This window comes from Ornithorhynchus anatinus, chromosome 5, assembly GCF_004115215.2.
Source record: "Ornithorhynchus anatinus isolate Pmale09 chromosome 5, mOrnAna1.pri.v4, whole genome shotgun sequence".
In the NCBI taxonomy this organism is placed as follows: Eukaryota; Metazoa; Chordata; class Mammalia; order Monotremata; family Ornithorhynchidae; genus Ornithorhynchus; species Ornithorhynchus anatinus.
Genome location: NC_041732.1, coordinates 26,931,832 through 27,076,010, shown reverse-complemented (window position 1 = coordinate 27,076,010; position 144,179 = coordinate 26,931,832). Strand labels below are relative to the sequence as shown.

At 42.5% G+C, this 144,179-nt stretch overlaps 1 protein-coding gene and 1 long non-coding RNA gene across 7 annotated transcripts; one reads left to right on the top strand and one right to left on the bottom strand.

Moving 5' to 3' along the window:
• Positions 1-59,622: 59,622 nt before the first annotated feature.
• Positions 59,623-74,425, bottom strand: NR2F2 (nuclear receptor subfamily 2 group F member 2). Of its 5 annotated transcripts, XM_029064683.2 has the most exons (4): positions 74,307-74,425; positions 72,528-72,635; positions 63,957-64,484; positions 59,623-61,058 (listed from the first exon to the last, which is right to left on the bottom strand). In XM_029064683.2, the coding sequence occupies exons 2-4, from the start codon at positions 72,568-72,570 to the stop codon at positions 60,784-60,786; spliced, it is 846 nt and encodes a 281-aa protein (XP_028920516.1). In that variant the 5' UTR covers positions 72,571-72,635; positions 74,307-74,425; the 3' UTR covers positions 59,623-60,783. The 5 variants fall into 5 exon arrangements, with proteins under 5 accessions (XP_028920516.1, XP_028920515.1, XP_007663264.1 ...); XM_029064682.2 differs by lacking the exon at positions 74,307-74,425 and having other exon boundaries at positions 72,528-72,866; XM_007665074.3 differs by lacking the exons at positions 72,528-72,635; positions 74,307-74,425 and adding an exon at positions 66,181-67,573 and having other exon boundaries at positions 63,957-64,505.
• On the top strand, positions 69,288-97,225 carry LOC103169551. Of its 2 annotated transcripts, XR_003759710.1 has the most exons (6): positions 69,288-71,912; positions 86,598-86,726; positions 92,347-92,412; positions 93,843-93,906; positions 96,064-96,111; positions 96,940-97,225. It is a non-coding gene; the product is annotated as an uncharacterized LOC103169551 (long non-coding RNA). The 2 variants fall into 2 exon arrangements; XR_485759.2 differs by lacking the exon at positions 96,064-96,111.
• Positions 97,226-144,179: the final 46,954 nt, after the last annotated feature.

Here is a 144,179-nt window from a genome sequence, read left to right as displayed (position 1 = left end):
AAGCCTTGTCATTTTTACAACTAATAAAATATTCGATATGCAGGCAGCCATGTCAACACCCTTAATGCAATTGTATCGAGGGACACATGCTGATATATGCAGATGTTATGGCATTATAGAGAGCAATAATGCATCTCCATTTGGATTTCTTTCTCCACTTTTTGTTTTCTCTTCATAAGAAATATACATCTAGGATGGCAAAGGTCTGAAAGGATGTAGAGATGCAAGAGTAAGAGATGCCATGTCAGAGATAGAAAATAGAGAAGATCTAGGTAAGCATTAATTATAATGAAGTGTGCTGTAAAACTGATAGATTCCCTTTACAAGTTCTCTGAGAGAAAGAGCACTCAATGAATCTAACACTTTGAAAATATAAAGCAAGTTATGGAAACATTTCTTCACCCAGAAGTACATTGCAAAGGAACTCTTTGCCACAAGCAGTTATAAAATCAATCCAAGTTGGATCTTTGAAAGGATGGCAAAATTAATGACTAGTTTTGTCCTTTTTAGTTTTATGGGTCCTGATTTTCAGCTGATTACAAAGAAGTGACATTTTCCTTCTGGATTGGGACTTTTATAATAAGGGCTGTCTATTGGGGGAAACTGGACCTAGAAATTTTAAGTGGCATAATATATCAAGGCAAACAGTTTTTTAACTCATTTTAAGAAACTTAATAGTAACAAAGAAATAATGAAAAAGCAATTCCAAAATCTACAGTATTTAGCTCATGAATGATTTTCAGGGTAAATCATTCCTTGAAATAAAAACATGGCTTTTCTATTAACATGTGGGATATCTTTGTTCTCTACATCTGCTAACTTTAAAACAGTTAAAATCAACATTTCTTCTAATGGCAGAACAATCTATTGTATTTACTGAGCGTTTACTGTGTGTAGAGCACTGTATTGAAAGTGCTTGGCTGAGTAGGGTACAACAGAGTTGGTAGGCACATTCCATACCCACGAGATGCTTAGAGTCTAGAGGGAGCCTATGGTCTAGAACACAGGGTGACTGGGGAGGTGTTTGAAGGCAATTCAAAACAAAATGTTTCAAGTAAAGGGGCTGGGATCTAGATCCAGCCTTACAATAGAGGCATAAAATGTTCAACTCAAAAAGTTTGTGGGCTTTTTTTTTTGTATCTCCCTTTTCTTCTTGAATAATGGATTCAGTCACTGGGTCTTCTCTGCAGGCCCCTATGGCAGGCTCATTTGCTGCCACCAATGTGGGCACTTCTGAAAGAAAAGCAAAAAAAGGCACATGGCAGATAAGATATTTTGGATTTCTCAATCAAAGAATTCCCCAGTCAGGAGATGAAACTAATCCAATAGAGTTTTTAAAAAATAATCTTTTGAATATAACTATAATGTAGCAGTGCTGAAGAGACTAATGAAATAATGGTGAGTGGGTCTGAGAACCAGGGAGTGAAACAGTCTACAAAACAAAATTTGTCTGCCTAGTTTCATGACCTAGACTAAGGGGAAAAGACTATCCAGGCTGCTAAGGTGACACTGTGTGTGTGTGTGTGTGTATTCAGTTTTATGATGTCTCAGTATTTTGTTTAATTTTTGTTTAATTTCTCCTTATGTGTCCATAACCAGTCCTCTCTTCCTGCTTGTAGTTTTAGAGAATGAGCCCCCTGAGAGCAGGGACCCAGTATCAAATTTCTACCTGTGTGACCTGTGTGTTCTTTCCTAGAGGTTACTACAGTGCTCTTCACACAGTAAGTATTTAATAAATATTACTAGTTTTACTACTATTAAGGCATAGATTTTTCTTCTTCTGCCTCTATAACAGTTTGAAGCTAAGATACTGCTTTAAAGGGAGAGGATATTCCACAGATTCTATGAATTATCTGGACTCCAAATTCTTCAAAATGTTTTCAGTTTTGTTAATCCAAAGAAATCCATGGTATTTAGCATAGTGACCTAGCTACATATGCAGGAAAATTTTTAACTATGATTTTGGTTTAAGAATGTCTTATGAATTTAAATACACATTTAAATGCAATTTTATAAGAGCAAGAAAAGATGGCAGAAGATAGCCACATCATTGAAGTGGGAAAGGTAAACCAATTAGTGTGGCATTGCCTTTTAAAGGATTTGTCATGCAATCCAGCTGTAGCTAAAATCAATCTGCAGAATGACTGATGGTTGTACAAATTACAAATAATTGCAACTTATCTAGGACTCTGCTCAGGATCTCATCTCTTTAATTCTATGTTCAGTGAAACCCACCCACTCATGAGGATACCCACAGATGAAACTAATATTTTGTCTCTATAGTATACTATTTCAAAGACTGTCAAAACTAATGATGCTTATAAGCATTTTCTAGGGTAGTGACCAAGTATTCAGAATCTACAAAATCATTTCTGGTCTTTCTAGGAAGTTTTCAGTGGTACTAATGTCGCCGCCGCTCCTCCACAGTTGTTGGCATTCTAGGTATATAGATGATATGGACACATATCTAATGGAAAAGTAACTCTGAGCCATTTCTGCTACAATTCCGCCCAGCACCAGGCACTGAGCCCAAGGACAAGGGAAGAGAGGGACCCCTTGAGCAGCTCAGCACCCCCAACAGACACAGCAAACTGTAAGCTGGATTCCGGGAACCTCCGTGTTGCCACTGTCATCACTGAGTCACAGATCCCAGTAAAAAATAAACAACCAGTAACATAGGCAGGTTAGATCGTGTAGAACATAAATTCCAATCTAATTTTTTTTAAAGTACATTTGCATATTCAGTGTTCTCAGGAGGATGGGACTTGACTAGGAGTTGGAAGACCTGGAACTAGTATTGTATTTATTTTATTCCCTGTCCAATTTAAATAATTTCTCCTCTAAACCATAAGCTTCTTATGTGTCTACAAACCCTCTTGTATACTTGCAAGAACTTAATACTGTCCTCTGCTCACAGTAAGTGCTTAATCACTACCATTGATTGATTAACTTGTAATGGTTGGCACCTAGAAAACACAACAAGTTTATTATTACTATTACTATTATTTCCTCTTAGTGAGCCCTAAAAATTGGGTCTGATCTGATTGTCTTGTGCCTCTGGGCTTGGCACAATGTTTGACACTTGATAAACACCAGAATTATTAACATTCACTTGCTTAATATTGATTGGTGATTGGAAAACCCTGGGTTAATAATAATAATGTTGGTATTTGTTAAGCACTTACTATGTGCAGAGCACTGTTCTAAGCGCTGGGGTAGATACAGGGTAATCAGGTTGTCCCACGTGGGGCTCACAGTCTTAATCCCCATTTTACAGATGAGGTAACTGAGGCACAGAGAAGTGAAGTGACTTGCCCACAGTCACACAGCAGACAGGTGGCAGAGCCGGGATTCGGAGCCAAGACCTCTGGCTCCCAAGCCAGTGCTCTTTCCACTGAGCCACGCTGGGTTGACAACAGGACCCCCAGACAGGAATTGTGTCTTCGATAAAATCTCTTCTGGGTGAATAAGCCATAGTGGAGATTACTGAAAAGTAACTGTAGTTAAAGTAATTGCATCTAGCTTTACCGATGCCTCAGTTTCCTTACAGGAAGTAAATAACGTGCTTTGGGAGAAGCACTAACTCTTTGAGACGCTTAAGGGATAATTGTGAGCGCTGTAAAAATACATGCACAACGAAGGCAGTGATGTGTCCCCTCGTGGTCTAAAGGAATTACTGCTCCTCTCATAGAGGCTGACAGTTTCAGGAAGGAAACTTGAACATCGGGCTGTTATCTCTATTTTTACTGAGTTATCAGTCAATAAAATTAAGCTCAGCATAATAAATGACTTTAGCCTTTTCCACATATCTCCACCGAATAGATTATTAATCAACTGCCAGATTATTCAGTCAACAATACCAAATGCCTTTGATATTGGAAGGTGAGTGGGTGGTTCCAGTAAAGCCGAGTAACACATGAAGGTGTGAATCTATAAGTGCATTCAATCCATCTGCAAACTGATCACTAATGAGAAGAAAAATGAATGCTCAAAATGAGGAAACTGTGGGCAGGCAACGTGTCTACCAACTCTGCTACATTTACTCTCCTAAGTGCTTAGTACAGTAATCCAAGGCACCTGCAAAATATATGTCATTCCATTTAGTCCACCACCCTTGGCTGTGAAGGCAGCATGAAGACTATACTGTGCTTTTATTGCAGAGGCACATCCCACTCTAAGGGATGGGTAATATTGTACTCTCCCAAACTCTTAGTATAGTGCTCTGCATTCATTCATTCAGTCAGTCGTATTTATGGAGTGCTTACTATGTGCAGAGCACTGTACTAAGTGCTTGGAAAGTAAAATTCAGCCACAAATTGAGACAATCCCTGCCTAACAACAGGCTCACAGTCTAGGAGGGGGGAGGCAGATATCAAAACAAGTAAACAGGCATCAGGGGCATCAATATAAATAAATAGAATTATAGATATATACACATCATCAATAAAATGAATAGAATAACAAATATGTACATATATATACAAGTGCTATGGGGTGGGGAGGTGGATAGAGCAGAAGGAGCAAGTCGGGGTGATGGAGAAGGGAGGCAGAGCAGAGGAAAAGGGGGATTAGCCTGGGAAGGCTTCCTGGAGGAGATGAGCTTTCGGTAGGTAAACTCTCAAAAAATACCTTGATCGATTGATAAAAACAAAACAAAATTATGTGTTTTTTTAAAACTCTTGAGGCTAAATAAGATAAAGTCTCAATTTTTGTTGGAACAATGTCATCTGGGGAAAAACCACTGGTTCTATAATCGCTCTCTATTTTTCCATTTTCATTTCCCTCCTGTAGCCAGCAGACAATTATTCCACACTGGTCCTTGAAGTAAAAAAGATGAATAAATAAATGTGTGCACTTTGAAATGTACTTCACCCCTGCTCATTGCACTCTGTGCCCCAGTAGGGACACAAGAGGCAGGGACAAAAGAGCAGAAGTGGCACTGAACAAATTACTATCACTCACAGTGATTCTTTCACACGGGCTCTGGGCTCTGAAGTTTTTGTGAGAGAGTTTAGGTACATCCTTTTTAGATAGACATTATCTTATCAATCATATTTTTGAGCACTTACTGAACTGAAGGCTTAGAAGGGTACAATAGAGTAAGTAATAATAATAATAATGTTGGTATTTGTTAAGCGCTTACTATGTGCCAAGCACTGTTCTAAGCGCTGGGGTAGATACAGGGTAATCAGGTTGTCTCATGTAGGGCTCACAGTCTTCATCCCCATTTCACAGATTAAGTAACTGAGGCACAGAGAAGTCAAGTGACTTGCCCAGGGTCACACAGCTGACAAGCAGTGGAGCCGGGATTAGAACCCATGACCTCTGACTCCCAAACCCATGCTCTTTCCACTAAGCCACGCTGCTTCAAATATACATATCCCTGCCCTGAAGGACCTTACAGTCTAAAGTGGGAGACAGACATTATGCCAGAAGTAGCATGGTGTAGTGGATACAGCACCGACCTAGGAATCAGAAGGTCATAGGTTCTAATCCCAGCTCTACCACTTGTCTGTTGTGTGGCTGTGGGCAAGTCACTTAGCTTCTTTGTGCCTCGGTTACCTAATCTGTGAAATGGGGATGAAGACTGTGAGCCCCATGCAGGACAGAGACTGTGTCCAATTTGATTTGTTTGTATCCACTCCAGCGCTTAGTACAGTGTGCGACACATAGTAAGTGCTTAACAAATACCACAATTATCATTATTATTATCATTATTAAATTACTGGTAAGGAAGTAACTGAGTGTAAGGATATATATATGCTTTGGGTGAGGATGGGGTGAACACCCAAGTGTGTAGAGGGTAGGACTAAATGCATAGGTGACACTCTAGAGAAGGAAAATAGGATGGGAAGATGAGGTCATAGGAATGTCTTCTTGGAGGAAATGAGATTTTCGTGGAGCTGTTGGATATGAAGCAGGAGGGAGTCCCAGAGAGAAGAGGGGGTGTGAGCAAGGAATCCATGGCAAGAGAGATAAGAGCAAGGCACAATGAATGGGCCTGAGAGGAACGAAGTGTATGGGCTGGGTGGTAGTAGGAGAGGAGCAAAGATAGGTACATCATCACTGATTAAATTAGACTGTAAATCAGGTTTGACAAATGGTTACTTAGTTACCAGACAAGTGCTACTCTATCTGTTCAATAATGATGGAATTTCCAAAATAAATGGTTAATGACCCATTAAAGCTATGAGATCAAGGAACTGATTATAGTGTTAGTTGTTTGCACAGTGCCACTCACAGTCTCATGTCTGTTGGATGTGTTCCCTATGGCACAATGGGTGCACTACTGTGCTGCTGCCCTCCTGCCCATCTAATTTCTTGGCAAAGTCTCAATAAGGTGTATAATAATAATTGTAGTATTTGTTAAGTGCTTACTATGTGCTAGGCTCTGAACTAAGTGCTAGGGTAGATATGAGATCATTAGATTCCACATGGGGCTCGCAGGCCTAAGTAGGAGGGAGATCAGATAATAATAATAATAATAATAATGTTGGTATTTGTTAAGCTCTTACTATGTGCCAAGCACTGTTCTAAGCATTGGGGTAGATCCAGGGTCATCAGGTTGTCCCACGTGAGGCTCACAGTCTTAATCCCCATTTGACAGATGAGGAAACTGAGGCACTGAGAAGTTAAGTGACTTGCCCACAGTCACACAGCTGACAAGTGGCAGAGGCGGGATATGAACCCATGACCTCTGACTCCCAAGCCTGGGCTCTTTCAACTGAGCCATGCTGCTTCTCAAATAAATGGTGGTATTTGTTAAGCACTTACCATGTGCGAAGCACGGTTCTAAGCTCTGGGGAATACAAGGTGATCAGGTTTTCCCACGTGGGGCTCACAGTTTTAATCCCCATTTTACAGATGAGGTAGCAGGCACAGAGAAGTGAAGTGACTTACCCAAAGTAAGCTGGCAAAGCTGGCAAAGCTGGCAAGCGCCAGAGCCAGGATTAGAACCCACAACCTCTGACTCTCAAGCCCAGGCTCTTTCCATTGAGCCACGCTGCTTCAGGAACTGAGGCACAGAGAAGCTAAGTGCCTTTCCCAAGGTCACACAGCAGGCAAGTGGCAGATCTAGGATTAGAATCCATGTTCTCTGACTATCAGGCCTTTGCTTTTTCCACTAGGCCATGCTGCTTCAGTGAGCATTTGTTTTTTCTTATTTCAGTGTATTTACTCTGACTCTGTGCCTCAGACCTGTAAAAGAGGCAATTCTGAGGTAAAGTTTCAGGGCAGTTATTAATAATCTATTTCCACTGTCCTCTATCTCTAAACCTCTATCCCGAGCATTAGACTCCATTTTCCATATTCTATTCATTTCCACTGGATGCTGAACTTTGTTGACCACATGATCTTGGAGTCAGGAGACAGGGGTTCTGGTCCTAGCTTTGTCATTAACTACAACTGCAGTAGTCGCCTTTCTGGGCCTTATTTTTTTTTTTAATCCACAAAATGAGAGTGGACTATTTCCATAGATCTGGCTGGGAAAAAGTTCCCATCCAGTCCAGGGAGTGGTGTTTCCAGGACACTGGGACAACTATACAAATGGTTTCAGGAGGACTGAGAAGGGAAATGAAGAAAAAGGAAATATCCCTAAAATAGGAATTGAAAGAGACCAACAAAAATGTGATTAGAGAAAGATGAGAGAAGCATACCAAAGAAGGTAAGCAAGACACAAGATGATATCAGCATGGTGTAAAGAAGCAGCATGATTAGTGGAGAGCGCACAGGCCTGGGAGTCAGAAGGTCATGTTCTAATCCCAGCTCTGCCACTTGTCTGCTGTATGAGCTTGGGCAAGTTACTTCACTTCTCTGGGCCTCAGTTACCTCATCTGTAAAATGGGGATTAAGACAATGAACCCCACTTGGGACAGGGATTATGCTCAACTCTATTTGCTTATATCCACCCCAGCACTTAGTTCAGTGCTTGGCACAAAGTAAGTGCTTAACAAATACCATTATTATTAATAATAATAATGTTAATTATTATCAAGAAGTTGATAAAAGACATTTGAGACACATGACATAGATACAAGAGCCAGGACACAGAGAGAGACAAGGCAGCACTATAAAAACCATCTGACCAAAGACCCTTGATCTCATCCCCATTTTGCTCACCTGCCCTTTCTTTTCCTCTTCCTCCTACTTTGACTTGGGTTCTTGCCTTGTTTTTGTTAATTTTCAAAAACTCCCTTGTGTTCTCTTGGCCGACAGACCTATGGGGCCCCTGTTGGAGACTGGGCTTGGATTTCTATGCCTCACTCTGATTCCACTGCTTGGAGAAGAGAACATCTGGTCTGAGCTCTGAGCCCACTATTGCAGGGTACCCTAAGGCCCTCATATCAACCACCATGCTGGCAGGCTTTGACTCCCAGTGTGGCCTAGTGCATAGAGTATGGCCCTGGAAGTCAGAAGGACCTGGGTTCTGATTCCTCCTCCCCCATGTCTGTTCTGTGACCTTGGCCTTGTTACTTCTCTGTGCTTCAGTTACCTCATCTGTAAAATGGGAATTATAACTATCAGCCTCATTTAGGGCGGGGACTGTAATTTACCCAATTTGCTTGTATCCACTCCAGTGCTTAGTACATTGCCTGGCAAATGCTAAGTGCTTAACATATTCCATAATTATAATTATCATTTTGGATTTGGAAGACATCCAAGTATTTCAACTTGACACTGGAAGAACACCAGCAGCAAGGGCCACTTCAACTTCTAAGCAGAGGTCCCCATATCAGCCAGCAAGTTCAGCAGACAGACAGCTGTCAATATACCAAAATAGACCAGAGCTGTCCTAACTCTTAGGCCCAGGATAGTGCAAATTGGGAATGGATAGACTGGTGCATGCTTGGTGTGATCCTAAAATTCCAATCTGCCAGAGCCGTGTGACTTGGACAAAAGTAGTATACTTTAGCTCCCCTCCCAGTAGCTTCATGGGAGGTGTTTGATTAGGACCTGAGGGAACAACAAGATGCATCCTCCAGGCCTCACAGGGGAGAATAAAGTTCAACAGCAGAGCTAAAGTGTGTTTCTTTTGACACTTTGATTTTGATGGTCAGTAAAGATATTCCCCCCACCACCTCAGTGCAATTGACTCTTAAATTCACCTCTCAGTGCTGGACCACTCTTATGCTATTCAATCGCACATTTCCTCCTGTCTCCAAGATATATCCGCTTGGATGTCTCTATGGCATCTCAAACACAACATCCCACCCAAACTCTGTCCTCCCCCTGACTTTCCCATCACTGTAGACAACACCGCCATCCTTCCAGTCTCACAAGCCCATAAACTTGGCGCTATCCTTGATTCATCTCTCTCATTCAACCCACATATTCAATCTGTCACTAAATCCTGTTGGTTCAACCTTCACGTCATTGCTAAAGTTCACGCTTTCCTCCCCACCAAAACTGCTACCACGGTAATCCAAACATATATCTTTTCCTGCGTTGATTACTGTAAACACCTCCTTGCTGACCTCCCTGTCTCCGGTCTCTTCCCACTCCAGTCCATACTTCACCTAGCCGCCCAGGTCATTTTTCTATAAATAGTTCAGTCCATGTTCCCCACTCCTTGAGAACCTCCAGTGGTTGCCCATCCACCTCCGCATCAAACAGAAGCTCCTTACCATCGACATTAAAGCACTCAATCACCTTGCCCACTCCTACCTTACCTCACTGCTTTCCTACTACAGGCCAGTCTGCACACTCCACTCCTTTAGTGCCAGCCTGCTTGGTGTGTTTCGATCTCATCTGTCTCACTGCTGACCTCTCACCCATGTCCTGTCTCTGTCCTGGAATGCCCTCCTTCTCCATATCCTACAGACAATGACCTTCCGCACCTTCAAAGCCTTCCTGAAAGCACAATTCCTCCAAGAGGCCTTTCCTGACTAAGCCCTCGTTTCCTTTTCTCCCTCTCCCTTCTGCATTACCCTTGAGCTTGGATTTTCACCTCTCCCTCTGTGCCAAGGCATGTCATGCAAATCTGTAATTTATTTATTCATATTAATGTCTGTCTCCACCCTCTAGACCTCTCTCACCTTCTAAGCTCACCTGAGAACTCACCTCCTCCAGGAGGCCTTCCCAGACTGAGCCCTCCCTTTCTCTCTGCTCCTCCTCTCCTCCCCATTCTCCCTTCTCCCGCCCTCTGCTCTTCCCCCTTCCCCTCCCCACAGCACTGTGCATATTTGTATATATTTATCACTCTATTTTGTTAATGATGTGTATATATTTATGATTCTATTTGTCTTGATGCTATTATGCCAGACTACTCGTTTTGTTCTGTTTTGTTTTGTTGTCTGTCTCCCCAATTTAGACTGTGAGCCCGTCACTGGGCAGGGATTGTCTCTATCTATTGCCGAATTGCAGATTCCAAGCGCTTAGTACAGTGCTCTACACATAGTAATCGCTCAATAAATATGATTGAATGAATGAATAAACTCACTGTGGGCAGGGAACATGTCTACCAACTCTAACATATTGTACTTTCCCAGCGTAGTGCTTAGTACAGTGCTAAATCTTGGCAATTCTTCCTCAGAAACATTTTCCCAGATTGTTCATTCATTCATTCAATAGTATTTATTGAGCGCTTACTATGTGCAGAGCACTGTACTAAGCAGTTGGAATGTTCAAATCGGCAACAGATAGAGACAGTCCCTGCCCTTTGACGGGCTTACAGTCTAATCAGGGGAGACAGGCAGACAAGAAATAGAGTCAAGGGGAAGAACATCTCATAAAAACAATGGCAAAATAGAATCAGGGTAATGTACATCTCATTAAACAAAATAAACAAAATAAATAGGGTGATGAAGATATATACAGTTGAGCGTACGAGTACAGTGCTGAGGGGGTGGGACGGGAGAGGGGGAGGAGGAGAGGGAAAGGGAGGAGAAGAGGGTTTATCTGCGGGGGGGGGGGGGTTGAGGCAGCAGAGGGAAAAGGGGGGAGCTCAGTCTGGGAAGGCCTCTTGGAGAAGGTGAGCTTTAAGTAGGGATTTGAAGAGGGGAAGAGAATCAGTTTGGCGGAGATGAGGAGGGAGGGCATTCCAGGACCGTGGGAGGACGTGGCCCAGGGGTCGATGGCGGGATAGGCGAGACCGAGGGACGGTGAGGAGGTGGGCGGCAGAGGAGCGGAGCGTGCGGGGTGGGCAGTGGAAAGAGAAGGGAGGAGAGGTAGGAAGGGGCAAGGTGATGGAGAGCCTTGAAGCCTAGAGTGAGGAGTTTTTGTTTGGAGCGGAGGTTGATAGGCAACCACTGGAGGTGTTTAAGAAGGGGAGTGACATGCCCAGATCGTTTCTGCAGGAAGATGAGCCGGGCATCGGAGTGAAGAATAGACTGGAGCGGGGCGAGAGAGGAGGAAGGGAGATCAGAGAGAAGGCTGACACAGTAGTCTAGCCGGGATATAACGAGAGCCCGTAGCAGTAAGGTAGCCGTTTGGGTGGAGAGGAAAGGGCGGATCTTGGCGATATTGTAAAGGTGAGACCGGCAGGTCTTGGTAACGGATCGGATGTGTGGGTGAACGAGAGAGATGAGTCAAAGATGACACCGAGGTTTCGGGCCTGAGAGACGGGAAGGATGGTCGTACCATCCACGGTGTTCCTTCCTTTCCACCCAGATAGTCAAATCCACGGTGTTCTTTCCTTTCCACCCAGATAGTCAACACCCTTGCCCTAACTGTTGGTCTACTGTCATCCTCCACTTCTTTTTTTATAGTATTTGTTAAGCACTTGCTGTGTTCTAGGCATTGTTCTAAGCACTAGGGTAGATAGAAGGTAATCAAGTTGGGCACAGTTTCTGTCCCATATGAGGCTCACGGTCTTAATCTCCATTTTACAGATGAGGTAACTGAGAATTAGAGAAGTGAAGTGACTTGCCAAAGTCACACAGCAGACAAGTGGTGGAATGGGGATTAGAACCCAGGTCACCTGACTCCCAGGCCTGTCCTGTATACATGCTGCTTCAGACCATACGCTACACTGTTGCCTGGATCACCTTGCTGAATTGTCTTTCAGCACTCATTTTTTTCATCACAGAAACCTCCAAAAACTGCTCATGCTCCTTCACTTCACACAAAAAACTCACCATTGGTTTCAAGGACCTCCATCAGCTTTTTTCAATTTATACACTAACTCTTTTTCAGCTATTCTCTAGTTCACACTTTTCACTCATCTCGCTGGACTCAGTCTCTAAATCTCCCACCTCTAACCACTTGTTCTTGCTCTTCTCTCAGTTTAGAATTCCCTCCCCTCCCAACACATCCACCAGGTCTCAGCCGCCCCCATTTTTAAAGCTCTCTTCAAATCCCATTACCTCAAAAATCTATTCCCAATTAATTTCTGACAATCTAAGATAAATTAACCAACAGCACTTTATATTTATGCCCACTGTCAGGACTTATGTTTGTCCAAGTGTACATTCAATTATCATTCTGATATATTCTGATATTTCATCCTGGTATATTTGTTCTATTATCTATTTGATCTATGTTTTTCCTCTTGTTCCCACTATTTGTAAACATTTTTGGGATCTGTCTTTTCCACTTGACTGTAATGACCTTATAGTCAGAGAATGTGTGTTTTGCTTTGCTGTGCTTTGCCAAGGGCATTCAGTAGGTACTTAATACAGCAGGGCAGCATGATCTAGTGGAAAAATCATAGGACTGGGTGTCTAGACCCAGGTTCTTACCCCAGCTCTGCCACCAACCTGCTGTGGGACTTTGGGAAAGTCACTTAAATTCTCTAGACTTCTGTTTCCTTATTTGTAAAATGAGGGTTAGAAACCTGCTATTCCCACTTCTTAGATTGCAAGCCCACAGTTGAAAAGGTCTGTTTTTGACCTATCTGAATCTGTTCCAGTGCTTGGCACCTTACTTTGGAACTTAGGATACAATGAATACCATAATTTTATCATTTATTAAATAATGAGTCAAATTGACCCTCTTTTGAAGGTTGGGTGGGATTGTATGGAGCTAAGTGTTTGAAACCATTTGCAAACCACCATGAAGCAGGTGCATCCACTCAAAGAGACAGTATCATTTTCACTCTCTCAAGGAATCTGATCTATTCTCCCTCCCTGGTCCTGTATACACTCACCTCTTCCCAAGGCTTACATTAGAATGCCAATGACAGCACTGTTCACCCAGCAGGACTGGTAATGGTATTTATTAATTGCCTTCAGTGTAAATTGCCTTCAGTACTCTGCTAAGCACTGAGTAAAAACATTAAACTCTTAGTACAATACTTTGCACACTATAGGCAAAGGGTAGGCACACTGGCCCTCCAGAGACTTTCAATCTGAGAATTAGTGCAGGGGAGGGCACTGGTGATGGATGCAAAGGAAGAGAAAATACAAAAATAACATAAAAGGCAAGGGCAATAATAGATACAAGAGCAAATGCAAAAAGCATGGAGTACTGTAGTTAGAGGAACAGAGCTAGAGGCTCCACAGAACTCAGAATCCAAAGAGTCCCAACCAAAACCTTCCCAACATTATAAAACTTGAGGAGGCCTTACACTGCTGGGGTCTTTTCACACTACCATGGGGGAACAAAGCAGGGGCTAATGGAGAAGCCTGGGGGTGTTAGAGTAGGGTAGCTTTTCTCCAAGGCAGCAGAGCTCCATTTTGGAGGAGATGGTGTATCACATATCCCATTCGTAATGAATGCTCTAATTAATTTGATTAAGGGACCATGTCTAATTCCCACCTGCATATTCTTTCCCAGGGTTTAGGACTGTTCTCTGCTCATGGTAAGTGCATAATCAATACTCTTACTTGTATTAAGGCAGAGGTACCCCACTGTTCAACACTACAGGTAGCTGACAGACCATGGCGGGCATTAAGGACAAATGGAGCTCAGAGAGGGAGAAGGGAGAGGCCCTTTATCAATCCACTGACCTTTCTATATTTGCTGTAAGCCCAGCACTCAGTCCCATGATCAAAATGAAAAGCTGGTGCCTGTGATACTTCATTCTAGTTAACAGCCTCTTTGTCCCACCGAATGCCCAGTTCCTGGCCCTACCTAGCCTTTAAAATATGGGAGATTCAAGCTTTATTGCAGTTTAGTTAGTAGCAAAAGTTCCACAAACCCAGGAGGAGTCTGGCTGTAGGTATTTCTAAATAATCTCTGCAGGCTTTTGAAGAATGTCCTGGAAGTGGAAGGGCTCATTTGAGATCACCCTCCTTCTTCCCTCTTATTTATTTAATGTCTGTCTCCAGCTCTAAACTCTAAGCTCATTGTGGGCAGGGAATATGTCTGTTTATATTGTTGTATTGTACTCTCACAAGAGCTTAGTACAGTGCTCCACACACAGTAAGTGCTCAATATATACTCTTGAATGAATGAATGACATGACACTATGAAAAAGAAACACTTGGGGAGTGCTCAGGATCATAGGCGTGTAGTTCTAAACACACAGGTGTAAACCCATGCATAGACCCACCTATGAATATGAACAGCATGAATTTCAATGGGATGGCTACTGGATTTATTTACAAAGTTTAATTCTCTATGTAGGTCAATAATATTCTTTGGATGAGTCCATTTTAACAAATAATTTCATACTCCCAACTATGATGATAATATGTCATCAAATAATATTCTAAAACTAACCATTATGCCATTCTGAGGACTCTAGTGAGTTTCTGTTTCATGTTGGATCTCTATTACATTCTAATAAAGACAAAAGGGACACTGATTTTATTTTACTCAGCCTCACAATGGAGAGATAATAAGATAAGCAGCCCTTTCAGGATATCTGGCAAAATGTAATGGAATAAGCACTGTGCAAGTGGGCCTAGCTGAGATGCACAGTTAAGTTACTGTTACTTCATCATAAGGGCTTTACTTTTCCACATGCTGCACTGTAATCTCCTTCCCAATCCATGGAGAGAGATAATGGAAACCATGAATCCAAGTATCCATGAGATGCTGTGTACTAAGTTGCTCTCAGCATGGTGTGACCACTAGCACAAGAACGGTGTTTGATAAATATTAAACAAAAATGAAAATGACATTGTACTCTAATGTCTACTTATTGAAAAGTATGACACATTTCCAAAGACTTAAGCCCCTTATTCAGGAATACCCAGGATTACCTGTGATAATGAAAGCAGAACACATCTAAGTATGTATTGATGTAGTCATCAATGACAATAGAGTGAAAGAATGATGAGACCCAAACAAGCTCCGTGGAAGGAAATATAGCCTTGCCTCATTCCTGGAGATTCTTATAAGTGGCAGTATTATTTTGGGTGCCTGTTCAACACACTTTCCTATAGCTGAGTTTCAGTGACTCGACTCTTCCCACCTTAATGAGGCACTGAGGAAGGAAGGAATTCCTCAGGCTACCTCCTAAATTCTCCCCCTTCTTGTCTCCTAACCCCTGGCTGGAGAGAATGAGTGTCCAGCTCCTCATAGCTTTCCGAGGAGCTCCTAAACTCTCTTCATCATCAAATATCAACCATCAGCATTTCTCAACCTGGAAACCAGCCAGTGGAACACCTCAGTCATGAAAAAAAAAGAAAACCCTCATTAAGGCTAGAGAGTGAAAACCAGGGTTAGGGTTAGAATTTGGATTAGTGATACAGTTGGGGCTAGGATTTGAGTTAAATAAGAGTTTGGATTAGGAATAAATGTCCATGATTGGTATTTTACATGATTTGGCTACCCATGGCTGATTCTTAACCTAGACTCAGTATGGCCTAGTGCAAAGAGCACAGGCTTTGGAGTCAGAGGACCTAGTTTCTATGCCCAGCTCCACCAATTGCCTGTTGCATAACCTTGGGCAAGTCATCTAACTTCTCTGTACCTCAGTTTCCTCATCTGTAAAATAGGGATTCAATACCTGTTCTCCCTCCCTTGACTTGTAGGATTAAGGAATACTAGTAGAAAAGAGAGTCCATCAGAAAATTTATTATTCAATCATACAGCAGGACCAAGTTTTCAGTTCCAAGGCCACAAATTTTAGTTTCTCTTTAGGTAATGCAACTAACTTCGTCTGGCAATTTTCAGGAGAAGACAAAAAAACAAAGAATCTAAACTACTGCTTTATGGAGGCGTGTCATTGAACACAAAGAAGGCAGAGAAACCCCATCTAAGTATACAACGGGACTTAATTTGAAGCAACATGGTCATCACCTGGGAAGAAGCAGCTGCCAGCAGGAACCGACATTGGTGTATGTACATCAGTCAAGGAAAGGATGGCTTCCTCTGTGCAAAATCAACATATTGCACATGAGCACAATAACCAGTGACTTGCCCTACAGGCAGAGGCAAATAATATTGATGAGTGGATAATCTTTCCAGGGTGTCAATATGGGACAGATTATAGTAACAGATTGATTTGCTTAGCCACATCAGTCCTTAAAGAGAGAAGCATCAAATTTACAAAGGAAAATCATTTATGTATCAATAAACAAACACATTCCTATATAAATATGAATTTGGGTCATGAGTCTTTGTGTGAAACAGAACCCATGTACTGTTGCCTCTGGATAGAAGGGAGTGTTTCCTGTTGAACTCTTCTTTTTAGTGGCGTGGGGGTGTGGGGAAGGAGTTGGGTCTCTCCCGCTCTTTCATGTAATTGCAGGCAAAAGGAAGGAAACTGAAGATGAAAGAGAGAGAACGAAGTCAAATAAAAAATATGAGCCGCTGAAAATCACCACACAAATGTATTTTTAAGTGAGGTATAGTTTCCTAACTGTTCTTTCTTTCTTTGAAAAGGCACTGCTGACTTTTGAATTGACCAACAGTTGAATTATTCAAATCTGCACCACAGACTCACATCCTATAATTGATGGAGAAGGAGGATTTTCCTTGATCAACACTGAAAATCCATAATCCAACTCCACATCATTGAAAACAAGTTACATTCACCTTTCTAATCCCACCTCCACCACTTGTCTTCTATGTGATCCTGGGCAAGTCACTTAACTTCTCTGTGCCTCAGTTACCTCATCTGTAAAATGGAGATTCAGACTGTGAGTCCCACGTGGGACAACCTGATCACCTTGTATCTACCCCAGCGCTCAGAACAGTGCTTGGCATAGTAAGCACTTAAATACCATAATTATTATTTTTATTATTTCAGCAGCTGAATGACTATTTTGCCTTTTGCAGGACACCACAAATTCAATTTTCAAGGCACTATAGATGCACCTAAATTGCATTTACAATCTTTTTGCATAAAACGTTGACAAGTACAGTTTTTAAAAAAATCATTGTGATGTGTGGATTCAAAGTCTGTCATTAGTCTGGAGAATCTTGATCCTCCCAATGTTCCTGCCATAATGATTTCAAGAGCTTTGTTTGTAACATCACACCCTTCACTGCTCTTCCTCTAGACCATAAGCTACTTGTGGGCAGGGAACAGATCTACCACCTGAGTTGAATTATACTCTCCCAAGTCCTTAATACAGTGATCTCCACACAATAAGCATTTAATAAATACCATTGATTGATGGAGTCACTGGAGAGAAGACTGGCTCCTCAACCAACTGGATGCCAAATAGCCTGTGGTGAACTTAATTGGAGGAAACAGAAAGCAAAGGCAAGAGAAGAAAAATTTAAAATACCTAGGACCAAAACCGTAGAATGTGGACAGCTGGGTGACACCAGCAGAAGACAGACCAACCAGCATACAGCAATTATAAATGAGAATAATGGGACCCCAAGTGGGAGTTGCAAGTGCCAGATGAGACAGTCTTTAAATTCACACCATGTGGAAAGAATTGTCAGTCTTAACAGCCACAAAAAATCATCACCAAGAGTATCTACAAATCCAAAGGAATGCTATATACTCTTTTTTAGATAAACTTGCCATTTTTCCAACCCCACTGCATCATCCTCAGAAAGTTACACGATGCTTTATTCAGATCTAAGAAGCCACCTGCAGGGTTCTGAAGAGCCATATGCAACTTGAAAGCCCAGGGTTGAGTGTAGCTTCTGTAATCCATTCATCTCTATATGGAAACTATATTCTCCAGGGATAGTTCCAAATCCACACTAATGTCCTGGAGAGTTACATTTTGCATTGGGATTTCTGCATTAAAATCCCTATTGGCTGCACATCTGAGGAGGCTTAAGAGCATAATTTATACCATATAAAGTCTACAGTAATGTATGCTTACTAAATTGGCAATGTAGGAGGAATTTATGCATTAGCTATCATTGGGGTCTCTTTTAAAGGTCATCTAAAACAAATAAAGACAAGATCTAAATAGCCTTACTTTTTTTAGAGGAGGATAAGATTTCTTGCACATCAATACTTTCAAAAACTGCTCTCATCTTCTATTGCATAAATTACTCCCAATTTTGGTCATCCTCTGAAATAAACTGAAAAAAAAAACCCCTCCCAGCTGTATGATGCTAAATCGTCTATTACTAACTCTCCCAGATACCTAGGGAAGTTCAAACTAGTCTCAGAACCTAATTAACTTGTATCTACCTCAGTGCTTAGAATAGTGTTTGGCACATAGTAAGTGCTTAACAAATACTATTAAAAAAAGGGGGGGCCCAATCAAATGATGAAGTGATGGAAAAGAAATACAGAACTGTGAGGGGAGTATCAAGAAAGCAACTCAATAGAGCTTGGAAAGGTCAAGTCTCTCACTACCCCCACTTTTTTTTCAGTTTTCTAGTTTCAGTTTTCCCCCAGGTCACTCACAATACACCTCCTTCTAATTCTTTCATATCTTATCTTTTTCAATCCCCATCCATTGCTCTTTAGGGAAGCAGAAGAACAGAACTAATTGGTCAAAACTCCTGGCAACATATGCAGGAGTTTCTAATAATCAACCAGCTTTTTTGCTGAGTTAATAAAGTGGATTTTTCCTAACTCATTCTATTTCGGGGGGGGGTGTTATTTTGAAATTTTGGAAGAATTTTGCAAGACTAATATGCATCACCTAAAATGGCTGAGATCTTAAATGGTTTGGATGAAGTATCTACCTAGTTCCTCTTTTGCTCTCCTTGAAACTAGCTTGAAACAAATAAAGGTCAGAGTGGCCAATCCAGGGAATTCAAGGAAAACCTTGTTTTAAGACCCTGCTAAAGAGTGGAAGAAAGCATGTTTTTTATTAGTAATAGTAATAAGCAGAAGAAGAAGAGAAAGAAGGAGAGGGAGATGGAGGAGAAGGAGAAAGAGAAGAGGAAGAAGGAGGAGAAGGAGAAAGAGGAGATGGAGGTGGAGATATGGAGAGGGATAGGGAGAGGGAGAAGAAGGTGATGATGATGGTGATGATTTGGTAAGTGCTTACTTTTCGTCAGTAACTCTAAGTGCTGGGGTTGAATTTAATTATGTGGGACACAGTTCCTATCCCACATGGGGCTCATAGTCCAAGTAGAAGGGAAAATAGGTATTTAATAGTGACCAGTTTTCAGATGAGAAAACTGAGGCACAGAGAATGTGACTTGCCTAATATCAAACAGCAAGTAAATGGCAGAGCTGGGATTAGAACCCAGGTCCTCTGACTCCCAGCCTCATGCTCTTTCCACTAGGCAATGCTGTTTCTTGTTTTTATTCCCAGATTCTCCATATAAGAAGTTTACGCAGATCCAATTCACCAGAAAATTACTCGAATTTGCACTGTCCTGCCTCTAGACCCTGGGTTAGAAAGATTGGTTTGAGTTTTCCCAGATTCCTATACCAGAGAAACTTATGATTACCAGTTTGTTCCTAAAAAAAATTTGGTCTAAGGAAATTAATCTTTGAAATGTATGTTCAGATCATTGGTGATGGGCAGTTTTGCTTAAAAATATTTGTCTCTAATAAACCTATGAAGATCACTAAATTTGACTCATTTGCTCCCAATTAGTCCATTTCCTATCACAAGAAACCTAAGAAAGGTAACCTATGGAGACTATGCTAGCCATTTTTTTTGTATTCAGGTCCACCCATGATCATCATAACCACAAGCCATGGAATATCTTGAACTACACCTGAAATGACTAACAGAGCAATCTCCTCCTGTACTTGTCACTTTTACTTGTAGGTGCATAACACCGGATGATCATCAGTTTAGCTTGCCTTGCTGCAAAGCTTCCTTTAAGTAGTGTCTTGTTGATTGGATTACATTTGAACAGCACTTCAGCTGTCTTGATATCAAGAAGCTGTCCAGCGTTCCCCATGATTGTTATCACGAGTCGCACTGCCTCTCTTACTCAAAGAACGCCAAGACTGAATTTCTTTATGGCTGTATGATACTACTTACCTAAGCTTTGAACTTGAGCTTTGAACAAGACTTTCTAAGATTTAGGCTACTGGAATGGAAAGCTTCTTTACAAGTTAAGCTAAAAGAAAACACACACACACACACACACACACACTCCTAAATGCCTTGCCACCAAGCCAGTGGGAATTTGAAACTTCTCCAAGCAAAGGAGCCAATAGAACTGCTAAAACATAAGGTAGTGTTCAGAAGGAAAGGATCATGTTTTGATCTCATTTTTGGATTTTTTTTTTTTCAAGAACGATTCCAAGGTTTGACTGATAACCAAGTTGGAGCATGCTTCTGCAGAGATGCATTGAAAAGAAAGGAAGAAAAAGGAAAGGAGGGGTTATTAAACCCCACAGCATGACTTTTCAGCTTATCCTGAATCCTTACCACGTTGATAAGATAACCTCAAGAACCCAATTTCCAAATATTTCAATGGATTTCACTTTGCCTACCTCCCCAGAAAAGTCTGTTATACCTCTAATATGAAGGAAAAAGAGAAAAGGGAGGACAAATGTTTTTATTCTACCTGCACTTCCAATCTATTGCCCAATAATTTTTACAGTTCAAGCAAAGAAAGCCACATAACATAGCATAATATAATAACATAAATCATAAACCACTAAAATCCACCCTTTCCTCTCTAGTCAAACTGCTATCTGATCAAAGCATATATCATTTCTCACCTTGACTACTGCATCAGCCTCTTCACCGACCTCCCTGCCTCCATCTATCCTGACTCCAGTCCACACTTCACTCTGCTACCCAGATCATTTTTCTAAAATATAAACAGTTAGTCCATGTCTCTCTGGTCCTCAAGAATCTCGAGTGGTTGCCCATCCACCTCTGCATGATTTGAATGTAGAAATATGAAGCCTGAACAACATGTTTACAAGTTAAAAATCAAACACCGAACTAAGGTCGATCTTAAAATACCAAAGCTGTTTATGCACAAAATATCACCTTCAGAATGTTCTCTGTGTTTATAAATAGCCAAAAATCAAGTAAGTAATTACAACTTACCCTTTTATTGCTACAGTCCCTGAGAAACGCAAAGCACTATACCGACACTGTCAAATGTCCATAGCAACCCTGTGATGTAGATGGGGGTGTTGAGGAAACTAGTGTTATTTCTCCTATTTTATAGCTGGGGAACATTGAGACATAGGATGCATAAATGACTTTCCATAGGTGCCTATTCATTATCTCATAAATTATTAAAGATCTCTGAATGCACAGTACCAAGTGCTTAAAAAAAGGTAAATTGGACATTGCCTATGTCCTCTAAATGTCACATTCATAAATTGTAACAGACAAAATGAATATGAATGAATAATAGGAAATGAATTTTAATTTATTTAATCTCTGTCTCCCCCATAGACTGCAAACTCCTTGTGGGCAGGGATCATGTCTACCAACTTTATTATGTTGTCTATTCCCAAGTGCTTAATTCAAATACATACACACAGTAAACACAGAATAAATATGATTGACTGATTGATTAATTGATTGATTGGCATCCTTATGGTAAGGACCAGTCACTGAAATTGTCCAAGACCCCCTGCCCTGGGTGGTCCCTCACTTGCTTCAGAGCAGGATTTTGGAGAGCTGCATCAGCCCTAGCAGGAGAAGTCACATGTCCAAACCTATGGAGGAATCACTGGTACCCATTGTTCCCTCCTCCCCTTGCCACCAAATGTATCAGCAGATGTCCATAGTCCCAATTAATCAGTCCATCAATTAATAGCATTTATTGAGTGCTTACTGTGTGCTGAGCACTGTACTAAGTTCAGTAGAGTTGGTAGACATGATCACCAGTCCCACTAACCAGGAAGTGAGAGGACCTCTTAGGATACCGGTCTCAGAGTTGTCCTCTGTACCACTGGGAAGGGAGAGAGGTGACAGCAGAGGCAGTGGTGATGGCTTGTGCATCGTGAATTCCACCTACCACTTCGTGACATCGATTGGTGGGGAGTGCAGATGAATAATGAAAGGGTGATAGGGGAACTTCTACTCTTAAGTCTTCACAACCCAAGACAAGACCCATTCCCTTCTAGGGTCACCTCCATTCATAAAGAGAGTGAGACATTTTATAGGTTGAAAGTTTGAAAAAAAATTGTAAATAGAATTGAGGGAGGTCTTTCTATGTACTTAAGGAGTATATGCCAAAGTGTGTAGGGGACACAGAGGGAAGGACAACTAGGATAGGGAGATGAGGGATTAATGGGGAATGAAAAGGAAGACATCAGAAGTGGCAGTGGGGATTTACTGGAATGTCAGAAAGTGGAGCTGGAGGCAGGGAAATTAGGGAGGAACAGGATACCATAGTCAAGTGATCAGGATCGGAGAAGCAGCGTGGCTCAGTGGAAAGAGCCTGGGCTTCGGAGTCAGAGGTCATGAGTTTGACACCCGGATCTGCCACTTGTCAGCTGTGTGACTGTGGGCAAGTCACTTAACTTCTCTGTGCCTCAGTTCCCTCATCTGTAAAATAGGGATTAAAAGTGTGTGAGCCCCACGTGGGACAACCTGATTACCCTGTATCTCCCCCAGCGCTTAGAACAGTGCTCGGCACCTAGTAAGCGCTTAACAAATACCAACATTATTATTATTACCAATCAGGAGAGTGAGGAAAGATCAGTCCCATGCTCCAATTCCTAAAACACTGATCCAGAAAGCATCAACCAGTGGAATTTACTGAGCACTTGCTGTATGGAGAGTCCTAGGCACTTGAGAAAGTACAGTATATTAGAGTTGGTGGATACGATCCCTGCCCACAGAGCCTCTTGTCTCTGCCACCCATGGAACCAAGTGGGAACAGAATCTTTTAAAAGGTATCTGCCACCCCTACGTGGAATGATTTGAATGAACATTCCTGAGGTGAAAAAAATTCAAGACGCCACAACACCCTAAGAACACCATATGAAATCATCAGTTTGAGGCAAGTAAAGGGAAGCTCATTGTGGGCAGGGAACGTATTCATTCATTCAATAGTATTTATTGAGCGCTTACTATGTGCAGAGCACTGTATTAAGCGCTTGGAATGTATAATTCGGCAACGGAAGGAGACAATACCTGCCCAATGACAGGCTCACAGTCTAATTGGGGGAGACAGATGGACAAAAACAAGACAACATAATCACAGTATCTACCAACACTGTTGGATTGCTCTCTCCCAAACATCTAGTGCAGTGCACTGCACACTGTAAGGGCTCAATACATATCATTGATAATAATAATACTGGTCGTTGTTAAGCACTTACTACGTGCCAAGCACTGTTCTAAGCGCTGGACGAAGGGGAAGATGATTATACCTAAGACCCCCAAAAGGTTATATGGAAAAAAGAGATCTTTCTCTTTAAATTGATTGGGAATGTTGACCAAAATTACCTGATAGATCCTCAGTCATCCAGACATTTCCCCGTGCTTCCACAGACCCAGTTTATGGATAGGCAACTAATTGTTTCCAAAGCAGGGGCTCAGCAGATGGGTGTTCTCCAGGTTCACCAGACCTGATTTCTTCATCTGCCTGATTAGCTAAGAAAACTGCCCTCATGTGAAAGTTGCAAAAAGAAGGTTAAATGTAACAACTCCCACGCCAATTTGTAATGGGAATTAAAGGTTCTTTGTCTGATTTTTTTATGTGAGCCATTGAGATCCCTCTCAAAGTGATATCATCTTTGCTTAGCTGGAAAAAAATGCCATCTTAAAAGGGATGTGCCTCGTTAAAAAGGCAATATTAAAATGTTAAAGCACTAAATATCTCGAGGGGAGGAAAAATATCGAAAAACTTAAGTGGGGAACGATTAGCTTATTTTCCTTCTCCTTTCTTTTATGTCCCTTCTCCTATCTTTTGCCTTACGTAAAATCCTTAGGGTTCTTCTATTTCAGAATTGTGCACTTTCTTTAATATGGACAGAAAAATTTGTCTAACTGGGTTTATTCACCTCTGGATTAGCCCAGCATAAAGCATTGCTTTGAGCCTATGTGTACTGAATGCCCTTTTTGGATCGTTACAAGTTGCTTAATTAAAGCACAGTCCATCTTGAATTCATCTTCCAAGATAAATATGTTATGCATTTCACCCAGTCCGTATTTTTTTCTTCACATACGTCATTTTTGAAATGGGCTCAGGGCACTAATTATCATACACTTCTTCTGTTGGGACATAGCTCACAGGAAGCACCTTCTGGTTTGGCTCAGAAATGTAGGGACATGGTTATAATAATATCGAAGCATTGGAAACAAGGGAACCAATTCAACCAAAATGATTGTCTACCTACCTATAATAATAATGATAATATTAACGGTATTTGGTAACTGCTTACTGTGTGCCAAGCACTGTTCTAAACACTGGGGGGGGGGGAATACGAGGTAATCAGGTTGTCCCATGTGCGGCTCACCATCTTAATCACCTTTTTACAGATGAGATAACTGAGGCACAGAGAAGTTAAGTGGCTTTCCACCAAGGGTGGTAAAGCCACTTATCAGTTGTTACAAAACACCTGCCTGGCTCTCTTCACAGAACACGGATAGGAAATAATAAATTTCACTATTTTGCCCAAAAAAAAACGAAGCCTGCTCAGAAAGATGCAAAAATAGAAAAAAGAAACTTTTCCAACTTTGCTTAAGATTTCAGAGTTGTTGTGTTTACCTTTTAGGATTATAAATATACATGTAAATGCATCTTCTAAGCAGTCAGTATCTTTACAAACTGGTCCAAGAGACTAGAGGGGATATATCACTGCTGAGAAAAGAGTGGAAATCGAAATTTCAGAAAGACATGTTTGAGTGGTTGGAGGTGGGGAAAGTGGGGTCGGTATTATTGTTTATATGCTCTGCACAGAGTAAGCGCTCAATAAATATGATTGAAAATATAATAAACTTCTCTTGGGTTCCAACTATTCTACCTGGGTCCCGAGAATCAAGTTTGCCATTAGAAGAAACCCTCAGGGGCACCCTCGCCCTCTGATAAAAGTTTCCTAGAAACTTCCTTTCTGGTTCTGATTCAGGACCCACCTCGCCAAAAAGGCTGGACTCCTCCTGCTGCTGGAAAGTTAGCTCTGCGGACCAGCGAGCAGAGGAGTTAGTTGCCTTCAAACTCCCTGGGGTGCCAGAGGTGAGCCGAGCGTGGGCATATCAATAAACAGGGAGCCCAAGGTGTAAATAAGAGACTTACGGCCTTAATTTAAACCGCAAACCAAGTCCAGATGTGCGCCACCCGGCAGACAGCAGAGGCGACTGTTCTCCCAGAGTGTAGAAGGCTCCTACCTGCTTTTCCCATTGTTCTGAAGGAAAGTGCGGGGAAGTGCAGGGAAGAGAGGGGAGGCCATCCATCCCCCGCCGGCACCGCCGTCTACTCTCCTCTGAAGTCAGCTTCTCGGCCTCCCCTGAGTTATTGCAGCTGCACCCTGCGTATTCAGGTTCAACCCTCAAAGGGCATCTCTCTCCTCTGTCCCCTTCCCCTCCCCACCAACTGCAACTCGGAAGGAAAATGAAATTGATTAAAAGAAAAGTAGGCACAGATGTCTCCTGCATATCTGATTTATTTGCTTTAAATGGCAAGTTCTCCCCAGCTCTCAAGACCGAGGGAGGTGCCTTACGGCGAGATTTAGGGCTGCGAACTGACTTGGCTTTCCGGAGAAAAGGCCTGGTTTGGATGGGGACCCCAGGGGAGACCCCCGAGCTCCGGGGGGTGATGGGGAGTCATCTAGCCTTAGAGGGGTCTGACTCTCCGTTCGTCCCTGGGAAAGGAGGGGCTGCGGATCCAGCCGGAGTAACCGGGGCTATCCGGTGGGCCCGGATGGCCCTGTCCGGTCCTGACGGACAGTGGCACCTCTGGGTGCAAACAGTGCCTCCGGGCTGAGCGTCAGGTAGACCTGCGCTCCCTTAGCCAGCCAGGTTTGGTTTTTATTCCCGCAATAAACTGTCTCGGAAAGGGGTTTCTCAGTTTTGTCCCCCTCAACACACGTGCGCGCACACACACATGTGTAGCCCTAAAATAAGAGGACGGGCCCAGTTCCCCTGAATGCCAAACCAAGGCGGATCTCCGAGGTATCCCCTTCCCAAGCCCCAAATAGGAGTGAAAGAAGTTGGGGGAGCTGGGCTCTCCGGGCCCTGGCCTGTGCCTTCTTCTCCCCCCGGCTCTCCGGACAGCCCACCGTCCTGCCAAGGGCGCCGAGGCTGAAGTTAAGACGGAGTGCTTTTTTAAAAAAATAAAGTAGAACTCGACTTTTCGGGCCAGAGATCCCGAACCGTCTATGGGCGGGAGGGAGGGAAATTCTAAAATGGAGAGGGAGGCTGAGACAGACCGACGCGGATAGATGGACGGCGACCTCTATGGAATAATCATAATGAATAATAAGTATGGTGTTTGTTAAGCGCTTACTAGGTTCCAAGCACTGTTCTAAGCGCTGAGTTCTAAGGTAATTGGGTTGTCCCACGTGGGACTCACACTACCCTGGACTAGGAAGCAGCGTGGCTTAATGGAAAACACTGGCTTGGGAGTCAGAGGTCGTGGGTTCTAATCCCGGCTCCACCGCTTGTCAGCTGTGTGACTTTGGGCAAGTCACTTAACTTCTCTATGCCTCAGTTACCTCATCTCTAAACTGGAGATTGAGACTCTGAGCCCCACGTGGGACAGCCTGATTACCTTGCATTTACCCCAGCGCTTAGAACAGTGCTTGCCACATAGTAAGCGCTTAACAAACACCATTATTATTATTCTTATTAATTTTCATTTTACAGATGAGGTAATTGAGGCACAGAGAAGTTAAGTGATTTGCCGAAGGTCACACAGCAGACCAGTGGCGGAAGCGGGATTAGAACCCAAGTCCTCTGACTCTCAAGCTCGTGCTCTTTCCACTAAGCCACGCTGGAAACGCACAGATCGATCGAGATCGACAGACCCTCAGGCAGGCAGGGGTGGACAGATAGAAAGGTAGAGATGAGCAAGCAGATACAGCGGGTGGACAGAAATGGATAGACAGATGGACAAAGAGCGACAGAAAGTCGGACGGAGACGTTAGAGAGATCGAAAGGTAAATCGACTACATAGATGCATCGCTAGACCGAGTCCCCAAACTTTCTTGGACTTTCGGGCATGGTGGACAAGTCCGCCTGGAAAAGTGTCCAGCTGACCCCGTGGAGAGAGGCGCTGCTTGGGTAGCTCTGCCACTATGCAGAGGATTTCGGTCCCGGGGAAAGAGTGGGCAATGTGGGAAGCCGTCGGGTGGGCGAGGACTGGTAAAGGATGGCAACCGTAAGCGGACTGGACACCAGACACCTCTGCGCAGCCCGGAGATGGACCTGCCGGGTCTGCCTGGCCCGGACTGCCTTGCCCGACACTCCCCATTAATGGCCCGAACTGGAGAAAGTATCGTCCAGGATGAAAAAAATCAGACTGAAAATGCGGAAAGTACGCGCCTAGCCCCTCGGGGGGCCTTGGAAGCGTAGTACACTTTGGAGAGATTTGTGTCCAAGTCTCCATAGGCGGGTCAGCATGCCTTCCCTCTCTGAACCTCCCAGTGAGGGGAATGAAGTCTGTGCAGGTTGCCGGGGTTGGGGGTCGGAGGAGGGGGGTCTCCTCTTTTCCTGCCCCTCTTTAGCCCCAGCCCCGCCCCCACCACCGGCCAGCCTGAGCCCCTAAACGCTGGAAAGCCCCAAAGCCTCGGAACCCTTCCAGGACACGGCCAGGGGCAATTAGAAGAGGAACCTATAGAACCGCAGTTTCAGCTAAACTTTTTTTGTAGTGAATCACTGGTCCTCCAGAAAGGTGTTATAACAGCAATTCAATTACAGTAAAGAGAGGCATCAGCCTCACAGCTGGACAAGTCCGTGAGTAAATGTGACCAGGCTCTGTCAAGGAATATAGTTAACCGCTGTCCCTTCGTCTTCCCCCTCTTTCTGTGGCTTTATTTATTCGTTTATTTTAGCTGGCCACGGGTTAATTAATTTCAAGGAACTCTTGCCTATCTGAATAGAACACACTGGGACGCTGGCAAGAAATCCTAAAATGTGAACGTGGGATTAGAGATTTTACGACGTCCACGCCGCAGGGTTCTGGGCAGGGGCGTCATTTGCAGAGCTTGGCTCCAGAGGGATGAAGGAATCCCGGGGCGGGGGGGGGGGGGGGGGATTTGATCTGGAGTTGGGATTGAGAGTGTACGTGCGCGTGTTTGTGGATGTGCGGGTTTGTGTCTGACTGCCTGTCTATTTGTGTGTATGAGTGCTAGATCTGTGACTGCGTATGTCCACGCTTGCACACACGGTTGCTTATGAATAGCATGCTGGTGTGTATACCCGAAGGGCAGCTATCTATCTATTTTACTATCCATCTGTCCATCTTCATATGTGATTTGATAGGCAATAAATTAGAAACTGTGTATATGTGGGTATACAGAGAGAAATGGAAAGGGGAAAGAGACAGAGATAGAGACCTGTCTCCACAAATACAGCACTTTTTTCTGTAAATTAGAAACTGTGTATATTTGGGTATACAGAGAGAAATGGAAAGGGGAAAGAGAGAAAGAGACGTGTCTCCCCATATATAGCACTTTTTTTGTAGGTACATAGTACATATATGATTATGCAGAATACACACGCACATTCAGCCAAAAGCCCATGAGTCCTCGCTGAACTTTACTGCTAAAACACCCACTAGCAACTCGGAGCTGTCCCTGGAAATGAGCAGTACCCATTGAAGTAAGGGATCTCTGGATCTCTGCATCTCTGCAATGAGCCCTGTAAGGTGTGCGGGGGAAACGGATTGCTCTCCCAGGGCAGAGCTAAATCACCGCAGTACTCTGGGGAGGGGAAACAAAACCCCTCCCGATCGTTGAAATGAATGGGAAGAGAAACATTACCTCCCATTTCCCCTTGCTATTGAGAAGATTTAAGGAGGATTTCATTTAGCGAAGGCTACATCGAAAAACATTAGATTCCCTGCGTGGCGTTTGAGGTTAGAGAATTGAAAGGCCAGGCCTGGACTGAGCTATTTCTCCGCTTTCTGTGGCAGCTACTCCCCACCCTCCCTCTCCGCCCTCCCAAAGTTGCAGGTAAAAGGAGGTGGAGATTTTCAGAGGACTTCTCACCTCGTCCTCTCTAGTATTCTCCCGGAGAAGCCCAGAGAGGAACTGTTCCTACCCCGGTTCTCAGAGTCATCCGGTCCCCAGCAGGACGGCAGAGACGAGGTTATCAGTGAGTGACCGCTCACTGCTCAGCCAATTTCATGTTATCCCCTTGGCCTGGCCTCTGGCTGCGCTAAGGAAGGATTGAGGTTGTATCTGCCGGCCTCAGGATGGGGGGACGGTCTGAGCCCTGCCTCTTCCCCTTCAACCATCGGGCTCGGGGAGCTCAGTAACTCCGGGGCCGCTGGCGGGCAGAACTCAGCGGAAAGAGGGGATAGAAGAACTCGAGTTCCCTGGCTGCAGAAGTCCGATAGCATGAGGGAGTGGGAGGGAGACCCCCTTCCTGAAAGACGGGGGGCGGGGGGAGGGTTCTTGCAGGCACAGACACCCCCCCGCCCTGCCCCCGCCAAGCCCTGCCGTGGAAATCGTGGGACAGAAGAAAACCGGATCCCAGATCTCTCAGATTCAGGACAAGGTGGTCCATTCATCCATTCAATCAGTCGTATTTATTGGGCGCTTACTGTGTGCAGAACACTGTACTAAGGGCTTGGAAAGTACAACCCGATGACAAATGGAGCCAGTCCCTACCCAACGGGCTCCAGGATGCCCTCCGAAGTTTCCAAATATCGAAAAATGAAACCAAGTGCGGAGGAGCGGGAGGAAGGGAAATCCCAGAGGGCTTGCCCACGAGCCCTCTTTCTTTTCCCCATAGAAACGCACAAGTAGAGAGCGGAGCTGGCGGATTCCTAATCCGGCTTGGGTGCTGCTAATGGCACATCTTAAATTGTCCAGAAAACACCGGTCTATGTAATTTGTCCCCCCGACTCCCCACTCCTCCCTCGACTCTCAAATCTCAGCGTGCTCTTTTCCCCTTCCCGCTATCTGCCACTTTTGGAGTCCAAAATTTCCCTCTGAGAAGTGTTTCTGGATTAGCCCTTTACTTTCCAGACTTCGAATAGGGTATTTCCGTTCTCTTCAATCGGATACCCCATATGGCTAATAGGTTACTCACTTTAAAAAGGCAGCTTGGTTCTCTTTGATCCAACACTATGTTATCAACCGAGACTTCTCCTGAATTTAGCTTTAATGTCGGGTTCCGTGGGGAACTCCAAATGCATATCCTGATTTCCAATAGGGACCACTTGAATCCTTAGCTGGTTGAGTTCAGGGAAAAGAGGTGAAGGCTCTTATCTCACACGAAATCTTATCGCTTTCCCCCCACTGAGATAGCAGGTTTCTCTGCTCCCGCTGCGTTACGATTTTATTTGGTATCATTCACTTTCCAGTGACCGTGCATCTCTTTCCCGTTCTTTCTTTTTGTTCTTTAACCATAATGCCTAATGCTTTCTCCTTTTCCCCTCCGCCTCCTTGAACTTGGGAACGTCCTCCGGATGAATCACACAAAAATCTTAGTTAAAGCCTGGGCGAGAAACATCTGACCCATTGAAACGGCACTAGTGGAGAAAAGCGAGAAAGGAAATGCTGAGTCTGGAATTGTTGTTCTAATAATACTCCCACGGCTCCCCTGGTTCTCTTTGGAATATTTTACGGGACTTTTTTCTGAATCGGTATGTGGAGAGAACTAAATCCTATGTGGGACCAGGACCCCAAATATAAATCGCAGAGTACCTGCCAGCGGCTTTGCCCCGAATGTCGGGAAAATATGAAAGATTCCCTTTAATTAAATATATAATCCTAGGATACTGCTGGGTTTGGACGGTGTGAGGCTATAAATTCTCTGCCGATACTTCATTTTCCCCAATTTAGGCAGCTGCCCCCTAAATCGACTCAAAGTAACTCTGGGAATCAAACTTCTCCGGTCAGAGATACTGATTGGTGGAGGAGGTTTTGACATACAATTTGACTATTTCTGGAGGTGTCCCCCCACCCCGTCCCCGACCCTCAGCCCACCTCTACTTCTCCTTTGAGAAATAACTCCTGCAGAGGCTATTAATTTAATCTAGTTTGTTAAAGTTCCATCAGTACTTTTCATTTCCTCGTCACCTGTGAAAGAACACCCGTTATTAACACTGTAATTCAATAATTAAGTAAACACGAAGGAGTAATCCTATGCGTTCTACCCTCTTTTTTCAACTTTATGATTGTTTAACATTGAACTGATTCTAATGTGCAATTAGGGGAAGTTTGACTGAATCGAACTTCTGCCACCCTTTGACTTCGAGCTAATTAAGAAACAAATATATTCCAGATTATTATTTCCAAAAATACCTTGTTCATTTGTGTAACAACCACGTAAAATTAAGAGAAGCAAAACAATTATTAATCAGTTCATTTATCTTCTCATCATAATGCTCACCGAACCAATATGAATTAATTTCAAATGATTAACGTTTTAATACAATTGACATTTCTCCTGGTTGCTCAAAATATGTTCTCTTCTCTGTCTCCGGGACTCCGTGCCTGGTGTCCTCTCTCTACTTAGGTACTCCCCTTTCCTATTCTGGGTCCCTTTTACCGATTGAATTTTGTCTTTTCCCATACACTCTCCGATTTCTTTTCTTTCTTTTCTGATGTAGTCGTCACACACAATTGATTTCACAATGTCCTGTTTTACAAAGCCAAAAAGAACTGACATCTCACTTTAGAACCCTCCCCCCAGAGGATAAAAAAAGTTAAGTGAATATTAACTACCAAAAAAATACAAAGAAAGTCAATTTCTAGAATTGGCTCTCAATCCGTTATATAATATCTCTCTCCTTCTGTTTTTTTACGTAAGTGGTGGAAGCATGTTATATTGACCCAAGCACATCCAGAAAGCAGCCTTATAAGCATGAAGAGGAATCATTATAATAATCTGGACGAATCGAAAGAAATCTGATCCAACGTATTTAGGTGTGGATCATTAATTATGAAACCCGAAACTCTTTTTAGTTTCCCTCTCTTGATAGCAATGAATCATTCCCCCACGCCCCCCGCACACACACACTTTTTTTATTGGAAATCAGACCCTAAATTCCTTTTGACTGAAAGGAAGTTACAAGACAAGATGCAATTTTCTCTTTCTTTTCTGACAACTCTGTCATCTTAAGGATCATAGTCATGTCAGGGTGTCTGTCTCAGAAAAAAAAAAAAATCACTGGAGCCTGTGGCCATCTCTGCATCAAAATTTTCCAGACCTCTATTTTTGATTGTGATCCTACTGATCTGAGTTTGAAATGCGAACGCAGTAAAGCCCCTAAGCCTTCAATCGTGTGAAATTTTCAAAAGATCTCTAGAAGCAATCTCAGGCTGTCTGACCCCTGACAGGCGCAGATCTTTTTATTCCTTTCTCTGCCAGCACTTCATTTCTTGGAATATCTTTCAGATTTGCACCTCCAGATGACAACCTGAGTGTTTATTATGTGTACATGAATCGGAAATCTTCAAAACCGCACAAAAGAACCACCTTAAACATAATATTTAATTTCCCATTCTGAGTACCTGCTTCTTTATTTGCTTTTCATTAGCTTAAATATTTTTTCCGGGTCTCCCTCGTGTGTCTGATATTTTGTTGATTCTTGCTTTTAATCATTTTATTGAAAATCGCATGTTGCATTATCCTACATGGTTACATACTGAAAAAGCCACCAAGCTGCGGATACATACACCCATACAAACACACACTTATGAGCTTTACTAAAAATTCTATCATTTAATGGTCTGCTCCTGAGGCTGCTAATAGATCTTTTTCCTTGTCCCTTCCCCCCTCTTCCCCTCTGGTCTTCCACCTATTGTTTCCCATAGGACCACCTGAAAAGGTGCTCTGGGATAGTGTTTGAGAGCTGCGACGCTGCTCTGACGTATCCAGCTGTGAGCTGCTTCCCAGAGGACCATATTCTATAGAGTATGTATGTGTGTGTTGGGGGTGGGAGGGGAGGAATGGAAGTTCCCTGGTCTTATGTTAATGAGGTGTCATCGAGGGACGTAGCTTTTTGGGGATCCCTCTACAGAGTCCATTCTACCTGTCCAGGCTTCCCTGCAGCTCTGCCTCCCTCACCACTGGTTCTTTGCTCCTCTGGTCGCTAGCCCCTTGAAGGACTGATGCCACCACTTCCAGACCAACGGGGTCCTGCGTGGAAAGCAGGTGGGAGGGTGCCTCTCCTGCCAGACAGTTATGGGCACAGAGCTGGGGGGGGGGGGGAGGGAAGAATACCTCACTCCATACCCAGGGCGGTGGGGAATCTAATGGGAGATTCCAATTATTCAGGCAGGTCCCTCTCAAAGATCCTCAAATCCTCCCGAGATCTCTCTGTTAGAAGTTCCCAATTCGGAATGCCTGAGATTGGGGTGGGGGGTCTCCCCTCCTCTTCTGTGTGGATGCACTACCCTTGTTGCTATGATTAACTTATTAAAACAACGCGTAATTATTTTAATTTTACTCGAAAATACTTTCGGCTGTGTTCAGATGTGTTTGTATTTATCCATTTTTTTCCCCATAAAACCTGTATTAAAACAAATGTTACTTTTCTTTCTGTGAGGAGTTGTATGTACATAGACCCTCCCTTTTGGAAGTAGACCGCAGGGACTGTCATTAGATCGAATGGCAAGTCTTTATAGAAAGTGTTTTGCATAATTACATACCAAAGCCAGAATAGTCACCCTCACATTTTATGGGTCACAAACCATCAACAATTGCCACATTATTGTCCAAGAAACCTTAGTCCATGCATTGATAGAGAAAACTAGACTGTCTAATCTAGAACTGAAGAAGATTGAAATTTCTCCTAATAAGAACCCAGAGAAGATTATTTTCAAACTGACAACGTGTTTACATATAGTTATAAAGTTCAGAGGACCGGTAGGGAGAGAAAGGAAATCAGGCTAACCATGATTAAGAAGCACACATTGGTCTAATATAGATGGCTCATCAAAAGGAGGGAGCTGAATGCTTTTCCCTTTTCAGATCTGTTCCCTTTTTTTTTTTTTTACCTTTGTGAGGCAGTAATTAAGATATTCTTATTTGGACAGACAGCTTCTCTGGTAACTGAATAATATTAGTTCCTTTGATGTCAAACTTTTGACAGTTATCACACCAGCGTTGAGCAATTTAGCACCGAGCCCCCCCTTTAAAAAAAAGTCTTTGAAGAAAACTAATAAGTGTGATCCTTATTGCCAAATGATCTAAATCTCGGTGGACAGGCTGCCCGGGTATAAATTCCATTTGGTGGGGCAGGATGAAGCGGAGTTTGGTTTTCTCTCATTGGGCTATCACTGTCTGGAATCAGGGCAGTAATCCCCCCATTCACACCACGGCACGATTCTTCGAGGACCCTCCCAGCGCTTCGCCTCGGCCAACCTGAGCGAACTGGGAAATGGTGAGGGGAATTGGGGCAGGGGGAACGCCCAGGCGGATACACACACACAACCACCCACACTCCCGCATACACCTCCACACTCAGTCCCTCCAGACGCCCCCTTCCCCTTCCCCCCTCTACTCCCCGCCCCCCAAACCACACACAAACACACACCCACGAACTCCAGACCGGCCTTTCCTCTGAGTCAGAAAGGAGATTTCACCTGCTCCTGGTTTGACACATCCCCACTGCCTCGCAGATATGGTGGCCAAATTTGGGATTTGCCAGATGGCAGGATTATCTTCACGTCTGTTGTATTACATTTGGGGGTGGGGGGTGGAGGGAGGAGGCGGGGGAAAGGCATGTCCAGAGTTAACATTGATTCCCGATTCCCTCCTTAAAAAAATAAATCCCTTCTCTCTCTCCCCACTTCCCGGCTGCCGCCTCGGCCATGACCCGTGGCCCTGCTTTGGCACCCTGGCAGACTCCCTGGCAGACACCACGCAGAGCTGTGTGCTCCTTCCCGGGGCGAGGGAAAGAAGTGGAAGGGACTCGGGTGGGGGGGGAGGCGAAGGGCACGAGGGAGGTGAAGGGATTAAGACGGAGGCGCTGTGGGGCGGAGTACCTGGAAAACACAGTCCCTGGGGGTGACACCTGTCGGACGAGGCTAACAGGGAGAGGGGGTCGGCAAGCAAGTTGTTTGTTCCCAGTGATGTCAACCCACCCGCCCCCTCACTCTGAGTGGGAGGTGAGGAGGAAGGGCCCAGGCTGCCAGCCCCCGGAGAGAGTTTGGCAGAGACGGGGTAAAAGCAAAAAAAAGATAGAAATACACACACATACACTCTCTCTCTCTCTCTCTCTCTCTCTCCTTTCACTTCCGCGCAGCTCCCTCTGCCCCTAGATGGCCGTGGAAGTCACGAACCCAGTGCTCTTGATTGGCAGCCGGCTCTGCAGAGCCCCTTGGAGGGCGGGAGAAGGTCCGGCCGAGGGACCTCGGGCAGGACGGAGAACCCCAAATCCAGGGCCCTCCGGCCTGCCCGGCCCTCAGAGGACCTGTGAGGGATAAAGCCATTGCCCCTGGAATGAGGTGTATCGCCCTGGAAGGAGAGGGAGCGAGAGAGCACAGAAAGAGAGAGACAGACAACATAGATGTGTTTATGAGAAGGCTTGTGGACGGGTGTATATGTAAGCGTGGATGTTCACGTGCATGTACTTCCCCGGGTGTATACTCATAGAGGCATGTACGACTCATGTGTATGTGTTTGGGTGTTCGAGTTGAATGAATCTGTAGGTGAGTGTATTTGAAGTGTGCAAGATTATCCATTATGTGCATGTGTATTTGATGTGAGGTCGTGTGGAGGGTGCAGGATTGTGGTCTGGGTGTGTGGGTAGTATGCGGGATTGCGTTCATATGCGTGGGTGAGGGAGGGAAGTGCAGGATTGCTGAATGTGTGTGCATGTGGAGTGTGCAGGATTGTGGATTGTGTGCGTGTGTGACATGTGGAAGGGTGGAGGGTGGAGTGTGTGAGTGTGTATCTCAGGACCCAGCGGGAAGCCTATTTTAAATGTCCGCTTACTCGAAATCGGATAGAAAGAAGATCTCCCACCTGGAGTGTTCCTTCAGACTGAACTCGGCCCGGACCGTCTACCTTGCCCCTGTTCCCGCGGCGGGTCAGCTCTTTCCGGGCCGGAGCTCATTAGCGACCTGGCTCTCCCCTGGTCATTGAAGTTTCCGGCTCAGAGAGATTCGGAGGGGAAGGGGGTCGAGACTCGATTTCGGACTCGCAACCCACCCTGCCCTGTCGGCCGAGGAACTAGCCAGGCCTGGGAGGGCCCTGGGCCTTCTGTGGGGAGGGGCCTGCTAAACCCGGTCCTGTCCAGCCCTGCCCAGCCCTGTCTCACGGACGGGGGCTGAAAAACCGGAATCCCCCTTCATCCCGGCACAGCCTGCTAGGGCCAACCTGGCCCGGGGTGGGGGGGAGCTGCACAAGGTGACTTCTTTAATCCTTTGCCTGCTAGGGTTGAATCAGGGATTCCCGGCGGAGCTCCATTGCCAGCCTCCAAACTCCACTGCCAGCCTGCTGGGCATCCTGGACTTTTCCCGGACGGACAGGCTGGCTGCGCCTCTCCGCTTCCCCATCTGAAATCAAGGCCAAGGGGGGAGGGGAGGGGAGGGATCCCCTTCATCCTTTCCGGACTCAGGGAGTCCAGGTGGAAGGAGGCAGACCAAGGGACTTGTCAGGCCTTCTCGACTCAGCCGTTGTGGGCCGAGGGATCCGAGAGCGGGGAGTCGGTACCACGCTGGGTGGCCACGAAGGGTGGCACAAGATCGTTGAATGTGCAGGGCAGAGCGCCCTGGGGGGAGGTGGGCTGTGTGGGGGGAGAACAGAAAAAAATAATAACCCTGAGGGGAGGATGGAGAAACTGACCTAATACCTGTTGCATAGAATAACTCAGACCAATCCCTGGCCTGGGTACTGAGGCCAAGCCGGTGCCACTGAATGTGCCAGGAGGGAATCCTGCAAAGCGGGGGTCGCGGAGAGGAGTGGAGAGGGGCGGGGTGAGGGGGGTCTCGGGTTCAAGATGAGGGCTGCAGAAAGTCTACGTCCCAAGATGAGGGCTGGTGTGGAGGAGAGGGAAGGTAACATCGGCCACTAAGCTGGGCCGAGGGCCGGGGTGGCCCCGGGGCAAGGAGCCGGCCGAGTCCGGGAGGGTGGTAGGCAGGGGCACAGATGCCACCACCTCGCTTCTGCCCCCCTCTCCACCTCGCTTCTGCCCCCCTCCACCTCGCTTCTGCCCCCCTCTCCCTCGAACCTGCGGAGGACAGAATCAGCTACGATGGGCGGAGGGGTCAAGTCCCCCCTCCGCCCTATAGAGCACCAACGGGAGGGGAGGTGAGGGACTCCACAACAACGGTTGGGGAAGACTGAGAACGTTATTACCGTTTCATCCCGCTCCTGTCCTCGATTCCGGCCCTTCCCGGAGTCCTTGGACTCTGCGGGAAGGAACCGGAGCCCCTTTCCCCCGCAGCCGTCCGTCCTTGGCGGCCCCTTCCCTCCGGCCTCAACCTTCGCCTGCGGCTGCCGGACAAAGCCTTTTCGGGGCACTTGCCCGCACGTCCTGGGCGTCCTTCGGCCCTAGTGCCAGCCTCTGAGGTCCACCCCGCCAGCGCCTAGGCAAAGGTCCAACGACCCCAAGACCCTGAACTTAGGATCCCCCTTTCCCCTTTCCCTCCTCAGCCTCATCTCTCCCCTTCCCTCCCCCACCTCCCTGGCATCCTCCATCGGGTATCCCAGCCCGCTCGGGGCCTGGCCTGGCCTCTCTACCTGTCCCAACCTGGGAATGGCTCCGAGGAGGGCGAGGGGCGGTGGAGGGGTTGGGGGGGAGGACTGGAGAAGGCCAGGGGCGAGCGAGTCTCCCCTCCTCCAGCCCCACGCTAGTGCAGCCCCGAAATTGTCCAGCTGGCCCTGGGTTTCCATCCCGCCCCGCCCAGCCCGGGGGTCGCCACTCGGAGGACCGGCCTCCCCCCTCCCCCCTGCCCTCTCGCCTATTTTCGTTCTTGGCCCCGGGACACCTGTCTAGCATACTTGGTCCCTTACAATCCTTCATTTGCCTGGATTTGCCCTCCTCCTATTTCGGGCGCTCTCCAAACCTCGGCTCCACCGTCGCCCCCCGACTCCTCGAATTCGTCTACTCTATTCCCCAGGAGTGACGCGCCCCAATACCGTCCTCCATTCATCTTTCTCCAAGTTGATTTATAGCGATCGACAGGTTAAAACCTCATCTGACTTCATTACTTTTAAAAGCTGTCTATTTCAGAACTGTCACTTTTCATCACTTAAACCAAATAAATACTCGAAGAAATGAATTGAAAGAGACTTTTAGATCATGTTTATAATTCTTTGCCTCTACGTTAACCGTCCTAATGACCTGACCCCTGGTTTAGATCCCCCTCGGCTCACGTTTGCATCAGAGTCCAGCGATTACGGCCCAGAAAATTGTAGCGAAGATGAGAGAGTGTCCGAAAAGCAGAGGAGAAAGAAAAAATGGGAAAAAAATATAGAAGAAAAATTGGATTCAAATCCACTCTACAAAGCTACCCCGAGGAGGAGACCCTTCAAGATAACATTCCCTCTTTCCGGACATACGTCTACAAATTTAAGCTAGCGGTTAAAAAAAAAGCGAGAGTGCCTACCTGATTTTTTTTTAATCATTTAATTCTAAAGGATATGTTTATACTGGGAGGGGCGGCGGCCGCGGGGCATCACCAACCCCCTCTTAAATCCCAGACCCCAAAGAGGGCTCCACTAGAAGACGCTGGTGGCGAAGAAACTTTGCAAACCCTAAATAGTTATTTCTTCTAAGGGACTGTGATCTGACTAACACTGTCATTCTAGTTACTTCTAATCCCGAAAAAACTCACGAGATCCTCGCAATCGCAAAAAGGATTTAAATAAAATCCCCCTTCAGACTAGAAAGTGACTACTTCTTCAGTTGAGGAAATGGCAGTCCCGAACACCTTGTTTAAAGGAAAAAAAATAGGGGAATCTAACCGACTTCTTCTAATTTCATTGCACATTTTCTTTGTGTGTGTGTTTTGCTGCTTTGTAAAGAATGTTGAAATTGTTTTTCCTGTAATCATTTTAGTTCATATTTTCCCTCATTCGGATGCAGGTTTGAATACATCCTGATTTTCTCAGCTACGACCTGTGACACCCACGCACATCATATTACATATATTATGCATGCCCGTGTGTAATATTTACATTGCACATGCAGCCCATAAGTAACTTTCCAAAGCACCACTTAATTGGGGTTCGCGGTACGCAGAGAAGTACGTGGATTGCTCCGACAGCCATTCTGAAAATTATTTCACACACGTCTCTGTTCGGTTGCTATCTCCAGCTTGCTGGACTACAGTGGAATAGGACGGTCTGAACGTTTCCCCGGCTTATTATTCCTTTTCCTAGTTTAATTGTGTTCTTCTACAAACTCCATTATCACTGCAGAAGTCTGGCTAATGGGTTTCGCGGCGAGAAACCGGCCATTCTGCCGTACCTTAGAGCGCCACCTTGCTGCCTAACCTGCAATTACGCTGGAGAAAATACCCGACCTTCGTGCAAATCTGAATACACTGAGTTTTCATAATCATAACCCTAAAAGAACTGAGCACTCGAAAGGACTCCTTACCAATAGTTACAAAGTCATTTTCTTTGGTCAACAAGTCCCATAGAGTCTGAGGGGGTGTGAAAAAGAAAGGGAGGAAGTTAAAATCATGGGGGTACAGTTTCGCAAGGTTTGAAGCAGTAACTCTAGCTGCGATGTTTCACATAAGGTAGAACAGACCAGATAGCTTTTCTCACGGCGTCTATATTTTTAGCTCCAATTTTTGTAGCTGGCAAGGTCTGCCTATCTGATTGCATTCCACGCAAATATCCCCGATGATATGGGTCCTTATAAAGACATACCCTGCCAATTAAGATGATCACCTAAATCAAATAACTACAGTCACTCATGCAAAATAGCACGTGAAGAATCTTTCCCTTTCTCCCCCTCTCTCTTTCCCTCTCTCCCTCGCCTCCCGTTTGACTAATAGCCCGTACCTATTTCGACTTTGCTAAAATAAATGACAATGAAATGCCATAACTAGTGTACTGATTAGAAGGGGAAGAGAGGGAGCGGGGTAAAAGCTATCAATCCAGGAACCCAAAAGCATCATTTTAATCAGTTTAAAATCAAAGAAAATGCACAATGATTTTTTTTTTTCCTGGATCAGCCCGAAAAGTAGACTTCCATTCTTAGAGTTTTGGCTAATCCAAGTTTTGTAGCAGGGGACCTAGGGAAGGGACAGCCCCATCTCTTTGGCTTCGGGTTTTAGGGGACGATTTATTCTTTGGGGAACTCTTGCTCCCCGCTGAAGGATTTTTCCTTGACTAATTTCTTCCCCCGACGACCGAAAGCACTGCTAGGGGCCTCAAGGGTTCTCATTTTAAAGGGAAACTCCTCCACGGGGAGATTTTGAGTGACACCGGCGGGAAGGTTAGAGGAGGGTGAGGAGAGAAGGTAATCTTTATTTTCTGCTCCCGAATCCGCGACGGATGGACGGGGAGGGTTACGGTCATCCACCCAATTCCCGTTCAGGTGGCCAGGAGGCGACTCTCGCCTGCAACATTTCGACCGGCCCTATGCCCTGCGTGGCGACCCCTCTGGCGGAGGAGACATCAAGACGAGAGGAGGTGGAGAGGTCGATCCAGAGAAATAATCAGGGGTGGAAGAGAGAGTGTTTCCCATCCCAGCTGCCCGAGGACACTCCGAAAGAGGAAAGATCCGTTTTCCGCCCAGAATGTAGTGGGGAAATTACGGCCTCAGAGGCAGGTGGGGGTCCCGGTCTGAAGTGTCATCGGGTCTCTTGTCCCTGTGCCGATTCTGAACCCCAGGAGAGCTGAAGACAGCCGGCCCTCCCCTTCCCCCATCTCCTACCCTGAGGAGGGCAGGACCTGGGCCTAGCGAGGCCCGGGAGCACCAGGAATTCCGGGAAACAAAGAGGGAGGCGCCCCACATGTAGGCACTGGGCGGATGTACCCCGCTGGGGGCCGTTTGGGAAGAACGGGCAAGGGAAGGCCTTTTCCGACCCTGTTCATGAGCTCCCCTAACCTCTTCTCCCACTTAAAAAAAAAAGAGGGGGGCACAAATCTGGATTTCTGTTCTTTTCCACTGAATAATGCCTGGAGACGAGAAATGATTTTATTGCTATTACACTTCCTACCGCAAGATGCAAAGCAAGGCTGAGGAGTCTGTATTACAACTATGTCATAATGTTTCACTGATGCAAAACATGTAGCCAGAGGGGGTTGCTAATGACTCCCGGATTAAAGGGGAGAGAGAGGGAAAGGGAGAGAGGGAGAGAGAGGGAGAGAGAGGGAGGAAGACAGGGAGAGAGGGAAGAGAAAGAGCGAGAGGGGGAGAGAAGGAGAAGGGGGAAGGGAGGGGGAGACGAAGAGAAGAACGAGGGAGAGAGGAGAAGAGGAAGGAGAAGATGAAACCAACAAGAAAACTTGCATTTCAAACAACACCGTAGAAGGCGGACTAGCCATCTAATTAGGTTATTTTCGATATATAAGCTGCAGAGTCAGAGACCGAGACGGAAACAGAGGGGGAAGAGAGACAGAGAGATAGACACCATTATCCTTTTAAACACCGCAAAGGTTTTGCATGTTAATAACTATTAATTATATTTACAGCCTGTTAACTGGAGGACTCTCTTTTAGAAAGATTCAGACTTCGGAAAACGCTTGATTAATATCAGATTAAAGGCTTTTCCCATAGGCGAGGCAGCTCGAAGCGAGGTGGGGGTGTGGGTGGGTGGGTAGAGGCGATCCTGCGGCTGTGAGGCTGTGAACACCGGCCTTCCCACCCTGCCTGTCCCCAAAATTTCGGAGGTGCCAGCCGCCGGCTGTTGGAGAAGGCCGAGGGACCGTGGCCCTGGGGGTGGGTTTGGCCCGGGAGAATCTCGCGGTCCATCTCCAGTCCTCTGCTAAATTCCTGAGCCTGTCCCCTGGGGCTACCCGCGCCCCTCCCCCGGAGCTGGTCCTAACTGATGTACGCGGAGGAAGGAGTCCAGTTCCTACCGTGGCCCAGGCCGTTCTTACTGCCCTCCAGTCCGCTTCTGCCTCCCAAGGGATCAGCAGCCCCGTTACCCCGGGAAGCCCCCAACTCCAGACTCAAGGCGCAGAGCTCCCTCGGGAACAGGCTCCCAGACAAGGGGTGGGTGGGGTGGGGGCGGGGGTGGGGGTGGAGGAGCCAGCGGGCGTTAAGCCGGGAAGCTTGGCTGTTTACCCAAACGATTTCCCTTTCAGGCCGGAGACACCAATGAGACAAGATCAAACTCCCCTCTCTCTGTGTGTCTGGCTCCGCTTGGAGCCGGGCATTGTTAAGGGGAAGGGTCGGGGGTCCCGGCCGGGGGCCTCTTCGAGCGCCAGCGCCTCCTGCCGGCCGGCCGGCGGGGTTGGGGTCGGGGTGGGGGGCGGGAGGGGGGCAAGAGAGGGAGAGGGAGATGGTGGGATGAGAAAAGTTCCCGGGGAGGGGGTGGTGGGTGGAGAGGCACGAATGACCCTTTGGAAAGGAGGAAGAGAAGTGAGGCTAGTGGGGGCTGGAGAAAGTGTGTGTGTGTGTGTGTGTGTGTGTGTTTGGGGTGGGGGGGGGGGGAGACAAGGGATGGGGCTCTGGATTTCACATCCCTGACTTAAAAGGAGGGGAGGGAGGGCGGGAAGGGGGTCATTAAGATCTGCCCGGGAGACGAGAGAGGGAAAGGCCTCTCTCACGTAAATGCACAGGAAGAGCCAGTGCACCGAGAGACAGTGTGAGATGGAGAAAGCAGGCAGGACGAAGACACCTAGAGGAGGCCAGGGGCGACAGCTCCTAGCCTAAACCCGCTGCCCTTCTTTCGGAACTCCGCGAAAGGACTTGGTCTAACCCTCTTCAGGCGGACGGTGTCCTCTTGCGACTCTTCGCTCTAGCCCCATTAGCTGGAAATTAGTCCAAGGTTTGGGCTATTGCATTACACGTGTGGGCCGCGGGCCGCAGCCCCGGCCCCTCCTCCGGGGAAAGACTGTTCCACATCCAGATGGAATAGATTTTCTACATTTGACAAGACATTTGTCATTTTAAAAAGAATATATGTCATGACTGTGGGGGCTGAGCGGGAGGGGGGTGGGTGCGCAGGGGACCACGTCTCAGGTTACGACCGGGCCGGGGCTATTTAACCTCGCGGCTCCAAGACACGGCCAATGGGGTTTCGGTGGCGTTGGGGAACATTTGTTTTCAAATGAAGGAGAGGCCGGGCTCTATTTATTTATTAAAGCCGTAAACTAACAGTGATTAAAATCCGGTCAGAGCGAAGTTAGAAGTTCAGGCGGCCAGTTAGCAGCGATCCTCACTCCTTGGCACGCACCTCTGAGGCAGGGAGAAAGATGGGCAACCTCTTATTATGGGGATTTGGTTTGTGAAGACCTAACCTCCTCCCCTCGGCCTCTATCCTCCCCCCCCTCCCCTCCCGAAGCATCTATCCCCCTCCCTGCGGGCGCACACCCTCTCCCTGGGGGTCGGGGTTGCGCGCCAGGTACATTGGTGTCTGACGAGGACCACACTCGCTTTGCTTTCTTTGAACTGGCTGGGCAAGCCCCATTCAGAGGCCCCCTCTTTAACGCTCATTTACTGTTTTCGAGTAATTATTGTTTCCCTTCCCGCGGGAGTGCCACCGGAGAAGAAATTCAGGCCTCCCTGGGGTGGCCATGTCTTGCGCCCTGCCTATTCTGATGAAGGTTGGGGGCTGCTCCGTGGATAAAGAGGGGTGAGGAAGGGCCGGATCGGTCCCACGCCAGAGTGGGTCGGTGGATGCACACGGAGACATGCACCCGGAGACTAGGGTTTTGAGCAGGAACTATATAGTGGTGTGTGTTATGTGTGTGTATGTGTGTGTGTGTGTGTATATGAGAGAGAGAGAGAGAGAAAGAGAAAGAGAGAGACTCCGAGCAGGGGGACAGTTAGAGATCTTGGGTATAGACCTGATCTTTGTCATATCCCTGGCAAGGACAGGGTCAGTGGTGAGACAAACAGGTGTTGCGGTGCGGAACACTTCTCTCTCCCTCCCTCTGTCTCCCTCCGCGGGGTCGTTGACAACTCTGGTGGGTGGGATGGGGGTCTAGACCATAGTATCTCCCGTCCATTCCCCTTCTCCATCCCACCCGGGAGGACTCTTTGCCCTGCAGAGGAGGTAGCTGAGTCCGCCTGCAGGTAGACCCGACCTCTCCGGAGCTGCGGAGCCCCGTCTGCTGGGATGCTGGGGACCAGGAGGTCGTTCCCATGGGATATGATCCAAGCCTCTTGAATCCCGGTGGTCCCATCCCCCTATCCCCACCCCCAACTGGGGCTGGAGGAGGGAGGGGATGGCTGGCAGCCGGGAGAGGTTTGCTCCTCTCCGTGGGCCTGGTCTATTGGTCCAGCCCCGAATTCCAATTCCACAGCTGTCGGGGAAGCGTCATCAGGCATCCCACTCCCTCCCTTGCCTTCTGACCCTGGCACTTTACCCTGCCTCGGCTGCCACGGCCGCAGCGGTCGAGCCCTCAAAATGCCCTCCTATTCGATCCAGCCTCCAACTGGCTAGAAATGCCCCGAAACCTTCAAATCCGCCTTCTGCGGGCTCCTCGGCCTATAACATCAAGGCCGAGAAGCGGGGAGGGGTGGGGAGAGGACGAAAGAGAGGATTTCATTAAAGTCACTTTCCTTCAATTAGAAATCAAAATCTGTCATTACGGCTGGTGAAGGGGCCTGCCGCCGGCAGAGTCCTGTCTGACGTACGAGTTCAAACGGCAGCGGCCGCCCCTGGGCCTCTCTCGCCCCTCCCGGATCCGCCGCCTTCGCTTAATTGTGCAGGGGCTAGTCACAATGCTAGTCACAGAGCCTGATGGTTGAGGGAGGCGGGGGTGGGGTTGGGGGGACAGGGCAGGAATATAGGCTGGTCCGGGGCTTCCAGTGTGATGGAGGGCGGGGGAAGGAAAGAGGGGACGGGGTCCTGGCGACAGGCACCAAGTGGGTAAAAAAAAAATCAAGTGGAAAGTTAGACGACCGGTTATTCGCCCCTGAACTAAACGCGAGTCTCACGTGGCCCAATCCCGGCGATAGCCTCGGCTGAGTGAGGTCAGAGGTAGCTTCGCCCTGGGCTAGTTTCGCTGTTCCTCCCTCACCTTTCTCTACCTCTCTTCCAGGCCTCCTCGGCTGAGGAGACAGGAGAGGACCCATTTTATTTTTCGCGACTCTCAGGACTCCTGAGATTCCAGACTCCTGGGCTAGGGTTTTTTTTTGTGTGTGTGTGTCTCCACTCTCCGACTGCTCCCACCCTCCCCCTACCCACCCTCCTTCTCCCTGGGATGCTGGAAATCGCCAGTGACCCTGAACTGTTCTCCACTGGGTTTGAAAAAGCAAGCGCTGCGAAAGCTCAGACAAAAGGTTTCATGTGCACAAATACAATCTCCTTCAGGCCTCGCCGCAACGCAGTTAGCATCCGCGCCCTGCTCCCAGGCACGACAGAAAGCAGGTTGTCGCTTCCCAGTCCCAAACACCCCAAAGAAGGGACTTTATTTCACAAAAATTAGGCGTCGAAGTCTAAGTGCATAGGCGTGGCCTGCGGTCTGCGATACTGCGCTAGAAATCCGCAGCTCCTCGCCCCTTTCTATGAGGAACTATAAAGGAAGAGCGCAGAGGCGACCTCTCGATGTTGCTTTTTCTTCCCAGTGGGTTGCAAATCACCTGGTTAGGGAAGAACTGTCTCTCCTTTTAGTGTTTCGGCTGTTGCCTCTCAGAGGTTACCTCTCTCTTTCTCTCTCTCTCTTCCTCTCTCTCCCCCATCACCCACCCCGATTTAGGCAGATTCTCCTGGTCCTGCCATTTCTATGGTCTAATCTCCCTCAGCGGGGCGTGACGCGCTGGGATGCTGAGAGCTCGCGGCCGCGCTCTCGGGCGCACCTAGAAACCAATCCAGCGCTCTAGAGGATGAATATTCCCTTCCTGGAGTCTATCATTTCTGCATTACAAATCCCAGTCGTCTGCAGCGAGAAATATCCCGGACTGGGAATATTGATAGATGATAGTAGCGATATTCGCAATCGATCGTTTAATAGGCAGACGTCATAAATCATGTTCAATTCTATGACAGCGCAGTACTTCACTTAATAATATAATTAAGATTAAAACTCAAGTGGAATTGGAGGGAGCGGGTATTAATGGTTTCAAGAGTTGCATGGTGGATAGCATTGTGGAAAATAAAGAAGACCTCTATTTAATATTTAAACAGCCCCCCCCCAAAAAAAAGAAAGACACCTAAATCCTCTATCTACCCCACACTTCACTCCTCCGTTCTCCGACTTCCGTCAGAAACCAACAGAGAAACGGGCCTGGGGAATAGAAAGGAGGTCCAGTTTTGCAAATGAAAGAGCTATGACTTACGGCTGGGTACAGGCACAGAGAGGAAGAGGAATATGGGATTCATGGAGGGGAAGGGGCGGGGAAAGAGACTATTCGTTTCTCTTCTATCTATCGGACCGTCAAGGGTCTGGCGCATAATGTTCAGATGGCTCGAATCAAAGGTGAGGTCGGTGACTCGGACATAATCAAGTTCCCTCCAGGAAGTTTAAAAATACTGAAGAAAAAAAAAAGCTGTCAGGTGCAGCTATTCAACAACGTCAACCGCTATTTCTGGCTATTTTTCCCTAGTCCTCTGCAGTTCAGTAGTTACTACTGCCTGTTCTTTCGGGGCCGATTCTAGGGCGATCACCCTGTGCGAAATGCAAAACGCAATTCAACTTGGAAATGCGAGCGATGGGGGCATACTGCGTCTCTAGCCCGGATCCGCTGCACTTTGAAGCGTGGATCTTGCTGATTCTAAAGTGGAGCTGAAATGATTTCAACGAGTAGAATATTAATCAAATCAATCAGAGCTGACAAATGAGAAATATTTGAGAGAAGGTAGTAATTTACAACTTCGTTATTAGTTAAGAATCGCTTGCCTTGTAACAGTAATTAATAACTCTGGGAAAAGAACAATTTGGAGACGAAAGAGCATCTTTTTTATAAAAAGGAAGGGAGAAAACGAGAAAGGAGTGGACTTAGTGAGCAGGAAAAAAGCGTGTCGTATGTTAAGGAAACCAAACAAAAATATTTGGGGAAAAATACCTTCAAGTAGACGGGGAGACAAAAAACAATGAAGAAAATGGAGGGGAGGGGGCATTAGTGAATTCTGTAGTCATATTCTAACCACATACTGGATTAAGGCTGTATTTCACATGGTCTGGGCAAAGGCATCTATATGAAAAGGATAGCTAAAATATATCTTTAGCCCCTGGTTTTAGCAATGGCTTGGGATGGTATCTTTTTTTAAAAAAAACACTACATCTCTCGATTGACTAAGAGCAGACAAGAGAGTTCTTCGCCCCCGCCCCCACAGAAAAAAAATAAATTCTATCCTGGGTGATCTGATCCTCTTTCATGTTTATAGTGTTATACTGCCTCCTCGTCAAGTCTCCCCCCCCTCCCTGTACCCCCCATTGATTATTAGATTGGCCGGCCACACCTAAACAACTTGCCAAAATAATGACTTGTTGGAAGACTATAAATCACCTTCGAGCCTGAAACCTTGAAGACTCTATTTAAGTAAATAGGCTTACTCTGAAACAATGCAGAGATTCCCTCGTCCTTCTATGACTGCTTTCCGAGTACTGCCTTTCCAGAAACTTTTATTTACATGGGGATAGGAGGGTTGGTGAGGGGGGAGGGAGGGAAGGAGAGAGCAGGAAAAAAAACTTTGGCAAAGTTTATCTCCTCTTTATTATAAGCTGCGGGCTTGCCTTGGTAAGCCCTAGCCCAGTCTACAAAAGGTAGCTAGAGATTGAGATTTATTGGTCTCTAAATGAAAAGATTCATTCGATATAAGAGGTTAACTCAAAGTTCCTTACATCGTGACCAGCATTGCCAAACGCCTCTGCCTACTCAGCACAAAAGCAGTTCAAAGAAATCTTTAAAAATACACACAGATATACATACACACAAACACACTCTCACACTTTAGCGTCAACGGCAATTTCTTTTCATTTTTGTTTCTTTCTGCCATTACAAAGCCCCGAGCTCCTTTGTAGGTAGCTGGAGGGTTTTTTTCAAGCTGAACTTTGCCATTTCGGTGTCGACCAACCCCTTTTCTTTTACTACCAGTGAATGAGAGACTCAGAGAAAGATTAAGAAGTAAACGGGGTAAGGAAAAGGGGAAAAAAGTGAACTAATTCATAGACAGCAAAACAACACGTTCTAAAATCAAATGGAAAACAAGAAATGGATAAAAAAAAAAAGGAGAAGGTCCTGAGCAGGCGAGGGGATAGAGGTGGGGGTGGGGGTAGGGAGAGGATCAAGAGGACGGGAAAGTGACAGATACAGAAGAGAGCGTGGGAGGCAAACGGACGAACCAGTCCGCAGCCGATAAAATGGGTTTACATGGATAAGAATTGGGAGGGTGAAGAGTTTAGTGTTGTCGTTGTAGGACGTGTGTGTGTGTGTGTTGTCGTTGTAGGACGGGTGTGTGTGTGTGTGTGTGTGTGTGTGAGAGAGAGAGAGAGAGAGAGAGAGAGAGAGAAAGAGAGAGAGAGCCAGAGAGAGCGAGAGAGAATGGAAGAGTGGGAGAGAGAGAGAGGCTGGGATGGGAGGGAGCTAGAGCAAAAGAAAACCAGGGACGGAGAGGCAGAGAGGAGACAGACGCTCGGAAGCTAAAGCTAAGGGATAGGGCAGGATCCTGTGCTATGGAGATGCTAATGAGGGAAAATTAGCCCGCCCGTTTGTTACATTGCAGAGAGATCAATGCCTGACCCAGGGCTGCGGGGACATCTTACTATCCACGGAAGATATGAGATAATCGGTCTGAAACCCACCAGCCCTGATAGCAACAAATAATGAAAAATATGGGAATGGGGAGGGAACTAATAAAGGAAAAATTTAAAACAGGACTCTGGGCCCTGGGGCAAATAAAAAACGGTTTACATCTGCGATTCTGGGTGAGCACCTCCAAGTTCGGCCTTTTTAGGGGACGGCCTTTAAAGGGCTGGTCAATTACGAATATCTTAATCTCACTTGCTCCAGTCTGTCACCAAACAGGCCTGGGTTCTCTAGACCCCCGGTTAGGCCCCAAATGGTAATACATTGATTTTTATCTCTCGAAACGCCACACTGGTGAGGAGATTATTGCTTAGCTGGAGAAAATGGGCCGGGACAAAAAGGAAAAAAAAAAGCATAGAGGGGTCAGAAGACTTGAAACAGAGAGAACGAGTCAGCTAAATCTAGCAAAAAGGGAGAGGGAAATCTTATGTATATATATATAATATTTTATGATCAACCACAAATGTGATTATTTTCACACATTCTACCTGCTAAGGGGGAAAAGCGCTGCTATTTGTAGGCCTAGTTTTTAAAACCGTCCCCGAAAACGAGGTTTAATTTAACATAGAGTTTCTAGATAGGACAAGGGTGGGCGAGGGTGTGGGGGAGATACGCCTGATTTTTTTTTTAATGTTTCCACTGAAATGCTGAAATCAAACATATGGAGAACAAGCGAGAGGCTGAGCTGAGGAGCAAAATGGTCTAAAGTAGTTTAATGGATAGAGGGATTTGCTACCAGTAGGGTTGTATTTCAAGTAAGACATCAAACAACCGCAATATTAGTGACAATGACAGGACGAAATTATTTTTAATGTTGTAGGGGTAAAGGGGAAATATAAAATTAGCACAGAGAAAATGTTTCCCAGACATTCATCACAATTAGAGAAACATATGGACGTACACAATAGCATTATTCTTTGTAGCTTTCGGCTGGTGCACTTAAAATCAATAAACTCTAGGAAACTTTTTGGTCTAGCCCTGGTAATTTGCTCTGGCCCTGCGAATCGGATCTTCCCTGGGATAGAAAACTAATGTTTCTTGAGAGGGATTTATCACTTTTCATCCAATCATTTCACATCTTTTGTTTTTTTTTTTTTCTTCTAATTTTCAGGACTCCCTGTCCATGCGGGGAATGCCATTTTAGGTCTCAGTACTGTTCCTTCCAAAGCCCTGTTTAATTGGGGATGGGTTTGGAATCAAGGCAGTAGCTTGTTGGCTGAGCTTAGATAGTGTAGGAAGGGAAAGCTGGTGTGTGGGGGGAGTCGATGACAATCCCAAGCGACGCCGCCTCTCTGGGCTGCGTGCAGGATAGACATTCTGTTAGGGAGAGTGGATGCTATTAGTACATTAGCGAGGCTCTGCCTGGGACCGTTCCTTTCGCTCATCTTTTGGAGACACACGTTAAAAAACATGCTGTCAGGGCTAATCTCAGTTCTAGAGACTCCAAAACCCTGGGAGATGGCTTGGGGTTGACATAGACCCGACCCCTCCAATTTAGGCCAAGGCCAGATTGAAATACGTAGGGTTTGCTTGGAGGGAACTGGAAAGGTAGAACGATGACATTTTCGAATAGCAACCAGTTTCTGTTAAACGCAGGAGATTATTTAGTAAGCTTCTTATTAAAGAAAAACAATAATAAGAGTCACGGAGAGACCTCACTCTAGAGTTGTGGTTTATAAAGATGATTTTGCCTTTGTCTGAAAACCACTGCATTGTTGTGGCTATTTAAACAATGCAGCTTTACACCTTGGAAACAGGGGAGAGAGGGGGAGAGAGGTGGGGGAAGGAAGGGAGGAGGAAGGGGGGAGAGAGGTGGGGGAAGGAAGAGGGGGAGAGCGGGAGGGGGTGCTGAACAGAATAAAAATGAACAGAAAAAATTAATAATCTAGGGAAAGCAGAGGAGAAAGGCAGGGGGAGGGGCGGTTGCAGAGGGCGAGAAAAAGGGAAAAATACTCTGAATTGTTAAAGACAAGACATTCAAGTAGAAAGAAATGCAAGTTAGGGAAGGCAAAAACAAATGACCTTATATATGTAATATCTACAATGATAACTTTAAAAACAAAGATGAAGAGAAAAGATGGAGTTCAGGGTTATGGGTTTTACACTTTGATTTTAGCAACAAGTATCAAAAGATCTAAACTAAATTGATTGTTGAGTTGCTTGGAACTTATCCAAAGAGCAATAGAGATTTAATTGTATGTTGCTTAAAACTCCATTTCTCGAACAGTGTGAAACATGTAATAAAAGTCATAAACCGTATCGCTCTTTTTTTACTCTCAAGCATAAATACCCAAGTGACACTTGAAAATCTTCTCTTATACTCCTAAGGGCTAAAAGATCATTCCTGAGAAGTGCAGCCACGTAACAAAGTGGAAACTATTAATTCATGGAACTCATTCAGAAGCAAAGTTCATGATTTTTTTTCCTGCGGGGGGAGGGGGGAGCACATGTTATGGTCTCCGGTTGGATATAAAAATCAGGCCGATTTCAGGCATCTGACATGTTCCAGCAAGACCACTTTAAATCACCGACTTGTAAATGAAATAAATTTCCGTCTTTCAGAAGGGCGAAGAAATCTTTCAATGTGGAAGCCTTTGAGGACCTAATAGGGTAGATCGGTGAATCTCTATACCACGAATATCTGACATCTAAGCAACAACCTGTCTCTCTGGCCCTGGAAGAAATATTCTAACTTTTCTCTGTTAAGAGGAAAATGTTCGCTGCTAAAAGCCAGAGCGATAGCTGCCCGGCTCCTCCTCGCGGAGAAAAGAGAGAGAGAGTCTGATATTTATTCTAATCCGACCCCCTGGTCTTGTCTAAAACTGGCGTCAGGACTCCTCTCTGCCCCGTATATTAAAGTGAAAACTCCCTCTTAAAAAGGCCTGGCAGGCTGTGGTCTGGACCAATTAAATAGCTCTCCCCATCACTTCTTGCCCATAATAACACTTTGGCGTTCCAACAAGCGATTCAAGTTTGAAATCTGTAAAAATCCACGTAAACCCTTTCCATCTCTCTACCAGCCCACCCTTTGACACAGCCGCATTGAAGTCGGGGCTGAAGGTCTTCGAGGTCCCTGAGTGTGACAGTACTTAGAATAGCGGGTAGATGGCACAATTTTCTAACATTTAGAGAGAGGAGCCCACGCTGGGAGCAATAAGTCCATTTAAAAGCCCTTTATTTAAAAGGAACAAAGATAACTGACAAGCAAACTACAGAGACATCTCAATGAAATTTCCAGAGAAGAAAGAAGAAACTCGGGACTGAGGAAAATACAAAACCGGAGTTGGCTTAAAACTACAGTCCCCTTCCCGCCTCGCAAATCCCAGCCCAATATCCAACCCAAAGAGCTAGCCCAATGTCAGGGAAACTTCGGAAAGCTAGCCTGGGCTTTGTTCGAATCAGGTATTCAGGAGAAGAAAGACATCTACCGCGGGGGTGAAGAGGGTTCGGGGAGGTTTCTCAGGGTGATGGAGCGAATATGCTCGCCCGAGGAGCGGGCTAAGGACCTCCTAAAACCCAATCTTTTGCTCAGGATGGAGGAAAAGTGGGGAGTTAAGGGGGAGAGGGAGAAAGAGAGAAAGACCCCCACCAAAACGAGATGCTGCGTCCCAGCAGAGGGAGCGAAGGCCGGGGAGAACTATGGTCCTACTTGAAGCAGGTCTTTTTTTCGTCCTTAAATCCCAGTAGAGGTAGGGCAGACTTGAGATCAGGGACCCACCAGCCTGGCCTGGAGTTGAGCCTAAGAGGGTGGAAATTAGGAGACACGGTTGGGTCCCGAGAGGCCTGAAGCTACGTCCCGTCTCTACCCCTTCTACAAAGCCCCGCAAACATTTGAAAGCGGACTTCGGAGCGCAAAGTGGCCATTTCATTCTCGACCTGTCTTGGTCCAGTTCCTAGCTGGAACCAGAATACAGTGCAAAGGCACCTTTTTTGAAACTTCAGCAGAAATGCAAAAGGGGGGGCGGGGGAGACATTGACTCTCCCAAGAGACTGCGAAGCGAAGATTCTAATTCTGTAATTCAGGTTTGCAAATACTATAGTAACCTAGCGGGGAGAGAGGGGTGGGAGAAAAAGGCCGCATACAAACAGTTTCGGATCCTTTTGTGTGGATCTTTAAGACAAAAACAAAATCGGCTTTCCGAAGCGGGACTCGGATATGCTGAAGAGAAGAAGTCAGTTTGGGGATAAATGATTGTATTTGGGTGGGTGCTTCTCGACATATTTGTTGAGCAAATCTCCCTCACTGTGCTGAAGGCGAATCCCTGTTGATAAATCCATCATTACCGTTTGGATTCAGGGAAGCAGCCGCGCCACTAAATTTATCTTACATTTGTAGCGCTTTAATAGACATTTATTAAATGCTTTTAGAGAGAGGCATGGGGCGCTTGATTACATCCCAGTTATAGACAGAACATAAAGACCCGCGTTAACACCCATTTGCAGGAAGGAAGGAAAAGGGGAGGGGGTGAGGCGAAAAGAGGAGAGACACAGGGAAAGAGACAAAGAATGGGGATGATTACAAACTTGCAATCGGCGATTTGGGCAGGCTGGGGAGCGCTGCTAAATTCCCTGGTTTTATGACATTTCTTGGCTGGCACCCCCTCCCCCTCCGATTTTCGAGACCAGACAAGTCCTAGGACTGGATGGAGTTGGGCGGGGGGGGGGGGGGGGGGGGCTATTCCCCAGGATCAAAGCGCATTGGCTTCCTGACAATAGCTTCATCAAGCTTCTTAACATCCCAGTCCCTCCTGATTTTAGCTCTAATTTCAATCTTCTTCAACTACTGGATCTCCAGGGAGCGGTGGGACTTGGGTGGGGGTAGAGGGTGGGAAGGGGGACAAAGTGTAAATGGACGAGGCGGCGGAACCCCCTCCCTGCCTACACGCCCCGAGAGCCTGATCCCAGCCAACCCCCTATAATAGCCAGATATTTCGAATGGGGTGAGGGGGAAGCTTGATCTCTCGTATTCGGGTGGGAACCGATGGTCACTTTATTCCGAACGCCCCTACCTAGGCCTCCCTAACCCTCTATACTCAGAGAGTGTCAGGGATTGGGGAGGAGGGGGGAGTTGGGAGAAACTGAGATGAAGGGTGCTCTTCTCTTAGCTCAGATGCACCCAGCTTGCCTCTCCCCCTCCACTCCCCCCCCCCCCCAACCCCCGCTCCAGTTAGACGCAGAGGGTTGAATGTCTCATCTGAGAACTAACCAAGTTAGAGCTCCCCGCTTGGGCTATGATCAGATTAGGGTCCTTGTCATCACGAGCACTTGGACGCCTAAACTCCTCGACCTATGCTAGCGGGCCCGAAATTCTGAGTTAGCCGGGACCTCGGTCATTCAAACGTATTTATTGAGCGCTTACTGTGTGCAGAGCACTCTACTAAGCTCTTGGGAAAGTACGATACACCCGCTACTCCCCTTGTCTCGCCCCCCAGCCTGATGCTGTGCTACCCTCGAGAGGCCGCATCCCGTCTACCTGTCTTTAGTCATGGGAAGGAAAAATTACATTGTCCATCACCTCCACCTGCCCCCATCGCCTTTTTTTAAAAGAAGACTTCCTCTACCTAAAAATTTCCATAAGAAAATAAATACGAGTGACATTGTGCTGGGGAAAAACTCATTAGTTCGTTGTCCAACCCTAATAAAGGAACAGAAGAGCAAATTATAGAGTTCAGCTTCAACACACGCTCTGTCAACTAAAATCAGTCCAGGGCAAGCTTGATTCAAATTGCTGCTAACTTGCCCCGTGATTCCACACCCCCACGCCCCCCAACCTCCTGCCTCCCCTCCTCCTTCCACCTTCCTCCCTTAGGCGGTGGTGGGTGGGAAAATAAAATCAGAGGTAGGGGTGGGATGGGGGTGGGAGACAGTGGTCAAGCCTTCCCTTTCGGAAGCCTCCTCCACGTTTCCCATCCGTGGCTGCCACTGGTAAGAGACCCGAGGAGTCTCCTGAAATAACATCTTCTCTCCAGCAAAAGGTAAAAACCAAAACGGCCCTTTGTTTGGATAATTAACAAAGACCAAACTAGGAAAGCAGATGTGTTTGCTTAGCTAATCACAGACATGTTTCTTTCAAGGAACTTCATTTCGAGGGGGGTACGGGGCGGGGGGTGGGGGTGAAGGGAGAGGTCCCCCCTTCCCTTTTTCCCCCCTTTCCCGTCCTTTCACCTAGGCAGAGTCTCCCTATCCTGCTCCATGATCCGACTGGGCTTTGGGGGGAAAAAAAAGAATAAAACAATTCCTTCTCCTCTCCTCTCCCCCCACTGCCCCTATCAGGTCTTCAGCAATCAGCCCTCAGCGCTTCTCCTGGCCTGCTGGCCTGCAAGAGGACGTATTGAAAAAAAATAAAGTTTTAATGACACAGATGCCATATTAAATGAGGCAGTTTTACAATTCTCCCAGAATACGACGCTAACTTATTACAAGTGTGTTATCAGAAGAACGATAAGATTTATAACTCCACGAGCCAGCTTCTCGCCTTAATGACAATAGATGTTAAAGAGAAGAAATCTGTTTTCTATTAGACAGCAGATGATTGTCTTTCGGGTATTTACAAAGGGGTCCAAAGCCCTGTGAATTTTCAGATTGGCCCGGGTTCTATCCCCACTTGGGGTCTGGGTCAGAGTTGCCCCCGTGGGGTCGCCACTCTCTCTGCTTCTTAACGTGGGCTTAAAAGGAGAAGGGGGGAAAAAAAGAGACTCTCCTCCCAGTTTCTGCTGCAAAACTATTTCCCTGTCTTTCTTTGCTGTACAAAAGGCTGCTTTCCCCTAAACCAACACATTAAGCAAACTTTAAAAAACTAGGGTCCTATTACAAACCAACGCCCCGGACTAACTGCTTTAAAATTACTGCATAATTAGATTTAGTTGAATTTCACCATTAATTAGGCAGCCGCACTGCGGGGAGCCTTTGAAATCTGAGAAAATGGGAAAAATCATCTGAAGCACGTTTTTTAAACCAACTTCAATAAATCCTGACAAGGCCCGAAATCCGCAGAGTATCACCCCTCCGAAGCTGAAGGAAAAAGCGTCGGCAGGATGGACCACTGAGACTGAATGGGAAAAAAAATACTGGGAAGGGGGGGGTAGAGAGGGGGCGGGATTCCGCTTTCTGTCAAGGACGGTACAGGTTTGATCAAGTGCCTCTGCCTATTCTCTGGAAAGAGCGAGGGAAGACCTCTTTAGGAAGAGCCAAGCGCCCTGTGCAGTCCTAGATATATATTTTTCATCTCTCGTCAACCGGCAAGTACTGCGAGATAGGCGGTGAAGGAGGCTTTTCTCAGGGAACAGGCATAAGCAGGTTCAACCCATCTTCCGCCTAGGGACACCCTGACATCAGGACCTTCTGCCTGTGTACACCAAGTCCTAGCTCTACAGGCGCATCTTGACATCAGCCAGTTCCACTCCAGAAATGAAGTATCTTTGTAACTTTGACATTCAAGTCTAAGGTCTTTCCCACTAAACGGCGGGGTATGCAAATGGCCAACTACCTACAGCACATGAAAACACCCAGCGCAGAGGCTGCATTAATGAAAACCAGCACTGATAGGGGGTCTTTACACCCTGGTAGAGGTCTTCGAATACTTTCTCTCGTTCCCACTTCTCCCTTCCCTCCCCCTCTCCCCCACCCTTTCCAGTGACTGTCCCCCACCACCTCCCCGATCTCACTGCCATTAAGTGAGAAAGCTCATTTTCTGATACAAGCTTTTTGGAAATCTGGATCGCGGAAGGGAAAAAGCATTAATCCCAAACCACTGTACAAGAGGGGGAAGGGGTCGTTACAAATGTTTTCCCTAAGATTTCTGTTGATTTAATTACAGAATAATCTAGGACAGGCACTTACTTGCTGGCTAAGAGTTTTTAAGACGGTTTTCTGCTTACAGATGGAATGGCCCTTAGCCTCTTTCTGTCTCTCTCTGCCACCCGCCCCCCCGCCCCCTTCTCTTTTTGAAACCAATGTGTTTTCTATTACTAAGCGCTGCCTTTGCTTAGCAGCTCAGTTCTTGCGTTGCAATGGGAGACGCCATGTTGGCTCAGCTAATAGGACCAAGTCAAAAGCAAGCTTAAAGGCATAGTTTCACACGCTCCATCTCCCCCTGCCATTCCTTTCCTCCCCTCCTTTCCTCCCTTCCCCCCCAATACCACTTAACGCGGATCCGAGGCGTGGAGCTGGAAGCTCCGAGCACCCTCACTGTCCGGGACCCGGGCGGGATTCCGCGGCTCGTAAGTGGGGAGGGGGATGGGGGTGGGAAGCGGTGGAAAGGGAGGGAGGGGGTTGGGAGACAGGGAAGAGGGAGGTGGGGGACCGAGGGGGAAAGGGGGGAGGGATGGGGGTGGGGGGGGTTGAGGACTTTGCAGGGAGCTTTTGGCAACTCCAGCTTCTCCCCTCGCGTGGTTGGCTCGATCCTCGGGATCAGCCTTTTCAAATGAGTCCTTAGGCAGCTTGCTAAACTTTCAGAACCAAACCCCCCCTCCTCCCCCCCGTTCCGGGGGTAAGTAGGGCTCAGGGTGAATCTGGGAGCTGGAAGACAGAAAACCACCAGCCCACCCCAGAGAATTTTTTTTAAAATATATATATTATTTTTTAAATCCCACCCTTCTCCAGGGCTGTTGGAAAGTAGCGAGAAGCAGCGATCGCCTCTCGGGCTGGACTATTGTTGCAGAATGCGTCTGCCTGGGTCCCTCACATCCCAGCCCAGGGAGAGAGAGAGAGAGAGAGGGAGGGGGTGGGGAGAGGAAAGAAATAAAGCGAGCTCAGATCAGATTAAAAAAAAAACCGCAAGGAAAAAGAGACACTTAAAGGGAAAGAGTCGCCATGTTTTTAGCAGCTTTTTAAAAGATCTCGTCAATTTCACAGAGAACACCCTCTTCAGTCTCAGCCCTTCCATTGTCCAATTCTGTCGTTGCAAAGATCTTTTGTTCTAACTCAGCATGAAAAGAAAAACTTTCTTTAAATGCAATAAACTTAAACCTAACCCAAGTCTCTAAACAAATCCTCCTCTGGACACCCTAAACCTCTACATGAGTTTTCTTTAAACCGGATGAACATTCTGTTCACTGTTAGCCTCTAAGATCCTAAACTTGCCACAGAAACTTAGTGGGCATATATGTATACATACACTCGCTCTCACACACATATACTATACATATATAAATAGATCTATTTTCCATGCTTGAAACATAAAACGGAATGTCTTTTGCTTTGAAAATCATAAATTATAATTTAATGCCAATAACAACGTACAGTAAATGCTTGTTTACAATTAGCTACCAAAAACAAACAAGAGAAAGATTCTGTGATGTCCTTGTAATAAAAACTTCACACACTCACTTGCAATAGAAAAAGCCAGCTCTAAAGGTCAGCAGTACCCTGCCATGATAGTGTGTGTGTGAGTGGAGAGGGGGAGGGAGAGAGAGAGAGAGAGAGTGTACACACGAGCCGAGGGACAGATGAAAAACTGCTCATATTCTCAATTATACATCATTTTCTGGTCCAAATGTATCTCCTGGAACTAGTGATTAATCGACTTTACAAAATGATCCTTCTCCCTCTCTCATTCTCTGCCTCTCTCTTCTAGGGGGAGGAGGGGGTGAAACCACAACATGGTAGTAATGTGGTGGAGGGGTAGAGGAAAGCCTCAAACAAGGACAAAATTACAAACCATCACACACACAAAGCATCTGCTCCAGACCAAAAAACTGAAGCAAAAGCAAAATAGCTATTCCTTTTAACCAACTCATCTTGCTAAGTTTCTTTCTTTTTCTTCTCTTTTTCATTTGTCTTTTAATAGCAATGACTAGCCCTGGTTGCATAGATTGTATCTAAGCATTCAGAAATGTACGTGTGTGGTTCTAAATACATAGCCCCATTGTAAAATAGACTGATGACCTGTGGCCGTACTTACACAGTCTAATGTTAAAAAAAGAAAAGAAAAAAACAGCTATCCAAATGTACGTTATCATATTTACAGTAAAACAGACCCTTCAATGCTAAAAACTAAGTCACTCCCTTTGAAGACCTCTCAACAACAACGCTAGATGAGAATCACTGAATATTTAAAAAATCACGCTTACTTGAAGAAAACTCTTTGCAACCAACGGCCCTATATTTACAATACAACCCTTAGCTTGCTTGAATGATCTGGTGCGTGAATGTCAGACATGTACAAAATATTTTTTTTACTATCATAAAATAGATACTGATCTCAAGATTTCTAATACTTTTCACAACAATACCATCCCTACCCAGGCACTTAAGTGTGACAAATATAAGGGCCTTTCCTCGAAAATCCATTTTTAATTAAAAGGAGGATTACGTGAATGAGGGGTAGTTTACCATATCAGTGGAGCACTTCCTAAACCACAGATAAACCATGAACTTAAGCTCCCCCCCCCCCCACCGAATTAAACAGGCAAATACACTACTACACGATTGAACAAACTTACTGTGAGAAGTAAACAAATCAAGAGCCTAGGACAAACTCTAAGATGTGATCTTCTCCGAGGGAAAGACAGTGGTGACAGCCAAACAAGGTTCAGATATCAAATAATATTTTAATTTCTGAATACTTTCAATTTTCCTTGGAATATAACACACAAAGACTCGACCAAACAGTTCAGTTATTATAACTTTTACAGTATACAGAAATGTTGCACTTAAAAAAAAACCTTCAGTTTTTAAACACAAACTGTAAACTCTAAGATACTGAATCAATCACGTTACCTATAAGTGCCAACAGTGTTATTTTATCATGCTGATTTCAATGGTATTTTTTTAAAAAGGGAAAATATCAACAATTATTATAATACAAAGGGTTTGCAAATATACAAACAGATATAGGAGTTTCATAACAATTCAAGAACTATGCGGGACCCAATTCAAATTACAAAAGTTCACTTTTTATTCAAAACCTCAGCGTGTGTCTTGGACACATCCTTTGACCGCCAATAAATTCCACAGTTCATTCTCTTTCTTAAAATATCAAAAAAAGCTAGTTTTTTTTTGTTTTTTGTTTTTTTGCAGGGGGGTTGTTACGTGTTGTGTGTGGTTCATTCGGGTCTGTAATTAGAGCTCTCAGCTTCAACTAAATTTTGGTCACCACTTATAAGTGCGCTTCCATCATTAGGTTGCCTTTTAAAGTTTTATGTCTTCCTATGATATTTTCGTGGACTCAGTTTTAATTCTTGCAGAACATATATTTTAAGGATACACAGTTTTTAAGAAGCCAAGATTATATCAAAAATTATTATAGAACCACAGAATAAACTGGTTTGGAACCAGAAAAATACAAAAAAGAACAGCTATAGGTACATAGACACAGGACAATTAATAAATTTGGAAAAAAAAGACTTACTTTCTCCATTCTCCTAATTTTCTCCAAATCTCCTTAAATGCACTTTTAGCGATTTTTTTTAAAAGTTTACGAAAAAAAAGAAAGACTAATTTCCTTTTTTTTATACAAAAATGATAAGTAGCAAGTTGTTCTGACCGACACAGGAGTTTTTTTTTAATGCATTCTGTAAAAGTTCATTGACAGTCTTTTTTTTTTAAAATTCACAGTCCATTAAATTCTTCCCTCTCTTCTTTTAGCAAATGTAACATCCTTTTATATCCTTTCTTAACAGAAAGAATTTAAGCAAACAAACCAGTCTTTTGCCTTTTCTTTCTCTCTGTTTCATTCCCCTTATTTTTTTTTTATTGAATTGCCATATAAGGCCAGTTAAAACTGCTGCCAGACAGTAACATATCCCTGATTAGGGTTTCTATAGGGGTTTTACCTACCAAACGGACGAAAAACAATTGCTCTATGACAGAAGAGGAGACAGTGCGGAGAGAGGGAAGGCGAAGCAAAAGCTTTCCAAATCGTGTTGGCTGGTTGGGATACTGGCTCCTAACATACTCTTCCAGAGCACACTGCGACTTTTCCTGCAAGCTTTCCACATGGGCTACATCAGAGAGACCACAGGCATCTAGAAGAAAGTTTCAAAAAAAAAAGAGGGAGAGAATACAATCATCAGATTAAGAGGTTTGGAATGGGTCACATGAGGTGGACACCGTCCCCTCCCCTTTACTAACCCCCCCCCCAAACACCAGAACTAGATATTAGAGGGGCGAAATAATAATACTAAAAAGTGGGGGGGGGGAAATGGGGCATTAGACGGTTCCGGGGGATTTGCTTTAAAATCAAATACAGCTCCATGAGATGAGGGATTTCACTACTACAGGGAAACCTGAGGCGACAGGATCATCAGAGACGCTGGAAAGTACACTTGATGAAGCTAGCAAAAAACAAACTATATATATATATACTGCCTTTCTTCTTTCTCTCCCACCCCTCCTGGAAAATAATTGTTCATCTTATAATCGTATGGTTAGTTAGAAAAGACTCTGGGCCAGCCAAAGATAATGGCGCCTAGGTCTCAGCAACAGATTCCCCCCAAAGAAGACTACGCGTTTTCCTCCAGCCTTTGAAACTGATTTAAGTGGCCCTTTAAAACTGATCTTGTCAGTTTAGCCCATTCAGGGCCAGCCATGCAAACTGTGATCTCTCTGTTCATTTGAGCTGTTTCTTTTTTCCCCCACTCTTTTATTTTCTTTCTTTTTTTTCTTTCTCTTAAAAAAAATCCAGGCCCCTACAAGAAGAACCCCCCCACATACACACCTCCCTGATATCGTCTGGACATTTTTTTTCCCCGATAGGCAAATATACAATAAGTTCTTTTTAAATAAGAGGCTTCTTTGCTCAAAGTACAGGTTGCGGCCTGACCTCTCCGTGGCTCGCTGGGCAAAGCCAGGGCTAGTACATGCATATTATGCGCGTCATTAAAACTGAGATTAAACCCTTCTTCCGCCGCTTCTCTCCCCCTACCCGCCCCCCAACCCCCGCCACCCCAGCAAAGACACGCAGGGTCCTATGTATTTCATCTACACATGTGTGCGCGTTGGAAGTCCCTCGTAGTTTGGAATGTTGAAAGCTGCTTGCGTGAGGCTCCCTTTTGCATTTGTATTGTGTATCTCCCCTGAATCAGATAACAGAAACCTTTATCTGGTGGGGAGGCGATTTGCATGCTTCGCACCAGGCCTCACATTTTGCAAATAGTAATAAATTAAAGTGTTACGACAGTATTGGACGATTGTCTCCCTGAAAGACTAAAGGCCAGGGTAAGAAATCAACTCCAGAAATTAAAATCAACGCCCCAGTCCCCACTGGGGAGGGAAAAGGGTGGTGGGGGAAGAGGAAGGAAGATAGAGAAGGATAAGGGATCCAAACTACAGATTTGAATAGGGCCAGCATACTAAAATAGTGAAGGGCCTACAAACAAAAAAAAAATCCCAGAGTTTACACCCCCATTGCAGTTCTTGTCCCCACAGCTTCTGGTAATTGATCGCTTTAGGACTTTCAAACGTGCAATCTCCACCCCCCACCCCCAAAGTTTTTTTTAACGTGTAGAGAAACAATATAGAAAAAGGAAGCCTGGGTCAGGGTCCCGGACCTGGAAGGGGTCCGGCTAATGGCTGGGTTCCCCAGACCCCCTTATACCTAACAAGGGAGAGATTGGGCGTCCTTCCTCCCCCCCTCCCACCCCAACACATCCCACTCACCCTCCCCCCACTTCACATCTCAACCCCCAATTCCTGTTGCCAAGCTCAAAAACGCAGATGAGTAAATTATTTGACAACTGTGCCCCCATTCCAGTGTTTATCATCCTGTGTTGGAAAGTCCCATCCCCCACTGTTCTCCCCATAGCCCCTCCAACTCTGACTAGAGGAGTCTTAATTAAGTAATCTTCACCCTTACTTCAGAATTTCGAGGGGGCGTCTCATGCTCATGCCAGGGGATGCCACCCGGAGTCAGCACCCTGCGCAGGAGGGTGGCACAGATTGGAAAGCGTCTATATTCTACAAAAGAATTTTGCCTCAAGAGTTAATTAATATCAGATATATTACTCACACAGGTCAAACCACGGTGCAAACTAATTAGATTCATAATGCATTCAATTATTGTTTTATAACCTGCACTATTTATATACAGCCCAAGTTGGCACATACTTTTCACTTTTGATGCTCTGGCCATACCTGGCTCGTCTGTTTGGGACGAGGGAGGGAGATGTACAACCTCGTTCTCACCCGTTTAGGAGGGATCTGAGCGCTCTCCCCCGCCTCGGCAACAAGACCGGCCTGTTTCCCCTTCCTCACTTCCCCTGTCTATTTTCCTAAGGAGGCGATCTTGAAAACCGCTACTCAGGGTGGACAGGACCCAGGCAAGGCCCCCTGTTGAGTGAACATGCAAACTTTTTCCCCCAGTTCGACTGCAGGGGGGCCACACGGACTCTCCTTGCCTGGGCATGACTTCGGTGAGGGAGATAAGATCTGCTAGGGAACTCTGGTCTCTGGAGACCTGGAGGCGGCGGGGGGGCGAGGAGGAGAGGTGGGGTGTTGGCAGCCAATTTCGGTCCCCCTCATTACTGATGGTAAAACGTTACCCTTCCCTTTTCGAAGGGCATCAACTTGCCCCCATCCCCACCCCCCGCGGAGGATGGCTAGGCTTCCCTGAGAGGGGCAGTTTCAACCTTATACCACTGATTTCTTCTGTCCAGCAAGCTACTAAAGCCGCCTGGCCTCCCCCTGTCCCGGACCAAACCAAGTTCCCATAGGAACAGGATCCAAACTCTGGAGGAGCGATCCTGTCCCTTGTCCTCCCTCCCTCTCTCCAGCTCCAAGCTAGAGTGACCCCATCGCCTCCTCCAAGGGACCTAAAGTGGCCACATGGTGAGGCAAGCTCTGGTCTCAGTGCGGCCTTGGCTTGGTTGGGAAGGGGCGGGAGTGGAGTCGAGGGGGGGGTCTTAGGAGGGTCTGCAGGTTCCTACCTGAAGTGAAGAGGACTATGGCCTTCAAACAGCTGTATTCTGCCGAGTCGACGTGCAATGCCTTCAGTTTTTCCACTTGTTCTTGGAAGATACGTATGTGGTCCATAAAGGCGACCACTCGGTCAGCGGACATGGGCGAGGCATGAAGGCCAGCCGCGGCCAGGAGTGGGGCGACGTGAAGGGGCATGGAGCACTGGGCGGCGTTGAGCACAAACAATTCGCTCCAGGTCAGTCGGAGCAGGGCTACCTGATCTGTGATCTGGAGGTCGGGGAAGAAAGGGATATTCCGGGCCCACTCCACCGCGCTGAAGAGCATCCGAGCGGCCAGTTCGCAAATGTTCTCGATGCCCATGATGTTGTTGGGTTGCATGCACTGGCTCCCAAAGCGCGACGTGGGGTAGGGCTCGGCTCGCAGGAGCAGGGAGATATATCCGGATAGGTAGGAATGACAGTTGAGGGGGTCTCCATTCGTCAAGGCGAACTGACCATGAGTTGGCTGTGTGGGTGGCATTCTGCCCCTCTGGACGGCTGCAGTGAATAAAGAAGAAACTACAGCAATTAATATCTGAGTTGGGTCGGTCACTTCAAAGATGCACGATTAAGTTTGTTGGTTTTTCCATCCTCCCCTCTTGCTCCCCCCCCCCCATTCCTCTGCCCCCTCCCTCCCTTCCCCACCTCCAACCCCCCGCTCTCGACACTGTTCAAAAGTCAGGTCGGGGGACCCTGGCATTTCCAGACAGATTTCTCTGCTTGCAAACACGTGAGAGAGAGAGAGAGCCGGGGAATCTGCTTCCTTTCTGACTGATTCGAGTCAAACCAACACAGAAGCTACACAGTTTCTGTCTACTTGCCTAAAGGGTTTCTGCCTGGAGCGGGGGTTGGGGGGTGAGGCTGGGGGTGGGGTAACAACCCAGAGTGTTGTCTTTCTAAACACACTCGGGTGCACTGAGTTTTCCTCTCCTAGGGGCGGAATGTGACATGCTTGGAGGGAGAGAGTGGGGTTGGGGACCGGGGAAGGGGGGGGGTCGGGGGTGAGGGGGAGATCTTTCTTAGAGCTAAACATCTGATATTGCTTATTGATTGGAGGTGGAGTGGGGTGGGACGCTCTTTCAAAATACACAGTGCTCGCCCCAGACGGCCTTTATTGACTTCTGAATAATCCTTCTAAAAAAATACACACCCCAGACAGACCACCACTGCAAAAGAAATGCGTTATTATTTAAAATTACGGGTTTTTTTTTCCAGTTGCTCACTCTACTGAGGGCCTTTGGTTTGGTTAATAAATTTACATGGAGAGAGAGAGAGAGGGAGGGAAAGGGGAGAGAGGGAAAGAGAAAAGAGAAAGGTAGAGAAGGCAGAGAGGGAGAAGGGAAGGAGAGGGGAGATATTAGAAAGGAGAGCCTGCGAGAGAGAGGTACAGAGAGAGGAAGAGGGAGCGAGCGTGTTGCTAAAATGTATTTGGTTTATATTTGTTATTTAACGTATTACAAGATTAGTTACTCTAGCAGAAACACAAAGAACACAAGGCGATCCCTAACCCTTAACCTACTTAACAGCGCTCAGCCTCCGAGCACGCCATTGGAAAACTGAAGCTCGCATTTCTCGTCTAATTTTATAAAGACCCAACTTGCACAGAGCAAAAGCACAGTCACTGATGGGGTTTTTTTTTTTCCCGCCCCTACCATGTCCTCTCTCCTCCTTCCAAAAGTGAAAGAAAAAGAAAACAAGGCAGGATTTTTTTTTAAACAATGTTAATCCGTGGAGGATCAGGCGAGGGCTGTACAGCCGGTAGTCTTAATACAGTGAAGTGCATAAAATTGCCATTGTAATTCGAACCTCCTGTCCAAAATGACTATCTCAGGTTGGACTTCTCGTGGGGAGAGGAAAGTGGGGGGGGGGGGAGTGAGGGCATATGTTGAACATGCAGGAAAACAAACCAACAGAAAAATAAAGTAAACCAGACTTGAAAAAAAAATCATCATATCCATTTCAGAGGGTCGAACTAAAATCCACTTCCAATCAATGAAAACAGAATCAAAACAGCACGGGGGAGGGTGGGGGGGGGGGAGAGGAATCATTGGGGATTGCCGGAAAAAGCATGCAGAATTTTTTTTTCCATTTGAGTTTTTCTCTCTCTCTCGGTTTAATTACTTAAAGAAGACCGGTTAAAAAAAATACAAAGCGCAGTGAACTGTAAATTGGAAAACAAATGAAATCCCAATACCTTCCCGTCTCATGCCAACTTTGAGGCATTTTTTGAGGCGGCAGTACTGACACTGATTGCGGTGGTGCTGGTCTATAGGACAGTTCCTGTTGGCGCGACAAGTGTAACTCAGATTTCTCCTTACACTCCTCTTGAAGAAACTCTTGCAACCCTCGCAGGTAAACTGGCCATAATGTTTGCCACTAGATTTGTCCCCACAAACCACACACTCAATGTGCTGCTGCTGCTGCTGTTTGTCTCCGGCTTGGTTCTGCTGGCTGGGTTGGTTGGTCTGGGCTGGAGTGCTGGGAGGGCCCCCTTGGCCAGGGGTCTGTGGGGTGTGGGGGGCCCCGGCTGGCGGTCCTTGGACAGGAGGTGCTTGCGACGGTTGAGTTCCCTGGTTTCCCGGTACATCGTCTTGGGGGTCTCGCCACGCACCAACTACCATTGCCATATCTATCGGACACCGTTTCCAAACTTCCCGTTCCCCTTCCTTTCTCTCTGGCTTCTCTCTCTGTCTGTCTCTCCGTCCCCCTCTTTCTTTTGTGTGTGCGTGTGTGTGTGGATGTGTGTGTGTGTGTCAGAGAGAGAGAGGGTGGGTGTGAGTGTGTGTCTGCCCGGGTGTGTATTTTGGGGGAAAAGTTTGTTGCTTTTCTGGCTTTCGGATCAGCTTTGGCAGTTCGAGGGGGGGTTTAAAAAGGAAGAGGGGAGGGGAGAGGGAAGGAGGGAAGGGGGGGACAGCGAATATCAGCCAAATGTGGAGAGCGAGGGAGGGGAAGGGAAGGGGGGGGGGAGATGGAAGTCGATTGTCTGGCTTCAAGACAGAAGAAGGAAAAAAAAAATCTCTTCAAAGATCTCTCTCTCTCGCTCGCTCGCTCTCTCTCTCTCTCTTAGCGCTGTTCTGCAGCAGAGGAGTTGGAAGAGGAGGAGAGGCGACTGTCTGGGGCCAAGTCCAGGGCAGCGCGCAGTCAGCCATTCAGGAAAGCCATCAAAATAAGAATGAATAAAAGGTTAAAGATTACACACACGGGAGCGCAAAAAGACACAACTACAAGACTTCGCTGGGGGCCGGGAGCGGGCGTTCTCTGAGCCGGAGCTTTGTTCGAGTCCAGGGGTGTCACCATCAAAGGGCTGGGATTGGGGCTGGGGTGGGGGAGGAGTGGGGGCTTCGGCTCCCGCGCTGGGCCGGGCGTCCCGGAGCCGGGGGTCCTTCTGGTCAACCTCCGCCGCCGCCGCCGCTCGTCCGGGCTTCTCCTTCTTGCAGGCGGCCGCGGCCGCTTCTCCCGCCGCTTCTCCGGCCGCCGCCGCTCGTGCTCCTCGCTCTTGCTCTTGCTCTTGCAGATGCCGCTGCCGGTCCTGCTGCCGGTCCTGGTGCCGGTCCTGCTGCCGGTCCCGGTGCCGGTCCTGATGCTGCTGCTGCTGCTGCCGCCGCCTCCGCTGCTGCTGCTGCTGCTGCTGCTGCTGCTGCGCCTCCTCCTCCTCCTCCTCCTCCTCCTCCTCCTCCTCCTCCTCCTGCTGCCGCCGCCGCTTTCTCGCAAAGTGGGTCTGCTTAACGCGGCCGGTTCAGACACACAGGGAAAGAGTCAACTCTCCAGGAGCGGCGGCAGCGGGGAATAATGATAAAAGAGAGAGAGGAGGGAAGATCACAACCTAGAAGAACATCCTTCATGCGCCAAAAAAAAAAAAAAAAAAAAGCCACACCACACAGCACACAGAGAAAGGCAACTCGGAGGGAGGGAGGGGGGGAGGGAGAGAGGGGGGGAGAGAGAGGAAGAAAAAAAAAAGAAAAAAAAAGGGGAGAAAAGAACAGAGAATCAAAGTGATCAAATATGCTAAAAAGGGGGGTGAGGGAGTGAATGCGATTTATAGGCGCCGGGGCTGGCAGAAGTGGTTTCTCTGCGATCGGCTCCCTGAGCTCTCTATATAGTGAACTTTGACACGACTGCTGCAACTTAGCACACGTTACCATGGCGACCGCTCGCCTTATAAGGCAACAGACTGTGTTTGACTGGTCAGAAGCTTCCGGACCGCCCCTTCCCCCTCATTGGCCGGGACGGGCTCGGCGCTGTCTGCTATGGCTGCCGGAGCGAGCTGCCCGGTCCTAGAGGGAGCGGAGTCGCAGCCAGACACTCCGCTCCGAAGGGGACCACGCCGGCCTGCCACCGGGCTGGGGGCGGGAGGGGGGCGACCAGGGGAGGGAGGAAGAGAAGGGGGACCAGCAGGGCAAGTGCACCTCTCCCCCCCCCTCCCCCATATCCTGTGCGCTCCTCTCCCTTTAGCCAACACAAACCCCCCCCCCCAAAAGTATCCAGCAGCACCAACTCCTAGATGGTAATGACTTTTTTTTCCCCTTTTTTAAAGCAAAAGATGGGAGATGCTGCTAAACGTGCGTGTGAAAAAAGACTCAAGTGGTAGAGGGGAAGCAGGAGAGAAAGCACTAGTCACGTCGTGCGTCCCCCCTCCCAGTGTGCGGATGCCTCAAAACTAATCTCGGTGCAGAAGCAGGATTCTCTCAGTACATTTTGGGGGGGGGCGGGGGGGAGTTAAGAATGTCTGGGAAAAAGTTAGGGTGGATTTGGAGGATGCGGGGATGAAAAGAAAGAGGAGAGGATGAAAAGAAAGCTGGGAGGGAAGGGAGGCGATTATGAAGCGGGTAGAAATGACCGCTTGGGGTAAGCCAGGTGATGGGCTATCCTTCTCACAGATAACTCCAACCGCTGCTTGAGTGTCTATCTCCCCCTGCCCCTCTAAAAAATATGTGGCTCAATGTCTGTCTTTTCCTTTTAGGGTTAAAGTTTCACAGGTATGTGGACTGAACTTTTAATTGCTCAGATAAAGCGAATAGGACGCTGATAAGAAAAAGGTAACTACATTTCATTCTCACCCTGCACTTAAAAATACATTATTCCTGAAGTTTATCCTATTTTTTTTGAAAAAACTGGGAGGCGAAGTTGCGGAATTACATCCTGCCATGCTAATGGTGTATATACACATTTGCTGTGACTCCTGCTATTTCAGTTTATCCACCTTATACTCCTACCATACATATGTATCTGCACACGCATGTATACATACAAATATCATAGATTCATTTGTGAATGTACAGAGTCAAAGACTTCGGCGACTATGATTCTAGATCACAGGATAGTTTAGTAATGATTTCACTCTTTCTTTGAGTCCTCTGAGTTGGTCGAATGGCCATTATTTTTAAGAAAGATTCTGCCATAAATTGGAAATAATATAAATACCCACACGTATCCGTTCGAGCGCGCGGGCACCCCCCCCTCCCCACATACAGAGAGCCGAGTGCAACATCTGAGGAAGAGAACTTACAACAGTAAAGGCAATTTAATTCAAGGACATACCACAGTCTATTATTTCTGATGTACTAAACTATTTCAACACGGTTTTCTTTCTGAATAACAGGTTGCTTTCTTTTTGAATCAAACCTACATTGAATTCCCCAGCACGCATTAGAGGCCGATTTATTAGCTTTCCGTTGGCTTTCGAGGATAAAGAAGTTCGTGTTTATTACATATTTATAAGTTAATATCGTGACACGAAAGCACCGACTCTCTTCTCAAGAGAAACACTGAACAGGTAATCCAATGAAGCATCCGTATGGACAGTTTAAAATATTTTTCACTCTCTATACATTGAGCATCAGGCTGGTCCCTCTAAAGCAAGAACCGAAGAAGCACAGAGAGGCATCACTGATACATAAGCAGCCGGAGAGATGGAGGAAGGTGTTTAAGAACAGGAAAACAAAAAATAGACCTCACGGACGCATAACTACGTACACTATCTTTTCCGCCTACAATGCAGGCAGAAGAACATAAAGGTAGGAAGCAAAGATCAATAGAGACGTGGGGATAAAATGTTGGAAAAAGCCCACTTTGCCTGCATCCCTACTGCCCCATTACCCTTCTCGCCACCGAAATCACATATTTCACCAAAGCCGCAGGTGCTGAGATGATTTGAAAGTTGTAAAAACCTCTCCATACTGGACACTAAACTACCATAAACTGATCTGTAATGAGACTGGCCGCCCAGAGAGTACGGACGGTCACATCCAAAGCCAGCCTGCGTAATTCCAATTGATTAGAGCTCTACAGACACAATATAACTTCCACTTAAAAATGACAGGGGGAGAGAGAAACTAAAGGAGGATCTTTTCCCGCCGCTATAATTTTGAGAATTATCTGATGGGATCTCAGTATCTCAACACGTTAGAAGCGACCTAGCTGGATTTAGGGTAGAAAATGCAGGGCTGTATCTTAGGTGGCGGGGGCTAAAGGGATCCCCACTTCTACTTCATAAGGGATCAGAATAATTGATGACAGGAAAACCTTAATTCTTTCCTCGCAACGGCAGATACCATCACGGCAAGATGGACTCTTTAAACCGTGCCCCCTGAATAACGGTCTGAATGGGAAGAGCCTTCCCAAGCCCATTTAGAGCACTTTGAAACCCGAGGTTTGGTCTGATCGCTTAAGACAAAATGAGGAATGAGAGCGTCAGGTAATTTATTAACTATTTGCTCTTCAGGAAATCCAGCTTCAACCCCCCCTATTAGAAACCAGTGGCTTACTATTTATTTTATAACTCAGTCAGATAGAGGCTGCAGTCCAAGGGAGAAGAAGAATGTGTTTATGAACTGTAGCTAATTTTGCTGAATAATAATTAAAAAAAAGCTAAGAGGACCGCAGACAGAAAAAAAAAAGATTTTGAAACATCTTCATCAAAGATGCACTCAGGCACGAGGAAAGGCACGCTGGAGACTGAAGGATGATTTTTATAAAGTAATATTGCTTCTGGAAAAAAAAAACAAGCCTTCCCTTTTTTTGCAGATGTAAATTTATTTTAATGAGACGAATAGTGAGTTCTAATTTGGTGCAAGAAAGTTGACATAATATCTGTGTGAATATCAAATAGTGACTAGGATTTTTCTCCTGAAAAGTTGCTTAACAGCACTAAATTCTTTACAGATTAAATCGCAATAAGCATAGAACATCGAACAAATACCGAGTTTAACTCTGAACTCAGTGGAAACCAGTTACGTCTAACAGAATTCATTGAATTCCTCTTCTCCCTGAATATAGTATGTGTGTGTTTTTCTCTTCCACCACACTGAAGCCCCATGAATAGGGAAAGTGACTCCTATTGTGTTCGTCTGAACTTCCAAGTCAATGCAATTTTTAACCACTGGCTTGTGGTACTTTGAAAATCACCAGGGGCTGTCAGAGTTGGGTCCTCTGAAAAATTTACAGTGCTAAATCAGAGCATATGCTGTGAGGGAAAAAATTGCTTAAGATTGGAGCAAGTACAGTATCTGTCTGCCCCCTAGTGTAAGGCTCTTATCTGCCTAAAATTCAACTTTAAAAGAAAAGGATCTCTTAAAGGGAAACGACTTTTGGCTCACGTATGCATACGAGAATGAAACTTCTGTACGTTTTAATCTGATTAATACTTAAGGAATTAAAATTAATTGTCATGGACACTGCTTGACCGGATCGTAAGATTTCTACCCCACCAAGCCAGTGTCGACTAGGTGTTTTTTGGACTGGTTTGTGGGCTATTTTTTTCTTTCCTCAATTTTTTTTTTTACCCTCTTAAATGAGGACGTTCTTTGAATGTTTTGGTCAGAGCAGAACGTTGCCGCTTAAATCACAGCCGCGCGGTTTCAATAAAGAGCAAAAAAAGATAAATATTTGCCTTAAAGCTACAAGCAAACTTCATCACCCCTCCCGATGGTGAGTACTCTTCTTCTTGCAATTGTACTACTAGCTTAGACGGAAAAGCTTTCCTTTCGGGGCTGGCGGTTCGAATAGCAACCACCCAGCCTCGACTTTTTTCCTGGGCTGCTGTCACCTACACCAGGTTGGAAAATTAAACGCAGTTGAACATCTAACAGTAAATTCTGATACCCAGAGCGAGGCCGGCAGGGTGTTGGCTAGAGATCCCGGTCGACTGAGGCACGGTAGGGCGAGTATATTGAGCTGGCTCTTATTTTTGCCCCATGGTAGGTACAGTATTTACTATTCGACTTGAGACAGTCTAGGACTTGAAGCTTTAGACTTGAATCCTATTTGATCAATTTTGCAATTTCATTTATTTCGCCCCTCGACCCCTCCGACCCCCCTCCCCTCACCCCTATCGTTTCCAGGACATAGGTAATAAAATATGGCAATGCATTGCTTTTACTTTGTTCTCTTTCTCCCCCCCCCCCCAACACCTTAAATATAACCATTTTACACTCACGTTAGCAAACAGTTCTCTTTAAAATCACAAATCAAGAAGAAATACAATATCATACACAGTACAATGAAAAAAGTGAAAAAGAAGAAAAAAACTATAAGTAAACATACCAAAACCATATTTGCCTTGTTCAAGGTCCCAAACCGCTTGCATCTTCCTTCTAAACTGGAGTAACTCTCCTTTAGTTTGGCAGGTGAAATAAACGCTTTGTTGGCCCCCTGAAAAGATGTGCCTTTGGTAATTAAAGAGAATCTCCTTCTTGGTGTTTATCTAAGCGATTGTGCAAACTGATAAAAAGTAGGCTACAGCCTTCAGGGAAAAAGAGGAAAGGTGAAGGAAAAGATCTTCAACCTAAAGGGAAGTGTTTTCCGTGTATTATTAGCTTTCAGCCTTGGAAAATACTGAACACTAACTTTACACAGACAAGATTTCAGAGAGCTTTGTACATAGCTGCTGAGGAATGCACGCCTCGCCTTTAAGAAAAAAAAAACAACCCAAAACCGAAGGTAAGAGATGCCTTGAGTGATCCTTGTCTCTTAACTCATTCCTTAGAAGGGAAAAGTGCGTTGCTACACCTTGTTTGGGGCTGGAAAGACGAGACTTTAAAAACACCCGTCCAATTGAAAAAAATCTTCTAACTTAATGAGTTTAGTGGTAGGATGTATGAAACAATTTCGAGCCTCAGCAGAAAACCGCAAACAACTAGAGGCGATCCTGCAAAGCAGGATGAACACAAGCACAGCAAAATTACACTGTTTAGGGTCGGAAGGGATGTAGTCTAATCCTAAAGCAAGTTGAGGTGGGAAAAAAAACAACAAAGCAAAGTGGCACAGTCTCCTCTCCGATCAAAGATAGGACTCTAAACAGGGGGGGCTCCACCTTTTCCATAGGATCCGTTAAACACTCATTTCTCTTTCCTTAGGTCCCAGATACCTTTCTCTCTCCACCTCCCCCCCCCCCCCCCCCCCCCCCGCACAACCCCAGAGTCCCTTTAGAACTTCATAAAATGGAAAGCACATTAATTATTGAGGTCGTTGGCTGAGAAAGCTCGCAGGATGCCCATTTTATGCCCTCCAAAAATTAATACTAGGCACCCCTATCCCCCCCATACAATACCTTTTTACAGACGGACTAGAATAGTAGTTTGAGAAAATTTAGAATACATTATGCTACGTTTGGCACTCTAATAAGGTTTTAACTAATGGGTTCTTTTTTGTTTTAAGAGAAGAATAATGGTGAAACACGGATCTTTTATTTTAGGAAACTGTTATAGTAAGATGTATGTCAGACTTGACAAATCGAACAAACGTTCCTCTACTGTTTCTTGTCCTTGTCTTTAAAAGGAATTAAGTTAAACACAGTGTTGAATGTTAATTACATGTTTACTGGCTAATGAAAATTATAAATGGTTTTGCCACCTCAAACAATGATGAAAACTAGGAAGACACTGTAATTATATACGTTGAGGAAAATAACTCAGAATATTGATCATAAGTAGTGTAAATCTTTTAACTACTCATTAATACCATAAATATGGTCTACAAAAGTTTGCACTGTGGTTCGTCTAAATCAGTTCACAGAGTGGATGGGGAGACATCCCTGTGGAAGACGATTGATTCATTTTCTTATAAAGAGGAGGATCCCCAGGGTACCTTCGGGACCCCCTATTCAGTTGCCCCCGCTCTACTCCTCCCTTCTCTCCTCCCTTCACCCCCCGCCACCAATAGGTCGGCGGAGAATTACGAAGGTGTGCTGACAAGAATCCAGGCTACGGTTCAGGTTTAAGTCATGTCATCTCTGCCCTCTTCCTCTTTCCACCCTTCTTCCCCTCCCCTCTCCCCACTGACGCCCCCCCCCCCCCGGCCTCCACCCCCCCCAGCTTCACAAACCACCATCGTCTTCTCCAAACGATCCCTGCCCTAGGGCTGAGCAGGGCTTTCCCCTTCCCGGTTGAACACGTCTGTTCTGGATGACCCGGAGTTCAGCTGGTCCAGAATAGTACTCCTCCAGGATGAGTTAGACAAGGAGCTCAAGAAGCCTCAGGCAAACCCAGCGGAGGAGACTCAGGGAGCATTGGAGGAGGGAGGAACTGCCAAAGGTCGGGGAAAAGTTAATATCTCCTTGGAAGTGGCGATCGCTGTAGCTCCTTTCCAACTTAGGGAAAGCCCTTGGAAGCCCAAAGCAAGATTTGAGTTCTCTTCGTTTGGCTCCGACGGGTTTTTACATTTTGGCCCATGTTATAGTCATAGTTGCCACTCTGATCTCTGGGGTCAAAGGGGAGAACTACCCTAACCCTAAAAGCCCGCGAATGACCAAATTGGAAGCCAGGCTGCCATCTAATAGCCGGGATGACCTTCCCTTTTAGAGGGGACGCCTGGGAGAGGTGGCCGTGGGGGTCACGAAACCCAGAGTATAGAATTTGTCTATATGGAAAATATGATAATTTAAAGCAATATGAAGGGTTTTTTGGGGAGGGGATTGGGGGGTGGAGGAGGGCTCTAGGCTTGAGGGACTGGATTCTTCTTTTTCCCCGAGAATTCCCAAGGCACTGGTCTTTGTCTTAGAAGGAATGGAGTTTCTGAATGGTGTGAAAGGGACAGAGAGGGTCGCTTCAAATCGATTTTACTTGTCCTTTCTGTCTTTTCGGATCAGCGCCCTTCAATAGACACAGAGGTGCTCTTTCAACCAAAAACTTGTGCAACATTTTCTGCCTGTATTGGTGCTAAATACAATAAATGCTGGGCAGATTTTTTTTCTCTCTCCAAAGCAAGAAAGCACCCTAATTAAATTGTTTTATATGGACAGTCAAGACAGACCAATTAAGTATGCATTAGTATAAAGATATATTCTAGAGATAAGAGCGCTTTAGAAAACATTTCTGGAACAAAAGGCGTTTTCTGAGGATGAGAAAATCGCCTAACCCCTCTGTGCTCCAGCATCTATTTTTTTTACCCTTCCCTCCCCACTCTTCCACCTCCCCAGTATCTCTACCTGCAGAGAGTGAACGAGAAAGGATGCTAAAGGAGGACACCATGGCTTTCCACGGCTCCTCTTCCTAACAGGTGGGGACGTTCGCGTCCGATTTAAAGGGCTCCCCTCGCCCATCATTCCCAAACCCCCAAATCCAGAGATGCAGATCCAGTTTCAGGGCGGGGGTGGTGGTGGGGTGATCTCCAGCTCAGTTCATGTCCTGGCCGGGGCCGGACACTAGGGTAGCGACGAGCCAAGGGATGCGGTCCTGGACTCTGGAGGGAAGAGGAAGAAGCGGCCTGACCGACCGTCAGCTGGTTGGGGTCGCCCCGATCAAGAAGACTTTTATGGGGTGCGGAGAAGGAGGTTTTTTTTTTGCTTTTGGAGGGTAGTGGGGGGAATAGAGCTCTTTCATCACCACCAGTCTCCCTCCAGGCTGTCCTTTCTCGCCTCCCCAGAGAAGAGACAGAGAGAGCAGGGCACCTTGAGGCTAGGGCAACTCCTCAGTGGGAGGGATGAGGCCAAGGAAATCCTGACCCGGCTCGTCCTGGAACCTGCTTCAGCAGTTGATGACGATGGGTGGAAAAGGGGGGAAAAGGTGAAGGGAGCGTGGTAGTGCTGCTTCTCTCCCCACTCCTCCCCCCAGCCTTATGCTGGACGGATGGACGCTGTTCCCTCCCTTTCCTCTCTTTTCCCATCAGAGAAGGAGGTGGAAAAGGGACAGGGGAGGAAGGGGGGGAGCCTCACACAAAAGGAAATGAACGATTTCGAAAGGTGCTGTGGTTGATATTCATTTTATATCAGGGCTTTGAAAGGGTTAGAAGATCAGAGAGAGGGAGGCAGAGGCTGAGGGAGGAGAGGGGAGGGAGGCGGAAGGCTCCCCCTCTGGAATCATTCCGTCGGGGGCGTCGGTGGCTTAATGTCAAAAGTAAAAAGGTTGCAAAGACAATTTTCAAGGCGAGCTTTTCGCTTGGCGGGAGCCATCCGAACATAAATCAGAGCCCAGAAGCGGAAGGGAACGCATCTAAGCAGAGCCCAGCAGTCTTCTCCCGGACAATGAGAGCCTCCTGTTGGGCTGGGTATTGATCAGGAGAGGAGCTGAGGATGTCACCACACTAAATATTTACTGATCACACACAAATAGCCGGGACTTGAACGATTTTCTCCTGTGAGGAGAGCGCAGAGAGGAAGGGTAAATCATTTTATTAGTGTGTATAAAGCAAAGAGCACACTCTGGGTTGGAGTGTTTTAAGATGTGTCTTCAACGGGATGAAAAGAGTTAGGGAAATCGATAAGGAGTGATTAGAAACCCCCGTAGTGACAGAGAGGCTGGGAATTTCATGGATTTGGTTATACTGGGGAGAGAGAGGGTGGCAGAAGCTAAGCCTGGGGGAGAGAGGGGACCGTTTCTCCATAACCAGGGTTAAGAAATTATCAACATCACCCCTCGCCCCAAATAAAGAGACAGAGACAGAGAGACACACAGAGAGAAGCCTTTACATCTCCAAAAAACTAGGTAACATTTGAGGAGGAAGGTTTGCATTCTCCTAAAGACTTTACCCGAGGAAAGATGCGAGGATGAGGAGGGGAATTTCAGAAAGAGCCCGGAAAAGTGCTCATTTCAGGGTCCGAAAGCCTGGGGGAGGGCGGGGGGGCGGGAAGATATTCAGGGGATGAAGCGAAGAGTGGGAGACTCGAGGTGCGGACTGACAGCGCTGGAAGTCCACACTAAGTCAGAAGTCCCAGGAAAGGGACATCGGATGGCGGGTTTTTTTAATATCAGCTGCCTCTCGCCCTCCTGGGACCTCCTCACCCCCCAACCCTTTCCTCTAAACCTCCGGGAAACAAATGATAATAAATGATTTGATGTTTCTCGTCCATCATTTCATACCGTTAAGTCGTAGCAGCTCGATTCCTCTGCAACGGGTCCTTTCTTCCCCATTCCTTCTCCTTCCCTCCTTTCTTCCCCCTGCCCCTTCCCCCTCCAACCCAGTCAATATTTCAAGAAAAGATCCGGACCCTCCGTCCTGCTGCAAACTCTCCCTAAAGGATAACTTCAAGGGCACAAACGGATTGAGACGGAGGGTAGGATCAAAGCAGAAATTGACCACCTGGTTTCAGATACTGGGATCCTGGGGAGAGAAGAAAGGAGGGGCCGGTGGGGGAGAAGGTATTGGGGGAATCTAGGGAGACGGAGAAAGCCTCCCACCCCACCCCAGCCCACCCCCAGGTCACAGAAAAACTCTGTAAAACGAGAAATATGGCAAGTAACCAGGAGATTGAAATCCTCTCAAGCCCAACCCTGGCCCAAGTCCACCGGGGCAGGACACCAGGTTTGGGAGACAGCTCACACCTAGGGATGACGATCCCCCTTTCTCGCCACAAATTTGGTTTTCAGGCTGAGAAAGGGGATGGGACTACAGCACAACATTTTGGGAGAAGCTTGCTGGAGGCCCTTTCTGGGGGGGTTGCTGGTCAGAAAAGTCCGCATCAGAGAAGGAAGCAGCAACAGGGCTGATGTGAAAATGGGTTTCCACTTCTTTAAGTGCTAGCTTGACTACTGTAAACAAACCTTAGGTTAGGAACAGCTGCAAATAATCAGCTGGTGGCTAATTTCTAGGGTGGGGAGCGGGGGAGGGGTTCTGGGGACAAGGTGAAAGAGAAGATTGGCCCTTCATTTCTCTCTCTGACCTTTCCTCCAAGTCTGTCCTCTTTCTAAATAAATTGTTGTAACTCTACAGTACATACACACTCATATATAGGTATGTTCTCTTAGGCGATATTCATTTAAGTTACAGGAACAAGTTCATGATTCTCTAGTGCAACAGGAGACAGAGGACCGAGCAGAGTCCAATTAGCAAGTTTTTTTTTTTTTAATAGCTAGAGCTTTTTTTTTTTTTCAAGAATCCCAGTGGATTTGGGCAATGTCCTCAGGTGTGAGGCTAGAAGTGTTCATAACTTCTTTCATCATAATTTTATAACCTCTTTTCCTAATTCCTTAGATTGGAGGTAGGAGGAGTCTGACCTTGAGGCTTTAAGGATTTTAGCCTCATTAACCCTTCCCGGTATAGGACAGGACTAAGGTTAACCACACTAATCTACAGAAGGGGACTGCCAGAGTAGAGAGGAGAAGAGAGGACAGCAGGTAGTAGGAAATTTACTCCAATTTGAAAGGGTTTAGAGCTCACAGCTCTGTTCTAGTACTGAATGCTTTTTTTCAGCGGAAAAGCACTTTCACATCTAAAAGGACAAAAGTTACATCCACCTTTGAAATACAACTGCGGGGAAATGTATACTTAGTGATCTAAAAATATTATTGGGCATTTCTTCTTATTTCACTGGTCACCTTTTTCATTGCTTTTATGCTGCCAATATGTGCATAAATGGAAATCATTTTGAAAAAAAGCAGCTATATAAAAGTAATACACTTACCTTCCTTAATTTAAGTAGGAGCTAATTTAGACTCTTGTCTATAGGCAAATTATAGTCATAAAATCTGATGAAATTGTAAAAATATATTACCTTGACATCAAACCTTGTGACATCTTAATAATTATATTGTAGTCATAGGCATGTAGGTGAATATGTGTGTGTATTTTCAGTTAAAAGTTGCTTGAAGCAACTATATATATATATATATATAACTTAGAGAAAAATGCATCTATACCTGGACAAATGTGTAAAAAGGATTTAACATAAGTATATTACATATGTATCAATCAATCAGTGGTATTTCCTGAGCACTTACTATATGCAGAACATTATATATATTATATTTGGTTATGCATATGTGAAAATATTCAAAATATTTTCTTGAATGATCTGCTTTTGTTTTAATAAATTAGTAATTTATATAATTATTAAGTTTTGTACAATTCCTGCAGGATTTCTTATACAAACATAGACGATCAACATAAACTTTGTTTTAGTCTCAGGAGAGCCATGAGAGAAATATTGCAAGAGGTATGTAATATGTGTATATGTATAGTACATAAAATATTTTGTAAGTGTATAATATATTTTAAATACAGTAAATATTTAATTGTAGTGACAAATGGATCTAACAAATGCAATAGTTGGATTTGTAAAGATACTGATATGAATGGTTACCCGCACATTTAACAAGATCTGATGTGAACTTCAAATCTTACTAATATAGCTCCCAAGACATCTTAGCCACCATTTGGGGATCAAACCTTGCTTAGAAATGGTCTAAATGACAAATATTACCTATTTTTTTCCTCTTAAGAACCTAATCGTGATTCCTTGGCTTTTTTTGATTATCTGAAAATCATTACTCAAATTTTATGAAGTACTAAGCAGTGAATCACAAAATTATCAGTAATGTAAATAACCAGATAAAATGATATTGTTAATTAGACAAGTGTCTATTATATTAGAAAACATTTAAATATGCCAATTTTAATTAATTTTACTGATCTAAAAAAGTCAATGTGCAATACATTATATCTATCTATCTATCTATCTATCTATCTATCTATCTATCTATCTATCTATCTATCTATGGGAGAGTATTTTTTGTAGTCTATAGGAGGCTTCTCACATATACAGTTGCAGCTTTGCATAATGCATATCATTAGAGGGCTTAAAAGATAGATGGACAAAGACAGACACACATTCATAATAGAGAAACATTCTGCATGGTTTCAGAATACATATTTTAATCAATATATCACATTTCCCTCTCTAAAGTCTGATTTCCTTTAGGTCAAGTAGGTGAATATTTTAAAATTTAGAACTGAATCAAGGTAGACAATCATAAGATTTAAATCCTGGCCATAGAAACTATTACATTGATAACTTTAAACATTTCATTATCTTCTTAACAATCTTTTGGTAGTTTTCTCTACTTTTCTTTATTTTTAAGACAGTGAAGAACATTCTGTATTTTGTAAGCATTTTATGCAATTTGCAATAAATTAATCAATTTTATTCAAAATAATCCTGCATTTGACTGAAGTAAATTGGATGAGATTTTATCACTTAAAATAGTTAAAGCTAAACTGAAAGCATTAAGGGAATGGAATATCAGACTCATTGAAAAATGGCATGGATGAAATTTCTTTACAAGACCACATTATGTCACAGGTCAAGAAGAACAAGTTTAAAAATTTGGCATAGTTTTTTCACTGCAGTTTATATTGTTAAAGGGAATATCTACATACAATTCGAGTCTCAGAGTTAGGGTGAGAATGTTCATTTGTGCATACAACATTTCAACATGTTTACCACTTAACAAGGAGAAAGCCAACACTTTGGAATTTAAACACTGAAAAATTTAAAACCTGATGCAGTCTTGTTCTCTGTGAAAGATTATGCATTTCTTTCCAGTGGTTTTTTTTTTTCTGGTTTCAGTGGCCTCCTTTTGCCCCATTCAAATGATTTTCTTAAAGTAGGTACTCAAAATATGAAAAACAAATTAATTAAAAAACCAGATCATTTTCAAAAGTGTAATGCGTGTTAAGAGTACAGATATTATATAAACTTATTCTAGAAGAACAACTCATCTCTAACACTGATTATTGCATCTACACCTGGCATGACTGTGTCTTTACTTCCTTGTATTTCATTTAATATCTCATGCAATTTCCTTCCCTCTACACACACCCTGTTTTTGAACCTGCATCATCAATTCTTCTAAAATTTCAAACTGATAGTGAGACTTTTCCATAGTCTTAATCCTACCATCAGAAAAAGTAAACTTATATTACATATTTTTTTAAAAAAGTTGTGATGTATATTCTGTACTTCTGAAACTACATTAAGGTTCCTTATGTAATAGAAGAAATCTTATCCTAGTAAATTAAATAAGGACAGATGTTAGATATGGTTCGTATTATATAGCTTTAGCCCTCTTTTGCATTTGGCACTAAGGTAGCTGAGGTTTTTTCATCATAACTGTGTCTCTTGCTAACAGGATTTTTGTGACTATTAGCAATAGATATCCAGGTCCAAAAGAAAGATACAATTTTAATGACAACTGAGGTTTATTTCCATGTTTGGCTTTGTAAACCTAGGTGATAATGAATATCTTTTGCCAAATTAACATGTTTATTAGCCTAAAGGGAGAAATAAAAAGCAGTTCTCAGGATACCCTATGTTAGAGGTGCATGGACATGCTTCCTAACTAGTTTATAAGTGGTTTTGCCTTGATGGTTTGCCAAAATGGACAAACACACATACATGCATGCAACACACTCCAAAAAATGAGAATTATTATTCTTAATTAGAAAGACACATCAATTTAGACATCTGAAATGGAAGAAGGATTAGACAGTGAGTAATCCTGTGTGTTGTAAAATGATGCTTCTTACCTCTAATTTCTGTGATTCCATGAAAATCACAAATATGTTGAATTACAATTTAAAAATGAAGGCAATTCTTCTAATGAACAGAAATAAAAATTGTAGGTTAGAATATGATTAATACGAAAATAGAAAACATCCCCAAAATATAGTACTGGAAAAGTTATGCCTAGCATCATTGAGTAATGACAAAGATCCAGTTTGGTCTCCTTTTAAATGATTTAGCATTAGCTGGATTATAGCAGCTATAAGCCAACTGGGAAAGAGAAAAAGCAGTTCAAAACTTTGAAGCTGCAATTGAAGATCATTTAGAGGTAAACTTGGTAAGCAACTAGTTGAAGGGAACCTTAAATGTCCTTCCAAAATAGTTGGGAGGTAACGAAAGGCAATCTGGATGAAACGCTTTTATTCTTTTCTAAAACGTTGCTAACTTTTATAATTTTTTTTCTTGTTTTACTATCTGTCTTTTGCCTCCAGGGCGAGGGAAAGAACACTGCAGATTCTAGATTGCTTTCAGAGTTCGCCTTCGCTGATGATGGATACCATGTCAATTTAAACGGCATAGGATTAATTGTTTCAATGATTTCTCTTTAGGCTGAATGCCAGCCTTTTTCTATCTCTCCCCTTGCTCTTGAGAACAACAACAACAAAAAACTCTTTCGATATTCTACTTAAAGAGACAAATAGAAATAGACAAGTTAGGTGTAATGTTTGCAACCTAGTTATAGTTGAGTGTTTATCTCATTCTAAGAAGCTGAGAGCATACAGTCAGTCACAATTAAAATGAAATTGGAGCCAACATTTATTCAATAAATACTTGTCTTGTAGGTAATCCAGTGCAGAGTGCTTTTGACACTAAGGACTTAATTTGTCTTGGATAACAAGTTATTAATGTGGCACATTTAATTTGCCACCTATAATAAGTGCATTTAGATCTATAACATGACTCACATGGTTTTAAAGTATTTTGAAGAGAAGAACAAAACTTGAAGATGCATTTATTCATCTTTTTAATAGTAGATGCATTAGTGACAGTCATGTATGATTACCAATTTCAATGCTGATTTATGGAAACTAAGTCAACCATGCTGAGGTCTTAGGCCTATCAAAGAAGAAGCTGCATTATAATTTTTTTTTTAAGGATTCCAAAGTGAACAAAGAAAATGCTTGCAGTACATTTGTCTTTACCCAACTAGGTCCATTATAGTTTTTAAATGGCAGAAAAAAATTTATCCCTGAATTATCCACCAAACATATTTCACAAATTAAGCTGAGGCAGTCCTGCAATTAAGTGCCCTGAGAAGTGGCAAAAAAAAGTTTGAGTACAAGAATAATTGATAATGTTGCTCTCATTTGTCTGTGCAATATCTGTTCATGAATTCACTGCAAATGAAAAGAAGGAGGACATTTAGTGGGACAGTATTTGTAACCTCTTTGTGCTGAATACAATTACTCTCCAGACTCCTTCTCCCTCCTCAAAATTCGATATTTAAGTTATACGTTGCATTTTTTCCATTAAAAAAATAAACTCTTTGCTTTCCAATCTGCTTAACTCAAAGCCCAGATGGTCTTTATTTTAGTAGGTATATCAACCTGAAAGTTATACCTGAGGGTGATCTTTTCCACTAGATTCCAGTGACTATAAGCATTTGTTGTTATTTAATTTGCAAAATACTGTTGGTTGTTTCTCCTTTGTAGAAGTTTACAAACACTGTTGGTTATTCACCTTACAGAAGTTCACAAACTCCACGAAGCCAAATCTCTTTTACGGATCTCCCTTGGAAAGTCGATGATATACATGAGAAGAAAAACAAAGCAAGAAAGACTAATTGGATAAAAAGAGAGAATTAGTTAAAAAATAGAGTGCAATCTAATATCACATTTCACCACTGAACCTGAAATAGAGGGTGTCTTCAAGTCCCTGCGATGCCCCGAGTGTTTAGATGTTGGCACAGTGGAGACACCTATTGGAAATGTGTCTGAAGAAGATTAATAGGGCTTGTCAGTGTTGGAAAGCACTGCTTTGCTGTAAATTTCTACCAGCACAAGATGAATTACCGATGATGCTCAGTTATCAACCCCATCACTATCATTCGACACTAAATCAAATTGAGCAGCTATCTGCAATCAGAAAATTTCTTTTTAAATAGACATACACCTTTTAGGCCTCAACTCTTTAATAACTACTCTCCAAAACAATCTCCATATCCCTCATTCTTTTTCCCTCTAATTTTGGTGAGTAAATTATATGTTTTTAAGATATCACACAATAGATGGCCCATCACTAATGAACTCTAAGAATATTGTGCCTAAGGATGTCCACACAGACTTCATAAAAGTTGTCAGTTACATTTCATCAAATTCATGTTGCTGTTCATTGATTTCTAAAACACTTTCCTTACAGGTAGAAGGGTTTATGATATTTTCTAGTTCAGAACCCAGAACTCAGTCCAAATCATCACCTACTATAGGAAAGTGACCTCATCCTTGCATATATGCATAAGGAAAAAAATCACAAATTTAGAGCCAAGGCAGTTTAATATAATTAAATAAATGATTGCAACATCAGTCATATTTGGGGGAATGCCTTCTTCGTTCCTGAATGACTTTTTAAGGAGCAGGGTTTCTATGTCTTTTTTTTTACTGTAGTTTATTTGTATGGGTAAACTGGAGAATTATCTCTTCTGAACTGTCTGTTAACCAGCCTTAAACATTTAATGACTTCCTAACTGAGAGATACATTTTGTGGGTTTGGAATTGTCATTTGGTAAATACATTATGACAGGTGATGCACTGCTGCTCCCGATTCCAAAAAGCACCTATGTAGGATTTTTCAGTGGAGGAGATCAGAAATAGTTTTCAACCAAGTTATAATTGTAATTTGGTAAACTCTCATTTTGACAATATTAGGGACAATGCTTATAACATATTGGGTTTTACCCCAATACCTCTCAAACTGGCATTTCATAGTGCTAGCACCTCTAGGTTAGGTCTTTCATAGCTTAGCGGCATTATCACCACTGATAACAAAGACAATGATAGCACCACACTTTCGAAGTTGTTACTTAATGAAAATGAAAAATTATGTGCTCATCTAAGTGGTAGAACTCTTTTCACTATAAATTAAGCCTTGATCTAGGGGCTGTATATTTGTACTCGTTTATCTCATATCTGTTATATTGAAACTACTCAGTTCAGTTCATCAGTCAATCAACGGTATTCTTTGAGTGTTTACTGTGTACAAAGCACTGTACTAAGCACTTCCCTGTCCACAAGGAATATACAGCAGTTTAGGAATTCATACACATAACGAAAGCTTGTTTACTATGGTTTTTGGTCTAGTAAGAGATGGTTTTATACAAATTCCTTTGATCTAGAACATGATGATGGTTACTCAAGAATTCAAGGTAAAATATGACTTTGATGGGTTGAGTTTGTAAAATTCTCTTTTGTTTATGTGAAGTAGGATTTTGAATAGGTTATCAGTGATTATGAAGCATTGTTAAGAGTTCCTAGAAGGAATTTCGTAAAGTCTAATGCAGTTTATAACCAAGCTATGATGCAACAGCAGAAAATCAGAAACCACTGAGCATAATCTGTAAACTCCATTTGGTTACCATAATACTCCAATCTGTATTTATTACAACTCTACTTGGATGCTTATAAAACCAAAATTGCTAGATTTATATTCTCTAATGGTTCCACAATGGGAAAAATATGTGTTTTTTATCTTTCCTTTCCTGTCCCAAATAACTTTTCTGAATTCATTCCCCACTTCTCTGGGAACCCTTGTCTGGGTTTAATCATAGACTGCAAGACAAAATGTGCATTATTAAGAAATATAAATATTTTCAGAAGCAATCAAAGGGATGAAAGATTGATTCGGCATGTAGATTGGACCTAATTTGAAGCAGCTTTGTTCTAATGAGGACTACTGGGATGCAAAGACAGAAGCCGCTTGTGACCACCAGTTGGAAACTCTTATCCATTACAATAGCCTGATTTCCTTTGGCTAGGAAGTAGCCAGTTAGTGATTCTTTTAACAGCTTCTCTGCTCTGTTCATCAGTAGATGCCACCTACCTTTCCTCCCCCAGGGAGTTTAAACCCTTGTCTGTAAGAAGTTATGACTAATTTCTTACTTGGAGTGTAAACTGGAGAGTTCCTCCCTTTTCACAGCTAGGGAGTTGGCATAGCATAAAGTTTCATCAAAATATTTTGGCCTGGAGGCTTCTATAATACAATGTCTTGGCCAAATAAAAGTCATCATATTATCTTCCTGGTCCATCTACCTGGATTTCATAAGAGAAACATGCACAACATAAAAAAATCATTAAGATATCTGCTTTAAAAACAAAGGGTTGTCTCACCTATGTTACCTTAAAATTTGTTGGCAAGGTTCATTGTTTTCATAATGGGGATGATGATGATGATAATAATAATAATAATAATAATAATGATGGTATTTGTTAAGTGTTTACTATATTCCAGACACAGTACTGAACACTGGGATAGATATAAAATAATCACATTGGACACAGTCCTTGTCCCTCTTAGGGCTCACAGTCTTAATCTCCATTTTACAGATGAGGTAACTGAGGCACAGAGAAGTTGAATGACTTGCCCAAGGTCACACAGCAGACAAGAGGTGAGGTCAGGATTAGAACTCAGTTCCTTCTGATGCTCAGGCCCATACTCTATCCACTAAACCACCACTCCCACAAAATGTGGTGTTTCCACCCTTCTAGGAGAAGTACCACTAACCCGTGACCTCATAAAACTCTGAAAGCGCCAGTGAACTGAGAATCTATAGTTAGAATTACAATATCTAGTGGATCAAACACTGACTATTGTTACTTTTGTATCTCCATTTTTTGTCCACCCAGGAAAGCAAGAGAGATGGCTTGGATTTTCTGATCTGGTTCATCCATACACAGCTGGATTTCCAAAGTGGAATGAAAATGTCTTTAAAATCAACACTACATGGAGTCTGAGAGAACAAGTTTTCCTTTGTTGTAGGGTATAGTATTATTTGCTGTAGGTTTTTGATATACATTCTAAATTAGGCCTGCAAAGGCCTGCTTCATCTTTAATTCATCACTCTCAGCTGAAAGAGATTAGCAATGTCTAGCACGTACCCCCTCGTATGGTGCTGACCTCATCAAGTATGGCCTGAAATTAATTAGCCTCATTCATTCCAAATGGAAAAGGATAATGGAGCAGCATTTTAGCGATGACCATCACAAATTGTATGCAGCATATTTAAAAGGCTCTTATTTTCCAACAATGTAGATTGAAATTCTTTCCAGAGCTCGCAATATGTCAATGATATCAAGGACCTCAGAGTAGAGCCTACTCTGATTTACTTGTGGAACTGGAAGTTACATGACTGTGTATATATGCATGTGTCCCTATAAAACAAGTTTTTTTTTTAAAGGGACACCTGGAAATGATTTAATATTTCCAGGTGTTCTGGCACTCTTGGGCATCAAAAGCTTGAGGTTTAAACATTCTTGCTTTGGATCATTTAAATCAATATTAAAGTGGTTCTCTTTTGTCACTGATAAATGCAGAGTGCCAGAACAAACTTCAGTGTTATTTTAAAGTCTTATGTCATTCATAATCTCATTAAAAAACTGAGAGAGAGGGATTTGGAGGAAAAATAAAATCTGTTTTTTTATATTTTGTGGCAGTAAATTGATTTTAAAATATTCCCAACAATTCAGTCAGGTGTCTTCCTTTAATGTTTTCTATAACCACATTCTAAACACTCCTTTTGATGTGGTTATATTGCTAAACTCAACCTCTCCTTTAAAATTGGCCGTTTTTTTTCCTCCTGAGAATATAACTAGAAAGCAAATAAGTTTCTGAATAATATATATGTTTTAGTTTTAAGCCAAAAATATAATGATTAGGGGATTTGAGGTTTCTGAATGATCGTGAAACATTGATTTTGTGTCTCCAAGCCTGAAAAAGCACAACTTTTAAAAATTGTGACTCTACATTTAGTAAAATTGCATGTACTGCTTTGATTGGAATGTATATATATATATGTATATATATATATATATAATAATAATGTTGGTATTTGTTAAGCATTTACTATGTGCAGTGCACTGTTCTAAGTGCTGGGGCAGATACAGGGTAACCGGGTTGTCCCACGTGAGGCTCACAATCTTCACCCCCATTTTATAGATGAGGTAACTGAGGCACAGAGAAGTTAAGTGACTTGCCCACAGTCACACAGCCGGCAAATGACAGAGCCAGGATTCAAACCCATGACCTCTGAACTCCCAAGCCCGGGCTCTTTCCACTGAGCTACACTGATATAGATATATATATATATATATGTATATTGTTGGTAGCTATATATAGATAGATCTATCTAAATGTGGTCTATGTGCCAAACATGGGAGTAGACACAAGATAATCAGGTCAGACACAGTCCATATCCCATATTTTGAATATAGAGTAATTTTTGAACCTTCTAGAATCCATAGCCTAGAATTTGGGAAATATAGCTAGTTTAAAGGGTGGTCTTATGATTTTGAAGAAATGAAACACTTCATATTGGGTGTAAACCTAAAAATGTAGCTTGTTTCTTCAAGCTCTCAGAGTAATTAGGAGAGGGAAGAAGAAGAAAATAACACAAATGATTGATCTCTGAAATATGCATATTTTTCTCTAATAAACATTCTCAGAACTGTCTATTTCTTTTTGATGATGGGGGAAGCAGGGAGGAGCACGGTAGAAGGGAAGTAGGGTGATGAGTTAAAGAGTTCTCAATAACATTGGTCCTAGATATCAGGGCTGGGGAGCTCTTTAACAGCTAGGTATTGATAGTCATGACAGAATAGCTCTTTCTGAGACCACATGCCACAAGTTATTTTTCCTAGCTAGGTATTTGCATTTTCACAGTGACTATTTATTAGAGCATAAGAGCACAAGAGCACCAGTGGTCCATCTAGCCCAGGATGCTGTGTCCATCAGTGGGACCAGGTTATTTTGAAGAACAGAAAGATGGTTGCTTTCCTTGGTATCAGACTTAATGCTTAGAGACATACTATATAACATTCCTTAGTGTTCTTCTTTCTTCCATATAACTTTCCCTTTAGTAAGCAATCATTGAAAATTTTACTCCATATTTGCCCCTTTCTTATTTGCACGGCTAAGGAAACTCCCCAGAAAATGAAGTTCAGTTGGTAAATCTTACTTCAAAGCAACAATGAAAGAATATAGATCAATATTAAGAGAAAAAATCTGTTTACTTATGGCTTGGGTTGTTAGAGAATATGTCATCATAAAAAACTTGATATCTTTCTGTGATAGACTTGATCATTAATGAGTCAAAGAAATGCAATGCTTTTGCTGTATATTGATCTTACTCAAGGATTGTAAACTATGCCTCCATTTGCACTTCACTGCTACTAGAATACTCACATGAGCTGAAAATGGCAGAAAAGCCATAAATAAAAGGATTATAGCTGTAAGAAATTTGAATTCATTCAAACCACAAATTCAGAGCAAAATGTTCATGTCCTGCCCAGTTTGGACTTGGCTTTCTCTTGAAACCATAAATCTTTTCCTTCCATAGTGTGGATGAAGGACATTCATCTGAAATGTAAAACAGGTTTTCCTAACCCTAACCCAGGTCTACTAAGTCTTAGGTGACCCCTGCTTGAGTTTCAGATTCAGAATAAAACGTTCATCCAGAGTTAGCCAGTGGGGAATGAATGGATGATGAGTTGGCAGGAGGTATCTAGAAGGATAATAAAAATTATTCTTATGCTTGTTGTTTCATATATTCATTAATGATTTGGAGGACTAAGAATCCCACTAATCAAATTTAAGTGAAACCAAATGGGAAGATCTTATGTACATTTGGTGGAACAGAGATATAATGCACTTAGAATTTGAATGGTTAAAAGTATGCAAGGAAATAAAAGAATAGGTTCATAGTGGAAAAATTTAAACAATATATGCAGTAGGAAAAATCAAAATGCAATGGGTAGGGCATCATTTAGGAAGCAGTAATTATAATTGATGAGACTGCATTGGAGAAATATAATCTACAGTAGAAAAATCCAATCTCGACTTGATTCAGCATGAGGTGAACAAAATGTTAAGTGCCCATGAGTGTAGATCTTGAGAATCATTGGCTCTTGGCTAATTAGTTCATAATGGGGATGTAGAGGGAAAAATTAGGGATATTAGCTATCCCATCCCAATTATTTGGATTAATACCAAGGGCAGGCATCATTATATAGTCCCTCTGAGGAGTCTATTGCTACTGATGGAGATAGAATACTGGATTTACTGGACTACCTATTTAATCCAGTAGTGGCATTGCTTATGTTCTTATAATACTGTGGAGTAACTAATACTTCCCACAAGCCTAAGTATGCTGACTTCCACTTGATAAATTAGTAGAATTTGAAGATTTATGGCCTCAGATGAATCCCAAACTCCAGGTAAACTACAGTGGGTGTGGAGTGAGTGTTCACAGAGGTACCAACATATCCTGGTAGCAGTTGGCAATGGAGTCCATTTCTTGGCTAATCAAAAGACATAGACAAGAACACAATCTCATGACCAAAATACCCCTTGTTAGAGCTCAACTCTTCACTTTTGAGCCCTTTTTGGCTGAATTATATCAAACATTATTGATGACTAGTCACTGTCATAAGCAAGTCAAATACTCTGTCACAAGGGAATTCCATGAATCGTTTTAACTTTTCACTAGGAGTGTCAGGTTTAGACCCAGTGCAAAAGAGGGTAAGGAATGAACAGCACAGTGACAGAAAAAAGCCTGGGTAAGTAAAAGAAGCACCTTGGAGTAGGTAGATGAAAGGTTTTGGCATGTTTTTGGTGAAATTTCAATCATTAAAAAAAACTAATAAACCAAAAACCTCAAACCCAGAAATACTAGACTACAACTTAGGCATCCTTAATGCCAGAAATATGAGGAAAAATGGAAAGGAATTCAGAAAAGAAAACCCAAAATGATGAGTGTTTTAGAAATTGATTTATGAGAAAAGATTAAAAGAACTTAAAATCATAAATTAGTTAAGCGTTAATTAATGGAGAAGTTGATAACGTTCTATAATGCTTTAAATGGGGGGAAGGGACTAGAAGGCTAGTTCCAGGGAGGAACCTGAAAGGAGATATTATGAAAAGAAGAAAAGCAAGGTATCAGGACAAATATCTTAACAGTGAATTCAGATCGTAGCACAACTTTTTAAGTTCTGTAATGGAAGGCTTGTTTGAGAAATATTAAAGGAAGCACCCAGCATTTGTTGAAAGAAACTAGTTACTTTATCAATCAACAATATTGACTGAGTGCTTATTGTATGCTAAGCACTTGGAAGAGTACTTTCCTTTAAATGCAGCTATCTCCACAAACTTTCTACCCACCACAAATGAATTTGCTCACAGCTTAAGAAAACAGCAACAACAAAATACTGGAATAGAATTTTAGGCACAACATAGCCAAGTGATAATCTTAAAGGACTATACCGTGAACTAGAAATAGTGCTGCAATTATACCCAGAATACTCACTATTAGCTGGCAGACATCCTAAAGTAGGTTGCTAGACTCCTTAGCTCTTATAACTGCATGCTAGTAAAAGGCACAGTATTAGAGAGAAGTAGATGCAATGAAAACTAGAGGATCCCACTAAAATTAAGTAGAGCTCTTACAGCTAAAAAACAACTGGATGCTCACCACTGTTCCTCCTTGAAATCACTTGATTGTGTAGAGGACACCTATTGTTGATAAATCAATCAATCAATGGCATTTCCTGAGCACTTACTATGCACGGAGTACTGTACTCAGCACTGGGAGAAAGTATAATAGACCAGAGCATAAAGGGGGAAAAGACATCAAATGAATATTAGATTACTCTGCAAACTAAGGTCAGGAACAAAGTTCAACAATGTTCAAAATTTATGCAAACTGAAGAAGAATGAGGGCAAAGCTATTTTTATACATAATAGTCAAGAACATCTCTGGATTGCAGTTTGCAATTTTCAGATCAGAATCACCTTCTTCTTTATACTGGGGTCTGTGGGTATTTTGTTTTTTCTGTAAGGGAGAAAAATGCTGTTATAAATTGCACAAAAACTGCAGTAAATTGTCTTTTGTCAAAAAGGAGCAAAGTCATTTGATGTATACCCATCATGGATTTTATCACTTTGGGAAGATAATTTTTCAGCCCAACTGATAAACTATGGATAATGTGTCAGGATTTGGTTTTTCAGCTGTGCAGCCTTGGAACATTATCTTCACAAAAGAATTTTTAAAGAGAAAGCTGTCTCTTCCATCTTCTGTTTAATTAACATAGGTTTTCCCATTTAACTCCATTTATCAAGATATTAGGGTTTAATCAGTAACTAATGGTTGACAGTGAAACTGCTACTCTGAGTGTGGCTAAAGAGAATGGCTAGAAATCGACTGTGGTGAAAGCCCTACCAGCTTGTAGGGCTTTTGGCTGGAACTCAATATTCTGATAGGGGCTTGAATTAGCTGGTTGTGGAGGTTTAGCTATTTTCCCCCTACAAAAGGGTCTGCTAACTTCCACCCCAGTTAACCCCACAGGCTTCAACAGCTTTTGAAATTATTTGTCTTTCTTTAAGGTACTCCTGATGTGGAGGGCTTGACCTCAAGACGAGGAAAAATGGTGCTTTGGTCATTCTGTAAAGGTGAGAATGGGAGAAAACTGATCCTGATATGCTTCCCTACTCAGCCCAACTATTTTGAAAAGACAGCACATTGTCTTTCTCAGCACTCCTTATGCCTACAAGTTCAGGCACCTGACAAATGAACCTTTTCAGTCCTGCCTTAAAATGAACTAATTCAAAATAAATGGTGCCAGGAACGGGTTCATAAGAAAACATAAATGTATCTTTAAATGAAGAGACTAACTGATAACTTTGGAAGATGACACCGTGGGTTTGGACAGAAGGTAACAGATATTATTTGACTTTTTGAAGAGCTAGCATATTTTCTGATGTGAAGGAATTTTCCAAGTTCACACTGTATACATTGCTTCAGTTCTTCAAGAATTCTCAAAAAGGCAGCTCTGAATGACACAGAGCTTTAAAAAAGGGGATTGTGAACTCAGAACCAGATATTGAACTAAGCTAGGTAGTAGGAAGAATCCTTTACTGAAGATAGGATTCATTTCCTAGATCAAGGTAAGGCCATGCTATTTGTAACAAATGCTATCTATTTTATATCTGAACAATGGGGTAGGTACCAAAATTTCATGAAGAAATTTCTAGCAGACAAAGAAAATGAATTGTAATTTTTTTTAAGGGTGAAGTTTGTTTCTCTGCTTATCTCAAGTCTGGTGAGTTACTTAATACCCCAAATTTACTTTTTTTTCAACCTGTAAATAAAGGGCTTTATTTATTTCCTGAAGACTGTAAGCTCTTTGGGGATAGAATGTTTTCCCAAACACTTAATAAAGTGCTTTGTGCAACATAAAACACTCAGTAAATACCATTGATTGATTGCTAATGAGCTTTAGAAGGACAAAACATGCATATTTATCTTACGGTTACATTCAATCTTCTCTAAAAAACCTGAAATTTTTATTTCATTATTTTCATACTACAAAATAGAGGTTGATGAATATGGGATGTTCAAAGCTCATTGTTTTATGCAATCTCAATGGGTTTTGTTTACAATATAGAGTAACATCCAGTCCCTTTATATTGAATTTGAGGTGGCAGGTTAAATTGCATCAGAATAGAGCTACTTTACAGTTCCTTGAGGGCAGGGATTGCATCTACCAACTCTACTGTAGTCTCCCAAATGCTTTAGTAACTCTGTCCAATTCCTGCTCAGAGACCTCTCATGTCTCCATCTCCGTCAATTTTACCAAGCCATCATATACCATTTAGTCTCCACAGTCATATTATTTTCCTTTGATGATCAAATTGATGTCCTCAGTTTCATCCTCTCTATTGAACTGTACTCACTCATTCCCGTATCCCTTTGTTGATCTTGTACCACTAACCCATAGCTCTGGATCTCCTTCGCAGTCCACTTTCTTCACTCCTATTCATGAGCTGTGGAGTGCTGCTGGCCATTAATGGATTGATTTGTTGCTTCTTTGTATTATAAGATGACTGAAGATACCAACTGCTGGAAGACATGGAGGAAGCATCTTCTAGGAAAAGAGACATCTGGTAACAGAATGTGCCGTGTGTGTGTGTGTGTGTGTGTGTGTGTGTGTGTGTGTGTGTATAGGGCATTGTATTTGAGTATCTGTGAGTGTGAAGTGGTTACACTCATGACATAAGCCAGGAATAAATCTGAATAAGGGGTGTAATTCACAATTTCAACTGTGTACACAATTTGCCTTAGCCATGACCCTCTGCCCACCTTATTCCCATAATCTTCCAAGGCAGGTATGTTATTACATTCACTAGGCCAAGCCAAACCTTATTGGTAAATACATAACTCCCATTGACTTTTTGGCCTGAGAAACCTCAATGGAAGTTGTTTGAATATAAATTTAGTCCAATGCAGTCATAAACACAGCAAGTGCAGTTAAACAGAGAGATGGGACCATCTGTTAAAATGAAGAACAAAGACAAAAGAACCTGCCTTAGGAAACTTTGCCCCTAGGGTATTGAGAATTGTACTCAAAGTATATATCTACTATTATGCCTATAACCTCTAAATATGGACATTTTGATATATATGAGAGTGTAACCATTGAAGATCTAGTGGCGATACTGAAGTATTAACTACTATTACTAGTATTTAATATTTTTGGTAGCCTTTAGCACCATAAATATTAATGGTAAATGTAATTTATAACAAATTTAGATGTGTGAATTTTGAGGACAGTTCATGGGTAAGGCACTCGACTTATATTTTTATGTCAGTTCTCCAGGTTTGTTTCCTGTTTCTCATCTATCTTGTCTATTGGATCCCAGTCCTGCTGCTGGGGTAACCCATTCATTATGCCCATCAACCATCATCACAATCCTCATCTCCAGACAATCTCATAGAGGAAGTGGAATCCAATATGCAAGACAGATGGGAAAAAGGAGTAGATGTCTCATCTGACACAATTATACAAATTGCTGAATTTTCCAGTGTTCACTCTTACTTCTGGGAAGTCATGAAACAATGGCTTAAAATGGTGGCTATAGGTGCTAGAAAGGTGGAGACAGGGGTAAGGTACAGAAAAGGGGGCTAAGCCAAGAGTGAGAGCTAGTCCAGTTGTAGTCTTATTCATTGTTTCTCAGCATAGCCTAGTGGACAGAGCACAGGCTTGGGATTCAGAAGGACCTGGGTTTTAATTCTGCCTCCGCCACATGTCGGCTGTGTGACCTTGGGCAAGTTGCTTAACTTCTCTGTCCCTCAGTAAGTTCATCTGTGAAATGGAGATTAAGACTGTGAGTCCCACATGGGACATGGACTGTGCCCAACCCAATAAGCTTGTATCTACCCAGCTCTTAGCACTGTGCCTGGCACATAGTACGCACTTAACAAATACCACAAAAAAATTCCTCCTTCTAATCAGGCCACAAGGCTATTCACAGTGCCAGTGTCTACACTATTTTGGTTAGTTGCACCTGTCTGCTGTCCTTGGCATACTTCCCATGACTCCCTGTTCTTCATATTTGTTGGAAATTTTCTTTCTAATTGTATACTAAAATGTCCATTGATTTGTATTGGAACATACCAGCAATGAAAGTATGAAGCTTGGAATAAGAAAGAGATTATAAACTCCTTGAAGACCTGGACCTTGTCTCCTACTTCTATGTTCCCAAACATCTATTGCTTTGTTATTTGTCAGTCCTGATGAAAATAAATATGATTCATTCATTTAGATAAACTTGAAGGATTTTGCATGAATGATTTATTTTTGAGTCAAAGTGGGCATCATCTATACAGATTTTTTCCAGGGAAACAGTCTAATATTTATACACTTTTATGGAGATGACTTTAACCAAAATCAATACTGCTCCTTTTTAACTTTAATTATAACTTACCGTTCATTGCTCCAGACATCAGTTTTTTTTTACCAAGTTTTAATCGCGTGTTGAACAAGTATCTGAGGAATGAAGAACCAGTGGCTGTTACTGGGATTTGCCAAGATGCTGTAAAGGACTACTGATGGCCATGATTTCACTGCAGACTCCATTCCTCAAAATTTTTTTTTAGCTTTAAATAGTATATTTTCTTCATAAACAGAAAAAACAGCTCCATTTTCTTCATTTTTTGACATTAAATAATTCTAATGGTTCACCTTCATTTATTCCTTGAATTCCACTTTTCTAACCATTTTCATTCTATGAATAACAAAGTATCTCCCTTTCTGTCTTCAGCCCAAGGAACATAGTCTGTCTCATCCTTTGACTACTGGTGTAGATCAGGTAAAGATGCTCTACTTTAAAGGAAACTGAAATAATAACAACTAAGCAATGGCCAAACAGGATATTCATTAAAGTCTGATTAATTCATATTCCAAAAAAATTCCAGATTTAAGTTAAAAATACTCTACTCCCTGGCTGTTAATGAACATCTCCACGTGGTGAGAGGTGAGCATTAAAAAAAAAAATACATAATTTATTCAGAGTTCACATGGATTTTCTTTCCTATATTGGAAAAGAAAGCCCAAAAGTCAGGTGTCATCCACTTAATGGTGTAAATACAGTGGGTCTTGTTTATATTGAACTTGTATATAACAAACCTGGAACTCTTTCTACTTTCTAACTTCTTTTCCTAATCAGTTCCTAATCAGTTTCAATATATCACAGCGTGCAGACTGTAATTTAAGAATAAACCAATTCCTAGTATTGTGATCTCTTAGAAAATTCTATCACTCTTGAATGTTAAATTTTTTTTACATTTCTCAGAGGATATTTCAGGTTCAATTTTTGAAATATTGCTTATTTGCATATGCACAGAATAGTATGTTATGGACAAAATCATTCATCAGAGCATGATGAATTTCTTCTCAAATATTGTACCATCCATATAAATTTTCCCTTTCACATTTCCAAATGATCTTTCTGAGACGAATATATTGAAAAGAATGCTTGCCAATTGCCACAGATATCTAGTGGTTCACTCCAAGTGCTGAGTAAAATTTCAGCTGTCAGCTGGTGATTCAAATTACTGGGAATAGATGTCAAGCTTCTTTTTTTAAAATATGACTTTTTTGGTGATGTTTAATTGATTTAACCATTTACAAATTTCAGAAACTAAGAAGATCAGTGCAGTGGAGAAGCTTCTTTATGAGAACAGACTGAAAGGTCCTCAGTTTAAGAAGAGGAAGGCTGAAAAATAATGTGGTTGACTACAAAATCATGCGGACTGCCGACAGGGCAGACACTGAATTGTTCATCAAAATCCACAAGAGGATGAGGGGCAGGGACTCAAGTCCGAAGGTGGTAAGCTCAAAACAAGGAAAACACTTCTTCACTTAGTAAGTGGTAAGCATATGGAATTTGTTACCACAGAAAATTATGCAGTCAATCGGTGGTATTTATGAGTATTTACTGTGTGCAAAATACTGTACTAAGTGCTTGGGAAAGTATAATGCAACAGATTTGGAGTATGTGATCCCTGACAACAAGGAGCTTACTAACTTTCGGAATAGGGCGAATAAAAAGAAATTACAGACAGGGGAACTAGTAGAGTATAATGATATTTACGTAAGTGCTATGGGTCTGGGTTGAGTACCACAGTATTTAAGGGATACAAAACTAAATGCATAATTGACGCAGAGAGGAGCAGGGCAGATAGGGGAAATGAGTTTAGTCAGAGAAGTCCTCTTGGAGGAGATGTGGTTTCTGGAGTATCTGAGGAGATGTGATTTTTGGAGTATTTTGAAAGTGGGGAGAATGATGAACTGTCAGATATTAAAGGGGAAGGAGTTGCAAGCCCAAGAGAGGATGTAGGCAAGGTTTTGGTGGTGGGATAGTTGAGATGGAGATATAGAGAGTAGATTGGGATTGGGTGGGTTGAGTTGTAGTAGGAGATCGATGAGGTAAGGTAGGAGGGAGATTGCTGATTGAGTGCCTTAATCCCATGGTAGGAAGTTTCTGTGTGATGCAGAGTTGGATGGAAAACCATTGGATGTTTTTGAAGAGTGGAACAAAATGGACTGAACAATTAAAAAAAATGATCTGGGCAGCAGGTTGAAGTAAGGACTTGAGTGGGAAGAGAGGCAGAAAGCAGGGAAGTCGGGGAGGAGCCTAATGCAGTAGTCAAGATGGGAGATGATATGTGCTTGGGTCAGCATGGTAGCAGTTTAAATGGAGAGAACAGAGTGGATTTTAGAAACACTACAAAGGTAGAACTGACAGGACTTCATGTCAGGTTGAATGTGGGGGTTGAATGAGAGATGAATTGAGGATAATGCCAATGTTACTGAAACAGGTGGTGCTACCTACAGTGATAGAAAAATCAGGGGGCTGCAGGTTGAAAGTGTCAGTAAATTCAAGTCTGGATAAACTTATGGACAAGAGGTCCATAATGCATTTTCTGAAAGAATGTTAAGGTGAAGAGAGAAAGGTTAGGGATATTTTATGATGCATTACTATCAGGATGGTTATCTGGGAGGACAACCATTACATTGTTCCTCCAAACATCCAGGGCCATAGTTGGAGACAAACACTGACTGGAGGTACCACTGATATGACCTAGTAGTGCTTATCTTCTTAAGGGAAAATTTAAACTTGAAGTGGAAGAGCTAGAGTAAATCCATGCTGAGAAACAAACATGTCATTCATTACTTTTCCCTGATGGATACAAAATATCTTCCCTAGAGAACCTTGCAATTTTATAACCAGGTATTTTTCCTCCCAAATCTACATTTTTAATTCAAGCACTAAATAGTAAATGATTTAATCTTAGGGAACTCTTTCAGGTTGAATTTCAAATCTTTAGCAATTAGGGAGGTGCTAGAGGTACAAGCTGAGTATGGTTCAAAGGTCAACAGGAAATACTGGAGTTTGCCTCAGCATGAATTCATCAAAAAAGGAAATCTAAGGGCAAAGTGGGTGTCAGTGGCCTAGGAGGATTGAAATGGGATCCTCTGAGGAATGAAGTGTGCCCTATTGGTCAATTTTATGTTATTGAGATATGTTGGGCCCCAAATGCCTTTCTCAAAACCTTTGAACTTATATAGCTTTTTTGCAATTGCAACACCAGCACCTAGTGTGCACTATGTACAGTAGGGGACTACGTTAAAACTTTAATTTCAGGGTCTGATATCAGAAAGGCCAAGGAAAAGTAACTATAAGAAAAGAAGAGAAATCTTATGAAATAAAAGTACTGTATATTTGAAAGGAGTGAGAAATCTACATTTCAATGAAAACACTTTCAAGCCATTTCAAATAAGAGTCTGAGAGAAATAATTATAAAGTTTGGAAAGAAAGGATCTCAGCTTTGATCTGCTTTTCTTCAGTAAAGCAATTAAAATAAGCAATTTTTCAAATACTAAGCAGAAAATTACTAATGGCTAAACCCAAAAGCTTTCATTTGCTTCTTGAAGCTTTAATTCTTCTAAAAGGAAGACAAAAAATGTTAAGGTGGTTTTCCAGATAGATGAATACATAAAGCAATCACTGGTTGGATGTCATAAAAACTACAGCAGCATAGAATAGCTGAGATTAAGAGTCAGATTTAAATCATGCAACAGTCCAGTTAATATCAATGTCTAATTAAGAAATGCATAAGAAGTCTGTAATGTTGATTTGATGGAGAAAAGCTCTAATAAGATTCTATTGGAATTTTCCATTTCAATTGTTGTTTCAGACTTTTAATAGCTATAACCTACACAGTACTTGATATTCACAGGCACAGTCCTGGGATGTAAATCAGGCCACATAGCAGAGCATAGGTAGACAAATTATTTTGTCCAGAGGATAGACTAGAAACAAAAATTGTAACTCAACATGAAGCTTGTTATCATAATGAAGACTGAAACAAGGACTCCAGTTTAAGGTGCTTCCAACTTTTCACTTTTTTAATTTTTTTAAATTCTCAAAATGCATATACACAGTGGAAAAGAAAATAGTTTTTGTTAGTCACCGACATTACTAAGTTGCAAGTGATTCCTTGTAGTTATTGTATTCATTTTAAGCTATGTTAATTTTAATTTCCTCCTTAAAAATAGTAATAATAATTTTGGTGTTTGTTAAACACTTACTATGTGCCAAGTACCGTACTAAGTGCTGGGACAAATACAAGATAATCAGGCCGGACACATTCCCTGTTCCATATGGGGCTCATGACAAGGAGGGAGAATAGGTATTTAATCCTTATTTGACAGATGAGGAAACTGGGGCACAGAGAAGTTAAGTGACTTGCCCAGTGTCACACAACAGGCAAATGGTGGAGTCAGGATTAGAACCCTGGTCTCATTACTTCCAGGCCTATGCTCTCTCCACAGAGTCGTGCTGCTTCTGTCAATGGAGACAGTATGGGACATTCCAAACAAGGATGAGGCAGTTATTTTGTTGCTCTTCATGAGAGATTCAAATCTTAAACCACTACTGTTCTGCACATTACTAGTGAATCAAATTAGTTAAAGCTTGAAGTGCAAATGCATAAATTTTGTTTTCAATCATCCCAGGAAAAAGGTTAGTCCCATAATAAACCAGTAGTACTTTACCATTATTTTAGTACTGGTTAAGAAGGAATTACATCAGAATTTTCAAACACAAAATAACCTTAATGGCACCAGGAGGAAATTCACAAAGGAGTTATACAGGGAGCTGGTAGAGCCCAATATAATACAGTTCATTCACAAAATAAAAGAAGGCAAACTATTCTATCTGTATGGATTTTGCTTTCTGACATTACTTTCAGTTCAGGAACCTTTCTGAATTATATTACCTCACCATAAGCCTATCCTCTATTTAAGGATAATGATGATGATGATTATGGCGATAATGATGATGGTGATGATGATGTAAAAGGAGTGTTCCATCAAAAACAACTGATGAAACTGGGTCCTGAGGCTTTAGTGTAGAGAATCGATGCAGAGGAAGCAATATGGTGATAATGGTTTTGTAGTTCCTTGGGAAGTGTTAGCAAAGGTCTCTTAGAGAAGCAGTTTTACTTAGTGGAAGGAGCATGGGTTTGGGAGTCAGAGGACGTAGGTTCTAATACCGGCTCCCCCACATGTCTGCTGTGTGACCTTGAGCAAGCCATTCAACATCTCTGTGCCTCAGTTACCTCATCCATAAAATGGGGATTAAGACTTTGAGCCCCATGTGGGACAACCTGATTACCTTGTATCTATCTCAGCGCTTAGAACAGTGCTTTGCACACAGTAAGTGCTTAACAAATACTATTATTATTATTATTATTATCTGAAGAACTCATTGCTGGTTGGTGACCATGGCTTGGTTTGTACCAATTCTGTGCCCTAGCACCATAAATGAGAGGTAGTTGCCTTGTTGCCTAGTCTATGCACTTTGGGCATTTGGTATTTACCCCACCTTCAGCACTTAAATACATATCTATAAATTATAGGTTATGAATTATTTATATTAGTGTATAATTTAGATTGTAGATTTAGATTGTAAGCTTGTTGTGGACAGGGAAGGCATCTACCAACAATGTTGTACTGCACTTTTTCTAACTGTGGGTGTCCCTCATGGTTCGGTTCTGGGTCCCCTTCTATTCTCCATCTACACCCACATCCTTGAAGAACTCATTTGTTCCCATGGCTTGAACTACCACCTCGATGCAGATAATTCCCAAGCCTACATCTCCAGCCCTGATCTCTTTCCCTCTGTGCAGTTTCACATTTCCTCCTGCCTTTATGACATCTCTACTTGGATGTCCTGCTTTCTCCTCAAACTTAACATGTCCAAAACAGAACCCTTTACCTTCCCACGCAAATGCTGTACTCCCCCTGACTTTCCCATCACTGTAGACCTCACTGCCATCCTTCCTGTCTCACAAGCTTGTAGTCTTGATCCTTGACTCATCGCTCTCATTCGACTCGCATATTCAGTCTATCACTGAATCTGGTCAGTTCAAGCTTCACAACATTGCTAAATTCTATCCTTCCCTCTCCATTCAAACTGCTACCAAGTATTTATCCTATCCCACTTTGATTACTGTATCAGCCTCCTTGCTGACCTCCCTGCCTCCTGTTTCTCCCCTCTCTGGTCCATACTTCAGTCTGTTGCCCAGATCATTTTTCTACAGAAAAGTTTAGGACAATGTATCCCCACTCCTCAAGAACCTCCACTGGCTGTTTGCCCATACACCTCCGCATCAAACACAAACTCCTCACCAGAGAAAGCAGCATGGCTTATTGGAAAGAGCACGGGCTTGGGAGTCAGAGGTCATGGGTTCTAATCCAGATCTATCACTTGTCAGCTGTGTGACTTTAGGCAAGTCACTTAACTTCTCTATGCCTCAGTTCCCTCATCCATAAAATGGGGATTAAGACTGTGAGTTCCACGTGGGGCAATCTGATCACCTTGTATCCCCACCCAGAGCTTAGAACAGTGCTTTGCACATAGTAAGCGCTTAACAAATACCATTATTATCATTACTATTATTGCTTTTAAAGCACTCAATCACTTTGCCCCATCCTACCTCAACCCACCACTCTCCTACTACAACTCAGCCCCCACACTTCACTCCTTTAATGCCAACCTACTCACTATACCTTGATCTTCTCTGTCTCACCATCGACCTCTCGCCCACATCCTGCTTCTGGACTGGAACTCCCTCCTTTTTCATATCTGACAGACAATTACTCTCCCTACCTTCAAAGTCTTATTGAAGGCACATCTCCTCCAAGAGGCCTTCCCCAACTATGCTTCCTTCCTTCTGTGTCATCCTATCTTGCCCTTTATCTGTGTCATCTGACTTGCCCCCTTTATAATAATAATAATAATGTTGGTATTTGTTAAGTGCTTACTATGTGCAGAGCACTGTTCTAAGCGCTGGGGTAGATACAGGGTAATCAGGTTGTCCCACGTGAGGCTCACAGTCTTAATCCCCATTTTACAGATGAGGTAACTGAGGCACAGAGAAGTTAAGTGACTTGCCCACAGTCAGCTGACAAGTGGCAGAGCCAGGATTTGAACCCATGACCTCTGACTCCCAAGTCTGTGCTCTTTCCACTGAGCCACGCAGCTTTATTCACTATCCTGTCCCCAGCCACCCAGCACTTATGTACAAATCCATAATTTATTTATTTATATTAATGTCTGTCTCCCCCTCTAGACTGTAAGCTCACTGTGGGCAGGGAATGTGTCTGCTAATTTTATTGTATTCATTCATTCATTCAATAGTATTTATTGAGCGCTTACTATGTGCAGAGCACTGTACTAAGCGCTTGGGATGAACAAGTCGGCAACAGATAGAGACAGTCCCTGCCGTTTGACGGGCTTACAGTCTAATCGGGGGAGACGGACAGACGAGAACAATGGCACTAAACAGCGTCAAGAGGAAGAACATCTCGTAAAAACAATGGCAACTAAATAGAATCAAGGCGATGTACAATTCATTAACAAAATAAATAGGGTAACGAAAATATATACAGTTGAGCGGACGAGTACAGTGCTGTGGGGATGGGAAGGGAGAGGTGGAGGAGCAGAGGGAAAAGGGGAAAATGAGGCTTTAGCTGCGGAGAGGTAAAGGGGGGATGGCAGAGGGAGTAGAGGGGGAAGAGGAGCTCAGTCTGGGAACGCCTCTTGGAGGAGGTGATTTTTAAGTAAGGTTTTGAAGAGGGAAAGAGAATCAGTTTGGCGGAGGTGAGGAGGGAGGGCGTTCCAGGACCGTGGGAGGACGTGACCCAGGGGTCGACGGCGGGATAGGCGAGACCGAGGGACGGTGAGGAGGTGGGCGGCAGAGGAGCGGAGCATGCGGGGTGGGCGGTAGAAAGAGAGAAGGGAGGAGAGGTAGGAAGGGGCAAAGTGATGGAGAGCCTCGAAGCCTAGAGTGAGGAGTTTTTGTTTGGAGCGGAGGTTGATAGGCAACCACTGGAGTTGTTTAAGAAGGGGAGTGACATGCCCAGATCGTTTCTGCAGGAAGATGAGCCGGGCAGCAGAGTGAAGAATAGACCGGAGCGGGGCGAGAGAGGAGAAAGGGAGGTCAGAGAGAACGCTGACACAGTAGTCTAGCCGGGATATAACGAGAGCCCGTAATAGTAAGGTAGCCGTCTGGGTAGAGAGGAAAGGGCGGATCTTGGCGATATTGTAGAGGTGAAACCGGCAGGTCTTGGTAACGGATAGGATGTGTGGGGTGAACGAGAGGGACGAGTTCAAGGATGACACCGAGATTGCGGGGCTGGGGACGGGAAGGATGGTCGTGCCATCCACGGTGATAGAGAAGTCTGGGAGCGGACGGGTTTGGGAGGGAAGATGAGGAGTCAGTCTTGCTCATGTTGAGTTTAGGGTGGCGGGCCGACATCCAGGGTGGAGACGTCCCGGAGGCAGGAGGAGATGCGAGCCTGAGGGAGGGGAGAGGACAGGGGCGGAGATGTAGATCTTCGTGTCATCTGCGTAGAGATGGTAGTCAAAGCCGTGAGAGCGGATGAGTTCACCGAGGGAGTGAGTGTAAATGGAGAACAGAAGAGGGCCAAAACTGACCCTTGAGGAACTCCAACAGTTAAAGGATGGGAGGGGAGGGAGGCTCCAGCGTAGGAGACCGAGAATGACCGGCCAGAGAGGTAAGAGGAGAACCAGGAGAGGACGGAGTCCGTGAAGCCAAAGTGAAGATAAGTATGGAGGAGGAGGGGATGGTCGACAGTGTCAAAGGCAGCAGAGAGTCAAGGAGGATTAGAAATGGAGTTAGGAGCCATTGGATTTGGCAAGAAGGAGGTCATGGGTGACCTTAGAGAGAGCAGTCTCGTAGAGTGGAGGGGACGGAAGCCAGATCGGAGGGGGTCTAGGAGAGAATGGGAGTTAAGGAATTCTAGGCATCGATTGTAGACGAACTCGTTCTAAGGATTTTGGGAAAAGGAAGGGTAGTAGGGAGATAGGACGATAACTGGAGGGGGAAGTGGGGTTCAAGAGTGGGTTTTTTTAGGATGGGGGAGACGTGGGCATGTTTGAAGGCAGAGGGGAAGGGAGCCCTTGGAGATTGAGTGGTTAAAAATAGAAGTTAGGAAGGGAGGAGGGCAGGGGCGATGGTTTTAAGAAGGTGAGAGGAATGGGGTCCGAGGCGCAGGTGGAGGGGGTGGCATTGCGAGGAGGGAGGAGATCTCCTCTGAGGATACTGCAGGGGAAGGATGGAAAGTAGGGGAGGGGGTTGGTGGGGGGGGAGGGAGAGGCGGAGGGTGACTTTGGGGAGCTCAGACCTGATCGTGTTGATTTTCGTGAGGAAATAGGTGTATTGTACTCTCCCAAGCCCAAGCCCTCTGCACATAAGTAAGGGCTCAATAAGTACTATTGTTTGATTGACCTGAATGACTGTCCACCTAAACAGAATGTCTTAGTTCTTTCTTTTGTCATAATCCTTCACCTTCTGTAGTATAACCCCAGTATAGTATGGTTTCTAGTTGCAGAACCAGGTCCTAGAAGCTATGTCTCCTGAAATCCAAAAGACCAACTGAACCAACTTTCCAATAAAATTAAGGAAACACATTGAAACAAAAGAAAAGTAATACATACTAGTTGAAAGTATTGTAATTTAAAATCATCACGGCTTAAGATTTCACTAATTTAAAGCACTATGTCTCAAACAATTTCTTTTCCAGTGCAAATATGATAAAATAAAGCACAGCGAAAAGAATCACCTTTTTAAATTAAATTATTGCCACTTAAGAAGCTTCAGATGATATGTGATATGGACCTTTGGACATTCATTCATTCATTCAATAGTATTTATGAGCGCTTACTATGTGCGGAGCACTGTACTAAAGCGCTTGGGATGAACAAGTCGGCATTTGATATTCACCCCTCTCCCAACCCCACAGCAGTTATGTACATAACTTTAAATTATATATTATAAATTATTTATTCATATCATTGTCTGTCTCCTCCTCTAGACTGTTAAACTTCATTTATGAGCAGGGAGTATGTCTGGTAAATCTGTTGTATTGTAACAATAATAATAATAATAATAATGATAATAATGATAATAATAATGATGGTATTTGTTAAGAGCTTACTATGTGCCAGGCACTGTACTAAACACTGGGGTGGATACAAGCAAATTGAGTTGGACACAATCCCTGTCCCATGTGAGGCTTACAGTTTCAATCCTCATTTTACAGATGAGGTAACTGAGGCCCAGAGAAGTGAAGTGACTTGCCCAAAGTCACACAGCAGACAAATGGCAGAGCCAGGATTAGAATCCTTTTACTCTCCCAAATGCTTAGTACAGTGTTCTGCATAAAGTGCTCAAAAAGTATGATTGATTGAAAATCATTTCTGAATGGAAACATATTTTCAGGTGCCTTTTAACATGGTGCTACAATTACCTGTTTATATATATAAAATGATGATAAATACTAAGAACAGATTTTCAAACTAATTTTTCATGTATCCCAGGAACAGAGGTTATTTAGCATTAGTTTGAAAGGTGAATTCTCCTTTCTCTTCCTTTCTTATCTTTATAGTCCTTACTGCTCAACCCAGTACATATCAGCAAAATAAATGGATATGGTCACTGCTCTGAATTTATGGTTACCTGAGCATATTCACTGCTTGGTTTCTATCAGTGATCATTTGGAGTAGAAAACACAAATGGGTTCATATTCCCAATGCAAATTATAGAATAGGGTGGAAATCAGGCAATGGTATTTGACTATTAGAAACATGGTTGGGGCATTAATTGCTGGGCATGTGCTTTTGTCAGAATTCCAAAGAGTTTACTGTTTTCCATAAGAGCCCAATTAGGTTTTGCCTAAATTGCTGGAGCAGTTGGCATGGTGTTCTGGAGAACAGTGCATATTACCTTGACAGTTTAGGAGTCAGCCAAAATTTAAGGGTCAGTGAGATAAAAAGGGGTAATGAATCTACAATTATTTATATTCTCTTCTCTGGATGGAGAGACTGAGGGGTTACTTATTAGAGTTTTCTAATTTTCTTCTAGATAGTTGGATGATGAAAGGTAGCCAGCTGTTCAGTCAACTGCATGAAAGATAGGGACCAAGGAAATGGTTTTGGCAACAGCAGCAGAGATGTAGATTAGATATTAGGGAGAATTTATCTTTTGTGGGGGTGCTTCAACATTGGAATAGGCTTCCATTAGTGACAATAATAATAATAATGTTGGTATTTGTTAAGTGCTTACTATGTGGCCGAGGCACTGTTCTAAGCGCTGGGGTAGACATAGGGGAATCAGGTTGTCCCACGTGGGGCTCACAGTCTTAATCCCCATTTTACAGATGAGGGAACTGAGGCACAGAGAAGTTAAGTGACTTGCCCACAGTCACACAGCCGACAAGTGGCAGAGCTGGGATTCGAACTCATGAGCCCTGACTCCAAAGTCCATGCTCTTTCCACTGAGCCACGCTGCTTCTATGGAAACTCCTTCTCTGGAGGTCATTTAAAAACAGGAGGATTTATCTTCTTGGAATGACCTTATGTGGGGTCTTGCTTGAAGGCAGGGATAGACACAGTGACCTGTTGATATTCCTTTCAGCTAGCTGATTCTAAGATTTAATACGAGCAAAGATTTGGAAAATCCTTAAGACAACCCTTAGTTAGAGGCAAGTGGAATTTAGGTGGTTTGTCTGCTTACCTAAAATTACCAAATGCTCTGATGAAGTTTCCTTTTCGGGGAGAATGGCAAGTTAATATTTAGGTTATTTGAGGAGGGGGAAATCTTGATTCCATGACAAGTCAATGCTTAGTTTACGTGTATTTTTATTTTGTTTTCCTCCAATTCATTGAACAAAGCTATCAAACAAAAAGAGGATTTCCAAACACTATGGGAACTTAAAATGTGGTGTTTTCATAGCTCTAATTACAACTCTTGCTACCAATTGCATTCAGCCTAAATTTTACACACACATTTAAGTTCACTTCTTTATAGGGCATAATTCAGTTCATTTGTATGATAAATACCCTAACTCAATTTCTAAGCCAGCCACCAAATGTTTGTATTTAGTGTGTAAGAGAAAATAAATATACTCATTTCCTATTTAAAAGCCTGGTCTCAAGGCTGAAAAAATCAGTTTGTATTTTTGTGAAATTTCTGTGAGGGTGAAATACTGTAGTGAACTGAAAATGAAAAGCTTGGAAACTGGATAAGTCAAAGGTATTGAGCTTGAATTTAATGTAAAGTCTTATGATTACCATGTCATTGAGAGACATTCAAGCTTATTGTTAAATTGATGATACCATTTGACATTTTTGAGTCACTATGACATCATTAAAAGAGGGAAAACAAACTTGATGATTCCCTATAAATTCTTCTTATACTACTAACAAAAACAATCTTAAAGAATTCTTTAGCCATTGGAAAAAAAGAAGAGATCCTCCCCATAGACTGGTTTTTAGGTGGCTAAAACAACGCTGATTGAGCCCTGTAGGAAGAAATACTCAAAATTGACTGGAACAAGATGAAAACCACTCTCAGCACTGTCCATTTGTGATGGAGAAAGAGTGCTTTCTGGATTGGACATTTCAATTTCTGGATTACCAATGCAGCAGCCTTTTATAAACACAAAATTAATTTCAAAAGGTTGAAATGCTCTTTTTCTTCCTTCCCTCCCACAAAACCCAGGCTTTGTAGTACTCCTGAAAAGCTGTAGAAACCAAATGTTCCTGCTCAGAATATCCCTTTCACAGCTCAGACGATATGCCTCATTGTATTACACCTCCCATGCTTTGTGGTCAGATGAGAGGTGTGTTATTCCACATGACTCCACGTTTCAAGAAAAAAAGAAAAAGAAAAACAAAAACATATAATAGCCTTACCAGTTCCAGTTTCCCCTGGGAATACTCATGTTTGCAGTTTTACGTTGTAATCTCCAGCAGGTTGCTATTATGTGATCCCAGTCCGGCAAGCAGAATGAGACAAAATTGCTCATTTCCATTGGTGACTTTTCTTAGCCAAGAGGGTAGCTCTAAGGCATGAAGCTGTAGGTGGAGAATTTTCCGAACGAACTGTCTATTAGAAACTAAGAAAGATTTGGAAAGTCTGTGAGAAGGAGATGTTCCTGAAGAGATGAAGTCCCTTCACTGAGAAGCAGTGTGGCTCAGTTGAAAGATCACGGGCCTTGGAGTCAGAAGTCATGGGTTCGAATCCAGGCTCTGCCACTTGTCAGCTGTGTGACTGTGGGCAAGTCACTTAACTTCTCTGTGCCTCAGTTACCTCATCTGTAAAATGGGGATTAAGACTGTGAGCCCCATGTGGGACAACCTGATTCCCCTGTGTCTACCCCAGCACTTACAACAGTGCTCTGCACATAGTAAGCGCTTAACAAATACCAACATTATTATTATTACAGTTCATGATTTGTAATTTATTTATCTATGATCAGAAAATTATGCAGAAATACTTAAATGAATCCAAATAATTAGTATTCATTTATACTCATATATAAAATAATAATTCTATTTAGAGAATGTTAAGCCTGTATCCAATTAGAAGCATGGAAGGTCTGAGGTAAGAATTCCAAAGTCTTCTTTGAGAGTTGTAGTATGAACTTTTTTAGTTTATAATAATAATAATTATAAATGTGGCATTTGTTAAGCACTTACTATGTCCCAGACACTGTACTAAGCAGTGGGATGGCTACAAGCAAACTGGGTTGGACACAGTCCCTGTCCCACATGGGGCTCACAGTCTCAATTTCCATTTTACAGATGAGGGAACCAAGGCACAGAGAAATAAAGTGACTGGTCCAAGATTGAGACACTGAAATGAATCCCTAAAAATTGACTGCCTTATCTAACTAGTTTCAACAAAGGATTGCGATTTGTCAGCGCTTGGGAGAATAATACACAACAATATAACAGACACGTTCCCTGCCTACAGTGGGCTTACAGTCTAGAGAGAATGCATTCACTCTTGAAACAAACTACCACCTCTATGCGGATGACTCTCAAATCAACTTTTACTAGTCCTCACTCTTCACCTTCTCTGTAATTTCAATCAATCAATCAATTAATCAATTAATTATATCTATTGAGTACTTACTGTGTGCAGAGCACTATACTAAGCTCTTGGGAGAGGACAATTTAGCAGAGTTGGTAGACTTGCTCCCTGCTCACAATGAGTTTACTATCTAGAGGGGAAGATGGACATTAATATAAATAAATAAATTATGGTTATAAGGCTGAGGGAGAGGAGAATAAAGGATGCAAATTCAAGTGCAAAGGCGACAAAGGAATGAGTTGGAGAAGAGGAAATAAGGGCTTAGTCAGGGAAGGTCTTTTGGAGATGTGCTTTTAATAAGGCTTTGAAGGTGGGGAGAGAGGTAATTATTGCTGGTTATGATACTGGCACTGCTATGATGAGTCTTACAAGACCACTATGGGAAATTTCTTTCTCCTTATTGCTGTCACCAGTCTAGGTGAATAGGCACTGATGCATTGTTGGTTATGAAGGGTGGTACAAAATCTCACATTTTTCACTACCTCCAGGACATCCCTATATGGAGTTCTAGTTGGTACCTCAAGCTCATCAATCCAAAGCTGAACTACTCATCCTTCCTCCCAAATCCTCTTCTTCTCCTAACTTCCCATCACTGTTTATAACACCAACATCCTATAGATTGTAAGCTCCTTGTGGACAGGGATTGGGTACAAATACAACTGCATTGTACTATACTATACTGTACAGTACTATATTGTGCTGTATTTTCCCTAGTATTTAGTACAGTGCTCTGCTCACAGTAAAGCACTCAATTAATACTAGAGATTGATTTTCCTTGTCTCTCCAGCCTTAAAAATATCCCTGATTCCTCTATCTCTTTCCATCTCCAAATTCAGTCACCAATCTTGATGGTATCTTTCTTAACGTCTCCAGAATCTGTCCTTTCCTTTCTATTCAAACCGCCACCACATTGGTTCAAGCATTTCTCACATCAAGACTTGTCTACTGCATCAGTCTCCTTGCAGACTCTTTTTATTGGTATTTGTTAAGGGCTTACTGTACTAAGCATTTGTTAAAGCACTGTACTAAGTGCTGGGATAGATACAAGCTAGTCAGGTTGGACACAGTCCCTGTCCCACATGGGGCTCACACTTTTAATCCCCATTTTAGAGATGAGGTAACTGAGGCACAGAGAAGTGAAGTGACTTCCCCAAGGTCACACAGCAGACAAGTGGCAGAGCTGGGATTAGAACCCAGGACCTCCTGACTACCAGGCCTGTGTTCTAACCACTAGTAACGCTGCTTTTCACAGACTTCCCAGTTTCTAGCCTATTCCTTCTGCAGTTAATATTTCACTTTGTTGGTTGGATCATTTTTCTGAAACATTGTTTGGTGCACCGGTTTCCCTACTCCTCAAAGACCTCCAGTGGTTTCCCATTCCTCTTCACATCAATTAGAAATTCTTGACCATTGGCTTCAAGGCACATCCCTACTCTTCCTTTTCCCTCTCCCACTATAACTCAGCTCACAAGCTTCATTCCTCTCAAGTCAGTCTCCTCACTTATGTCTCTTTCTCGGCCCTCTAACTGCTGACCTTTTGCTCACACCCTCCCCTTGGCCTGTAACTGTCTACCCCTTCACATCCAGCAGATAACTGCTCTCCCCATCTTCAAAGCACTTCTGAAATCGCAACTCCAAGAGGCTTCCCCTGACTAATCTTTCATTTCCCCACCCAAATTTCCCCTGTACTGCTATTTCAGCACCTAAACACTTGGGTGCTCATCTCTTCCTTCTCCCTTTACCCTAGCAGTTACTTACAAATCTTTACATTTTGTTGCTTCCCCTACCTGTAATTTATTTTAGTGTCTGTCTCTCCTGTAGGTTGTAAACTCCTTGATAGCACTGATCTATTGTACTCCCTCAAGGCCTAACAGTACAGTGCTCTACAGTGAGTAACTGCTCAATAAATACTATTGATCACTACTCCCTTAATTAAGATATTTTTTCCTTTTCTGAATGAAGGCTCCTAGAGGTAAGCTTCACAATCAGGTAATTGGTCATATTAGATAAGTCATTTTAGATCTTTCAAATCTACCCAGGGGCATTAATAAATAGTGTTTTCAGTTTACCTCAAAAATGGGTGTCATCTGCCACAATCATCATCACAGCAATAGTAATAATAATTATGGTATTTATTGAGTGCTTTTAAGACACAAGGCACTATGCTAACCACTGGAGTGCATACAGTATTATTTGACTAGAAACAGCCCCTGTCTCACACTGGGATCACAATCTAAGAGGGAGGGAGAGCAGGTACCATTTTTCTGAGGTTCAGAGCAATAAAGTGAATTGCCCAAGGTCACATAGAGGCAAAACTGATTCTAGAACTCAAGTCACCTATTCTGTACTCTTTTCACTAGTCCACACTGACTTCCAATGTATCAGTGCCTATTCACATAGATAAGTGACACCAATAAGGAGAAAGTTCCCATAGTGGTCTTGTAAGACTCATCATAGCAGTACCGGTATCTGACAAGCATCTCTTGTGGGATTTTTCAGGGCAATGATTCTGAAATGTGGAGAAAAATCACTGGACAACATGGGATTGATAAAATAAACTGCTCAGTAAATGTGTTAAACATAAGCTTGAAATCACCAACACAGTTTTTTACTTAACATACAAGAGAAAGACAGTGTGTATGCATCCAAGACCTGAGCAGAGGCAACTTATTGATTATATTATTTCCTGAAAGAGATTCACGGAAGATGTTCATATTACTGCTGCTGTGTGTGTCAGTGAGTGCTGGACCTACCACTGTCTGAAACTTTCACTAATTATAAACCATTCAGATTGTTTAATGTCCAACTTCCAAAGAAGTAAGATAGATTCAATAAATTCTGAGACACATCAAAGCAGTCTTATTAGTGCAGGGAACCTCATCTCCTCTTAATAATGTGAATAATGAATGTTTATTGAAAATAAAAATTGAATATTAATGTCTGTCTCCCCCTGTAGACTGTGAGCTCTCTGTGGGCAGGAATGCATCTGTTTGTTGTACTCTCCCAAGCCCTTAGTACAGTGTTTTGCACACAGTAAGCACTTAATAAATGCAGTTGAATGAATGAATGAATAATGATTGGATACTTTTACAGGTTATTTTCTACCAGACAGCCTTGTGGGTGCTGTAGATGTTGAAGATGAAAACACCAGATGGGGTTTGATGAGAGGTATTTTCAGTGAAACAAACATGAGTAGAGGTGTAAAAAACTCCCACCCTGAAAAAGGGAGGCACACGGAAGCCTTTACAGTAGTGGAAGTCAACCAGAACCCAAATGAAAGGTTCCAGGAAAACAACAAGAGCAGGAATGGATTTTCCAGTATGAATTATTTGGCAGCTCCGAGTCTCAGTTCCCCATGAGTACTGCAGGTTTCACGCTGACCAGCTAGTGAAACACAAAGCTGAAGGGAAGGACAGTGGCTCTAATGGAGCAAGAGCACTGCAGCGACCCCGGCATTGGCTCTAAACAGGGGCAGAGAGGGGCAGGCTCCCCCTCTGGATTGGGGGTGGGTGGGAGGGGTGTCCTCAGGATTACATGAAGGGAGTGAGCATTGTCAGGGGAGGGGCTGGAAGCACTGTATGGCACTTCTCCAGAATGATCCAAATTAGCCCAGTCATTCAGCCCCTGTCTAGCCTTTCAGGTATCAAGCCCATTACTGATCCTTGACTCCGCACTGTGTATATGCACAGTGTCAGAGATGGCGATATCTACGACGTAAATTGTAACAGCATCCTTAACAGATGTTCTTCAAGAGTGCAACCTCTGTTTCAAAGTAGAGCTGGATTTTTTTAGACTCACATGCTCCTCCCTTTGAGACTGTGCCTCAATTTCTCACTGTGACTTGATCTCATCTATCTCTCTGCTGAGCCCTCATCCACATCCTGCATCTGGCCTGGAATGCATTCCCTCCTCAAACCCGACAGACAATTACTCTCCCCCCTGTTTCAAAGCCTTACTGAAGGCATATCTCCTCCAAGAAGCCTTCCCTGACTAAGCCTCCCTTTCCTCTTCTCTCATGCTGCCTCACCCTGACTTGCTCCCTTTGCTCTTCCCCCCTTCCCAGCTCTATGGCACTTATGTACCTATCTGTAATTTATTTATATTAATGTCTGTCTTCCCCCACCTCTACACTTTAAGCTCTTTGTGGGCAGGAAATGTGTCTGTTATTGTTGTATTGTACTTTCCCAAGCACTTAGTATAATGCTCTGCACAAAGTTCCCAAAACACTCCAAAAGGGAAAGCAGGATAAAGAAGCTGGCCAGGACCTGGATGCTAAGTCTAGCCCTGGTGATCATGGCTGAAATAGGTTTCGAGACAGAATAATAGCTAAAATCCACACTTAATATTATAATTGGAGAGAACATAGATAGCCAAATGGAGAGTCACAGACTGATATTTGCAGTGTGGCTGAGGGGATGGAGCATGGGCCTGGGAGTTAGACGGACCAAGGTTCTAATCCCAACTATGCTGCTTGTCTGCTGTATGACCATGGGTAAATCACTTTACTTCTCTGTGACTCAGTTATCTATCTGTAAAATGGGATTAAGAATGTAAACCCCATGTGGGACAGGGACGGTGTCCAACCTGATTAACTTGTATCTACCCCAGTGCTTTGAACAGTGCTTGGGACATAGTAAGCCTTAACAAGTTCCATTATTATTACTACTACTATTATTATTATTATTATTACATCTGGTTTTTACTGAAAAAGTACAGAAAGATCTTTACCATATGCTCAGATTAAGGCATGCGAAGTGTGTGCACACTCAGACTAAGGCTTTTGTGCCCATCAGAGATGGAATCACAAATCCCAAAGAAAAATTCTTGTATTTCTGGTCTATTCTACTAGTTATTGATTAATCAGATAGAGGAAAACTCTCCACATCTCAGAGCAAAATTAAGAGCAGAAACCCACACAGGAAGACATCGAGAACAGGGGCCATCAATAGAGGGAGAATAGTTTAGCCTCTGAATAATCACTTCAAAACACTTATCTCCACTGCATCTTGCCCTATTTTCCACCTTAGCAATGAAGATGGACTTCTCCCAGCAAATTTCGATGGTCTATGGGAAAAATTGGCTTTTTAAAATCATTTCATTTTTCCCCTCTTTCCCTGCAACCTGCTTGCCAGCTTTCAAACAGACCTATTTGGGTGGTTTGAAAACACACCATTCTTAACCAAAAGATTGGCTTTTACTCAGCCAATTAGTACAGTTCAAGACTAGCTAATGAGTCTTAGGGGTAGGAAGGAAAAGGCTTTCCCTCAGCACCTGAAAGAGTCCAGTTTGTGCTTACATATTTCCTTTTCTTTGTCTATTTTTATGGAATCTTTATAGGTCTAATTCCAGATTTTGCATTCAAATTTTCCTTTCCTCTTTTTCTCTGACTACCCAGATCTGGATTTGACCTTTTGAAAGTGAGGTAAATATCAATTTATTTTTTTTTTGTAAAAACCCAGCCTTGCAAAAAGAAAGAAGCAGAATGGCCCAGGAAATAGAGCATTGGCCTGGGAGTCAGAGGAATTAGGTTTGAATTCTGGCTCTACCACATGCCTGTTGTGTGACTTTGGGCAAATCACTTTACTTTTCTGTGTCTCAGTTACCTCATTTTTAAAATGGAGATCCAATACCTATTCTCCTTCCTACTTAGAATGTGAGCCCTATGTAGTCTAGGGACTGTTTTTGACATGATTATCCTGTATCAGCACTTAGAACAGTGCTTGATACATAGTAAGCACTTAATAAATACCACAATTATTATTATTACTATAATTATTCTTATGTGAAGTAGAAAAGGAATAATTAGAAGATGAGGCAATAATTTGCCTATATAATTTCCCTAAAGCATTATACCAGCTTTGGAGTTTAAAGTGCTCACAACTGGCATAGCATGGTCTAGTGGGAAGAACACAGGCCTGGGAGTCATCAGACTTTCTGGGTTCTAATGCCGGTTTTGCCACTTACTTCTGTGTGATCTTGTGCAAGTCACTTGACTTCTCTGTGCCCAGTTCCCTTATCTGCAAAATGGGGATTCAATATATATTCTTCTTCCTACTTAGACTGTGAGCCCCATTTGGGGCCTCATTATCTTGTATCTGCCCAGTGCTTAGTACAGTGTTTGACATTAAATAAGTGCATAACAAATATCACTATTATTATTATTATTATGTGACTAATAAGTGATAGCATGTCTCCATTTTGGAAAAACGTTTCACTATTTTGGAGGAAAGTGTCACTACCCTGGTTTTCTTAAACTTGATTTAAAAAGTTTAAAACCATCTAACCCCACTTCTCAATATTCAGGAACCTATATTCAGGTCAAGAATATAGGAATTCCACATCAATAAACCACTGGTCCATCGACACGGAGAACTTGCCTTTGGCAATAGCCTTTACCTAATGTTACAGAGGAAGGTAAAAATAAAAACCATAATGCACCTGGTCAATTATGCAATGCTATACTGGGGGAAAAATTCCATCCTAACCCCAGCTGGTGATCAGTTTATGCCCTGAAGCATGGGGAGTGATATGCCTTGTAACTTTTTAACCTAGTTAGTGTAATGGCCAATGTTATTTCTATTCATATAAATGTCTAATCCTTTTTTGAATCTTGCTGGACTATTTGCCGCAATAATATCCTGCGGCACTGAATTCCACAGGTTGATTGTATGCTGCTTAAAAAAGTATTTCCTTTTATCCGCTTTAAATTTGTTGCCTTTTAACTTCACCAAATGGCCCCTGTTCTCGCATTATGGGACAAGGAGAACAGGAACTTTAAACGGGCTTTTACTCTCCCAGTCATTTTCTATTCCTGTGCTAAAATCTCTCTGAAGCGTTCATTTTTTCACCTTGGTTCATATTCAGCCATCATTCTTTAGTAATTCCTTGGAGTTATAGAATGGCTTTCTTCTGAAGAACTCAAAGATTGCACATCTATTGTTTGACCTCTTTACTCTTGTGAAATAGAAGGCAAGGAGGAGTATCTCTAATTCCCTGCTGAAGAAACTAAGACACACTACATGTCAAGTGATTTGCTCAAGATGACTTTTTCATTATGGAGAACTAGAATCCAGCATTTTAACTCATTTCAGTCTCTCTCAATGAGAATTTCCTAGGTTTTCTTTTGTGTTTTATTGGTTGACCATTAGAGTGTAAGCTCCTTTAAGGCAGGCACTGTGTTTTGCTTTCATTCATTCAATAGTATTTATTGAGCGCTTACTATGTGCAGAGCACTGTACTAAGCACTTGGAATGAACAAGTCGGCAACAGATAGAGACAGTCCCTGCCGTTTGACGGGCTTACATTCTAATCGGGGGAGACAGACAGACAAGAACAATGGCAATAAATAGAGTCAAGGGGAAGAACATCTCGTAAAAACAATGGCAACTAAATAGAATCAAGGTGATGTACATTTCATTAACAAAATAAATAGGGTAATGAAAATATATACTTGAGCAGACGAATACAGTGCTGAGGGGATGGGAAGGGAGAGGGGGAGGAGCAGAGGGAAATGGGGGGAAAGAGGGTTAAGCTGCGGAGAGGTGAAGGGGGGGTGGTAGAGGGAGTAGAGGGAGAAGAGGAGCTCAGTCTGGGAAGGTCTTTTGGAGGAGGTGAGTTTTAAGTAGGGTTTTGAAGAGGGGAAGAGAATCAGTTTGGCGGAGGTGAGGAGGGAGGGTGTTCCAGGACCGCAGGAGGACGTGGCCCAGGGGTCGACAGCAGGATAGGCGAGACCGAGGGACGGTGAGGAGGTGGGCGGCAGAGGAGCGGAGCGTGCGGGGTGGGCGGTAGAAAGAGAGAAGGGAGGAGAGGTAGGAAGGGGCAAGGTGATGTAGACCCTTGAAGTCTAGAGTGAGGAGTTTTTGTTTGGAGCGGAGGTTGATAGGCAACCACTGGAGGTGTTTAAGAAGGGGAGTGACATGCCCAGATCGTTTCTGCAGGAAGATGAGCCGGGCAGCGGAGTGAAGAATAGACTGGAGTGGGGCGAGAGAGGAGGAAGGGAGATCAGAGAGAAGGCTGACACAGTAGTCTAGCCGGGATATAACGAGAGCCCGTAGCAGTAAGGTAGCCTGCTTTAACAGTCCTCTCCCAGATACTTATTACCTGCACACAGTAGACACTAACAGTACATCTGATTATTATGGATGATGACCAAATGTAAAGATTGTATTCAATATATGGATATTGTTCATGTTCAATAAATGTTAATGGTACACATCTGTTTTTTCAGCTTTATTCTTTATTCTCTGGATCTGGAGCGTTTGTATCGATGTTCAGATAATTAAAGCAAAGTTGAAATTATGACTTAAATGATCTTTCTTGGCTTCCTATAGCCTCCAAAGCCAGAGATTCCCCACTTTCCATTTAACTTGGTGTTCTGTACTCCAGGGTCCAGAAGCACCCAGGAAGCACATTGATTTCCTTTCCTTTCTTTCTTACTAAAAGCTTCCTATTTGATTTCTTTTCTCATACTGCTGGAACTAAATTGGCAAAAATACAGGAACTCACCCAAATAATATGGGTAAAATAAATTACTGAAAAACTCTGAGAGGAATTATCTATATTATTTGTCCAGATAGCCCAAGTATTTTGTCTGTGTAAACACAGGGAAACTAAATGGAGAAAATTCCATCTTAGCATGTTTATTTCAGTGCCATTTCTCTCTGGAGCTTTGTTGCATTTCCTCAGGGTTGCTTTAGACTCATACAGTAATATTTTTTACCTTCTTTGTGTGCAAAGCTACTGACATGGATGGCCCCACTCGTGAGTGTGACCAAGTAGCTGCCATTGATCAATTAATGGTGCTAATTGAACACGTTGTATGTAGAGCACTGTACTAAGCACTTGGGAAAGTAAAACAAAGTTGGCAGCACAATACTTGTCCACAAGGCATTTACTGTCTACAGGGGAAACAGACATTAAAATGGATTAGGGACAGTGGATATAGAAGAATATAAGAATATTTATTTAATTGATGTGGGACTGGGGTGAGTATCAAAGTACTTAAGGGATACACAGCCAAGTTTATAATTGCTGCAGAAAAGAAGGCAGGTAGGGGAAATTAAGGGCTTAGTCTGAGGTGGTCTCTTGGAGGAAATAATAGTAATATTATGCTATTTGTTAAGCACTTACTATGCATCAAGTAGTGTTCTAGGTGCTGGGGTAGATACAAGTTAATCAAGTCAGACACAGTACCTGTCCCACCTGAGACTCACAATATATGTAGGAGTGAGAAAAGGTATTAAATCCCTATTTTACAGTTAAGGAAACTGAAGCATAGAGAAGTTATCTTGCACCTGTGCCAGAGCTTTATACACTGCTTTATACATAGTAAGGACTTAACATACACTATTATAATTTTACCCTTTTTTGTCTGAAGATTGGGAAAGTTTTTGGTTGAAGTGCACACAAGATCTTTAGGAATCATGCAAAATCTAGCTTAAAAAGCACCTTTAAAATCTTACAAGTTTAAATTGCCAGTTAGGGACCATATCTGAAGGGTTCAGAAGCCCAACTTTTTGTACCCCTTTTGGAGGTGAGGGAAAGACTTGATTTTAAAGAAAAGAAGCAGGTAATTGCAAAAGACTAGCACTGTTAGAGTAAAAAGAAAAAATATCAACTGTTTAGAGTATCAAACTTGGCATTACTGAAAATAAATTCATTAATAATAGTGGTGTTTACTAAGTAAAAATAACAACGGTGGTATTTACTAAGTGCTTGCTATGTACCAAGAACTGTACTCAGTGCTGGGTAGGTACAAGATAATCAGGTTGGACACAGTTTCTGTCTCATAAGAGTTTCACAGTCTAACAGGTATTTAATCCCCATTTTACAGATGGAACAGGCCCAGTCACCCAGAAGCCACATGGTAGAGCCAGGATTGGAACCTAGGTTCCGACTCCCAGGTCCAAGCTCTTTCCATTAAGCTAAGCTGCCTCTTATGTCAAGCCCCTACTCTCTGCCAAACACTGTGCTAAGAACTGGGTTAGGTACAAGATAATCAGGTCCAACACAGTTCCTGTCTCACAAGAGCCCACAGCCTATGTAGGAGGAAGACAAGGTATTGAGTTCCCATTTTATAGGTGAGCAAGCTGAGGCACAGAGAAGTTCAGTGACTTGCACAAGTTCACACAGCAGGCAAATGGCAGGGCCAGAACTAGAACCCAGCTCCTCTGACTTTCATGGCCCTGCTTTTCCCACCAGGCCACAACACTTATGGGTTTCAAGAACAAAAAGGAAAGATATTTTTCCTGTGAGGTTACGGTATCTCAAACATTTTTTATGTTTTATCAAGCACATTTCATTTCCATCAGAGATAGTATTGTTTTCTTGGTCTGGGGAGATAAACATTATAGGTTCAGGTCTATATAGATTATCTGGCTTTTCCATATTTTGCTTTAGCCTGCACCATCAGGGACCATGCAGACAGAACTTAATTCTGCATTTATTAAGCACATACTATGTGCCAAGCATTGTATTAAGCACTAGGATTGAAATAATATAAGCCATCTGGACGCAGTCCCCGTTCCACATGGGGTTCACAGCCTAAAGACAATAGAGGACCAACACATCCTCGTTTTTACAGATGAAGAAACTGAGACAGAGAGAAGTTAAGTAATTTGCCCAAGGTCACACAGCACCTCAGTGGCAGAGCTGAGATTTGGATCCATCTCCAGGCTCCCAAATCTGCGTTTTTTCGACTAGGCCATACTACTTCTCTTCTCTGAGAATGCATAAACAATTAGCTTGTCTCAGTCTTATCTGAACCCTGAGGGATGCATGCCTGCTGGATTGCCATTCTTTATTTTAGAATTTTCTATTCTCCTAGAACTATTCTGTAAGACTGGTACTGTTGCCATGACTGAGAAGCTCATTGGCATTTCCAGAGTCCAGGAGGGTGGCAGATGGCTAATTGGGGAGGACAGTCACACCAGCACCCAGAGAGTTGTCTTTCAGCCTACCCATATTGAAAGAATAATGACTACCCCAGTCATGGCCATGAATTCCCCTATAATTGGCTAAAACAAAATGAATTCATTTTTAATCAATCAACTAAATTAAGAAATGATGGAATTTCAAAAAGAGGAAACTTTCTAAAGAATTGTGCTCTAGTTAGTTTCATCTTACTATCTGTATTTTTAGGTTGTTACCAACATATTTACCCAATTTCTTGTTTTAAGAGTTAACTTGAATAAAATGTTGTTATACTTGGCATGTACAATAGTAAGCAAGACAAGAGCCAACCATATGTACCCTAAAAAAATCTTCAATTCAGAATAATTTTCTAATTTATTGGATAACAAGTTTTTTTTTTTGTACTGTGTTCAGTCCTTTTCAACATTTTAAAATCGACATTAATTAGATTAAATAAAACTCCCATACCAAGGCATTTGCATGATCTGGAAAACAAAATGATCCTAGCTTGTGAAGCCCAATTCTTGTTGAAGTTACTCACCTTATACAGAGTAGTTGCTTCTCCAATAAGAAGTCTGTATAAACCTGGGGTCTTGGGTGAGAAATTCAATCCCTGAGTCTACTCACTCTGGTTTCCAGTGACCCTCAAGTCCAGACAAACCCCAGAAGAGAGGAATAGTTAGAGAAGCAGTGTGGCTCAGTGGAAAGAGCCCGGGCTTGGAGCCAGAGGTCATGGGTTCTAATCCTGACCTTCGCCACTTGTCAGCTGTGTGACTCTGGGCAAGTCACTTAACTACTCTGAGCCTCAGTTCCCTCATCTTTAAAATGGGAATTAAGACTGTGAGCCCACATGGGACAACCTGATTACCTTGTATTCTCCCCAGTGCTTAGAACAGTGCTTGGCATGTAATAAGTGCTTAACAAATACCATTATTATTATTAATAATAGTTGATCTAACAGTTTAATTTGTGTCTCTGCTATCAGGGCTATATGACTTTCTAGGGCACTTAGGTCAGAGCCCCTGGTTTTGGAAAGTCTTTAAGACATCTCCCTTGGACAGCTCAAGGATTAAGACATGGACTCAATAGTTGGATAGAGTAAATTTAGCCCAACTAACCAAATTCAATTATCTGGAATATCTAGCTAACTTGGTTTCAGCCCCATGCATTTTAGATAACTGGTTTTTATTGCCATGTCCATGGAGATTACTTTCCTTATTCTAATATCTGTATTTAGATTCTAAAGTTACTAAGGATATAATCTTAAAAGTGAAAGATTTTCTCTTACAGTCTTAATTTTTTAAAAGATTCTCCAAAATGTTATTTAGGCAGCTGAAATTTAAGCCACTTAAATCTAAGACCAAGAAAGAAAATAAGCCCCAAGCAATTTTAATGATTTTGCAAATGAATATGCACATTCTCTTCTAGACTGTGTGTGTCTTATGCTTCTATGAAAATTGTGGTGTGAAGTTATAAGGAGAAAGGATAAGGATGACTGGTCACCTTGGAATTAGCTTTGAATTTCTTCCTCTTTAGGTCTCTTTGTCTTTCTCTTCTCGCTTTACCAATATATAGAGTAATTGCAATAAAAAAAGGGATGAACCTCCATTTGTACCTACATGAATGCTATTTGAAAAACTGTACTTCTCTCAGTTTAGACCTCCTTGAAAGTCATTAGATAATTAAGTAATTTCAAAGTTAACCCATTTCTCTTTATCACATATGAATTTTTTAATTAGTGATTTTTTTTGACTACTAAAGATTATGAAACAGCAAACTGGTCAATTTCTCATCTGTATAATGCATTTTTAATCATGGGAGAGATTTAATTTTTAAAGGTGAGGAAAAGTTAAAAATAGGCATCTGTTTAGAAATAAAAAGGAAAAAAGCCCTGAAAATTCAATCTGTCACCTATTCACTGCCATGAAAATTTTCTATCTCTTCTAGACATCTGGATCCCATTAAATATAGTATTGGATACTACAGATCACAGTCATTTTGAATACAAAGCAGTTTCTCTCAAAGCTATCACTGAGTTCACTGTATATGTTTGTACTATGGAATTCTTATTTGATGAGCACTTAAAACCATCCATTCTAACTGTAAAAACAGTCAAACAAATTTTATTTTAATCATCCCACCTTGTTGAGTACGATGTGACATAGAATCTATCATCAATGATTTTTAGAAAAAAAGGGATTTAATCAGCTCACCTCAAGGATCAGAGTGGCTTAATTTGGAAAAATGAAAAACTTCACAGAACCCAAGTTTAATGAGAGAACCACCGTGTTAAATTCTAGCAAAGAAGCTAATGAAATAACTAAACTGCAAGTCTACATTTGCAAGTAACAGTTACCCAGAAATGAGAGACACAATATGGAATGTTTGCTAATGAGTCATGGATTTCATTATAATTGTTTCCACATTTGGGATAGCTCCTTCTTAAACCATCTAATCTTTGACATACCCTGCAACCCTCCCATGTGTTGTAAATGATTTTGTTTTATTTCTTAGGTTACTTTTAAGGGTTTATTTTATGGTTCACTTCATTTTCTGAAAGAAGCAACAATAACCAACACATTAAAAAAACTCTATATTTTTTTCCCTTCTTGCCTTGAATGTTCAAGATAAAATAAATATATATAAAAAAGGAAACCCTCATCATTCTAGGTGAAAATCCAAATAAATGGCAGAAATGCATGCTCTGTTTAAGAATTTAAATTCAGGTTTCAGAAAATTCTAAACAGAATTAAGTTGTGCAGTAGCAAGCATTACTATATTCTTTCCACAAATTTAAAGAATCCGGAACAGTCACCAGATATACTGGCTTTCAGCAAAGTAATAATGTAAATTAAATATGACTTTTTAAAACTGCACACATTATAAAGTAACATGCTAATATGCTATAACTTTAGCACTTCTAGTGATTGATTCTAATTGTGCAATTTGGCCATTGGCAAAATTAAAGTGCTACATGATTGTCAAGATATTTTATCTCTTTGAAGAAAGTTTAAGGTGGATTTACTGTGGGAAAAAGCTTAGGTTTGCCACAAGAAAGGCTCTGTGGAGGAAAAAGAAGTCATTTCTGGTGGAAGAAAAAAATCCTATTTTCAGAAGTGCCTTCAGGTATTGGCTTAAAACCAATAAGCCAAACTCTTGGACATTATGCCTCGCCTTCCTTTATGTCAAAAATGATGTGAAGTTCAAGACTTTCTTCAGACTGTTGTCATTAGCTGGAAGACAGTAAAAACGAATCAATTTCTAATAGATCATAATAACTGCTAGGGTAAATTCTTCTTGCCTTGGTTATTCTGAGACCTCATAGTCTAGTTTGGGAAATTTTGTGGTTTTCTTTCTAATGGTAGATTCATTCTATTTATTGAGCCCTTTGCAAAACAGTGTACTAAGCACTTAAGCACTGTAGATGCCTGGTATAAACTTTTAATTCATAAAACCATATAATTCTCTCAACCTGAACAATCCATGGAAGTGTGAAAATACCATTTGTCAAGGTGGAGAAATGGAAATAGGGAGTCTCCCAAGGATCTCTGTTAGGAAGAGTTTAGTTTCTCTATAAATGATCTAGAAGAGGGGGCATAAACAGAAATCTACAAGTTTGCAGATGATACTGAGCTCTCCTGGGTTGCAAAATGCCATGAGTATAAAGATTAATTGCAGGAAGAACACAGTAAGTAGAATAAATGGGACAAAAAATGGTTGATGAGCCACAATTTCACAAGTGCAAGGTAATGTATCTAGGGAAAAAGAATTCAAACTTTAAATACATGATGAGGGACATGAAATTCTCAGATAAGACACAAGAAAAAAACCTTAGTGCATTCTTTCTTTTAAAGCATCAGTTCTATGTGCATCAGTAGCCAAGAAAGTCAAAGACAGATACTGGACATCATCAAGAAGGGGATTAAAAACAAACCAAAAGGCCAAGTTTTGCTACTATCTAAAACCATGGTATTCCTGCATCTGGAATTCTCCATGTTATTCTGGTCACTTGTCATAAGAAGACTTGTAGAGACCTGGAGAGAGTGAAGAGAAGGGCAACCAAGATAATCAGCTTCCTCACATGGAAACACTAAACAAGCCAGGCCTCTTCAGCCTGGAAAGGAGCAGGATGAGAAGAGATATGATTGAATTCTGAAAAATCATGAAAGATAGCAATAAACACAGAATTATTGCTTGCCATATCTCACAACAAAACTTTAGGAAAATATGTTTAAATCAAATACAGTGAAAAACTTCTTTAAAAGTGAACATTATGCATAAGAAATTTGTGTCATAGAAAGTTTATTAGGCAGCAAATGTTAAAGGTTCAAGAGGGATTTGGATACATTTATGGACAAACAACCCAAACCTGGATTGGCTACTCATGGGAAAAGTTAGGAATGTGAAGGGTAAACTCAACTATTTTAATTGCTGCATTTCTATATCTAAAGATCAATGTACAGGGGAACAAGTATGCTATTCTACTAAGCACTCTCTTGCCATGTTCTGTGAACCTCTAGGATATTTTGAGAATTATAGCGCTATCATCTCAGGTAGTACTGACAATGATGGGAGTTTGTTATGTTCTATGAACCTCTAGGATGTTTTGAGAGTCATAGTGCTATCATCTTAGTACTGACAATGATGGGAGTTTCTAGAAAGACAAAAGAGAAAAATTGGGCAAGAATTTGGCTCAAAGTCTTCAGATATTTTAGCTTGGAGTTTAGATTCAGTCATTGAAGAGTCACCTATTTCTTACTACACAAGTGTTTTGAGCTATAGTAGGTTAATTAAACAGGAGATCTCCAAATTGTAGTCATTTTTACAGTGAATTGCTTTCTTCCTTGAAATCCAGACATTTAAGGATTTGTTATGCAGTTAAATTGGAATTTAACTTCAAGCTCATTCAGCTCCCACAGGTAGCATGTAAATCTCCAAGATCTAAGAAAAATTATTTTTTGCCCTACAGCTTTTTCAAGAATGACCCAAATTTCTGTCCATTCAAATCACCCAACTATTTACTTTTCTCTTAATCCTCAAACTAAGGGTAACAAGTAAGGAACACATTCCTTTTCAATTTTGACATTAATCAGAAAATTGTAAAACTGTCTGCTTGCTTGAACAGCCCTAGGTGGAACCAAATTTCAAAGTATTAGGATCCAGGAAAGTCTTTCCCAAATAATATATTACTCTCATAACTTGCCCTTCCCCTCCAACTCTAGAACCTGGAATAAAGATCAGAAATACCTGTTGCTTTTGAACTGAGGTAGGATAAAAGACAAAGAGATAATAAGAGCATGGCCAGTAATTCTTTTATTTATCCTTGCAAACAAAGATTTGTCTGTTTCAAGTGAAAATACTGCACACCTTTCCTCTCTCAATATGTGACATGCTTGACATACAAGAAGACAGTGATATGAGATATACCCAAACCCCAAGCACTGAACACATTATCCTCACGCCATCTTGTTTGTGCAGAGTTTAGTAACAGCTTTTGTTTTTTTAGTGAGTCTTTATTATTCATTATGGTATTTGTTAAGTTTCTACTACGTTTCAAGCACTGTTCTAAGAGCTGGGGTAGTTACCGGTTAATTACATTGAACACAGTCCTTGTTCCACGAGGGGCTCATAGTTAAACTAAGAGGGATTACAGGTACTGAATTCCCATTTTACAGTTGAGAAAAATGAGGTTCAGAGAAGTTAAGTGATTTGCTCAAGGTCAAGTGATAGACCTTGCGTAGCAGGCAAGTGATAGAGCTGGGACTAGAACCTAGATCCTCTGACTCTCAGTCTGGTGCTCTTTCCACTAGGCCACGCTGCTTCTGTAATAAATTGTCTTCCCAAACTACTTCAATTAATAAAACTAAATAAGCCTAAAAATAAAAAACAATCACTTCAGATGAACCAACACTGACTCTATAGTGACAGAGATCCAGTTAAGATTTGTGGCAATAGACTGCAAGATCTTTTCTTTTTATTTCAGTATTTGTTAAGCCCTTACTACGTGTCAGGCACTGTACTTAGTGCTGGGGTAGTTACAAACCAATCAGGTTGAGCACAGTCTATGGCCCATATGGGGCTCACAGTCTTAATACCCATTTTACAGATGAGATAACTGAGGCACAGAGAAGTGAAATGACTTGCCCAAGGTGACAGCAGTTAAAAGGTGGAGTCAGGATTAGAACTCAGGTCCTTCTGACTCTCAGGCCCATGCTCCACCCATTATGCCATGCTATTTCTCATTCCTGGATCCTAAACAGATTCTGTGACTTGGCTACTGTGTGAACTGATTCTTTATCCACTAGGTCATGTTAATTCTCTCTGTGGTCAGGGAATGTGTCTACCAACACTGTACTCTCCCAAGTGCTTAATATAGTACTCTGCATGTAGTAAGCACTTAAAATAAATGTCACTGATTTATTTATTTATTTTCAGTATTTTAGGAAAGAGGAGGTAGAATTGGGCAGCATAAAACTCTTATACGCTCAGTACTTAAACAAATACCATCATTAATTAATTACTTTACCCAGAAATATTATTCTAACTCTTTCTACTGATTTTTAAGCCTTAGTCAAATTGTTTCTTCAACCTTCTTAACCAATGGGGGTGTAGTTTATAGTATGAGAAGTGGGCTGGCATCTGTGGCATCAAATATCTCCCAACTCCTTCTGGGTCCCCTGTAGAGATTTTGATTTTGGAAGTTGGCAAAGTAGCTGACAGGGAAGCGCTTTCAAATAGCTTCCTTCTGGCCTGAAAGAATTAAGATCAAGGAAAAAGTTGAGCATTAGAAGAATCCACCTCATTACGTGTCCATTTTCAAGCCCACTTTTTCCATGTAAATTCATCTTAAAAATTTAGAGCAAAGTGCAGTCCTTGTCACATTTCCAAAATTCATCTCTGTGGTTCATAGAAATACTTTTGTCTTTTATGAAAAATCATCCCCATTTTGTTGGTTGGCTCACAGCTGGACATGCATTCCAATGGTTTGATTGAGTGCTAGAAAGTCCATCAGTGCTTATGCTAAGGAAGGAAGGAGGAATCTGAATTTATGCAGGTAGGATTTGATGTGTGATCTAAAAAATGTGTGGCAGAATTCAGAGAATAAAGTACTGTCTCAACCAATATTGGTTAACTAGATGCAACAATACTTACTTCTTATCCCCTCTCTTCCAGTCTGTTTTAGTCTTCATAGAAGGATTCTGCTTTTCAGGATACCCAAGACACTTTGGAGCTCACACACAAATGAAAACCAAACAAATAGCTAAGTGTTGTAAAACAGATCAGAAATGGCTTAGTCAATATTTAATATACAGACAACTCTAACCATTTCCCAATTGAGTTTATAGGGTTCAAAAATCCATCAAATCCTAATAGGTACAAGCTGACAGTTTTGTATTTTCCAACTCACATGCCAAAATGATTAAGATCTTGCAAATGTCAGTGACATTTGTCATGAAATTTTCCAAACTTAAAAGAATAAGTGTAAACCATTGAAGTTCCAAGGAATCACTTGAACCACCAAGGAAATGTAGTCACCAATCAAGAAATATGGCACCTGCTAAACAACCACCCAGCAATTCACCATAACAGATTGGGGCAGATGAAGTAGATATTCTATTACTAAATTGTAACTCAGCCAGGCTAGCAGGTCAACCTCCTACACTTGGGAGAAGTGTATCGAAATCTTTGTTGATCCCAAGGGGTCAGGACTTGAGTCTGACAACTTACCCACAGGAAGGCATTTCAAGCATCACAGACCACACTTGGGTTGCTACTTCCCCTTCAGTGAAATGAGCCTCCTGTTTTCAGGAGAGTTACTTTATACACAGTGGAGCTTAAAGTAAGACTCAGAAAGCAGGCACTGCATCTTTAAGAAATAGTTTACTTGTGGATCAGTAAATGTACTAGACAAAGCAACCATTATTTATGCATTCCTGCATAGATGGCAAGGTGAAAATAATAGAATAAACATCATATACTTCATTATGATATCGGTTTACACTTCCAGGGTACACAAAAAGAGGCCATTTCATCAAGCTAATTGCCTGAAAGTAAAAGAGAGAGAACTTTAGCTATTAGTCTATTAGGGGGCTTTTTTCTTAATCACAAATAGGGGCCGTGTGTCCCCAGGGGGATGTGTATTCTAATTTACAATTGAACTACAGATCAGAGCAATCAATCTTGTGCAGCACTTTTACAGTGTAATTGCTGCAACATAACAAATAATAAAAAAAAAGGGACCTAAGCTGAGCTTCAGCTTGAGGTGGAGGTATTTACCAGGCATTGGTTCAGGGTGGGAGGGAGAGAAGAGACACCACTGACATGAATATGCAATGAGGACTCATTAGTGGCCCAGTGTTGCCATGACGAATGGCATTCTCCCTAGCCTGGTGCAGCCTAAACATGAATTTTATAACGACCCATTTATCATGACTTGTCATGGGCTTCTCTACTGTACTTTCTTACAGCGCACGCACACACACACACACACATACACACATACACACCTATCAGCATTATTATTTCACAGTTCACTCCTTTTATTATTATTATTTCATTTTGTATTAATTTCCATCTCTTAAAGAGCAAGAGTTAATGAATAAGAATACTGTGGTGAGTAAATGATATCTTCAAAGTTGTACAATTAGAACTTGATAATTTTTTCCCTCAGGCCTGGGACAGCATTTTTGATTTTCCCTGAAATTATCTAGAGGCTTATTAATACTGGAACATCTTTCTTCCTCTGTAACTTCTTTAAGCTACAAGTTCTCCCTTATTTTGAAATTTGCAGTGAACGGATTTGTCTCCTCTTATTCAATTGCATTTTACTTTCTGGTTGTACTTCAAGGGTCTTCTTTCAGCTGGAAAAGATGGATTCTGAAGCTTAAATATGGAGAGTATAGGAATCAATTTAAGCTTTGAATTGGGATTTTTGAATTCTCGACATTTTCTGAATTTCTGAGTTGGATCCTGCTTTGAAGCATCCTCTTTACTGTGCTAATGAATTATCAGTCAATCGGTGGCATTTATTAAGTGATTGTACTGTGTCAAAGCACTATACTATGGGCTGGGTAGATATAAGATTAGCAGATCAGACATAGTCTCAGTCCCACTTGAAGCTCACTGTCTAAGAGGGTGGGAGAAAAGGAATTTAATTCTTATTTTACAGATGAGGTAACTGAGGCACAGAGAGAAATTAAGTGACTTGACCAAGGTCAAGGGAAGTGACAGAGGAAAGGAATTAGATCCCAGACCTGAGCTCTTTCCCCAAACCAAAAAAAAAACCCACCAAAAAACCTTGATATATACATATATGAATAACCACATAGCATTTACCCATGTACAATTCAGATTTGTCATAGTCAAAATTTGTGGAAGATTTCATTTTTTAAGGTAAAAGTAATAGTGCCAGAGAGGGTTTGAGAGAAAGAATTTAGACCCCTTTTCCCCAAATTGCCATAAATGTTTAGGCACAATCAGGTATGATTTGTGTAAGTAGAGCTGTGGGCCCAAACAGGACCGTCTTCTTGATTACCTTCTTGCCTTCAGAAGAGCTATATCTAGAACATTCTATGAAGCCTATACTTAGAGACTCCTCAAGCTGACTTAGTAAAAAAATTAGCTGAAAAGGTTGTCCAGGTTAACCAGATGGAAAATGTCCCCAGTCCCTTCTTCCCCACAACTATGGCCTGACTCATTTAAAATTAGGTTATCATGTTCTACATCCAAAAGACAGCTAATAGAAATGCTTAAATTCACACACATGGGAACAGTTCACCAAGGGCTAATTTAGGTTGTTAACTCATGGAGGGCAGGAATTGGGTCTTTTGCTTCTATTTTACTTCCCCAAGTTCCCAAACAACAATCTGTACACTATAAACACTTGGTATTTGTTACTGAGAAAGGCACATTCCAAATTTTGAGGGCCTTATGAACATGAGAGCACCTACCTTATCTTATTTCATGTTGAACAAACTTGGTTAGGTGAAGGGTCTGGGCTTAAATAACTAAATCATTAAATCGTAGGCAGGTGTTCTTTTAGGAGAGTGGTTTTAGAGGAATCAAGGGTCAAACTGGCCATGACTACATGGTGAAGATAACTTTTATAAAAATAATTATTCTGCATCAAATTTTGTTTTTGTCCTAAATTTGCACAGGACTATACATGGCCCTGACCCTAATGGAGTCTGCTTCTGCTTCTTCTTCTGCAGACAGCAGAAGCTGTGTACCACTAGCTCTGCCATAGAATCTGATTTGTAAACCTTGATGTCAGCTGCCTGATTGACAAATCACATTTCAGAATTTTCCACCCTCTCCTCACCTTTTTCTATGCTAGAGGACCTCTGCATAGTCCAAAGATCATGTTATCTGGGAGTGGGCAGTCAGTCACCAACACCCATGGCAGCAACTGACAAAGACTTCTGGGACAATGTGGAGACACCAAGATGGGGAAGTCCTAGTGGGAAAAAAAACACATTTCCTGAGATCTTAAACCTTTTTTTTTCCCTTTTGTACTAAATGGCATGTTTAACAATCCAGACATCATTAGCACCATTAAGATGCTGGAGGGGTCTGAGAAAAAAATTTCAACCTGACTTTAGGTTAACCCTGAGGAGGCATTGGCCTATATTGTGCTCATAGCAGGATATCTGTGTTCTCACTGAGACTGAATAGTAAATAAGAATTCTAGATATAGTTTTGTAATAGCAATAGTAATAGTAATTGCAGCATTTGTTAAGCACTTATTATATATCAGACACTGTACTAAGTGTTGTGATGGATACAAGCAAATTGGGTTTTACACAGTCCCTGTCCCACATGGGGTTCACAGTCCTAATCCTCATTTTGCAGCTGAGATAACTGAGGCACAGAGAAGTGAAGTGACTTACCCAGGGTCACAGAGCAGACAAGTGGTGGAGCCGGGATTAGAATCCAGGTCCTTCTGGCTCCCAGGCCTGTGCTTTATGCATTAGGCAATGCTTTTAAGAAATAATCCAAGCATTGATGAAAGATAACTAACAGGGTCTAAATAGAAAATTAAATCTAGATTTTTACAGATTAAGTTCAAGTATTTTTGATGAGCCAGTTGAGCTTGTGGGTACTTTTAAAGGGTTTTAGTTTTCTACAATGGAAAATTATTTGACAAGTAAATCAGTGCAGAGAACAAAATATGGTTATTTGAGAGCAGAGCTCTAGAGAAAGGAAACTAAGGGTACTTGGATTTAAACTTTTTTGGTCCCAGTGTTCTTTGTGCCTCAAGCCACTGCACTAGAAATAGGAGGTAATAGTCTAGATGATTCTGTTTCTCTAGGGTACTATGAAGATTCATTAATTTGCATCATACTTCAATGGTGGAAACATTATGTAAACATTATGTAGGTTACGCATGGGGTACATAGTAGATGTGTTCCTGACTTGTGAATTAACCATCTGAACCTAATGAATGCCCTGTTATGCTGTAAGGGTGAACCCCAAAGAGAAACTGGTTAATGCTTTACTTCCACTTGAATGAGGCTGGAAACTCAACTAAAAAGAACATAACAATTATTGAAATATTTTTCTCCAGCTCATTCTATCTGTAATGGGTTGTAATCAAAATAATTATTCTTGTGATAATACTCTGAAGTCATGTTGTTTAAATTGTAGTCCACTAATGTCATTCTCGACTAGAAAGAAAAAAAACCCCTCGCTTCCTGTTTGAAGAGTTAAACATTTATATTAGGAAAATGCATATTTTTTTCTTCTATAAACAAAAGTACTAACAAGTTTTCAATATTCATTAACAGTGAAACAGATATTTAATTAGAATTTAAATGACTCCTCAGATGAAGGTGATCTGAAAATTAAAGCCCTCCCACCAGATATTGTTTAATGCATGTGTTCGTGTGCAAAGTTAGGAACTGTTTAAATAGCTAAACACAGCAATGATTAGCTAGGTATTGTGTTGGCAAGGCTTACTATACTCTACAGTGGGATTTGCTGAACCATACTCTAATGTGGCTTCCTAATGTAAAAATCTTTTTTGCCAGTCGGCTCCTGCAATTAATTTTTATTTTTGCTGCACTTTTCAAACTTTAGACCTGTCAATCTTATTTCAAATTCTAATACGGCAAATTCTCCTAAACTTGATCTGGTTTATCTGTATCGTCAATGAGTCTTTTTGTTTTTTGGAGGTAAACACATGATTAAAAAAAAACACCTTGCCAACTGCCTTTAATGACACCTTCAGTCATTAATGAGTTAATAAAAATCTCAATGTCATCTGGGGATAGATAAGGAGAAAGAAAGAAGAGTATTGTACACATAATAACAGGCTCTCCTGTAGCCCCTAAGATGTCATGGGTCAGCCATGTTAAGAATGTGTGTGTCCAATCATCTGCTGATTTTTATCAGCTGGGACCTGAGCAAAATCTGACATAGGCCAGTTTGGGAGTTAAAATGAATAAACAATGACTTTTTGGATTGTTGGTGGCTATATGATAGAGTGAGGGGTTTTATATATACTAAAACGATGACATTAGCAATCAATATACCAATTACTAGACAAGTTATTGGACGAAGAATGCACGTCTTGAGCCTTGGTGCACTTTGAACAGGTCACTCACAGTAGAAGACCTTATACAATAATATTGTTTTTAACCCCACAGGTCTGTCCTAATGTACAGCAACACAGAGTCTCAAATCCCAGAATTAATTGTGTCAAGGAAAATAGAATAATCTGGTATAAGATCATTCTTACCAAATATCCATCAGTAAACTGAAAAAAAATCACAGTTCCCTTCGTTAGGGTTTTCATTAGGATGTGTGATTTCACTGAACGAATGACTGAATGTAATCTAAGCAAAAGATTTAACATGCCTACAGCAGGAGGTGGATTATGGCAATATTCCCAGTAGAATTTTCCACGTGGGCCACAATTTTACCTGGGGCGATTTAAAATCCAGGACAAAAGATACGTTCCTGACCTTTGTGTTGCATAGACTGCCTGTTGGGAGGATGGTGCAATACTCACCCTGTCTCTTAGCAATAGTAATAGTAACTGTGGTATTTGTTAAGCACTTACTAAGTGCCAGGCACTGTACTAAGCACTGGGGAGGATACAAGCAAATCTAGTTGGACACAGTCCCTATCTCATGTGGGGCTCACAGTCTCAATCCCCATTTTACAGATGGGGTGACTGAGGCATAGAGTAATGAAGTGACTTACCCAAGGTCACAAAGCAGACACATGGTGGAGCTGGTATTAGAACCCATGACCTTTTGACTCCCAGGCTCATGCTCTAGCCACTACACCATGCTGTTTCGCATTATGCCATGTGACTGGATGGACAGAGAACATATTAAGATATTCCCTGCCTGTTCCAGTTCTATGCTAGGTTGTTGCCCAGAGCAGGTCAGGACAGAGCCCCATGTTGAAGATGGCTGATAGTGGTGGAGGGGTGGAGAATTGGGGTAAAAAACAGAACAGCATCCATGGGCATCAACTGTCATCTAATAGAAACGCAGGCATGATTTGGAAGCACACACCTCAGTCAATCAATGACAATCAATCAATCACCTTATGCCCATCTACCATATCTCACTGATTTCCTACTACAACTCAGTACACTTGCTTTGCTCCTTTAATGCCAATCTACTTACTGTACCTTGATCCTTTTATCTCACTGCTTAACCCTCACCTATGTCCTGCCTCTGGCTTGGAACTTCCTCCCCTTTCACATCTGCCAAACCACCATTCTCCCCACTTTCAAAGGCATAAAATCTCATCTCCTCCAACAGGTCTTCCCTGATTAAATATTCATTTCCTCCACTCCCTCTCCATTCTGCATCACCCTTGTACTTATATTTGTACTTATGTACATATCTGTAATTTATTTATGTTAAAATCTGTTTCCCCTCTAGACTGCAAGGTTCCTATGGGCAGGGGACATATCTATCAACTCTTTTGTTGTACTCTTCCAAGCACTTAGTACAGTACCTCTGACACAGTATTCTGTTGGTAAATATGACTGATTTGTTGATTTATTGATTCCTGTTGCCTACTGAACCTTTTTCACGGTTTTACTACTTCATTAGAAAAATTATCCATGATTTTTGATTCAATTAAACCATTTCTAGTGGTTATAGTGGGTGGGCCAGTTTTTCATCATACCATATCTTTGGATTTGCTTTCAAGTAATATGTCTCAATTAGTTGGCCCTGGAAAAATCTTTGTTGGAGCTGAGGAAAAGATATTATTGAGGAAAATTGTGACATAAAAATCACCCTTGGGAATAATGCTGATATCACTAAAAATTCAAGATAGGATCATTTAGAGGATAGTCTTTTGAATATCTTCTACTTCTTAAGACATTCATTCATGCATCCATTTATTCATTCATTTATTGAGTGCTTACTGATGGCAAAGCACTATATTAAGTGCTTAAACCATCCGTGAGCAGCAGCAAGGATGCTGAGAAAACATGATAAAATGTAAAGCCCTCTACTTTTTTTGAAAATTATATGTTATTAAACAGACGTGAAAATTTACCCCGTTGTGAAGTTTACCCTGAATTGATAAAGTTGAACTCTGAAACAACCATGTGTCTGTAGGGAACACCTCTTCTTTTGATACATTTCCTTACTTTTCTACAATAATGAATACAATTCATAATGCCCAATAATCATTCAATGACCTAAGATTAACTTTGTGTTCCAGGTAACATAGTAGTGGCTATAGATGAAACAGTTAATAAAACACTAGGATGGGGCAAACACATTTGGCTAGAAGCCTCATTTATCCAGTTCCTCATGATGCCAAGTGGACATTTTAAATCTCCCAGAAGTCCTACCCCTCAAATTACCTCCCTGTAAATTGACATGGAAATTTGTCTGGCCTGTGGAAAACAACATTCATTCATTCATTCAATCGTATTTACTGAGGGCTTACTGTGTGCACAGCACTGTACTAAGCACTTGGAATGTACAATTCAGCAACAGATAGAGACAATCCCTGCCCAACAATGGGCTCACAGTCTAAAAGGGGGAGGCATACAGCAAAACAAAACAAGTAGTCAGGCATCGATACCATCAAAATAAATAAATAGAATCATAGATATTCATTCAGTTGTATTTATTGAGCACTTACTATGTGCAGAGCACTGTACTAAGCACTTGGAATGTACAATTAGGCAACAGAGAGAATCCCTGCCCAATAACGGACTCACAGTCTGAAAGGGGGAGACAGACAGCAAAGCAAAACCGAACAAAACAAAACAAGTAGTCTGGCGTAGATATCATCAGGATAAATAGAATCACAGATATACACACATCATTAACAAAATAAATAGAGTAATATAAATGATATATACAAATATGCACAGTGCTGTGGGGAGTGGAAAGGGGAAGTGGAAAGGGGAAGAGCAGAGGGCAGGAGAGGGGGAATGGGGAGGGGAGGAGGAGCAGAGGGATAGGGGAGCTCAGTCTGGGAAGGCTTCCTGGAGGAGGAGAGCTCTCAGTAGGGCTTTGAAGAGGGGAAGAAAGTTAGTTTGGCAGATGTGACGAGGGAGGGTATTCCAGGTCAGTGATAGGACGTGGGCCAGGGGTTGACGGTGGGACAGGCACAAACTAGGGACCATGAGGAGGTGAGCAGCAGAGGAGCAGAGTGTACGGGGTGGGCAGTAAAAAGAGAGAAGGGAGGTGAGGCAGGAGGGGGCAAGGTGATGGAGAGCTTTGAAGCCAATAGTGAGGAGATTTCATTTCATGCGAAGGTTGATAGGCAACCACTGGAGGTTTTGAGGAGTGGAGTGAAATGCCCAGAGCGATTCTGTAGGAGGTTGATATGGCTGCAGAATGAAGAATAGACTGGAGTGAGGAGAGACAAGAGGAAGAGAAATCAGAGAGGAGGCTGACACAATAATCCAGTCGGGATATTATAAGAGCTTGTACCAGCAAGGTAGCAGTTTGGATGGAGAGAAAAGGGTGAATCTTGGTGATATTGTGCAGGTGAGACCAGCAGGTGTTGGTGACAGATTGGATGTGTGGGGTGAATGAGAGAGCTGAGTCAAGGATGACACCAAGGCTGCAGGCTTGTGAGACAGGAGGGATGATTGTGCCATCCACAGTGTCAGGGAAGTCAGGGAAAGGACATGATTTGGGCGGGAAGGTAAGGAGCTCAGTCTTAGACTTGTTGAGTTTCAGGTGGCAGGCAGACATCCAGGTGGAGATGTCCTGAAGGCAGGAGGAGATACGAGCATGGAGGGAGGGGAAGAGAACAAGGGAGGAGATGTAGGTTTGGGTGTCATCTGCGTAGAGATGATAATTGAAGCCGTGGGAGCGAATAAGTTCACCAAGGGAGTGAGTATAGTTGGAGAACAGAAGAGGGCCAAGAACTGACCCTTGAGGAACCCCTACAGTTAGAGGATGGGAGGGGGAGGAGGAGCCTGCGAAGGAGACCAAGAATGAATATCCAGAGACATAAGAGGAGAACCAGGAGAGGACGGAGTCTGTGAAGCCAAGGTTAGATAAAGTGTGGAGGAGAAGGGGATGGTTGACAGTGTCAAAGGCAGCTGAGAAGTCGAGGAGGATTAGGATAGAGTATATACACATCACTAATAAAATAAAGTAACAAATAATATATACAAATAAACACAAGTGCTGTGGAGAGGGGAAGGGGGTAGAGCAGAGGGAGAGAGTAGGGGCAATAGGGAGGGGAGAAGGGGCAGAGGGAAAGGGAGGGCTCAATCTGGGAAGGTCTCCTGGAGGAGGTGAGCTCTCAGTAGGGCTTTGAAGAGGGGAAGAGAGTTAGTTTGGTGGATATGATGAGGGAGGGCATTCCAGGTCAGTGGTAGGACGTGGGCCAGCCATTGATGGCAGGACAAGTGAGAATGAGGCACAGTGATGAGGTTGGTGGCAGAGGGCTGAAGTGTATGGGGTGGGCTGTAGAAGGAGAGAAAGGAGGTGAGGTTGGAGGGGGCAAGGTGATGGAGGGCTTTGAAGCCAACATACATATATAACTGAGTGACCTGTGGTAACAGAAGCCGAAACTCTGTTATATTGTACTCAACTGTATTCTATTGTACTCTCCCAAATGCTTAGTACAGTGCTCTGCAAACAGTAAGTCCTCAATAAATGTTGTTGATTGATCTATTGAAGAAATCGGATGTGACTATTGAGTATGATAATTTTGACACACAGTAAGCATTTAAAAATACTAATAACTATGAACAGTTTATGTGAAAAGTACTAAGTTACATGCAGAGAATTTAGAATTTCTCTAAAGCATTCCAAAGAAAGCCAAAGAAACACCTGACACAATGAACTATTTAAAAGTTTCTGTTTAAATCTGTGCCAGATTCATAGTCTCTTTTAATCTCAGATTTATGCAGCTTGAAAAGTCTGCCTCTGCCATTAAAACATGCAACTGGTAGAGCATTTCCCTTTATACTTTTTTTGAATTTAAACTTTAAGTCTTTCTAAGACAAGGCACATACCTGAGATTAGTGCTTGGTTTTTCTTTGTGTTTATAGAATACCCAACCCACTTTGTTTTTACTGATTAATCCTTTGGTACCTGGACTTCTTTTTTCATGACTTTGATGCTCACTGCCAATACTGGAGACACACATATTATTATCACCTAGGAATTAAGAATGTTTCACAACTGATGGTTTGGGCAGCTAAACTCAGGCTAAATCATCTTTGAATAGACGACATATCTACCATACCAAGTATTCAAACACCAAGGCAAATTAGAGTCATTAGATTGTTTTTCAGACCCAAGGAGTAATTCCATAGCAACTGTAACACGCAAATAAGCTTCATCCAGAGGCAGATGTGTGTCTCAGGTGGGCTTGCTAGCTAGACATTGTTCTTCCACTTCTTTCATTCCTGGGCTTGTTAAGGGCTCCCACTAGATCTTTCTCCTTGATATTTTGCTAATGGTACCCTTCTTTTTATCTCAGGAGTCAGTGGATATATTGCTCCTTTCTAGGCATCAATGTCACCTTTATGAAGACAGTGGTCATCTTTAAACATGGTAGGTTTAAATTTGTTTGCGTAGGGTTAAATATGCCAGTTGTAAAATTTACTTCCTTGTGTTTTTTGGGTCAGGGCTGTGTTTTAATGGCAAATTCTGATTCTTGCTTGATATGTGATGTTTTATAAATGTTACGGAAGAATGTAATTTTTCTTGAAGAAGTGAAGACTTTTAAGATCATGCAAAGAAACAGATCATTTTTGCTGGTTACATCTACAGGTTATGCATTTTACCTATAAATTTCTTTCATGGTAAAAAGTGCTCTCATTTTCAACAATGAAAATGATGAATCTAAGTTCAATTTTGAAAATTCAGAATGGTTAAAAAAAACTATGCTAATATTTGTTATCTCTTCAAAATAAATGGAAGACAAGTATATGGAGGTCATTTAACTCATGCGAAAAACCTGAGCTTTAAAAAATAACAGGATCAAATTCAACTTGGGGAGGTCTTCAAGACCTGTTTTCAACTCCCTTTGTAAACTAGATCCTTTCTGTCACACATGTGCTTCACAACTTTAAAGACATAGTACATTTGTTTAAGTACATTCTCTCTACATTTCTATGAAGGACTGTAAGTGCAATACAGTAAGAAGGTCTAAATATTATAGGGTTTGGTTTGTATGTAGATTTTTCTCCCTTTATATTCTTTGAAATGTTTTGAATTAAAATAGCTTACTCAAGGTCACTGAAGGCATATGGTCCTGCTCAGAACTTTAAACAAAACATTAGTTTTTACAACCTTTTGTAATTTGGTATTGTATACAACGTGGTCATATGCAGAGTTTCTGTAATCTTTTCAGCGGGTGACAGAAATATGAGAGGCAAATTTATAAGCCATTTAGTGAAGCATTTAATCAATTTCATGCATAGGAAATAACTCCGATTGCTTTACTTTATCAATCTTTCTTTCCTGCAGAACTCCAGTCATCACAATCTCCAAACACTTATGAAAAAAAATACGCACAAACGGTGCAGTGTACACAAAACGTCAGAAACTTCTGAAAGCTGTTTAAACTTAGTTGCCAGCATCAATACGCCCTGTTGATGCTTCTAATATACTTCAGAAAGAAAGGGTTCTAATATTTTCAGGAAGTTAGAATTTAGCCCCTTTCTGTAAAAGTTATTCATTAAACACCCCTTTCCTAGAGACTATTTGTCACTGTATGGTGTTATGCTGATTACACTGGCTTTTACTCTTAAGTAAATGCTTTGTGTTCTTTGGCCCTGTGCAAACACATTCTTTCACTTCCCTAAATTAAGATACAATTGTGTCTCAATGTATTGCAAAAGCTGAGAAAATACTAAAATGCCTACTGGGCACTTTATTGCTAGAAATCTTTTAACCTCTTTGGGATTTCTGAATCATCATTTAGAGTTCTTTTTCTGATAGGCTTTTGATTCCTCTGATTCTGACTACATATTGGATTATGTTTACATTTTTTCATGTACAGCAGCCTCTTTAATGATACTTCACCCCAAATGTTATCAAGTTCCTAAGTGAAAGACTCCTGAGGGAGAGAAAAGACAATCTCTCTCTAATATAATCATCAACTGCTAAACTACAGTATATTAAAATTGCATTAGTAGAGAGTCAGAACTGTACCTTGCCCTCTAAAATTAGAGCTAATATAATACTACTGTAGACATAGTTTCTAATTTAGAAAATAATTTGCTTTCATTTATTTCTCAAGCTCACCAAACTCAAGAAATAAATAATTGCTTGGATCTTTCAGTTAGAATTTGAATGCAGACCTCAGTCTTGGCTCCGGAGAGATTGAGATGTAGTATAAAGTTGGTTTCTGCCACCCATTTAAGGTGGGCATCTGTCAGATTTTGAATATTTGAATCTTCTCTAGATTGTCCAGTTGCTTAAATGTAGGTTGCAGCCAGGCTGAATGGTGAAACAGAGACTAGCTATCATGTGGAAGGTTTGATTGCGAGCATAAAATTTAGTCAGTGTAGATTCTATCTTTGCATTTTGTAACATCTCAATTAATTTTTTCTGGCAATTTGGTACTGTGTGGGGAGAAAAGGATCAAATTGTATTGAAAAAGCTGGCCAGGTCACTATTCAGTTGCTGCTACAATGATAAATTCTGAATCAATGTTTGAACTTTATCATTTCAACCACAATTCTACCTTGAGAAAAGATGTTTCTCCTGATGAAAACATGGTAATAAGTGTTTTAACCCTCATCCTTTTTGAAGATAACTGAAGTACAAACTTATGAAAAATACAATACATGAAAGTTTGGATTTTGGAAAAAATGTCTATAGAGCAATTTAAACCTAATCTAGATATGAAGCAATTTCTGAATTTGGATAAGCCCATTTAATTTGCATGGTATACTTGAGAATGAGATTCTATATCTTGCTTTCTTCCATATTTCCATTTGTAACAATAGCAGAACACAGAGCTAGCTATCCATTAACTCTTGCAGTTTGTAGGTTCAAGATAAACAAAAGGTGACACTTTGCCCAGGGGATATTAATGCTTACTAAATTCATTATCAGTGAAGATATGCAGACAGAAAATATCAATAAGTTCAAAGGGTTAGTTAAATTAATATGTGATGAGTCCATAATTATGGGAAAATTAGTTAGGGAAAACTTATTAAAGAGACTTAAAGGGAAATTTATTTCTGTAACTAAAGCAAAAAGTTAAGGTCTAAAGGTTTAAGAAAGATTTTAGGAAGAAAAATAGAAAATAGACCATGAGGTGGAAAATGTTAGGGTTTTGGAGGTCCAACCCTAACCAAAAGGATGGCTGTCAAGAAGGGCAACCATTCCACCAATTCTTCAAGTATCTTTGGATGCCATTTTTAAAGATAGACATTGAGTGGAAGGGTTCATTGTTATAACCAAGGTGACATATAAATGGTCATATATGTCTACTCAAAAAATGAAGGGAGGAGCTAAATGTGTTTATTCAAAGTTGACTGTCATCTCAGCAAAATTCCCATTTTCTTCAATAACAGTTTTTTCACTATGGATGATCAACATAGTTTCTCCAACTTTGTGCAGATACAGTTTTACCCAGGTTTTCCCTTGCAGTCCATGATGAGCTTCTATCCTTTGATTCTCAATACAGAGAAAAACTTTTCTTCAGAATCCTCTGCTAGAGAAAATAGATCTTCAATTTTATTTTCCTCATGACCTTCACATGGCATAATTCTTTAATCAGTTATAAAAGAATGGTCATCTGTACTCTTTACTTTTTAAAAAAATTAATGATAGTCTTAAATAAGACATTCCTTTGGCTGTGACTGTTGCAGTTAGAAAAATGCACTACCGACTCTAAAGGGACTTCACTTTGCCAGTGCCAAATTTGGTCTGTTAAAGTAGAAAAACATCCAGTAATTCTCCCCCTTTAATTCTCTCCCATCAACCAAATCCATGCTTCAGTAGAAAATGTCTTGGGATTTTTCATTTGAGTCCAGGCTCTTAGGGCTATCTGAACTGACCATTTAGTTTACAAACTGAGCTGAAAGTTGGCATTCTCAGAAGGTTTCATGGCCTTATGAGTGTAACAGATGAATTAATATTTCTGAAATTTCTGAGTAAATTTTCTATTCTTCCCAACTAGCTTTAGTTAAAAGCTCTTTTTTGTTGAGAGTTCTTATAGCCCTTACCTTGTCATCGTCTACTTGCAATGCTGTATTATTTTCCCAAACAAAGACACTGGTAAGGCAGTAAAAAATGCAAACATTTCTTGGAACTTCTATGTCCTACAAAACAATTGTTTACATCAACTTAAAGTAGCTGCAGCAATGTGAAAGCTTCAATCATTTTTTTTCAACTGTTTACAAAACAAGATACCTTATGAATGTAATTTATACACAGAGTAGAGGAGGGCTATTCCCAGTATTATCTTTATCTCCTAGACATAAATAACAAACAATTCTAGTAATCAAAATTTACAACAATTCTAATAGGTTTTGGCAACGTTTATGTATTGCAGGCAATGTTAACATAATGTTGATTCTATACACTGGGGCCGGGATTTTTAGTTTGGGTTTGCTATTAAAAAAACCTGTATTTGAGTCTTTTATGACATTCAAGAAATTAATTCTCATAAATAAAATTGTTTATGCTGCCTTGTAATCAGAAAGTTAAAATTATCTGTGAAAATGTAGTCACTAAAAAGTTCTATACAATGAAAATATTTCAATAATTAATGCATGCACCATCTAGAGCAATTGACAGTGAGGTCATAAACCGAATGGACCATCTGTGTTTGATTTGTAGATGAAATTGCTTAAAGAGATAGGCAGGTAATTCTGACTTTGTCTTTTGGAATTGTAGGTATGTAGGCTTTTTTTTTCACCTTCTGGGAAGGTGGTTTCAATTTTGGGTTGGGGGGATTTTTGAGAAATGTTTTTCAGACTTTCATTTCAGATTTTCCATTTACTCCCAGTGCTTCTCTCACTTTATGTGACACTAGCCTAATATGGAGTAGACACTTTTCTCTTCAAACGTCTTATGTACAGAAGCAACAAAAAATGGTCCTGGTTTTGTACCTTTCTGTGAGACTTGGTTCTTCATCTTCACCTTGAATTTGTGGAACTTTAATTTTCACTGCCCCAAAGTTCTTGGATGCTTTTCAAATGAAGGGATTCATAGCAAATGTGCTCTAAATATATGAATTTGGAACTCTAGGGCTAGAAATGTTTTTGAGAGATTTATCAAATCTGTCTCCCTGGATTCAGAGTGGACCACACTTAAAACAACCCAGACTGAGGAGAAGTCCACCAACTATCTAGAAATACCACCACCTATCTGGAAGCCTATTTCAGCCTCTTTCCTGAAATTCTTCCCTAAGTCTAACCAAAATTTGCCATGGCATAATCATTGAAATAATTTCCTTTAACTGTCATTAGTTAAATTAGTTAGACCGTGGATACCATTCCATCATCTTTCAAACCTAATAATGTAGCATACATTTGAATCCCAACCCTTTCACCCCTCAGTCTTCTTTGCTCCTATTTAAGTTTTTTCAAATCATGAACCTTTGCTCTTAGTTTTCATTTTCCTGACCTTTGTAACTTCTTTTCTTATGGCTTTCATTATTCAATTGAATTTTCCTCTGTAACATATGCACCATATCATCAGTCAGGTGATTTTCAGCTCTTCGAAGTGTTGCAGGATGCAGTTTTTAGAACAAAGTAAAAAAAAATAGTTATATAATATTGTTTTTCTTTCTGTTTTTCTAGCTGTTCCTGACAAGTCCCCAAATTCAGGTCTTGACTCAGTTTTCTGGGATACACCTAAAAGCCACCATCTTCTGGGAAAATTGTGGCTTGGAAAGTGTAAGCCCCACTCTAGTCAGCTTGACTATATTATTCTCGAAGAGATATTTTGTATTTTCATCTTCAAAAAAATGACAAGGGTTGAAAAAAGTTAATGAATATACATTTTGGATCCAGCAAAAACAAACAGGTAGTTTCCTCAATATATGTGTGTGGGAGGCAGAAAACTAA

Bases quoted from the DNA above. Each gene is read 5' to 3' on its own strand.
- NR2F2 (XM_007665074.3), bottom strand. From the start codon at position 66,613: ATGGCAATGGTAGTTGGTGCGTGGCGAGACCCCCAAGACGATGTACCG. The intron at 64,506-66,180 runs GTATTGGGATTT...TAATTGCTGTAG, and splicing joins AGTTGGCATGAGACGGGAAG to TTTCTTCTTTATTCACTGCA. The intron at 61,059-63,956 runs GTAGGAACCTGC...ACTTTCTTCTAG, and splicing joins CATAGTCCTCTTCACTTCAG to ATGCCTGTGGTCTCTCTGAT.